Source organism: Melanerpes formicivorus, unplaced genomic scaffold (assembly GCF_026170545.1).
Source record: "Melanerpes formicivorus ecotype bairdi unplaced genomic scaffold, bMelFor1.0.p_v2 SCAF_13, whole genome shotgun sequence".
NCBI lineage: Eukaryota > Metazoa > Chordata > Aves > Piciformes > Picidae > Melanerpes > Melanerpes formicivorus.
In genome coordinates this window covers 4048832-4193010 of record NW_027142365.1, presented here as the reverse complement: position 1 = coordinate 4193010, position 144179 = coordinate 4048832, and the positions used below count along the sequence as shown (strand labels likewise).

Here is a 144179-nt window from a genome sequence, read left to right as displayed (position 1 = left end):
TTCTTTAAAGGAGGACTAAAACCAACAGCAACAACAATAACAACAACCAACCAATCACAAACCCAAACCAAACACCCCCCCCCCCCAACAAATAACACCAAATCCACCCCACCCACCCCACACACACCCCACAGAATAAGATGTTCCCAACATCTGTGCTACCCAGTAACTACCCCTCACTGCACAGTCCTTTCAGGGAGCTGAAGTGATACCACACGCCTAACCACACGTGTTGCAAAAGGCTTCTTGGCCACAATTCTTGTTCTTAATATACTCATTTTATAACTGGAAGGAACACACATACCAGAATGAAGGAGCTTTAGTGGGAGCTAAGATGAACTGAGAACTCATTTTAAAGCAGCTCAAAAAGCTTACTTGGGAGAGGGGAGGACAGGGCAGAGGCATCAAGTTAATCTCTTGGTATCAGAGGTGGTTCAAAGCGTGGCACTTCCACAGACACACTCTGTAACCTCAGACAAATAATTGGATTTCTATGTATGTTACAAATAGATAATTTTTTTACCCAACTGCTGTCTGTCCAGACATCTATGAACAGAGTAGTTTTCAAACTGCAAGGGAGAGTAAGGACCATTCCTATTTTCCACCCGGTTTGTCTTGGACACAAAGAAAACCCAGCAAAAGCATTCAGTCTCAGTTACTTGTTAGCACTCAGTAAGTATCTGACTATCTGCAAGGCTGAGGTTTGTGGCTCCAGTCATCTAAGGCATAATGTGGCTCTCACTTCATCAATCTGCACTTAGGATCTAGCTCTTGGCAAGGACACTACCACAATGTGAACAAATCCCACAGGAATGGGATTGCTTCTTTTCTAGATTTCCTGTCTGTGCCAGTGCACGACACTACTGCATAAAGAGACCATAACTCAGTCTGTAGAGGCAGGATGCTATGGGAAAATTAGATAGGAAATACCAAGGGTGATGTCCAAGGAGAAGCCATGCTGGGATAAGTCGAGGTTACAAGTCTCAGCTATTCAAACCTGGGTCAAACCTCAGTGTCTGACTGGAGACATATACTACAACCATTTGTGTCTCTTTAAACCAACAACCTTCAAACTTCTTTTTTTTTCAGGAGCATTCTAATCTCCTTGGAGAAACAACCAAGAGCTGTAAACATGATATATATTTCAGCAATTTTTGGTGAGGACATCAGTTAAGGCAGGATAGTGTTATTATAATATTTATCAATAAAGCCTAGCACCAACACGATTCCAATCAATCACAGCTGAATTTCAAATGCACATGCTTGCTACTATATAGAATCTGTTTTCTTCAAAGATCTATCTCATACATATGCCAGGCCTAGCACTAGATGTTGGCCTGAACTTTGGGTGAAGCCTTCAATCTTTGGGTTCCTAAAATTAAATGGATGATGTACAAACTAAATATTTGAGTGGCCACTCAAGCTCATTGGAACTTGAGGCAGAAGCTGGGACATGGCAGCTTTTGCAAGTAGGAGGAAGTTATACACCAAAATGGAGACAAATGCCTTGAGTGGTGGTCTTCCTTCCATCTCACACCAAAATGAAGACAAATGCCTTAAGTGGTGGTCATCCTTCCATCTCCTACCTCTCAGCACTCCTTTCTGAGCACAATCCAGATCCTTCAGTACTGGCTACTCCTCATCTTCTCCTTAAATCCCTAATCCTGCACTATCATGGATTTCTCATCCAGCCAACATCTTTAATCAACCCCCCCACAATAATCAGAAAGACTTCTACAATAGGACAGTGTTAAATGTTAATATCTCATACCAGATACCTCCTTCCCAGTAGGTCAGTACTTCTGCAATAGCTGCATCCTCCAAGGAAAGCAAGTGATTGGCCAGGTGGCCATAAAGAGGATTTCACTCTGCAGCTCCAGCTCCTGGCCTGTCAGCTCTCTGAATCGATGACACTTGCTAATCTGCCCATATCAATATTTCATATTCCTAGTAAAACCTATCACCCTTTAAGCCTCAAAATAGCTTGACCCAGTTAAGTGGAACAAGTCTAAAGAGGATTTCAATGTTTCCTTCAATTTGCTGGATTTGGGTTTATTTTCTTTAGCTGGCCCAGCGTTTTAGGAGAGAGGGGCAGGATACTTGTTCATCAGCAAGTAGATTCCCATGTTCATTTCTTTTTGTGAAGCTATTCTTTGTAGCTATTCTTATCTTCTGTTTGCCCAGACACACTTTTCACTGTGCTAAACAAAACCTTTGGGAAGTGTGTCTTTTTTGTCCAGTGCTTTCAAAAGCAGATTAAGGGAAGGAAGCCTTACTCTGCAAGGTTCCTCTGTGAACTCCTAATATGTATTTAAATTGTACTTCTTTTAATGGACTGGAACCTCTAGTGGCAGATATACTGTGAGCTGCTTGATGTGTGGGACATCCTTTGCATTCACTAATTGGAAACACTACTATTTTAACTTCTTCAAAGGAACCAAAACAGCCAGACTAAAAATAAAAGATTATTTAACTACCAGACCCCCAAGGGCAGTATAAGGAACTCTAGGAAAATCACAGAGGTGATTGGAGCATGTCCTCCACAGCTTTGAGCTCTGGCATTTGGAGATGGCTTCCTCAGTTGAAAGAAAATCATAGAATCAATAAGGTAATAAATGAATTCCTTGTTTGTGCTTAGGGAATGAGTGGACAGCAGATGGGGTGCTGCACCAAAATCTCCTCAGCAAACAGGGAAGGGCTCCCAAGCATTGGGCTTGGGCTGAAAGAAGCAGAGTTTGCTAGAAATTGAGATGAGAGCATTTGGGGACTGTGTGGGGTCTCAGTTGTGGAACACTCAGCCAAAGGAGGACAACACACTGAAGAGCTGAGCTCAGCCCAGCAGCTTCCTTGGCCCCAGTATAATCAGGAGGAATAGAAAGACCATGTTTTTATTAGTATTGCCCAAAAGTCCCATTGTTTTGACTGTAAACCTTCTAACCAGCATTATGCATGCTTCAGAGGATGATTTAGAGCACTGTGAATTTAGCAGAGGTGATCTTTAGGCGTAGGAGTGGTGGTGGCAGGGGGGACACTGGTGCAAAAGGCAGAACAAGAGTTGCTAGCTGGAGCTTGCTCACAAAGGCAGCAGCTTCACGCTGCTTTGTGTGAACAAATCTACATGTTCAATTAATTTAGCAGCAGCCCTGCCTGCAAACCCAGTTCAGGTTTACCTGGGGTGGGAATGAAGAATTCCACACTGTCATTTTACACTAATGCTCAATTTCTTCTGCTGCCAGTGGGCTCGATTGGTAAGAACACAAGGTCAAAATGAAGGGTGTGGGCATGCTGCTCCGAGCCAGCATCAAACACACTACCCTCCAGAGAATAAAACTGAGAAGCCTTGACAAAAGAGACTGAAATAGAAGGAGCAGATTGCAGATAAATTGCGCTTTACAAATGCAAAGACATTTCACTACTGCTCCTGTAAAACAAAGAAAATATCCAAGTGCAGATCTGTATTTCTCACCTAACTGACATTTTTTTCCTCTCAGTAGTCCCCTTATGATCTTAATTAATGTAAAATACTCTGCAGGCAGATGTAGGTGAACAGCAAAAAGGGCCTGGGTTCAATTCTCAGGTGTCACTGACAAAAACCATCTTGGATTCCTACCACGAGCCATCTGGATACATGTTTGAGTGATGTTCCCACTCATAAACAGCAAATCAAGAGCCTAAACCAAACAACGCTTTACTGAGAGAAGAAAAGGTCAAGGTTGTGCCAAGCAGGTAAACACATGGCAACCACTAAGCATTTCCTGCAGTGCAGTGGTACTGCTTTAAAGCCTTCTTCTCGTTTTCAGGGGAGGCAACTGCCAGCTCACTGGCCACTGCCTTCCTCTTGTAGAAACGCAGTGCTCCCATTTGGCAAGTCCCCATTTCTGCTCCAATTAACCCCTCTAGACAGATCTTCAGTGAAGATACAGCTGATACAATAGCATGAGGTGCCCACTGTCAATACCATCAAGACCCTCCACTACCTCTTTCCACTGTTTCCTGGCTTCTGTGCTAAAGAGGCCACACCATGAGAAAATATAGCCCATGCTACCCAGTGAGTACGGTGTTCCTGAAGTCCTGTTTACTCTACAGCCTTAGCTGGGTTGCCCATGGCCTGGTCTCATTTCTGCCTAGTCAGTTCTCCAAACTTTCACACGTTGCTTTACTACATCTGTCTTTTGTGATTCAGCTTCTCTGCTTTTTTAAAGAAGAAATGCTCCCCAAATATAGTGAGAGATAACCCCCACACTCAGTGTGCCCTGGGGTCCTTCCCTCAGGTGCTTCTCTATGACAAGTCAAAATTCTTCTGCTGAGGATTCCCATCCACCTGAAGCTCCCTTTCAAGGTCTGGTCTCATCACTCAGTACAACACTGGACCACTGTGCTCAAGTTCAGAGATGCTGTACAGGATGTGCTCTAAGAGCTCCCCTTCCCCTCTCTTCCAGCTATGTTTTCTCATGCACAGTCCATTGACATTACAGAACGACTTTGGATTTGGATTTAATCAGGATTTGATGACCATTGTCAGCTCTTCCCTTGAAAAATTCCTTGACATTTTCATTCTTTTCTGTCCACCAAGAGCTGCTTTCATGGTGCTTAATATGAAGGAGTCATCCTGTCAGACCACAGGGACTCCTTGCTTCTCAATGAAGAGACTCCAAACCCAAACCCTTGTCCAGAAAGGGCTTAATTACCCTGCTCCACTCATGAGTCTCTCTCACAGACTTGTAACAAACATTGCAGATGCCTTTTTGGCTCTTGGGGTGTTCAGTTTTATCAAGGCATAGCAGCCAATGATTTAGAAATGCAGCCTTTTTTTTTTCCCCCAATGCCCCAAATGACCTTTAATGTTCCAGTTTGTCATGTGCATTAGCAGCAAATTATTTCCTCTCACTGCAGAAGAGCCCTTCACTCTCTTGACTCTACTTTCTGCCTTCTTTTACCTCACTCTGGAAATGCAGAGGAAGTGCTGATACACGACAGCCTGACAAGCTGTCAGGATTTTAATTCATACTGAAAAGTGGTAAGTGGAGGCTGAAAGTATTGTTTCTACAGGCTGAAAGAATGGAACAGAAATAAACCTATGCTGATAAACTTTCTGCTGGAAACAATCCAGAAAGGGATTATTTTAAACCAAATACTGAGCCTGACCTTTGGCTTGGCAAACTGCATAAGCCTTTCCCCTCCAGCATCAGTTTCTCTGGATCACTTGCCCAAGGATGTGCATTTCAAAGTGTTCTAAGCGTCCTCACATCACTGTCAGGGGAGTCTGCCAAACCTCTGCCTGCTGTCTTCTCAGAAACTTGAGCAGTCCCAGGGTGCAAAGGAGCTACTTCTGCCTCCTGAAATCAGAGGAACTGTTTCCAAATGCTGCCAATGTTGCTCCTCTGCTTTTCAAAGCAGATTTGCTCCTCCAGCAACCATGTGCCTCTCTGACAGGCAGTTCTGATATTGCAAATCAAGAAGTCCAAGTTCCTTCAGAATTGCAACGTGTTTCACTTGCAGCACCACAACTCAGCACAAGGAAGCCAGATGCCCCAGCCTTCCCTATCAGCCCCAAGACTGCAAGTCCTCCAGTCAATCCAGCTGCACACATCACAGACTCACAGAACCACAAAATGGTAGGGGTTGGAAGGGACCTCTGAAGATCATCTAGTCCAACTCCTCCCTGCTAGAGCCATGCCAACTGGGAAGCCATGGTCACTGAAAATAAAGAATAAGGCTCAGCACTCCCTGGGTTTCTTTCTTAATTTGGGTTTCTCACTCTGATGCTTGAAAGAAATCCCCTGTTAAATTTCAAAATGCTCTCTCAGACCTGGTATCTTTGGCTAGTCTGTTGGTGTGCTAAGCTCTGTTAGGTGGTAGGCAGCTGGGACCTAAGACAACGAATAATTGTGTTCCTTCTGCTCAAGGTGGCAGGCTCGGCAAGGAAGAGCTGCTCCCACCTCCCAGCAGCTGGCTGCACAGCCAGTGAGGTCTTGGGAGACAGTGTGGGACAGAGCTGCCCCACTGAAGGGCCAAGACTTTTTATGCAACCATCAGTAACTTAGGACTTTTCCTGCTCTATGCAAGTTAGAGATGTCCTGAGGTGAGGCTGTTACTGCTCTGAAAAGGTGAAATTGGATGTTTGGCATTTATCTGCCTGACACAATGTCACTGACACGACAAACTCCCCAGGGCCACTGGGAGAGCTTCCTTGACAGCTAGACAGAAGCTATGTCACTGATCTGCTTTCTGTCCTAGACTTACAACAAGACCAAGCTCCTTCCATGCCTCATGCTGGCAGGACTCTGAGCTGCTTGCAGGATGAAGACCTTGAATTCTGCATACATACCTGTGGAAAGGCCCTGCAGACCAGCTGTTATGCAAAAAGACAGACTGTCATTTGCCCACCATTTGCTTCCATGAAAGCAGCATTACCATGAGGGCCAGCAGCAATGTACTGTAGATGCTCTCCAAGCATTTGTCAGTTGCAAGGTTGCCAGAAACACCTCTGCTGCTCCATCTGTCACTTAATGGTACTTTAAGAATGTGACTGTATCCCTTATCCTGAGAAGGATATTGGAGAGGAGAATGGCCTCTGAGGTAGAAAGGTTTTAAAAGCTGTATTTTAAACAGGCACTGAAGAGCATCTGTCTTGCTCCTTACACTGAAGACAGATACAAAAAGTACATCCAGCTCAGATGTTCCATGCCTGGCTTTCTGCTTGGAAGCAGCCCTCTCATATTGCCTGTTCCCAGTGTCTGATGTTTAGCAGAGTTCTTCAAAACAGCCTGTGCACCAGGATTTTATTAATCCTCAGTCTGCTTGCTGTGCCAGTTGCTGACAGTTCATTAAAAAGAACAGGCCCATGGAGAGGACAGGGTTTTTCAAGAAGCCACAGAAGTACCTCTTATAGTGAACCCACAGCATGGGAGATGCAAATTTCTTGCCCAGACAGCACGTGCTTGTAGAGCCCCTGTCACTGTGCTGTATTAGAGTTCCTCCACATCTTCTACATGTCTCCTCTTGCAACTTGGAAGCAGTGAAAAAAATGCTGAAGTTCTGTGTCAGCAGTCACACAGATGGTCTCTGTCAGACCACAGGCTGCCCGCGGTGTGTTTCCCTCTCACCTGCTACATGGCAGTGAGACAGCAAAGACAAAGCTATAAGAAGGTTCTTGCTTTCCATTCAGTGTAACATATGAGCTCAGCCTCCTCACTGAACACAGGACAGATGGAGAAGGCTGTGTAGCATTCCTGCTCTAAAGGGTGTTTCCATTCTAAGGACAGCATCCTAAACACAAACAATCCAGTACAAATTCCCTGGGAGGAACTAACAGATTTTCCAGTCAGTAAAGAAAAGTGAATGACTGAAACCATCCTTCATGGCTGTGTCCAGCCAGGCCACAACATCAGGAAGAATTTTTATCAGTGCTTCCTCTTGCAGCATTGTTTGCTGCTGGTCATAACAAGTGTCCTTCACTACTTCCCACTTTAAGACTTCTTCTTGTAGAGAGAGCAAACCAAAGATAGCCAAACCCAAGATATGCTGTGCACAGCTCAGGAACCCAGGACAGCACATATGACTGCATACACTGCTGTCACAGCTCAGTCCTTTCCCCTCTACAAATACAGTCCTGAGTATGGAAATTATTGGGGTAACTGCACATCTTTTTGGTAAATATTTTTACTTTAGAGGACCTGAGTGTGGATCCCAACAGCTACCTCATTATGCCTCTTCTCCCTGATAACGTCAGCTGTAGAGCCTCGCTATGCTCCCATCATGTTAACTCGTGTGTGATGAGCCACACACACATTACATACAGTGTAGATGTGTGCAGACACAAGTACCAAAGCCCTCTCACAAAGCTAATGAGATTTCTCCTGTCAGGGGAACTGAACCAATGTAACTTCAGGGCAAGCAGTCTGATCACTTTACAGGCTGAAGTTGGAGTCCCTTGATCTCTAGACACTTTTTAACCATGGATAAGGTAGGGGGGAAAAAACAACACTGAGCGTGGATGGGAGTGTGCAGAAGTGGGCTACAGAATCATAAACTGAAAGGTAAAGTATGAGTAATCACATCTGGAAGAAAGAAGGCAAGGGTCAAAGCCCTAAACTCCAGGGCTTGAGATCTGTGTCAACCCAGGTGAAAAAAGAGCAAAGAGCTCCAGCAAAGCAGACAGGATTGGGAGAACACAGGGTCTGTCTGGGTTTGGTGCAAAATCAGGGGTTGAGTAAGGCACAACACACTAACTGCTCACTTCAGAGAAGGACACAAATAGATCTATATATATATGACTTTGGCATTAGTACCAGGTCTGGACACATGAGCAATCTAAGCACACTGCTGAAAGCAAAGCAGTCTATCATGTTCCATTCCTTGCCTCTGCCAGTCTTACCCCTGGCTATAAATGTGTAAGGCTCTAGGGAGCAGATAACACATGCAGAAGAAATGGTTCCAGTAGAGAAACAGAGATATCAGTCATTGCTATTTGCACCACTCTTTGGTGTTAAGTGGTACCAAAGGACTTCATACTCCTTGCATGAATCCCTCCCACCCCACTGAAACAGCTGCCTCTTGGGAGGAACAATGCTGGGGATTTCACAGACCTCAGCACACATGAAGCAGGGATTAAGCCACATTTGTTGGGAACAATATGTCATGATGTGTCAGTTATGTGATGTCAGCTTTGCCAGTCACTTCTCCTCCCACATCACTGGTGTGTGCCATTCCAAGCCCCACCACAGCCATAGAAAGATTCATTCTTGTGCCTTGGCGCTGGTCCAGACAGAAGGATAACACTGGGAGGGAGGCAAGCACACTGCTGATGTGAGTTGGGACAGCTATTAGCTCTATTTTGACATCAACACCCTGCTGCTCAGTGACAACACATCTAGCTGAGGTAATTTTCCACTGCCATGCAGATGCATGCACCATCCGAATGCAAATCCTTGCTTGAGTATCTTGCAGAGCTGCATGAATCTGCAATTACAGTGAGCCTGAAATGACATCAAGAAAACAACACCATTGCCCTCAAGAATACAATCCAGTTTCACCCATTCAAGGCAAAGCAGCAAGCTGCCTTCCTTTCTTACCTCTTGGATGCTCGTGCACTCTCATCATTTCACATTTATTACCTTCTCAAGAAAAGAGGTGCCTGCTGAGAAGGCTGGACCTAAAATCAGCAGGCTATGGGAAAAGTATTTTGCCCATGCTGTCAGCATCTAAAATAGTCCAGACTGGATTTTACACAATGGCATCAGCAGCTGAGAGATTTGTATGTCTAGTCACACACGGCATATGCACGTTCACCACACACAACATGGTAGCTGGAGGATACACATATCTTTATAAAGCATTCAGAAAGCCTGTTCAGTTTTTGCTTTCTTACACTTTTACACACAATTGAGGCCACAGGAAGCTGTGTCCTAAAGGCTGAAAAGATGTGTGTCAGCTCTAGATGTTGCTGCGAATCAGGCATACAACCTGGACTTGCAGGATACCCTGCAATAAGTAGGAGGGAGCAGAGTTGCAAGCTGGATTCAGTGTCATTTATTGCCATGGGTTTAACAAGGGAGGTCCATGCCAGTGGGTAATAAGCTAGGCAAGGACTCCCAGGCTCAGAGTCCACACTTTGCTCACCTGGGTCCTCTGCCTCAGATGCCTCTTACTGGGATTGTAGAGCAAGCCCAGTAAAGCACACTGAGACCTACCAATGAGAAATGTCCTGTGAGTGGGGTTTTCTTGATGTGGCTTGGGAACCACACTGCACTTACTCCATGGTTTATTTCTTCTTTATTCAGATTTGGGAAGCAAAACTGCAAATTTCCCTCTGAAATGAAGGGATGATTGTAAAAAGGCATGCCTTGATACCACTGAAGCAACTGCCTTTGCAATGCATTTCTGCTGTGTCTCTTCCATCATGCTAAATCCCTGCTCCAATCCGTGTTCGGTGTTTAAGACCTGTGGCTCCTCTCCCTAGACTCTTTCAAGTGCCAGTGAAGGAAGAGGAGTTCCCTCATGAGGCAGTTCCATGCTGGTACCCCACAGGAGCTGCCTCCTGCTCCACTGACTACAGAGGTAGGTTAAGGAGATGGATTTTCTGGACTACACAATAAGCTACCACCTACCCATCACATGGTGCTATCTCACACTGTGATATTGGCATCAGAACATCACCGGTGGAGTTAAACAGCTCAGCTCTATTGCTGCAGCACAGCTGAATTTAAAGACAGAAGCATTTTTTTGTTGCCAGAAAACTCTTTTTTTTTTTTTGTCTTTTGGAACTTGCATGTTCTAAGTATTTTTTTATTTCATGGTATCTCAGCAAGCTTCAGTTTAATTGCCTTTGGGGAGCGGTACTTCAAAAAGAAAACCCCCAAAAGGTTTTAAAAGCAGCTAAATCTCTTGCAGTTAGTTTTGAGACTGAAGGAAAAGAGCAATAACTTCCAGTTCAACTTTAGATTTGGATGACTTTAAAAGGGAGCCATCACTAGAGATAAGACAGGATTTGGAAACTCAGAAAACACTTAACTGGTTTTTCCTTGAGTATATCAAACCTTCAGCGACACTTTTATGACTTGATATTTGCTGGAAGACAATAAACTGACACAGTTCCATGTATTCCAATGGGTCTTGTTAGAGTCCATTCATTCTCTACACAGTTTTAATGAGGCTATAACCACGGTATGTCGCTGCTTATATCCATGCAATCTGGATTAGTAACAGGATTTTCTGACATCAGGAAGTCCAGTGGGGACTTCTTGTTGAAATCCCTCCTGCTTAATGGAATGGGAAGCAAGAAGCTGCACCAAGGGAAGTTTAGGCTGGAGGTGAGGAGAAAGTTCTTCACAGAGAGAGTTGTTACCCATTGGAATGAGCTGCCCAGGGAGGTGGTGGAGTCACCATCCCTGGAGGTGTTCAAGAGGGGGTTGAACGTAGCACTTGGTGCCATGGTTTAGTCATGAGGTCTGTGGTGACAGGTTGGACTTGATGATCTTTGAGGTCTCCTCCAACCTTAGTGATTCTGTGAAAAAGCAGACAAGGAGAGAGACTGGAAGCAATCAGACTTTTGAGAGAGGTTATCAACATGAAATCCAGGGCAGGGTATCAGTTGTCTCCATCCCCTTCTAATAAGACTACTGTCTGCGGCTGACCCTACTGCTGTGAAGTGGGAGATCATCATGAAAACAAACTTCCTTGCAAAATTCCTGCTCACATTATCCTAAATGGGCACATGCTGATGGAACAGCAGGGAAAAAAAGCCTGAGTACACACAAAACACTTGGCTTCAATCAGCTCATTGAAGTATACAAAATACTACAGGCACTCTGCTGGGTTCTCTGTCCAGAGCACAGGGAAAACATGTCAAGCTGTCCTCAAGCAACCAGGTCCAGTGTCTACCCTTACCCAGCTTTCGTCTCCACATAGATATGACAGAACCACAGCTCTGAGCATCACTGGCTACTTAGGAAATCAGATGTGGACAGCTCTCCCACTCATGCATAAATTCTTCCAGGGATACTAGGGCCTGTGTAAGAAAACTAGACCTTCCTTGGCTGAAGACACTTTGTATACTAACAGATCCTGGGACATGGTTTAATGGTCACGGTGGTCTTAGGTTGACAGCTGGACTCAATGATCTCAGAGGTCTTCTCCAACTGAAACAATACTATGATTCTACAAAGGGATCTGAGATAGCTTTCCCCAGTTCTCCCAGTTGTACTGGCTTTCATTTGCTGCTGTAATTGTTTGCATGAGGGCATCTGATGGATTAAGGGAGATATGGCCACTACTGTTCAAGCTCTTGGCAACAGTTTCAGAGACATCACCACAACTGACATTCCAGACTCGCAAGCTAAAATTCACCTTAGTAATCAAAATACTCCTCTCCTCCTGTCATACACCCACATGTTAAAATGGAAACAGTTGATGTGGAAATACCTCTCACAGAGTCTACTGTTTTGAGGATGGAAGGAGCAGAGGGGCACTCTGCCAGCCATCAGCATGGGCAGATGTCCTCCGCAGAGCTCTGCCCAGACGGCACACAGCACCGTGCGCTTTTCTTCCACACTATATGGGAACCCACGCCAGATACTCAGGAGCAAGACATAACACAGCACTCCAAGAAGGTGGGATGTGGACAACCATCTGGGACTGGTGTGATCACCGCCAAAGCCTGACACTTCACTGAAGTGCCAAGAGCAGGCATGTTGCCCAAAGTGGTATTAATTTTACAGCCAATCAGCTTCCAATGTAATTCTTTCCTGCTGAGCTGTAATTTATTTGTGATAACAACAACTTCATTTCACTGAATGGCTTTTTAATACCTCTAACTACAAAAAAAATTAATTTTACCAGATGTCATCTCTCACTGTCAGCTCAGCAGTGGATTAGCCCAACTTGGGTTTAAGCCTCCAGGGCCTAAGTGTGGCTACGTGATAATGACCAGATGGTTTACCTGAACAACAGAGATTGACTAGAATGAAAGAGGAGAATCAAATTTCTGTGTGTTTTCAGTTATCTGCAGGACTGAGGACTCTTTTTCACAGCATCCATCACTGACAAGCAGTAGAGAGCTGCAAATTAAGCATACAGTAATAATAATCATGGCTTAATGGCCTCCTGGCTGGGCTGAGCATCTGTTTTGCTTTCAGCTCCACTAGTGATAACTCTCTGCTCTTAAACAGAAACTCATCTGACTAAATATAGGCATCTCTAAGGGAACAGTGCCTCAGAGCTAGTCTTCCTGGGCTTCTCAAACAGCAGAGCCTAGGAGCTGGTCACAAATCTGCATGTCCAGGGGCTCTGGCTGCCTCTCATTAGGAATTTGCCCAGGTCTCCCTCCAGCTTCCCCTTGGTGAGAGAGCTTCTGGCCTGGCCCCAAGTGGGGTGGTCAGGGACTTCCCTGGACTCCTATGCCAATCCAGATGTCACAGTGAGGTGGCTGTGCTCTCTGGTATCCCTTGTGTGCCTGCAGACAAATCTTTCTCTATAGCAGAGCTCATGCTTTGATTGGACAAACCCAGAGTAGGCAGGGTATGGCTGGAAACTTCAGGTTAAAGGAGTAATCCCAAAGCCCTAGGAAGCCCTGCTCAGCCTCGCTGCAGCTACTCTGCTCATTATCCAACCAACTCATACAGTAGATACTCTGATTTTTCCCAGATCAACCCACCCATCCATTCCTTTTTACCCTAGTTTTCCCTCAGAATTTCTCTTTATTCACTGTAGTCCTCATCTCAGGGTAGATTACATCCCAAGTGAGCAAGGTGCTCCTAGAGGATTGTTTACCAAAAAGGCTGCAGTGTGGCACAGACCCAGGGCGGTATAAAAAGTGTCCAGCCTTGTGTTACCTCTGATGGACACTCGTGTTGGTGTGGTTGATTGCTGCTCCTGTGAGGCCACAGCCTGGGAAGGTGGAAGTTTTTTGAACATTAGGCCATTAGGCTGGGTCAAACTGAATCTCAAAAAGGGGAAGGCCAAGGACATCTGAAATGCTCCTTCAAGAAGGTAGAGGAAGACTGTACTGACAGTGGCTTCTGGGTCTCTGGTTTTTGGAAAAGCTGCTTTTGAATCACATCAGCAAATTGTCAAATGGGATCCCACAGAGGTCTCTCTGATGAGCTTATGTAAGGGAAATACTGTGATATAGATGGAGATAATCTCTGAGTGCAGATCTGGGAGTCTTTGGGCTTCAGGCTTTCTCCCTGGAAGATGTACAAGAAATCATCAGACTAGACTGTGAGGGTGTTTGCTCCCTGTGACAGTCACCTACTCCCTGTCCCAGATTCTGGCTGTTGAACTAGGCTGGGAGTCATCCTATCCCCTGGTATAATATCCTCTGAAAGACGGAAGGAAATTGGGGAAGATATTGTAAATGGGGCATGATAAAGGCAGTGTGAGGGTAGTAACAGCTCCCATCTGATGGAGATGGCCACTGTCAGAACACTTAGTGTAATTTTGGGTAGATGTGTCACTGAAGTGAGGAAAATGGGATTTTCCTTAGGGAAACCCAAACTGACATCTGCAACCTAAAAAAAGCAGATCTGAAGAGAGATGGAGAGTGGAAATGAAAAGAGCTCTCAGGACAAGTAATACTAGAAGAGAACCAGGGATGTAAGTGGTAGCAGAACAGATGGTTACCAAAACCACCATGAACATGAAGATAACTCAAAGAATGAAAACAGTGCCTGTTCTGTCTCCCTGTCCATATCATCCTCTATCCTGTGCAACTGGCTCTGTACCTGAGGGCATGCCCCAAATGTCAGCTGCAGAGAGCATCAGAAACTCACAATCAGAGGCAAAAAGATCTAAATTTGTACAGCTTGGCTGTGCCGCTGCTGCCATCCAAGCATGACATTAGCCTGGCCACAACAGGAGTGTTTAACCCAAAGGCAGAGGAAGGAATGAGTCCGATGGTCTCAGGTCATAGAATAAAATTCAGACAAGTGATTCAGTGCTGGATATCAAGAAACACAGTATGGGACTTTGTTGCAGCAGGCCTGTGTAAGCCTGGTGGGTGAGACTAGCGTGAATGCAAGGACCCCAAGGTCCATCCCCAAAGCCAGAACAGAAAGCCTTTTTGGCCTCTGGTGGAGGAAAGGTGAACTAAGTGGAAGGGCTGAACTGGGAGCTCTGAGACTGGTTTTCTGCATGTGCTGAGTGAAAAGCTCATTTCTGCAAAAAGCAGTTAAAAATGGAGAAAATTGAGGGATAGCAAGAGACAGCAATCTGGAGTCCTAACCACAGGCATTGACTTCCCACACTGCAATGTCAAATTAAGGGCATGGGAGAGAAATGGGAGAACTGGAGTATGAAAAGGTTCCTGTGAGAACTGGGTGAAGGTGTTAAGAGATCATCTGTGAGTTAAAAGAAAGGTCTTTGGAAAAGAGGAGTATCAGGAGGCCATAAGCAGAACTTCATGAAGACCACCTTGCAGTCATCCCTAGGTGGTTTGGGCAGAGCACTGTCATGGTCCAGGTGGGAGGAGATGCTCGTATTGCTGTGTGAATGCAGGCAGATGTAAAGCAGGTCCCCTGCAACAGGAGCCCATCTTCATTTGTCACTCTAAGTGTGGTTTGTTAAAGGAAATGACCAATTTCCTGACAGGAAAGGCTGTGGTTAGGAGGTTGACTGTTTGCCTGCATCACTGTTTGCATGGACATACCTATGGGCAAGGCATTCAACAAAGAAATATGGCCAGCTCCCCAAAAGGTTATGAGTATTATTCTCATGGGGAAGGAGAACTGTCTAATGACTCATGAGCTTGAGTTTGAAAATACTTTGGATAAAGGCAACAGAGCAGCTGCCAGGGGGGAAAAAAAAGGTGCTGCTTAGACTATGATAGAGAACCCAAATTGAACATAACATCACTGTGAAATTAAACATCTTGGAGATGAGTACAAGTGGAAGGTAGTGAGGACTCTGACTTCAGAGATGGCCATCAATCTACAGGAAGGAGGAAAATATTCTGCCTACACCCAAATGTCAAAAGAGCCATTACAGAGAGGTGTAGGTAGAAGAGCAGCAGATGCCTCTGGGCTACATGAGACTGGCACAAGCCTGACGAGGAATTCTCTACTGTGGAGCAGTCACCTAATTAAAGGCATTGGGGATGAAAGATGAGGGAGGTTAGAAAGAACCTCAACAGCCTGTAGACAAAACCATGCACTGCTTGTGCTGGGGACAACCATGAACACTCTCAGACACTGCAGATCTACCCTAAAGAGCCCATTTCTTCTCCTTCTCTAACAGGAAGGCTCTTTGCAGATACCCACAATTAAAATCATAGTCGTGTACCAAAACAGCCTCTCAGTATTGCCTATTGCCTTTAGCAGAAAAGCATCATGTGGCATTCTAAAGAATAATTAATTATTTCTTCTGTATTCCTCTCCATACAAATTAATTTACTTAACAGGAGGATTACAATCTTCAGTAAGTTGTTATTAGTCCCGATTCCTGTCTTTCTCCTATCTTCTCTTTACACAGCAGATGAAAATGGCTGAAAATTAATCTCCCAAAGCTTGTCTGGTTCTTCCCAGTCCAACAGATAGCTTTTCATTTTGGTTCCAGGCATGGAGCCAGTATATGATCATTTTTGAAGGCTGTTTAGCTGAGATAAGTCATGCTTCCAAGTGGCAACGTTTGCAAATGAAGTTATGTTGTATAAGACCTGAAATCCAACTGATGAATGTGGGTCTGGAACATCAATCATATGAATGTCCCAGGTCCCCAAAGCCTAATGCTGTCAGTTGGAGTCAAGTCCCCGTGAAGATCTGTGCTCTGCAAGTATTGATGTTTCTGGGGCTTTGATCCACCAGCAGGATGCTGCACTCAGCTGCTCTGCAGTAGTTTACGTTGTTGGGCACAGCATTGGCTGGGAAAAGAAAGGAGGTTTATACCTTATGAAGACAGAGATTCAAATGACCTCCTGTTCACTGCTGCTGTCTTCTGAAAGGTAAAAGCAAGCACAGTTATTGAGCAGTTGCTGAAGGACTGCATTTGCACAGCAGCCTTCAGGCTCCCGCCTGACAGTGTCATAATTAAAACCAAGACGTTTGATGCTTAAATGCATTTGTTACACTGATTTAGTGTGAATGGGCTCTAAATGCTTCACAAATACTAGATGTTAGCTGTGGACCTGATTGATTTCTGTGCCATGTTGATTTACTTTGAGGAAGCACTGCTGCGGCACCTTTCGTTTCAATACTGTTTCTCTGTTGCCTCTTAGAGGGAATTCAATCACATCTTCAAATATTTTAGCTGAGAAATGTGTACAGCGATTCATTTGAGGAGAAAACCCAGTTTATTTCAATATTTGTCGTTGGTTTGAGAATCCAGATGTGTAGAACCAGATATCACAGAAGGAGAACAGAACTGAATAGGCAATTGTAATTCCTGGGCAGGTGAGAGGTACCTGGGTGGCATGGCTACAGGGCAAAAGGACATCACCAAAAAGTGGAATTAGGTGTAGGATCTGCATCAGAAGACTGGGGAAAAAAAAAATCTATCAGTTTCAAAGAGTTTATTCAGTAGTTTGCCATTTTGATTAGTCCTGGGTGCAAAGTCCCCTGCTCCACCTTGAGCTGGCTTCAGCTAGAAATGCCCACTCGGCTTTTGCAGTGAACAGGAAAGGCAGCCACACACGGTGCTAACACTAGGGCCTCCTTTTCTTTTCTCACCCTTCAGGAATGGTGTCTTTTGACCACATGAAGCCAGTGGGCTTGGGTAGTTCTTCAGGTTCATGGGGACTGAATTCCTACTAAACCTCTGTGCTCATCTGAATCATAATATCTTGAGTTGTATGCATAGATGCTCGAGCACAAGTTGGAGTCATCAGTCAGCAAGAATTTGGATCTATTACTGCTAAAGAGCTTCAGTGAATTAGGAAGAAGCAGGTAACTCAGCTTTGTGGCCCAGGTTTTCCACAATGAGGCCTTGATATTATTGCTGCTCTGTGCAATCTATCAGACTATTGAGAATATAAGGATGCTGCCTCAGCAACACAGCAACACCAAATCATAAGGAGGACGTTTTACATCAAGATACCTCTTCACAAACCTTTGCAGGGATTCTGGGCTAACTGGGTAAGCAACTACCCTGGATATGAGAGACTGCCTTAGTTTAGTGCTTCACAGTTTTGTTTCAATTCCAGAAATATGAGGCAACTCGTAACTAGTGGAGGTGTTGGAAGAAACACACAGCAGTAGGGAATAAGCTCCTATAACACAGTACCAGAAGGCTCAACAGCAGCCCTTCAGCTTCCTGCTAGGGCTGCAAAGCCCCTTGCAGACCTGAGCACAAGGGCACATCAGCACTCAAACAGTTCAGGTATTAATTTGCAGTGTCCAACACAGTAGCATAATTCAGTTGTTTGAGCAGCCACTTAGTGGCATCAGGGATCCCAGATCTGGTCTACCCTGACAGCAGCTTCTACATACAGATTCCTAGAGGTCCTGGTTCACAGCTGCTCACTGCAAATGTTCCAGATGTCTCAAATACCTGGTGCCTTTTCTGATCTTCATCTAGAACCCTAGTTTTGTGTCCATGAAGAACAATGGTGGGTGACTTCTGGAAAATGTTACATACATAGGATGCTCTCAGACATCAGTGATGTAAGCCTTGGAGGCAATAACAGAGGCAGAGCATGAGTACAGCCTGTGCAGAAAACTCTGGAGAACAGGAAAAATCCAGAGTCTCTTTTATACCTTTGTTGAGTGTTTTGCATTTATTCCTAGAAACTAAGACACAGGCTTTATAAAGTTTCTCTTTTGCCCTGCCAGGGGACACAGTCTCAAGCTGCGCCAGGGGAGGTTCAGACTCGAGGTGAGGAGGAAGTTCTTCACCGAGCGAGTCATTCGGCATTGGAATGGGTTGCCCAGGGAGGTGGTTGAGTCATCGACCCTGGAGGCGTTCAAGGGGAGATTGGATGTGGCACTTGGTGCCATGGTCTAGTCATGGGGTCTGCGGTGTCAGGTTGGACTCGATGATCCTCGAGGTCCTTTCCAACCTAAGTGATACTGTGATACTGTGATACTTGCAAAAGAGAGATCAATTCTACATTAGGAATTGCAATTTTGATTCTGTGGGGTGAAAAATAAAGGCATGGCCCTCTGCACACCTTCTTTCACACACCTACCAGATCTACTGGCTGAAAGATCAGCACTTTTCAGTATGTTCTCTTTCTTTGTTCTTGCCTCAAATCTCGAGTGCTTTGGGAAAAGCAAATGAAGCATGTTTATTAAGGCAGGGAGTGGAAAAACCCCACCTCTCCCAGTCCTCCTCAAACCCACAAAGAACTCATGCAGCCACAGCTGAAGGGTTTGTTTGTTTGTTTGTTTTTACCTAAAAAGGAAAAGGCAAAGAGAGTCTCTGAGGTCCAGCAAAACTTGCCTGAGGAGCAGATGAGAGCTGGAGTGCAGTGATGCAGAGGAAGCTAGAAAGATTAGATCAGCAGCTGGTAGCACACTCACACCTCTGGTGACTGGCAAGAAAATGAAAACCTGACTGCTCTAACCCTTGACTTTCTAAGAGATGGGCAGGCAGCGCGACTTTCTGCATCAACTAGAAGACTCAAAGACTTGCTCTTTTCTAGATCATCACAGTTGGGGCTTAATGCTCCCAGGGCAGCATTGGCTTTGTGATTTACTGCTTGGGACGACCCTTGCCAGGTTGGGAAAGGCAGCTTTTTCCAAATCTCTGTGTGACTCCAGTTTTATGGAGCTGAAATGAAGTCGCTCCAGCTTCAGTTGCTTTGTGTTTTAGTTATCATCGGGTTTTATGACTGCAGAATGTTTTCCCATTTATTAGCTGCTCTGCCTGGAATGCAGCACTGGGTGATTTATTGTGGGCACACGCCACCTCCCCTGCAAGTGGTGACGTGGTGTTTGTCCAGCGATGAAGGACTGTGAGTGAGCGAGCTGAATGGGGTCCAGCTGTGTCCCTGGATCAAAACCAGCCTTTGGAGGGGTAATTTTCTTTCCTAGAGCATGCAGAACACCAGCAGTTTCTGTCTGAGAGCTGACCTCTGCACTTTTTTTTATCCCCCTCAGATCTGGAATAACTGCCCATTTCATTGCTCAGCTCTTGGAAGCCAGCTAACAGGGTGAGAGCTGAAGCACGCCCCATCCAGGCTGAAGCTCTCCACTGGTAAATCAGAAGATTCATCTGGCACTTCCAGCCCCACGTTGCGCAAGGCACATCTTGAATCATCTGTGTCATGAGCTTCTCCGAGCAACGCTTTGGCACCACTTCCAAAATCCAATTCATTCAGCCTGATCCTGCAGTACCTTTACCCACAGGATCAAGGGATGGCTCCTCCAGGGCTGTCCCTGGGGCTGACGCTGACTGGCATCAGGATCTGACAGAAGAAATTTGGCTGGGAGCAAGGCAAAATGACTCCCCCACTGCTTCCTCCTGCTGCTGTACGTAAGCTGGGACTCTGGTGAGACCAAAGCTTCCCCTCAAGAAAAGGGCATTGTTCTAACCCAATCCCACTGCACATATTAATTTCTAAAAGCTAGATGAGGTTGAAGTCCTTTTTCAAGCAACCCTTCCCCAGTTATTCATAACAGCACACGCACAGCCTTTGCTGCTGAATTGTTCAGGGCTTCTTTTCGTTGTTGTTTCCCCTCTTTAATTGGCCTACCTAGGGCTTCAATAATCTATCATTTTACATTTCCTCTGTTCAAATTGCTCTGGGGGTGGTGGGCAACCATTTTACAATTCTCACTGTGGGAATAGCTGGGGAGATTTGGAAGCACGCTGGGGAGGCAGCTCACCTTACACTAAGGCAGAGAAATAGCAGCTCTCTCTGATTGAAGCTGCAGGCTGAAATTAGAAATGGATTCAGAAGATGGAAAGCATGCAAAAGACTCCACAAAACTCACAGAAAACTCTTTTGCAAAGGGGTAGTTTGAGGAAAGAATATCATGTCTCCTCAGTGCTCAAGAGAAAGAGATTGCACAGCTTAGGGTTTGTAGTTCCTTTGGGACAAAACCCACTTTATAACTGGGATAAAATAGCATGCCACACAACAGGCTCCTGGTCTGTGAGTGCTGCATGAGAAGTGATGAACAAGTTATCTCCATACCTGATTCCAGCATGCCCTCTTCTTGTACACAGGTGGTGAGAAGGAATTGGAAGGCTACACTGCCTTCTTATGGGATGGAAATCTGCCCAAAAAACACTTGGAAACAACTGAGCCTGATGTCATTTTACTGACCTTCAGAGGTGCAGGAGCAGTCTGGGCTTTTCACAGCCACCAACTCACCTACTGGAAAATAAAGGCATTACTCAAGAGCAACGACTTTTTTAATGGTAAACACAGCTCCTGGGATGGAGGTTGTTGTTCTTTCCATGCTTTTTTTCCCAACAGTGTAAGATACCATCATTTCCCAGTGCACAAATGTCCCTGAGTCCCTACAGAGCAGAAGTCTTAGAGTCTCATTTCTTGGTGTAGCTGTGTTTCTGCTGCCAGCTCTGTTGGGCCCATGCTCCATTCTGCAGTGAGCTGGATCCCAGTGGCCCTTCAAGCACCTGGACACAAGGAAAAAGCATAGTTTTACAGAAGCTGACTGTGGTATCAATACTCCTTTAGGAGGAAATTAGAACAGTTATCTCACTTGGATATTACATGTGTCTACAAGAATCTCATAAGATTTTGAGGGCACATACAGCTCAGCAAAGTGTTAGCATATAGCAAGGACCTCAGAAACACATGATCAGACAAAGAAAATGAACTGAGTCCCCATCTCTGGGGTCTTGCAATGTCCACCTGAATGCTGTCCTGTACAACCTGCTATAAGTGAACCTGCTCTGGCAGGAGGGTTGGCCTATGATCTCCAGAGGTCCCTTCCAACCCCTATCATTCTGTGAATCTGTGACTCTGCAATGCCAACAGTCTGCAGAACCTCTGCTAAGAGATTCCTGACCTCTCTAGCCGGTCATTGGCTATTCAGATGACATCTCTGGTGAACAAAGTTTAAATGGATGCTATGAGCACATTCTGGATTCCCACACACTGTAGAATTGCCCTGTCTTTGGTCCACTAACATCTGACATAAAATTAAATCTACTGAAATGCAGCATTTGCTCACTGTCCCTAGCAGCAGCTCTGAGAAACCATCTAGGCCGACTACATAGTACTTAAAACATGTAGACGTGGTGCTGAGGGACACGATTTAGTGGTGACCCAGCAGTGTTGGGTTAGTGGTTGTACTTTATAATCTCAAAGGTCTCTTACAACCACAATAATTCTGTGATTCTAGGATTCTCATGGCCAGCTGCCACTCAGGAGAGCTCAGGGAAATATCCTTTAGTCTCTGCCTCTCTCATCACATGAAGGTTAGGATTCTGTTAACCACACACAGAAAATTAATGCCAGGTTCCAGAGACTAATTGTGCTCCAGCTGTTGCTGTGCCTGCAGTCTCAAGGCATGCTCCAAGGGGTAGCACTTAAGAGCAACAGATGAAGAATTGTGCTGCCTTGTTGTCACAAGGAAGCAGAGGGAAATTTGTTTGCCTTTAAGCAAGGTGAAATCAGGTTTCCTGAATCATGTTCCATACCCAGTATAGTGTCCCACAAATGGCAGGTCTGCCACCTCTCAAGGTAGATATAAACTATGGCTTCTTGTCTCACGGAGTGTGCCTGGTAATTCTGCTGTGCTCTTGATCTCTGCCAAGGGAAACTGAAGTCAGGGATGCAATACGCTTACCCTCCCCGCAACTGCTGAGCAATAAATATTTTATCTGCTGGAGGAGGGGAAAAAAAAAAGGTAGGAAGAAAACTGTGGAGTTCCCCTGTTTCCACCAGTTAGCACTCAGGCTTCTCATGCTCTTTGTAGGATTTCTGGATACCTACTTTGAACAGACTGTCTTCACGAGCTCAGAGACAGCAAACAGAGGAGGTTGAATTTGTTTGTAGGTATTTCTCTTTCGGCAGACGCAAAACGTCTTACACACCACCTCTGGGCAAGGTTCCCAGATAATGTCATGGTGCCATGAAAAAAACAACCCTAAACCTGTTAATTTACTTTGTGCTCTGAAGCAGATGCTGGGGGGGAGAAGGAAAAAAAAAAGGGGTATGCAAATTGCTGCATAATTGTTCTGATTTAATATCTGTAGGTTCCCAGTAACGGAGCAGCGAAGGGATTAGCTCTCAAATAAGTGAAGTTTTTCAGATGCTGAAGAAATTTAGAAGACTTTTACTGAAAAGAGAAACTTAATCGTGGGCTAATTCTTTCCAGAAGCTTGGGGACCAAGTGGAAAGAGATTCCCATTGGTAAGAAGTCATGGAAGTTCACCATCATTAAAGGATCTGCACTGGCAGGACAGAGGATGTAGGTCTCCTATAAATAGTAGAGGACGTAGGACTGAACTTGCCATTTCCTGCAGTGGAAAAACTGCTCTTTCTCAATACACCACTGAGAATGGTTCAGCCCACTAACTTAATCAGAAGGGGAATTACAGACAATATTAGGTCTAACATGAAATCCTGGTCCCACTGTAGTCAGTGGGAATTTTGCCACTAATTGCATAGAGATTTTGCTCCATACCTTTGTACAAGGGTGCTGGGAAAGGGAAAGGCAGCAGTGAAGTCTTTGTGGGCTTTATATGAACTTAGCTTGCTGACTGAGCTTGAGTGAGAAGGATTTGGGGACAGCTCTCAAACTGTGAAGATGAGCTCTTTGCCCTGACTTACCTGCTGAAGGATGCTCTATCACAACTAAACATAATTCTGTATCCCCTTCTAAACAAGGAGACAGCAAAAGGGACAGACAGAAGATAGGTCTGAATTCATCAGTTATTCCACAGGGGTGCTTCAGGAAACCAGTCAGGGCTCCCAAAGTGTCTTGGCCAACAGTAGCCACAACACTGAAAAGTAAGATGTTAGTCCTTTATTTTGCAAGGAAAACCTTAGCACAAAAGCAGGAAAGGGATACAGCTAAGCATGAGTGTCCGTCCTGGAAGGAGACCCTTCCTTTCTAAGAGTCCCATTCAGGTAAACCTAAAACAGATGCTTAAAACAGATCAAATGCTTCTTTCTCTCTGTAAGATACAAAGGCACAAAGCTTAGTTGTGCATTTTGGAAATATCCTAAATCAAGTAGGATGAACTCCCTCAAGGACCCTCTGTGTTCAGCCTTGCACAGCACTGTGAGAGCCACTTTCTTCGTGTTGGGACATCACTACTAGTCTCCCTGAGCTTAGTGGGTTCCTTCCTTCAAGAAAGCCTCCCAAAAACCCTCCCTCAGCTCTGGCAGCTGTTCTGCGGAGCAGCATGGATCCCCTTCCCTCTCCAGCAGTGTCTCAAGAGATGTCCTCCTTGGCAGCATCAAACAGCCATCAGGAACAGCAATTTCCAAGCAGGAAGTTGAGGTGGCTGTTGGGTCTCTGCCCAACACATAAACACAGCTACTGTAGGTGATTCTGCTCCTCTTGCCAGAACATGGATATCCACAAGGAAGTCAGACAGAATTTTGGACCTGTACAAGGCTTATATCCAGCCCCTGTCAAGACAATAATAGCTTCTGCCTTGACAGCTGCATGGCCACAGTCCCATTTACCTCCCCACTTGTCTCCATCAGCAGATGCTCAAGACAGGCAATCACATAGCCAAATACTCTCTCCCTCATTTTGCAGCTTAGGGATTTTCTACATTAGGAATGTTGGTTTAAAATTGAATAGACCTTGATGGACTTAGTTTTTCTCCCACCACAAACTTTTCAGCCCTGTTACCAGCCTCTGTAGGTTTTTAACATCTACCATGTCTTGCAGGAAGCTGTTCCACAGACCATGGAGGTACGGTGCATCATTTTGCAAACAGACCTCACTTAGCACTGAACTAAGCAGCTCTGCACAGAATTAGTGCCAGCATCTCAAGGAACAGCACAATCTTTCTGTGCCTAGCCTAGGGCTGTCTGCAAGTAAAGCTCTGTAAAGTAAAGCAAGTAAAGCATTAAGAACAGTGTGGCCAGCAGGAGCAGGGAGGTCATTCTGCCCCTGTACACTGCACTGGTTAGGCCACACCTCGAGTACTGTGTCCAGTTCTGGGCCCCTCAGTTTAGGAAGGAGGTTGACTTGCTGGAACGAGTCCAGAGAAGGGCAACGAAGTTAGTGAGGGGCTTGGAACACAAGCCCTATGAGGAGAGACTGAGGGAGCTGGGGCTGCTTAGCCTGGAGAGGAGGAGACTCAGGGGTGACCTTATTGCTCTCTACAACTACCTGAAGGGGGGTTGTAAACAGGCAGAGGTTGGTCTCTTCTCCCAGGCAGCCAGCACCAGAACAAGAGGACACAGTCTCAGGCTGCGCCAGGGGAAGTTCAGGCTGGAGGTCAGGAGGAAGTTTTGCACAGAGAGAGTGATTGCCCATTGGAATGGACTGCCTGGGGAGGTGGTGGAGTCGCCGTCACTGGAGGTGTTCAGGAGGAGACTTGATGGAGTGCTTGGTGCCATGGGTTAGTTGATTAGGTGGTGTTGGGTGATAGGTTGGACGTGATGATCTTGAAGGTCTCTTCCAACCTGGTAAATTCTATTCTATTCTATTCTATTCTATTCTATTCTATTCTATTCTATTCTATTCTATTCTATTCTATTCTATTCTATTCTATTCTATTCTATTCTATTCTATGCTATGTCTACAGCTCATCCCAGTTAAAAAGAGTCTCTATCCCAAGAGAAAACACTCCACAGATTTGGAGGAGTATACACCTCCAGGAGGGGAACAGATATGTCTAAGCCATAGCTCACCCTTGGGAGTTGTTTTTCTTCTAGGGGTCATTCTGGTCCTACATATATTAAGAAATCAAGAGACTACATAGCACTCCCCTGGCAGAAATTAGTCTAACTGGAGAAGTGAAAGGTTAAAGGGTCCCTCAGCCTTCTGCCTGCTTCTCACCATTCCTCCCAAGAGAAACAAATGTCATAAACTGGAATAGCCTTTGTTAATATTTTAGGTCCAGGGAAAATGCTTTTAAACCAACGTTATGGCTCCTCTTATCACACAGCCTTAATGTGTGTAAATTCAGTAAAGCACAGAGGGGCACAGTAATGCACAGAGGGGCACAGAAAGGCCCCCACTGTCAGTGCTGTCTCTAAGGAGACAAGAAACAAGGCTTTCCTTGCAAACATTCTTGTAACACAGCAGATATGAAGATTTTGTTGTTACTTCCCTGCAGGAAAGCTCTGATCTAAATAAATTATGGGTGTACATTAAAAGAAAGAACACCCCCTCCCCTCCTGCACCTACATGAAATTTGCTTAAATAACAAATCTGCATAGAAATAGGAGCTGCTGTCATGCCTGATAGATGATTGTGTAACAGACCAATTGCATTACCAGGAAGACAGTAAACATTTTTGCTCTCCTTTTAAAAGTAAATTATGCCCTGTTAATATTCCTTTGCTGCCATAATAAAGCCAACAATGCAATTACTGGGCCTCCATCAAAAAACATCAAAGCTAAACGTGCTCATTTTCTGTTACAGCTGTTTGATGCACCCAGCTTTCCTGGGACTTCTTGAGAGCCTCTTCACACTGAGTCACCAAATGTGATCTTGTTTCCCTTGAGACAACTGCTACAAAGAGGATTTTGGGGAAGCTATGGAGCTCAGGAAAGTTTTCATAGCTTCCTTACAAGACCTACTGCTGTTATTCCCTCCAAGCTTCAAAAGGAAGATGCACCACCAAGACCATGAGAAGATGCAGCCAGAAAAACTGCTGTGGCCTCTGTGAACTCAGGAGTCTTGGAAAATAAAGAGTAGCCACACATTTTAAAGGTTCCTTATGTTAACAGGTCAAATGCCATGAATTTTCCTCTGTGCAGACCAGCAGTTCAGGGCTGGTGGAGCCTGGTGTTTGGATTCCCTTGCTGTGGAAAAAGTCAGCAGAAGCATCTCGTGTACCTGCTGCATCTGGTGGCCAAAGAGTGCTGCTGAGGGCATAAAGGCTAATCTATTTCACAGCTCTTTGTTTTTTTGAGGGCAGTGAATAATGATTCTTCAGACCCAAAAGCACACAGAGAGATGAGCTTTTGGATGGGTGTCTAGGAGAGGCCAGGAAAAAAACCTTTATGCAGCAGGTGATAACAGGTCATTTCATTAAATTTTGTTCCCTTCTCATGGCAGCAGCGTGGCAGCTCAGAAATGTGAGCTTCAGGGATGCAAACCACAGCACAATAAAAACACTTCTGTGGCAGAGGCATAGGGCTGAATAATTGGAGCTGGCATCTTTATGGTCATCCCGGTCTTCTTCCAGAGGGAAAGTATGCAAACAAGAAGTGGTTTGTGTGGCTAAAGACATCTCTGGAAAACTACAAAAGGATTTGAAGTAATTTTCACAGAAATAAAGCCATTGCCAAGCCAGAGTGCCACCAGGACTCATTACTTGCAATATTTGACCACAACACCTGTAAAAGCCCAGGAACAACTGCCCTATGCAACAAACAAGCAAACAAATTCTTGAGCAAAAGGCCATCCAAAACATGTTCCTATGATAGAGTAAAATCCTGAATGCTCAACACTAGGAATACAAAGATACATCCATTGACATTTGAGCTCCCCAGCCACTCTGCCCTGGCCCACTTGGAATGTGCCACAGAATCACACAGATTCACAGACTGGTTTGAGCTATGGATAACAGCAGTGGACAGCTTCTTGACCTTTCTGCATAGGTTGACTCAGGATCATCAAAATCTAAAGTGAATGGAAGATATCACAAGGGCAAGAGCTGCAGACAGAAAGAGGTCTTCTGCTACTTCTGATTCAGCATATTCCAACATAAAACAATTATTTCCCCAGGCTGGACAGTATTGCTTTGGCTGGGCTGTAACATCATTAGGGGACACAGTCTCAAGCTGCGCCAGGGGAGGTTTAGACTCGAGGTGAGGAGGAAGTTCTTCACCGAGCGAGTCATTCGGCATTGGAATGGGTTGCCCAGGGAGGTGGTTGAGTCATCGACCCTGGAGGCGTTCAAGGGGAGATTGGACGTGGCACTTGGTGCCATGGTCTAGTCATGGGGTCTGTGGTGTCAGGTTGGACTCGATGATCCTCGAGGTCCTTTCCAACCTAAGTGATACTGTGATACTCTGATCACCTCACTGAGGACACAGAACTGTCCAGGTGTCCCATTTTATGCAGAGCATGCAGGGGTGGTGCAGCTCATTTCCTTCCCACTGAATGCTTTTGGCTGCATTTTATTGCTGCCCCTCCACCTGAAGCATTTGCAAAGGCATGAGTGGTTTAGGAAGCTGTCTGCCCTCAGGCAGGTGAACCCATTTCACCCAGACATCAGGAAGCAATAAGAATGGCTATGTCCAAACTGCCTTGTGAGACATGCACAGCAACAGAAAGGCACCAACCCCTCCAGAGAGAGATGCTTTCATTAGCTGGCTTTACTTGGCTTGACACTCAACTGCAGCTATTAGCCCAGGAAAAGCAAGCAGAACAGGGAGCCTTCAAGACACAGGGTCAGGTTTGCAGCTGGTATTTGACACTTGAAGCAGGTAGGTAATAATCAAGCTGTGCTGATTTCCAGCAACTAAAGATTTTACCTTAACAAGGTCTTTTTAGGACTTTGTTGTTGTTGTTGTTTCTCATACAGACAGGACACTTGCCCTGATGCTTTACCTGGGTGTTTTTTTTTTGCTTATAGTTGGTGGGAATTGGACTGGGCAGGATTTAGATCTTGACTACAGACTGCACAAAGCCCCCTCAGAACTTCAAGTCAGACAAAGACAGTTTGGAAAAATCCTACCAGACACCTGTAAAAGTTCAGGGCTGTATCTCATAAACAACTTCAAGACTAGCTCACAGCACTCATCCAATGAAACTGACAGTGCTTTCATTAGCACCAGAATGCTCTCTGTAGGCCTTGGAAGGAATACATTGCAGCAGGTACCTCCAGGGTAGCTATTGCTCACAGTATGAATCCCAAACCTAGCCACTGAAGAAGAAAGGGCAGTCTGCTGATCAGTTTAACAGCCCCTGGCCATTGGAAATTGGTTCCCCATAGCCGTGCTACAGCTAGAGAAATTCGGTTAGCTCCTATGGGGTGATGAGTCTTGGCTGCGCAACACAACTTCTGTGCAACCAGAGGCACAGAAGTGCTGCACCAGACATGGCCACACAGTTTAGTTTGTCCTACTGTGAGATGCAATGGAATATAGATCCAAACATTGTTCTGGGAGAGATTTTTGCCTGGTTTGTGCATTTCTGAGATGTCTCTGGGAACAGTCAGGACCAGAGATGTGAGCACCTGAAGGCAAGCCAGGAGCTGACCCGACTAGTCAAGGTACTGGGTGAAGCTGCTGGGCACAGCTTTGAAATGTAACCACCCCCCCTGGGTCTGCAACAAATGTCACTGGGGACAAGTCACCCAGCCTGCCTACACACCTCACAATGATCCCAGGCACATACATCACTTCGGAAATTGAGCCTAGAGTTTTACAAGTGAAAAGGGACAGCATTGGTCCTGGTATCCAAAAGCTGACAAGACCTGTCCGTTAAAGCTGAGGTAGGATGTAGGATCAGCCCAGGAAAACTGAGACAAGTAATAAAACCAATCACTTTTCCTGCCTTGTAACTTTGATGAATCACCTTACCATTGACTCTTGCTTAACCAGGCGTAATTAAGAATGGTGTGACTGCTACCTTTGAGGAATGAGGTGATAACTCAGGCTCTTTAAATTGGAAAAGTCAGCACAGTAATGAGCCTGAGTGCACATATACACGTGTTAATCACATTAGCCACGGTGTCTGACTGTGACATGAGCTTTCTGAATTAGTTCTGTGTTTCAGGTTAACAACGGGATCCTTTACTCAATTACAGCAATAGTCCTGAGGAGTTTGTTTTCCTGTTTGCTAATTTTCCCTTGACAGTGTGCTTTGGAGAGTGCACATGCATTTTTAATGACTTGAAATTGCCTTTCATCTGATATGTTACCTTTTCCCCAGATGCTGATATTACATAGGATCAGATTCCATTCTCTGAACTGAATTCAGCATCTCTCAGTGTTTTGCCACTGACCTCTTTCCATTATATGATTTTGGCATGTTACAGACACCCAAAACCCCTCTCCAGACAAGAACTTCCATGGGAAAGATATTTCTATGAGGCTTATTTATGCTGCAACATACAAGTCAGGCTGCTTTCAAGCAAAGCAGATGGTAAAGTGCCTTGGACTGCACTTAGTATCACAGTATCAGTCAGGGTTGGAAGGGACCACAAAGATCATCTAGTTCCAACCCCCCTGCCATGGGCAGGGACACCCCACACTAGATCAGTACCACAATACAGAGCAGCCCAGACTACACAGAATGTAAATGGGTACAAGAAAGAAGCTAAGTGCCATGTTTTAAACTTCAGGAGCAGTTTAGAACCACTTCTTTCTCTCTCACTGATCCCCTGAGAAACCTTGGTCAAATGAGGTCTCCTCCAACCTTGTTGATACTGTGATACTGTGATCACTTAGACAACATTTCTCTACCCTAAGTTTAGACTCTGGCCTAAACAAGTTTCCCAGGCAGTGGACAGAGACAGTTGTCTCCAGAGAGTGATTCAGTTGATGCAAAATTGGGGCGGAGGAGTAATTAATCACCCACTGGAATAGCCTCTCTGCCTCTAATTAACTACCACATCATATAAAAGAAATAAGACCAACTAGGTATGTAAGCTAGAATAGGTGGCAGAACTACCATCTCACTTGCTCTTCAAGAGAATTACAGATGAGTTATACAGTTATGAGTGAAAAACCAGCCTGGGGCAATGTTTAACCAAGTTATACCTCCATTCAAGGATTTGCTTTGCTCCTACTGGCAACTTGAGAAAAACAACCCCAAAAATAAACACCCACCCCTCCCATCACTGTAAACTTGCTTCCAAACTTCTTTGGTCCCAGCCAGATCTAGCTGCAGACAATGAAAACAAACCTTGCTGTTATGGGATGCATGAAGCAAAATTTGGCTGCCCAAGCTCTGCCTGATCCCTGCATGAGCACGTTAAAAGATGAGATGGGAGGGAAAAGACCTTTTCAAAACCATTTTTAGCTAACGAATGTGGCAAGAACTGAAACGCACAGCCCCATTCAACTCCCAGCTCAGCTGCCTAAACATCTTAGCATCTATTGTGATCTCAGGCACTGTGGGCGTATCCTGCCCAACCTCTAGAGCCTCTGCTGCTTCTCATAAATCCTATAACATCTCTGCCAGCCACCCACAGATACCCATGTAGGATAGTGGCACCAGATGTCTGTGTTCAGGCAACTGAATCCTGTCCTAAAGTCCCCTGGAGCTCATGGAAATCTGCTCTGTGAGTTAAATAGGGACTATTTAAGGACTATCTAAGCGTTCTGGGGTTCTCAGATTTCTCCAAACTATTAGCAAGTTGCAATATCTGTGGCAAGTATTTTAAGCAATAGAAGGAATTCACAGTGCCAAAGGAAAAGAGAAGCATCTGGACCCTGAAGCAGACTGTGAAATTTCACCCAAGAGCTGAATTAAATCTACCTTTGTGGTAGAAAGCTGTGCAAATCTCACAGCATTTGGGCCTGGAATAATGGTAGTGTAAAAGCATCTCTAATTGACACTGATAAATTGTTAAAGCTTTCCCTAAGGAGTCACCATCATTGGAGGTGTTCAGGAGGAGACTTGATGGGGTGCTTGGTGCCATGGGTTAGTTGATTAGGTGGGTTGGATTAGTTGATAGGTTGGACGCGATGACCTTGTAGTCTCTTCCAACCTGGTCTGGTCTGGTCTATTCTATTCTTTCTATTCTATTCTATTCTATTCTATTCTATTCTATTCTATTCTATTCTATTCTATTCTATTCTATTCTATTCTATTCTATTCTATTCTATTCCATTCCATTCCATTCCATTCCATTCCATTCCATTCCATTCCATTCCGTTCTATATTCTATTCTATTCTATTCTATTCTATTCTATTCTATTCTATTCTATTCTATTCCATTCCATTCCATTCCATTCCATTCCATTCCATTCCATTCCATTCCATTCCATTCCATTCACATGTGTATAGAATGGGCCAGATGGAATACAGCTAATTAGGTCAAAGCCTCTAATTCCATGTACCTCTCCTGCACATTTAAGACACTGATCAGACTCAGCATAGACAAGCCTGTCAGGACTAAGAGAGGCTGCACACACTAACACAGCCAGATTCCATTATGGCATTCAAACATACTCACATTCCCCAGGTAAACAGAGGGTTTTGCCTGTGCAGTTTGCTGCAAGATTCCAATTTTCATTCAAGTTGTCATTAAAAAAAGAGGTGAAAGGGGTTGCTGAATATTAGAATGTTCATCCTAAGAACAACAGTTCCAAGTTTCTTCTCAGGCTGCACTGGTGCCAGATATTTCCCTGTGACAAAACTGAATGTTATTGTTTTGATGCAGCTATTACTGGGCAGGGAATGTCAATACCAGAGTCAAAGGAAAGCTGTTAATTTAGTTTTGAAGTGCTTCAGCACTTAGATGCATTTCTGCTGGATACCAAATTCCACTGAATCAACATGTTTACCTTACCCAATATTGTCCCAGGTTAAGATCTATATATTATTGGATAACAAGCCACTTTCAGAAGAGCAGGCACACTCATCTTCACCTCTTGACATCAGCACATTTGCTGTGGGCTTGTAAGCAGTTCGGGTGCATCTAAATTGGTCATTTAAGCGGCAGCAGACATTCTCTTGGGTGTCATTTTACCTTGTATCCACATTTGGAGCTGGGCAACAAACATTTATGCCTGAGAGGAGTGAGATTAAGTCTTTCTTTCTAAGTGGAACCAAGGCCAAAGTTGCACACCGTAGCACTGGGTAGAGCAGCTCTCTTGCAGTATGGGTGGATGGTACCTCCTTTAGCAGAAAATGTGAGGTCTTCCCCATAACAGCCTCACTAGAGAGAGGGTGGAGTGCTTCTGGAAAGGCCATGCAGCAAGACAGCAACATGCAGAGATCACCTGATAGCCAGCCAATGCTAGGCTCCCAAGAAGAAGCCAACAGTGACATAGCAAACAGATGAAGTGGCTCTTCTTAAGGGAGTGATGCTCATCATCTCCTAATGGCCAGACCTGGGATTTCAGAAGCTATCTACCTTTCTTCTGCCCAAGCTGGCTGAAGTTTTCTGGATCAGAGGACACACCAAGGTGTGCAGTTTGCCTTGACCTCTTCTGTTGTGGTCACACTTTGGGGTGGTATGTACCCATGCCTTTTTGTAATTTATTTGAAGTATCTCTCTTCCTGGAATCAACACAAGCCATTTTGTTCAAACACTTGGATCTCATGTTGGGGTTTGCATCTATAAAATGAGACTGCAATAAAGTCACTGAAAAATAAATGTGCAAAGCATTTAAGTTCACAGAGGTCATAAAGCCAGAAGGGATCCATATGTCATCTCTCTCTGTCTATACAATGCACAGACTCCAAGCATAAAGGCTGCTGGACTAAACCCATATTGGTGTCTCTCTTGCTCAGGGTACAGAATCACAGAATGATGGGGGATTGGAAGGGACCTCTGGAGATCATCTAGTCCAATTCCCCTGGGAAAGCAGAGTCACCCAGGACTGCAGGCAGGCAGGTTTTGAAAGTCCCCAGAGAAGAAGACTCCACATCCTCTCTCCAGAACCTTCCCATGGAAGAAGTTTTTCCATATGCTTAGGTGGAACTTCCTGGGTTCCAGTTTGTCCCCTTTGCCCCTTCTCTTCTCACTGGGCATCAAAAAGAGACTGGTTTTACTGGTCAGTGGAACAAGAAGAAAAATAGCAAACAGGATCAAGTCACTATTTGTTGTGCTGTGTGTCAGTGCCAGAAAGCCATGGTGGGAGGATTAGAGTGCTTCCAGCCTCACCTTGGATGCACTTGCTCCCTCAAGACAACACATTTAAGCTTGTGTGTAAGCCCATTGTTTCTCTGGCATGCAACATAGAATTAAATCATACTTAGCCAGGGGGGAATTTCACTTGCAGTAGGTTCCTGAAAACAACTTGTCTTTCCCCCCCCCCAAGTGTGTCTTGCAGAAAAATAACATTTGTACTTACACATTTATCTCATAAACCTCAAAAAAGGTCCCTGTCAGGGGGAGCCAAAAGTGAGTAAAGGATTGAAATTCCTGCTGAAGTTCCTCTCATTGGCAGGAGGCACAGCAGTATCACATAGCTCTGTTGAAAATGAAGAGTGCTATAAAACCAGGGTGTTTGTTGTGAAGCTACAATTGCCTCAGCTCAAGTAGTGTTTTCTTATTCCTTCCTGAAATAGCCTCTGTCCCAAAGGTGTGCTACACTGTTAAACTGGGAGTTCTAAAAGCCTGCCAGATCCAAAAAATCCTGGTATTGATAGAAATACCAGTTTGTGGAGTATTAGTCTCTCTCTCTTTGCCCATTAGCACTGCATCTATGGCTGAAAAACTTCCAGTCTTTCCTCTCTGAAAGGACAACAGATTTCTTCCTGGTCCTCTATACTAACCTCTCTCTCAAAAGCTCTCAGTATAAGGGGATTTGCATTTTGCCTAATCCTTCCTGTGAGGTGCACTGTCAACACCAATGATAGACTGAAATCAGGTTGACTATGTGCCACTGTTATCATAGAATCATAGAACAGTTTGGGTTGGAAAGTACCTTAAAGATCACCTAGTTCTACCCCCCCTACCACAAGCAGGGCGACCTTCCACTAAACCAGGTTTCTCAAGGCCCCATACAACCTGGCCTTGAACATGTCCAGGGAGGGGGCATCCACAGCATTCCTGGGTGACCTGTTCCAGTGTCTCACCACCCTCACTGTAAAGAATTTTTTCCTAATCTCCAGTCTAAACCTCCCTTCTTCCACCCTAAAGCCACTCCCTCTCATCCTTTTGCAATCCCTTGTAAAAGTCACCATTTATACAAGGATGCTAAAAGTTACAGGGGAGAAACACACAGTGAGTAACTCACAGGGCAAGCCTCTGCCTCTGCCACATATGACAGCAAAATGCTTCTCCCTCTCTTGGGAAGCTGCTGATCAAGGAGGGAGCTACAGATATCAAGGCTGCACTTCCAAGACCTCACCTCTCCCAGTTCTGCCTCAGTCACAAGGTCATTCACTTGTGCATCCCAGTAACTGGTGAAAAAAAAGCCAAGAAACCAACCCAAGAGCACAACAGAAGGAAAAGTGAAAGAGAAAGCTTTTAGAGCAGGAACAATAGACCACAAAACCCCATCACAGCCACTGCCTAGGAAAAATACATCTTTCTAAAAGCTAGAAGGAAAGTTATCAGGCATTGTTTGGCTCCTTTGTACATCCAATGCTTTCACAGAGGTTTGGCACACAGGTGCATCAATTTTTGTGCGCAGCAAAGGAGTGCAGGGAGTTTGGGAGCTGCAGCACTGAGATGTGTGAAAAATCAATCCAAGACGTGAATGCAATTCAGCTCCTCAATGTGACTGCTTAGAAGCTTAAGTTTTCACCTGAGTAAGCACAGAGCTCTCTTCCCCCTTTATGTGGAAGGCGATGAGGTGTGAAAGGCCACTTGTGTGAGGGCTGGCCCAGAAGCACTCAAGTTCAGACTTAAATGTACCATATGCTGACTGTACAACATCTAAAAGGTATTCCTGACCCACAGATGGCCCTTATTCACTTTTAAAATCCCAATTTAAGGGGATTTTAGGTATCTGTATTAGAGAGAGGTGCTTGATCCATTTCCTCTTTATCAGTACTTCACTCCTAAAGATCTTACAGTGCAGAGCAGGTTGCATGAACTTGTGCTTGGGGTCTGGTTGTACCGACTATAATGGAATTGCACTCACTGAAACTTAGAGACCTTTTCACCTCACTCTAAATTTGATCTTCAAATCTGCTTGGCTGAACTGCTCTCTAGGCTCCCAGGATTGCATTAACTAAATTTCCCTTGACCACAAAACCATTTCAGAGTCAGACATTCAAATCTCAAACTGTCTCCCCTTTAAAATCAAGTTGTACAGATTTGGAGCTCTGACTTGCTTTGGTCCCCAAGCAAAGGCTGTAAACTGAACAGCTGAACTGTGCAACTATTTCTCTAACATCTGCTGGGCTTTGGATTTCACATCACTTATTGAAGAAGTGGGGAAGTGAGCTGGGTGGGTTAGGTACCCTCAGCCTGCATTTAAAGCATCTGAGCTGTCCCAGGTTCTTTACTGTAAAAGTGATGAAACATGTTGCCCAGAGAAGTTGTGGACATGTTCAAGGCAAGGTTGAATGGGGCTTTGAGCAACCTGATCTAGTGCAAGGTGTCCCATCGATGCCACAGCAGGGATGCTGGAACTAGATGATCTTTAAGGCTGCTTCCAACCCAAACCCTTCTGTGATTTTATGATTCTCTGACAACCTTCCCAAAGTTATTAGGGAGTATGGGGCTTGAGCTGAGCCCTGTGATACTGCAATGAGAAAAGCCTCTGGTGCAGCAAGCAGGCTAAGTAGGTCACAGGGCAGCACTTATGGAAGGGCCAGGAACAGAAGAAAGCCATCAACAGCTACTTGCTTTGCCTGTATGAAGTCAAGCCCTGTGCTTTTCTTGTTGCCTGGCAGTCTCTAGGATTGGCTAGAGACATGTCAGAGCATTGTGTGAGTACATGAGCTGTAAACTCAGCACAGAGGACAAGGCTGTTGGTTTTGCATGTGAGAGCTGAACTTTCATCTTGGAGGGAGAACAGTGAGGACCAGGAGAAGCACAGTTTAAAAACACAATACAGAACCAATTAGAGTCCAAATCAAATCAGTTCTTGAAGTATCTCTGCACTGAGTGCTCTGACAGCTTCAAGCAATTTTGAATTGCAGCATCCACTGCTGAAGAACAAAGGAACAATCACAAATAAGATGCCAGAATGTGGCTAACATTGCCTCAGCACTGATCCTGCATGACATCTTGCTACCATTGCTTTAGCAAGCAAAGACACTCTAAGTTTGATGAGGCCATCATAAAGCCCAGGTTTAACTGCAGAAGCTCAGCTTTTCTTCCTGGACTTTTTGACTGAATGGAATTTGAGGTTTTATTACACTTGCAGATTTGCTGATACTCAGTCTGTGTCTGCTGCACACCACCAGGCAAGAGTTAGACCCAATATACCCTGAAAATGCCAGACTTAGTGCATCATACACTGACAACAGACCCACACATTGGCCTGTACTCAGCACTGGTTAGGCCACACCTTGAGTACTATGTCCAGTTCTGGGCTCCTCAGTTTAAGAAGGACATTGAGACTCTTGAACATGTCCAGAGAAGGGCAATGAAGCTGGGGAGAGGCTTCGAGCACAAGCCCTGTGAGGAGAGGCTGAAGGAGCTGGGGTTGCTTAGCCTGGAGAAGAGGAGGCTCAGGGGAGACCTTATTGGTGTCTACAACTACCTGAAGGGAGGTTGTAGCCAGGAGAGGGTTGGTCTCTTCTCTCAGGAAACCAGCACCAGAACAAGAGGCCATAGTCTCAAGCTGTGCCAGGGGAAGTTTAGGCTGAAGGTGAGGAGAAAGCTCTTCACAGAAAGAGTAATTGGCCATTGGAATGTGCTGCCCAGGGAGGTGGTGGAGTCATCATCCCTGGAGGTGTTCAAGAGGGGATTGGATGTGGCACTGGGTGCCATGGGTTAGTAGTCATGAGGTGTTGGGTGACAAGGTTGGACTTGATCTCTGAGGTCTTTTCCAACCTGGTTGATTCTGTGATTTAACACACCGGACTTGGGATTTAACTCTCATACCTAACGCAGATTTGCTGCGAGACTCCTGTGAGACCTTACTTCGTCTTTGTCTGTCCTGTTGCTTCAAACACCTGGAAATAGTTGTCAACTCTCTGTATGGTCCAGGACACCATTTTCTTGAACTCTTTAACACATGTTACTGTGGTGGATTAATAAGTAATCATGTAAAATAGCCAGATTTCACCGGACCTTCGAGTTGAAAGCACTAAGTCTGGGACACACGAGTTACTCACCTGGTTCTGGTGCTACCACTTTGATTTTTAGCACAAACAAATACTAGAAATTCCTTTGGAGGCTGGTTTCCAAAAAGCAGTGTTAATAAGGATTATGAATGTTCTGTTGAGCTTAACTGCAATTTCTTGCAGACCTGCTGAACAGTTCAGGTTTGTTTCAAATTGGAGGCAGATTTCTCAGGAAAGGTCATGAACCTTGATAATACCTTTATAACCATCCTGGCTTTAGAAAGATTTCTGGGGAAAATTAAGTGCCTAAAGGCTAAGCTGCATCCTGTTTTAGAGCTCCCATGTTAAGGTCATATTTATAGGGTATAAATTAGCTTTGTCTGTTAGTAGCTCTCTGACCTTTAAGCCTCCAATGTAAAATCCTGCAGCTTTGGGCTTTAAGCAAATTAAACCCCCACAAGCCAGGCAGTTAAATGCATTAAATGATACAGCAGCAATGGCACACAGATGTTGTTACGTTCCTGCAAAGACTGTCCCTTGTAACCTCCAAGCTGTCTGTTCTCCTCATTCTCCAAAAACTGCACTAAATTTAACATTAAAATGAGAGCTTGTAGTGACAGGCATCTTTGCCCATCTGTTTCTCCTCTGAAGTTCTCAGTATTTCAGGAAACCAATAAAAATAACAGAGTGGCAAGAGCCAACATATTTTTTCTAAAGGGACTAGTTATTTTGGATCTTTTCTAGGAGAATTGGCCTCTTCCCAGCAAGGTGTGCATAAAAGTCTACCATGTGTTAGCTTGTAACAATATACAGCTTGCCTCTGAGTCTGTAGAGCCAATAAAGTTGCTGGAATGTACTGTGAGGAGCTTGGGGCCAAAGCTCTGCTTAATGTGCATCTCCTAAATGCTCCTCTTTGAAGTCTTTGCATTTGATGCATCTCTAAAACTGCCTTTGGGCCTGATTCACTGAAATCATTCAAAGCTTTTTCCATTTCCTCCATCCTCTTTTTTAGCTGTAAACACATGCCCTAGAAGCTCCTTGGGGCATGGAGGGAATGATTTGGCATTTTCTGAACGTTTACTGTCCTCTTACCGCTACACCTGAACATGTTTGTGACAGTTTGCCTGCTAACTAAAGCTCCATACTGCAACCTCAAATGCTCCCAGCTGTGGTCCTTCTTTCTGGCTTCTCCCTAATTCCCTGGTCCTGGCTCTACTCCTGCCCTACCCTCTTTGTTACCTTCTTTCCACCCAAGGCCATGGAATCACCACACTAACCTCTTCCTAAGCCTGGTCAAACATGTCCTCCAAGCAGCAAGAGAAAGAAAAGTGATGGAGAAAATGGAGGAGACAACAGAGGCCATTTCTATATTCCAGACTCTTGGGTACCTAAGCACAGCACCTATTGGTGGCATCAGATGGCTCCCTTGATGCTTCTGTCAAATAATAACCATCATCAAGAATGCCTGGCTTGCTGTCCTCCTGCAGATCTGGCTAAGCCCATGTTTGAGCCCTTGATCCTCACATCCCTTCCCTCTTTTGTCTATAATATTTGTTTTTCTCCTATCACTTTTTCCCAGCACCAAAGTACTTGATCACTGGGTGTCCCCAGCAGGAGAATGACAAAAGAATGTCACTCTTGAGTGACATGAATGTCTTCACGAGAGGGAAAGAACAGTTGGTGCAGCTGAAATGATTTGGGTACTGACTGTAACCAACTCAGTCAGGAAAGGGGAAGAAAAAAAAGGAAAAGGAAAGGGAAAGGCAAAGAGAAAGGGAAAGAAAGCAAGAGGCTCATATAAAAGCTCCAAATTCATTAGAAGAAATTGAATGCGTGGTCTCACTTCTTAATGCTCCTCGAGAGCTGTTACATATCACAAGGCTTTTTTTCAGGACATTAACTGAGACCAGAACTATTTTTAAAACAGGAATTTTTGTCCTTTTCTAATTAAGAGTGCCTTAGTGATTTTATGAGAGGAGATAGAATTAGAAACCTGGGATTAAGCACAATGCACAGCTTAAAAAACATACAGAAAATGCACTGGAGTGACAGACAAATAATAGTGGACATGCATGGGGAACCACCCTCTCCAAGAAAAAGCAACCAGATATGTCTAATAGCTTTCAGCAGGGACTTACCTCTCTGTTTCCTCTCCATGGTCACTTGGGCTATTTTCTGATTAAGCTGCTCTGGCAGTAATGGGTCCTGCTAACCATTCAAACACCTGGAAGTCGTTGCAGCCAGTTGGACCTTCATACAGAAGTCCCAACAAAACATTATGATACCCAGCCTGGTCTAAAGGCAACTTTGCCATTTCCAGCAGAAAAGAGCTGACATTTGAGGGCCCATCACCAGAGGGAGTCACTGCCAGTGGTCCCTCGGGGAAGCAGAGGTGCACTTGAGTGAATGGCTTCAAACACATGATTTACCTACAGGAGATTAAGACTCAACTGCAAAAAGCCTTATCCCAAGGCCACTGGAGTCACTAAGAAGACTGATCTGAACCAGAGTTGCCTGAGTGCTGCAGCACTAATGGTTGCATATTCTTGTTTCTGGCTTGTTCCCATCTTGCTACTTCCATTAACACTGTTCTCTCCCCTCCTTTCCCCACTCTTTCCTGTCTTTTAGCATAAAAATGAGTCTGCCAGACAATGCATTCACAAGTTAACACAGCGCAACAGACTGCGACTACATTAAGAGCAACTAACAGGAAGGTTTTATAACCAAGCTCTAGGGAAAGAGTAATGAAATAGAAGGACAGAGCTCACCACTGCTGTGAAGCTGAACAGCTTCAGCTATAAAAAGATGCCTTTTACAGAGATATATAAAATGAAAGAGTCTGAAAGCCTCTCTGCTTCGAGGGAAGCATTAAGCAGCATGTCAGCATCAAATTGATCAGACAGCACCTGTATTGTATGTGTCCAAAAGAAAGGTGTTTAACAGCTAGGTCTGCAGCATACCTCCTAAAACCAGGTCCAGCTGGCTCCATCATGCAGGCATGATGGAGCAAAGGTGGTTTATCTTGGCAAGCAAAGTCCCATGTCTGGCTTGTTCAGCATGGCCAGGTGCTTCACACATGGCTTTGCCCATCTGCAATTCTGGAAGCTGTTTTAGGATAGCACAGGAGGAAATGTGATCATATAGCTCTTCCTGCACTCCCCTAACCAATTTTAATGTACTGTGGGAGCTCACTGCACAGGCTACAGCTACAGCAGAGGTGACATTAGCCAAAACACCAATGTGTTAGGATACTTGGGCCAAGACTTAAAGTAGGGCTTGGTGTGCAAAGGCTCTGTCAGTGTGAACACCAGGAAAGATTTGCCATCCATCAGTTCCGAGCATCTGTCATGTCACTGCTACCCTGGGTCAAAGCCCAGCAACGTCTGCTAACAGCATTTCTCACACAGAGAGTATCTGGAGTTTGTTTGGAGATATTAAGAGTTCAACCTCTCATCTCCTTAGCTGCAACAAAAATTACTTCTGTTAAAAACAGAGGTCTTGTTACCCGAGTTTTCCCTTGCCATTCAACATTGGTTCCTGCTATGGTGCTGTTGAACATCCTTTACACTACTGTGCCATCTCTTGTGGAGAACGCACTTCTGGGATGCAATCAGGTCACCTCCCAATCATCTTTCTGACAAAGTGAAGAGACTAAGCTCATTGAATCATTTATCAAAAGAGTTTTCTGCAGTCTTCAGATAATTTTTTGTCTTGCTTCTCCTCTTTGATTAGTTTATCCATATCCTTCCCACAAAAGATACCAGTGTAGGCCTCTCCATTTTCCAGCCAAGGTGTTTTTATAACCAAATTCTCCTCTCCCAATACCCACAAAAGGTTGTACAAATGAAGTGTGAGACCCCCAAAACACACCCACACTGCACCTAGGCTGTGACTGCCAGCACAAACTGAACTGCTCAGCCTCAAGTTCACAAAATCATCTTCAGCCTCAGTGTTTTCAGAACACTATCATCTATTCTTCAAGAATTACCTGCATTCCTAGAGGCAGCAGATTGCATTTGTCTGTAATAAAAAGACCATTTGCACAGGCCACACTGCCAAGCAGTCAAAATTGCCCTCTCTAAATGTCTTGTCTTCATTATTATTTATAGGTGCTTCATCATTTTGACACCCACAAATTTTATCAGCTGTGATTGCGTATTTACTTTTGGGCCATTAACGACACTGTTGACTAGTGCTGGGCTCAGGGCCAATCTTGTAAAATGCCAGTAAAGCATCTCAAAAAGTCATTTTGTTAGCTACAGAAATGCTGTTTCCCTTGTTCTTAATCACTTGAAAGTACTTCCAGAGAAAAGCCCATCTACTTATATGATCTATTGCTCACTATTGTCCAAACTATTGCTCAATGCTAATTAAAGGCATTTGAAAGATGCTTTGTTATATTTAAGCACAAAGCTTTCCAATTTCCCTTGATCAAATGTCAGACAAGACCTATGTTCAATAAAGCCGTGCTGACAAACATTCTAATTGCATTGTTTTCCTCTGTGTCTTCACTAATCAAATCTCACATCAGCTTTTCCATAATTCTGCCCAGGGCTGGAAATCCAATAAGCTGGCATGTAGTTAACTGGATTAGCTGATACTTAAACATCTAAAATTAGTTCCTTGCTGAGTTCTCAAAAATGCTATGACACATCCTCTTGAATCCAGAAAAGATGAAATGCCTGAGCCCTTCCAGGTGTTTGGAAGTTGCTAATCTGCTTCAAAAATGCGATGTAGGGCTCCAACCTGAGGGCTCTGGCAGACCTAGCTGCAGTGAAGCTGGGGAGATTGAAATTACAAGGTGCTCTCAACTCCCCAACCACTTCAGCATCTTAACACAAACCTAACTTTGTTTAGCCATCGATACAACTTTATATCCATCACCATAGTGACCAAAATACTATAGTCTGTGAATAAGATTATGACTTAAGTTAACTGCATTCGGAATGAATCTTTCATCTGCGTCTCTGCTTACCTCTGCATTAATCCTCACAGCTACTCACTTCACACTGATGTTGCAAGCTCAAGCAAGCACAAATGTGTGAACTCATAACCATGAAGAAGACTTTGAGAAATATCTGTATTTATGGATGACTTAGCCTGCTTCTTGCACTGTGAACAGTTTTGTCTCACAGCTTCAGGGAGCTCTGCTCGCATGTTAAGACTTTCTCATGAGAGTAGAAACACTTATTGGGAATATTAAAAGTATTTGTGTCCTCCTATCTTTGCTGGGGATTTTTTTGTTGGGTTGTTTTTGCATTTGTTTGGTTTGTGTTTTTTTAGCAGAAAAAGTCTCTGATCTGTAGGTAAGGTCTAGATCTAGAGACAGTCAAAAAGAGTTATACCACTAAAACTGAAACCTGTTCTCCTTAAATCCAGGGTTTGTTTTGTGCTCCTCTTAGGGTCCTGAACTCAACTACTACATGGTCACTACTGCCAAGCTTGTCATACCCCATGGATGCATGGCTCAAAACCTAAGGACTGCCTGTTTTCACAAGACATTCTCCCAAAACCCCAGATGAAAACAGAGTGGCTAAAATCCAAGCACAAGGCTGAGGAAACTTGCAGAACAGATTGCTTCTAAACTTCAAATTGTTTTAATGTGGCCTCCAGATAATGAAAGAGAAAAGACTAAAAATCAGGAGATAACTTTTCAGTAACTGCAAAGAACAGCAAATAGCACACACATCACTGCAGCCACAGCAAGGAAGAGAATCTTCATCCAGAAAAGTTTCAGGGATTACATGCATTTTGGATACTACATTTCTCTCTATCAAAGATTAAGAAACACACTTGCTGCTCCAGAAACAGGCAAAATTGAAAGTCATCCTCTGAGCTATCCTCCAGCCCAGACACAGTGAAGTGAAGACACTAAGTGAAGACAAATCCTTTCCTGAGCTGAGACAACACTGTACTGTGAATTCTCAGTCAAGGTATTTCATGGTAGAGAGAAAGTGTTAGGAACTCAGCTTCTGATATCTGTAAAATGTGGATAAAGAGACTTATGCAGTGTGTAACAAATCTCAGAGGGTTAGGCAAGCTTTGTGCCATGCCCTGAAGACACCATGCTCTATACTCTAAAGCTTATTGTATATAGCCTTTGATCCTGCTTTAAGTACCACTTCAGCCAGCAGTTGTATAAATAATTGTCAAGCTACATGATTGTATAATTACACAGAAGAAGATGACGACACAAAGCCCTTTAGTAAAAGGAACAGATACCTCAAATAAGTTGTATTAGCTGGAGTGCAGTGGAATGTTAAGTCAAAAGACCTTCAAAAGATGTAGCCTGGTTTAGCAAAGGCTGTAAGAAATGAGTTGCACTTGGTGCATAAACAGGCCCATGAGAAAGCTGATACATGCTCTGAAGTGGAAGTGGCTAGGAAATGTGTAAGCACACCATGTTTTCCTTAGAGAAAGGGCTTCAGAAGACCAATAGATCCACAAGGTCAGGGGATAGAATAAGGTCCTTAAAGATAAGCCATTAAGTAAGTTATTTCTTTGCATCAGTCCCTGTGTGTAAGGACACAATGTGCCTTCACCTGGATTTTGACTTCTGGGTAAAGTGCTGGTTCTACAGCCCAGCCCAGTGACCTTCTCTGAGAGGTGGTCTTGTAAAATCAGCAAGTCCTGGAATCAGAAAGCTTTGGAAAAGAGCACAGTTTTCTACAGTTCAGACATGCAGATTGACTTCTAGTTTGTAGCCAGGAAGGGATTGGTCACTTCTCCCAGGCAACCAGCACCAGAACAAGGGGACACAGTCTCAAGCTGTGCCAGGGGAAGTTTAGGCTCGAGGTGAGGAGAAAGTTCTTCCCAAAGAGAGTAATTCGACATTGGAATGGGCTGCCCAGGGAGGTGGTGGAGTTGCCGTCCCTGGAGGTGTTCAAGAGGGGATTGGACGTGGCACTTGGTGCCATGGTCTAGTTATGAGGTCTGTGGTGACAGGTTGGACTCAATGATCTTTGAGGTCTCTTCCAACCTTAGTGATACTGTGATATGTTCTGAACCACTGTTACTATGATCTATAGTTCTGAACACCGTAACTATAGCTCAGATGTGACATCCAGCAGCATCAGCCATCTACAGCACTTTGAACAGCATAGAGAGACACTCGAGGTGCTAATTCTTGAGCTTGGAAAGGGAGTTCCACAATAATTATGTTGGAACTCTGTTTCTTCCAGTACATATTTTTCTTCAACAACATCTCTAATCAGTCATTCTTACAAGCTGCTACATTGAAAAGAGCACTACAAGGGCTGTAGTGGTGTGGAATAACAGGAAAATAAGATAATTATATGGAATAAAAAAATAGAAAGAGGACCATTAGAAGATGCAGGAATAATGCAAGGTCATGTACAGATGAAATACTCACAGAAAACAGAGGAATAAGATGAGGGCAGGAAGTCAAAACAGCTTAGGAGTAGAGATGTTCTTAAGCCATGCCACAAGGCCGACTGTTGACATGTGTCAGCATTAAAAACCACTTTATAGCACACATAATAATTAAAAGAAGCATCTATTGGGTTTTGAACTCTTCAATCCCCATCAGCAGGGCACTTTTCATGTCACTGTTTCTTTCTGGAATGGAAAAATTCTCCTGTGTGATGAGTGTTATGTATCCAGACCATGGACAGAGCCACCTCCCCACCTCATGCCAGAGGAGCTGGAATTTTACTGTGAGTGTATTTCAATACCAAGACTGACACCCTTCTCCCAGCACCATTTCCATGCCTATCCAGAGCCTAATGGCTTCATTTCAATACCAACACTGACACCCTTCTCCCAGCACCATTTCCATCCCTATCCAGAGCCTAATGGCTTCATTTCAATACCAACACTGACACCCTTCTCCCAGCACCATTTCCATGCCTATCCAGAGCCTAATGGCTTCATTTCAATACCAACACTGACACCCTTCTCCCAGCACCATTTCCATGCCTATCCAGAGCCTAATGGCTTCATTTCAATACCAACACTGACACCCTTCTCCCAGCACCATTTCCATCCCTATCCAGAGCCTGATGGCTTCTTTCCACCAGCAGCGATTTTCAGGTCCACCATTACCAACCAGAGGCAAAATTCTTCTAGCAGCTGACTGCCCATTTCACTCCCATCTGACAGATGGTTAATATCAGAGTAGCTGACAGCTCAGAAATAGCACATAGCCCATTGATGACGACGTGGCAAGGTTGGCACAGCACATGGTTCGTGGCTGTCCATCGAACCTGACCGCCGCTGCCCACTCCCACAAACCTTCCTTGTCCAGGCAGACACCTCAGTTGAAAATACTGCCCAGGAAGCTTGAATGCTGTCACCAGCAGTGCTATTGCATCATGTTTAGGATAGTTGAGCCCCTCTTACTCAGCTGTCCCCTGGAGCAATGGCAGGGTCTATTTTGTGTTCATTTCCTGGCTCAAGTCTTTCCATTAGTTACACTTGGCTTTATTCCACGTGCAGCTGAAGAGCCAAATAGCCAAGGGCAGAAGGCTGCTATTTCACCTTTGATAGATGGGAACTAAAGTTACACTTGGCAGCTGACTTGAAGCTTCTATATAAAAAAAGTCTGGGGCTCAGTCACAACAGGGCCACACTCTGCAGATTCTGATAGCAGCTTTAGTTAGGATTACCTGAGCTTGGCTTTACATCAGCATGAGGAACAAATTGCTTTCAGGATTACTTTGCTGAAGTGCATTTAGAAATGTCATGGTGAGTTTACATAGATTATGGTAAGAGCAGCTAGAGGCTCTGCAGACAAGCAAAACCCCCCAAACAACAAGGAAAACAAACCCTCATTTGATCTCCTACATATTACCTCAGTTTTGTGCTGTCAGGAAATACAGACCCACACCAAATACAGACAGTCTGATGTGAGAAGAGACTCTGATGAAGTCAGAGACTTAAAAATTGTTTGGAGCTTTCTTAATTGCAAGACCTCTTGTCCCTAAAATTGTTCAGTTCTTTCCCACCTTTACCATAAAACTGAGAAACACAGCAAGTGTTTATGGCACACATACATATAGTATTTGTAAAGAGCAACACGAAGTTTTGTATTTCCCACATGGGGTGAGAAATACATTATCATGTCATTTAGCTCTGATGCACTGTCTTTTTATCAGGAGAGCTCAAAGACAGCTCTCAGGCAAACAGCATCTTTTGATTTACCAAGATGGGGAACTGCAGCACAGTGGCTTTGTGCAGGATGGCTCACCTTGCTCTTGGTAGGGCCATCAATAGAAGGGAGGATTTTAGGGTTGAGCCTAATGCTTTAACCAGCAGCCAGTGCTCCTCTCATAGATACACTGGTTACAAACACTGTATCCCAGCCTACATTAAACCTGATCTGGCTCTTAGCTAATGGAAGTGAATGCAGCTCCCCAAAACCAGTGGATAGGCTGGAGAAGGCCCAGAGAAGGGACACAAAGCTGGTCCAAGTACTGGGAAGCTGCTGTAGGAGGACAGGCTGAGAGAGCTGGGTTTACTCAGCCCTCAGTAAGAAAAGGCTTAGGGGACACCTTAGTCTCCAAGTAAGTTCCACTTTTTAGAGGATGGCTGTAAAGAAGATGGAGATTCCATTTTCACAAGAGCCATAGAGAAGAGGAGGGGTAATGAGTACAAGTTAATTCTAGGGGGAGATCCTGACTGGATGCAAGAGGAAAAAATTTCACAATGAGAACAATCAGCCATTGGAATTACCTCCCTTGGGAAGTGGGGGAGTCCCCAGCATTTGACATTTGTAAGACCCAGCTAGACAGGGTGCTGGGCTGTCTTGTCTCTCATGCTTTTGCCAAGAAAGGTTGGACTAGATGATCCCTGAGGGCTCTTCTGACCTCATATTCTGTGATTCCACAAATCCATGATTGCGTAGCAAGGAGCTGGAGGAAGCCTGTGCTTGTTAGCTCACACCTGCAGGGAGCTCAGCAGCTTCCCTCCAGCTGGAAAAAAATTGAATTGTTTCCAAATATTTTCTCCCTTGAAATACCAGAACTGATACAAAGAGCTTACTTTGTCTGGCAAGCTTGGATTTCTCAATTCTCACTATTTCTGCAGGTCTTGGCTCTGTCTCTCACACCCCCTCCCTTTTGTAGCAAGAGAAGAAAGCTAACCCAGAAAGCAGACACACCCTAGGCAAAGTGGGCTGTAGCAACTACTACATGAGCTGAGGTTAAAAACCTAGCGGTTCAGGCATGCAGAGTGTAAATGAACACGGTGACACAGTCAAGGAAGTAGTAATGATCACAGCTAAGTAAATTACTCTTCTTCTCCAGATGTTTTTCTTAACTTTCCCTCCTACTTTTTGTATCAGTTGAAGTTCATGAACTCCAACTTTACACACACTTGCAGCTGTAAGTGCACAGTATGATTTTTTTAAGACAGACATGGATGAGAAACGTGCAAAATAAAAGAATAATGCACAACAGGCAGCTGAGGTCCTATATCTGACTCAAATGTTGCATTATAGGAGTCACCTGGAGGCATAAATGGGCTTCAATTTCTGCATATAATTAGGGTAAGGTTGAATGAACATTGGGATAGGGACTCAAGATGGCCCAAAAATTACTGACAACCACAGCTATGACATGCAAATGTACTTGAATAGTTATAAGGAATAGGCTTGCTCCTTCCTGCCAGGGAAGAAGCATAAGCCAGGAGGATGACAAATCTCCAAAGTATAAGCAAGCTGAGCTGTTCTAGGCAGATGTCTGTCAGTTCTCCTCCTTCCATAAGCAAAATGAAAAGGCTTTGGAGACATTGTTAAATCTCAGCCGCCAGCCAGATGCGTTGTGCAGTGGGATTGCTGTGAAAGGTTGTGATTTCCACAAAGAAGTGTAACTTCTGGTTTCTACTCAAAGGCTGCTAATTTTATACCTGCAGCAGCCTGCTTTTGGAAGAACAGCTCAAGCAGCCCACATCTGCCTAGTTGTTTGCTTCAGTACCGGTGCACTTCCCTAGGAATTCTGCTAAACCAAGCTGGCTTAGCTTCTTAATGATGAACTGTTTTCCCCTGCTTGGTTTCTGATGGAACGTATACAAGAGTCACAGACATCAAGAAAGGGATGGTTATTCTGGTCTTATAATGGAAGACTTCAGGGGCAAAACAATTAAAGGTCTTCCAGAAAGGGTCACAAGAAAATCTATCTTCAAGCTGAGAACAGAGTCCAGATGTCTTTGATCCAGATGTCTCATAGCTGCAGGCTACATGTTCTTGACATCAATCTGGTAAAGCTCTTTAGAGTATTTTGCTCAAGTCAGACAGAAAATTCCTTCTTATATCTGCACTACAGCCTGAAGCCTTCATACAACACACGAATGTGTCTGACACCAGCACTGCAGCCACAACATGCAGACTGCTCAGCACAGCAACATTATCGTACCCGCCCTCCTTACACACCAGCTACAGTCACATCTTAAAGCCTTCTGCAGAAAGGAAGGGCCACCCATCCACTGAGCCACTGCATGAGTGTTCAGGAGGTCTGGAATAGCAAAGGGAGGGTTTGTAACAGATTCAGTGCTAACCCTGACAGTAAATGCAAACTGCAATGGACTTAGTACTAGTAATTTTGTCTCCTCTTTATAGTCATTGTTCTCAGGGCAGCCTGAAATTTATCTCCCAAATTTGATCATAAATTGGCCACCAGTTCATCCTTGCCAGAATTACTGATTCCCCACACCCCCCCACACCCCCCACCCCCCTTTTTTTTTTCCTTTAATACTCTCTGGGATTTATCACATTTCACAGCTGCAAAATTTTACTGAGGTTTGAGTAATAACAACCTATTTCCACAGAACCATAATAAAAATCTAATTCTTCTCTCCCCTACCATCAGAATGCTTTAAGCAACCACACTTGGAGCCTCTGGAGGAGAATAATTTGTCCCTTGATGTAAATCCAATCCTTCATTTTCTACATTCACATTTGCTACCTCTACTCAAAAGTGATACACAAGCCCTACAGCAGAATGAAGGTCCACATGACACCAAGAGAACTGTGCTTGACCAAACATTAATACCTCACTTGATCAGATCCCAACATAAACATATTGAAAGTGTCCTTTTGGTTTTGTTTTGTTTTAGGCTCGAGGTGAGGAGAAAGTTCTTCACCGAGAGAGTAATTCGTCATTGGAATGGGCTGCTCTTCTCCCCCATCTCCTCTGCATATGGATGCATTCACACTCCAGTTAGTGTTAGTGTGAAAAGCAAATTTGCTCACCCTAGCACTGTCACTTGAGGTGAACAGATCTATTTTTAATGCTTCCTGTGGCCTGCACAGCCTCATGGAGACCCTGCATAGTGCAGAGCACTGATGGGCTTGGGGGAAATGGAGGCACACAACACCCAAGTGACAATAGCAACTTCATCTTGGCTGAGAAAAGAGTAATGTGGAAGGGTGCTACAGTAGGATGGGAAGTGGAGAGAGAAATAAACCAATGGGTTGTACTTTGATAGCCTGTGATCCTTGCAGCTCCTTGACAGGGTTCAAGAGCATCTTGCTGCATCCTGCCCAAGCTCCATGGAAAGTGGTGATGCAGTCTCTATACTGTTCTGCTCCAGCAAGATGAGTGTTAGGAGAAACTTCTAACTGACTTCTTGACATAGATTCTAGCATGACTTCTGGGCATGGATTTCTCTTTCTGCCTTTTCCTTTTTGTTCCCACTAGGAAGTGCAAGGAAGCATAATCCACAGTATAACTCATACCTAATATTGCAACTTCTAGTACACTATGACATAGCACAGTCTGAGAAAGTGATAAAGAAGTGCAGGTCCCAAGGAGAGAGACTTTGAAGTTTAGTGCATCTGAGGCTGATTCATTCTTGCTTGTATTTATTCTTTTCAATTCAATTGCTTCCACCTCCTCCAGCTCCCACTGCAATCACCATGCCCAGCGGTCAGCTCTGTGGGGCAGGCAGCCCCGAGTTTGGGCAGTTTTCACACCAAATAACAACACATTGAGAATGAGAGCACGGTTCCTCAGGCAGCCACTGTTTTCTGTCAGGCCCTCCTGGAGCTTCTCACCAGGGCAGAGATGGAAATTCTCAGTCATCCCAGTCCCAATTATAAAAATGTGGCAGAGTAAGGCAGACCAGTTGTGACAACTGAGTCAGGCAGCAGCACAATTAGCTGCTCCCAGTGATTTATCATCTCAGACCACTGATGTAATCCTTCCCAAATTCAATTACAGCTAATTAAAAATATCTGTCTCTTCTGAATTGATCACATAATTCTAAGTTACAGTTAAATCCCTCTGTACCCACGACCATAAAAAACTACCACTCTCAGGAAAGCTGCAAGGTCTTCCACTGATGTAACTCTAGGGTTAGGCCACAATGTACTTTGTTGGCAGCACTCTGGCACAGCGGTCGGGTTTCAGTAAAGCAAGACTGGATCACAGTCCTCAGTATCCTAATCTCCACCCTTTTGTTTTATCTGACTCCCCATTTGATATCCAACTGCCTGGGAGAAGGCTTGAGAAACTGCCGTTGCATTTCCTAGGCAGATTCACGTGGAATTACTTTATCCCATTTATAAAGCAGTGGTGTTCTGGCTCCTGACCACTGGTTTTTTGGGTTGGGTTGGGGTTTTTTGTGGGTTTGTTGGTTTGTTTGCTTTTGTCTAGCACGAGCAGACATATGAATGTGTTAGTAGTAGTACACATTAGTACTAAGGTCAAGCTCTGGTGACCAGCTCCAACATTTGGCGTGGATTAAAACGCTCTGTAAAGTCAGCAATCTTCCTCTGACATTTGGGAGGCATGTAAAGCTCTTGTTAGAATAGTAACAGCAAACAGAGAGGTAATAACTCAGAAACACAGGTTTCATTCTGGAAAAGGTTTTAAAAGTCGAGCATCTTTCTTCTTCACAGAGCATTGAGAAGGATTAGATCTCATCCTATTGTCAGGAGTCAGCCATTGGTATTTTTGTATCACAGTAAAACAAAGGCTCAAGAAGCAGCTACAAGACACCTTCCTCGGCTTACTGCCCCACGGCAACAAGTGCTTAACTCCTGGGACTACCTATTAGCAATTCTATTACCGTGTTATCTGGATAATAAACCTGCTACTTACACAGCTTTCACTGACAAGATCAACTAGGAGATTTGCAGTAGCAGAACAAAGTTGCCATTTGCTTTCAAGCTGCCAAGGTCGACACAAGCCAGAACACCAGTCACAGCAAATACACCACACGCAGGAAAGACACAAATCAGGGGGTGGGTGGGGGGAAACAATTTTCTGGTGTTTTCATCCACAACCAAAGCGAGACTTGCCAATGATCAACCCTATTACAATATTTGTAAATGGATGTTTCCTCATCCAAGCTTCTAATAGCAGCCAGTGATCATTTTAAGAGTGTATCACACCCTCCATGCTCCTCAGGGCACACAAATGCATGTGAAAAATGTGATTTGGGTAGGAGAAATCACTGCTCTCTGACACATCACCTCTTGAAGGGAGAAGAACATGATCCTCTGAAGAAAAACAGAACACCTGACTAGACCTCCAGTTCAAGAAAATAACACTTCATGAGGGAAGAAATTTTTCCTGGCTCTTGCAGAGAGCAGTTGAGCCATGCTGCACATGATGTAATTACCCACATTTTTATTACCTTTTGTGTCTTAATTACTATTACAGTGTGCTTGGCAAACTGTCACTCAACAGCTTACAATCCCAGTCTTTGGCTACACGATTTCACTCATTAGATTACAAAAGCAGCCAAAGAAAATTGCAACACAGATGCTGGTTTATGTCCAGCTACAGTCCTCTAAGCTCACATAGCTGATGGCATGGGCAGGCCTATTTACTTACTGTACATGAATTGCCCTTCAGTCAGGCTGCACTGCATCTTTTTGGCACGTTTCTACAACAGCTGAGCAACTGCAAGTCCCTGGGTAAATGCTGCTCTTTCAATTAAGAAGGAAGTTACTGCACAATCTCAATGCACTCTGTCTCCAGAGCAAACTTCATCCCAAAAGAGAAGCATAAGTAGTTTGCAAGTAGAGGGTCACAGGGAGTCTCATGCAGTATGATTTTTACATCTTCTTTTCAGGTTCTGCTTCAAGGAAGGCTCAGCTCTGACCAAAGGTCTCCTGCTCTCAGGGCATTCATAGCATTCCTCTCCCAGGCAGGCTCTTTGGAAACTACTAATGGCTCTGATCTCCCAGTACTCAGGAAAGAGTTGATGGGGGCTAGGTCCTTGCCACTGACTTTCACAGAACTTATAGGAACACTCAGGATTTCCGATCCCCTTCCTGCCTCATGTTCTAAAGTCATCTAATCCTGTTAAGGATATTAACGAGAAACAGATAGGAAACTAAAGAAAAAACAACTCGATAATGAAAAAAAACAACTTGTTAACAAAAAATTCACCTTTCCCAAATTACACACAAAATATTAGCTCACAATTAGAGATGAGACTGTTTCAGTTAGAAGAGACCTATGATCATCTCCTAGTCCAACTGCCTGACCAGTTCAGGGCTAACCAAGTTAAACCAGGTTATTAATGGCATTGTCCAAATGCTTCTTAAGTACTGACAGGCTTGCAGCATCTCTCTAGGAAGTCTGTTTCAATGTTTGAACATCCTCTTGGTAAAGGAGTACTCCTAATGAACAGTATATACTATCTTTGAACCATAAATCACTACTTCATCATTAAAAAGAAGCATAATACTCTTAGGGGTGACCTTTTTGCTCTCTACAGATGCCTTAAGGGAGGTTGCAGACAGGCAGAGGTTGGTCTCTTCTCCCAGGCAACCAGCACCAGAACAAGAGGACACAGTCTCAGGCTGCACTAGGAGAGGTTTAGGCTGGAGGTTAGGAGGAAGTTCTACACAGAGAGAGTGATTGCCCAGTGGAATGGGCTGCCCGAGGAGGTGGTGGAGTCACCATCATTGGAGGTGTTTAGGAGGAGACTTGACAGGGTGCTTGGTGCCATGGTTTAGTTGATTAGGTGGTGTTGGATGATAGGTTGGACTTCATGATCTTGAAGGTCTTTTCCAACCTGGTCTATCCTATCCTATCCTATCCTATCCTATCCTATCCTATCCTATCCTATCCTATCCTATCCTATCCTATCCTATCCTATCCTATCCTATCCTATCCTATCCTATTCCAACCCATCCCATCCCATCCCATCCCATCCTATCCAAAACTTGACAGTCTCTTGCACACATGGTCAGATGAGCTCTTCTGCTGGAATCATACTCATTCATCCATCCCCCAATTACTGGCAGTTTATTGTGGTGATGAAAAAAGCAATGGAAAGAAATTCAGTCAATGCCACTGCAATGCAAAAATACATCAAAAGTGATCACAGTAGAAAAACAAATCACAAATTTCTTCCATTCTTTGTTCCTGACAGTTTTTAAGTACGGTATAAATTCACTTTCCAGTGATCATACAAGCCAGCATCGTCGCTCTGCCGACTGGGCTGTAAACTACAAGAGATTAGACTCAGGTTGACTTCTGAGATGCATTCTCAGAGCAGAGGTTCACTTGTAAAGAGGGAAATTTAAAACTGTTTCTTAATAAGCAGTCAGGAAAAAAATAATCTGCAGTCAGCAGTCCGTTCACGTGGTACAGTGATTGATTATGGGCTTGTGATGATTGGATTTTATCTCAAGAGTTTCCATGGGGACACAAATCAGCTCCAATTAAAAGATGATATGAAAAATCACTCGTTGAGATATGAGTTTGTTAATAAGCAGTGACAAATTACACAGTGGATTTAATTGGAGGGAAAGTGCTCGGCCGCAGTTCGGTTCTGCTGCTTATGTTCGCAGAGAAGGTACACAAGTAAAGCATTTTAAGTACACCTCTGTTAAGATGATTTAAGAGAGGAGAAGCTTCAGACTGTGATTCAGTAGTGGCAGTCAGACAATATAGGGTGATTTAAAGGACTTAAAGTAGTGCTGAGGAAGCCTATCTGAAATAGAGCAGTGCATTTGGAATGATTATCATTGCAGCAGCAATAGCATGGAATTTATACAGAGCAAGTCCTCTTTGAATACACCAAAAGCGGTTTTGGGTGGCTTTTTACTGATTTTTTTCCCCATGTTGCTACTTCTGTATTGATAAATGTAGAAAGCAATCCAAGGTATCACAGTATCACAGTGTCACCAAGGTTGGAAGAAACCTCAAAGATCATCGAGTCCAACCTGTCACCACAGACCTCAGGACTAGACCATGGCATCAAGTGCCACGTCCAATCCCCTCTTGAACACCTCCAGGGATGGTGACTCCACCAACTCCCTGGGCAGCACATTCCAATGATGAATGACTCTCTCAGTGAAGAACTTTCTCCTCACCTCGAGCCTAAACTTCCCCTGGCCCAGCTTGAGACTGTGTCCCCTTGTTCTGGTATTCAGAGAAGCTCCTCTCAAATGGGTGGGTTCACTTCAGAAGCATTTGACTCAACTGGGTACTGGTACTACTGGGGCTATGAGGTAGTGCCTGTTGTAGGGAACAGGTTTTCACCCCTCAAAATACTGATGGTAACAGACTAAACAGCAGCTGACCAGATGTTTTTAAGATGTAAATTGGAAGGCACATGACAAAGGTTTGAGAACACAGAGCTTGCTGGGGTAGCACTGGAGGACCAGTGGAGGTCAGGTCTACCTCTATTGATCATGGAAATCCTAGAATGAATCAAACCCATGCTTCATTCCAGAAGGAGCTAATTTTTGACTCCTACAAAAGGCTTGAGAATTAATTAGCAGGGTCAGTCACAGGCCCTAGAATGCAAGCAGCCAAGGTAGATGGCACTATTGACATGTCTTATGTTAGTACAGTGGACCCTGGAGCCACCTGTCTGCTAAAGAAGTAAATTAGTCCATCAGGGACTGAGTGGCCTGATGTTGCTGGAAGGATCTTTGGTTTCTGAAAGATGTAGAACATCTACTTTTTGCAAGGCAATCCTCTCAGGATACCTGGGCACCTAGCACCTATCATTTTGCCATCCACATTGAACATATCTAGTGCATTTTTTCCCCTGGTTTGCTCAGTTCTGAGGCTGATAGCCCAAAAACACTCATGAGAAAATGTCATTGAATTAATGTGGGTAAATAAACTGTTTCATGTTTGAAAAGGATTGCTTTTGTGCTTGGTTTCTACTGCACAGCAATTTGCAGTGGGATGGCTGGTACTGAAAAAACACTGGTTCAGCAGAGGAACCACAACAGTAGGCAGTATTAAAAGAGCAGCAGTGTCGGTGTCTTGATGTCTAGACATAGCAGCACACAGTATCAGAGCAATAGCAAGAAGACATCTGAGTTAGTAAAGCAGAACGGTTAAATCAAAGCTGTTAATGTCTGCTTGTCTCCTTGTCTTTCCCCACAAAGAGGGGGCTCTGCCAATGTTCCTCAGCTGTCCTCATCTTCCAGAGCCAGGGTGGAACAGAGCTCCAGTTTCTTTTCTCCCGCAATCTTCTACAAATCATGAGCTGTTAGACGTCCTATTTGGCAGCAGCAAAGACAGCCCTGTATTAGAGAGCCACAGCAGGAAAAAAACAGCAAACAAAACCAAACCCCAAACCCTAAGCAACACAGGGTTCTGTTTTATGGGAGGCTGTCACTTTGGATTCTTTGGCAATCAGTAAAAACTCTGACACCAAAAGATACCGTAGACCTTTGTATCTCTGACTTCTGTCACTGGAAGGGCTACAAATCACTGCTTCAAGATAAAGGCAATCTCTTCTTTCAGTAAGACAACAGACCAGCTGTTACTCTTCTGCAACATTCTTCCTTTAATCTTCAGTGGCATATCATGTTTGTTTAATTGTTTAATTGTCTGTCCTGCCCAAAGTTTGCCCAGTAAACTAAAAGGAGATGCAAGAAGGAGTAATTGCATTGAATTTTCCTCCTCTTAAGGTGGACAGTAAGCTCCAGCTGCTCAGTCAGTGTGGTGAATCTGGCTATTGAGTCCCAGCTATTCCTCTAGACTTCATTAGAAGTTAGTGAGGGGTTTGGAACACAAGCCCTATGAGGAGAGACTGAGGGAGCTGGGGCTGCTTAGCCTGGAGAGGAGAAGACTCTCAGGGGTGACCTTATTTCTCTCTATAACTACCTGAAGGGGGGTTGTAAACAGGCAGAGGTTGGTCTCTTCTCCCAGGCAGCCAGCACCAGAACAAGAGGACACAGTCTCAGGCTGCGCCAGGGGAAGTTCAGGCTGGAGGTCAGGAGGAAGTTTTACACAGAGAGAGTGATTGCCCACTGGAATGAGCTGCCCGGGGAGGTGGTGGAGTCGCCGTCACTGGAGGTGTTCAGGAGGAGACTTGACAGGGTGCTTGGTTACATGGGTTAGTTGATTAGGTGGTGTTGGGTGATAGGTTGGACACGATGATCTTGAAGGTCTCTTCCAACCTGGTTTATTCTATTCTATTACCAGTAACTGGAGAGATGAGCACCTCCAGAAGGTAACTATTTGAGATTCTTCTCTGGAACAGATGGCACAAATCACTCACTAAATGCCAACTTCTTCATGTACTGGCAAGACAATCTACCTCAGCGACCCAAAAGTTTGGCATCTTATTCAAAGCCAAATGATCCCTGTTGCAATAAGAAATCTATCCAGCTCCTTAAGTTCTCTGATATGTTGTGTTGTCCTCAGTCCACTGGATTCACTTGGCAGAGAAACTGCAGCACTTGCAGAGTTGCAATGTGATCTCACCTTCAGGAGAGAAGCTCTTAGTGTAAAAGGTCCTCTTATTTTGAATGCAGCTTGATTTTGGTGCACATTTAGTGGACGTGCAGAAGAGCCCATCATTAGCTCTCCCAGCATCTCCAATCTGCAAACAACATGAACAACTCTCTCTGAAGTGATTTAATACAATAAAATGGCAATAACACTGACCCAGAGCTAAAACCACTTGGCTCCAGAATCCATTTTGATGTGTTGAGAGCAGTACTAAAGCCAATAAAAAATTTAGCTGGGTACTGTTCTGGCTTGGAATCATTGCAAGGAGACAAAATGCCATGTGTAAGGAGGAACTGGGACTTCTCACTTGCACATCAAGTTTCCCAAGAAGGGCCAGATAGCACAAAAACCTTCTGTCTGCTTTACAGCTGCCATTATGGCATTGTGTGGTTGGGAGGAGAGTCAGAAAAACACTTGAGCAGAGTGTGACAATGGCAAGAGACAAATGTCCTACAATTCTGTATGTTGATATTTTTTTTTCCAATAGAGGTGCTTGCTCTACAGCACCCTAGCAATTTAATAGTCCACAAATGCTTCCAGTCAACATGAGATAGGATGGAGATCCTTGCCCTAGCTACAGTAGATCAAATTCATCTTGGGGTCAATACTGCCAGAACAAGAAGCATTGTTTAGAATGACTGGAACTGGAGAATAAAAAAGAGACTGTTTAAAATTGAACTCAGCTCTTACTGACTGGCATGAAGGATTCATCATTCATCAAGATCCTTAAATCCTTTATCAAGATCCTTAAATCCTTTCTCCAGATCCCCTTATTTGTGTCCCCTCTCTATAGTCCTTCACTTCCCCCATTTCCTTCTGTATGTAGCAAGGGATCTCATACTTCATGCATCTCCAGTTCCTCTGTGCTGCTTCCTAGGAACTGGCTTGGCCAGATGATAAACTGTGACTGACTGGACTTCAGATACTGTATTCCTCAGCTGTTAGTCAGACAGTCAGCAAGACCTTCCTTTTCAAGACATGATTTACATCAAGTAATCTTTGTTTTCAGTCGTGCTGCATCATAAAATTAGGCAATTACTCTTGTAAATCTGTCAGGGCTCTAAGTAATTATCTAATTTAGAACATTTCAAATAAAAGGCAAGAAAATTCCACTCTCTCGTGTGTGTTGCTCAGAGGAATTAGCCTGTGGGATATAAGCAGACTGATGATGTCTATTCTATTGGATGAGTTAGGTCAACAGTCAAAAATGTCCATGAATATATGGTCATCTTAAAATGAGTTTTCCTCTGGCTGCATTCATCCTCCTTTTCTGTTCCAATTGCATAAAATAAGAAAGATTGTTGCAAGGAATCGAATGTCTGCCTTCAGCTATCTAGTAGAAGGATACAGGCAAGACAAAGCCAGGCTACCCTCAGAAGTGCATGCTGAAAGGTGATGGATACAAACTGCAGTAAGGGGAAATTTGGGGAGGAAGTGAAGGAACAGCTATTTTTATAATGAGACTGGTGCAGCCCTAGGTCAGGTGCCTGGAATGTTTGTGGAATCTCTGTCCCTGGGGATTTTCAGCACTCAGCTGATGAAAACCTCAACCCACACGATCTGATTTCGAAATCAATCCTGTGTGGAGCACAGGTTGGACTACAGAAAGAATGATTGCGCTTTGGAATGGGCTGCCCGGGGAGGTGGTGGAGTCGCCGTCATTGAAGGTGTTCAGGAGGAGACTTGATGGGGTGCTTGGTGCCATGGGTTAGCTGTTTGGGTGGGTTGGATTGGTTGATGGGTTGGACATGATGATCTTGAAGGTCTCTTCCAACCTGGTTTGGTTTATTCTATTCTAATAGAGACCTCCAGAGACACCATGTAGCCTAAAGTTCCTCAATTCTAACAAGCAGAATGCTGCAGTTCTGCATTTCTAACATCCTTGCTAAGTAGAAGCAAGGTTGACACAAGCTAGATAGCTTCCTCCTGCTTACATGTCAAACCCCATGAACAGAGTCTTTAGTGCAGGGATCACTGAAACTTCTTCAACAGCAAGTGGGTGTAGCTGAGGTGAAGCTAATCACAGAGTCAGAATTTATTACAAACTTGGGTAGAGCAACTCTCCAGTGACATTTTAGGCTTAAAGCCACTATCCTCCTTAAATTGCTCAAAAAAGAAGAACAACAACTAAAAAAGCTTTAAAACAAATTATGCACACAAACACGTTCTTCTCAGCCCCCCCACTATGTTATATCACTCAGAGAGGACACCTGGGCTCAAGTCTCCCTGTGAATACACCATCTGACAACACAACGAGCGTGTCCTCAGCAGCAAAGCCTGCTGCTGGAGGAAGGCTGCTTTCTCTCCCCATCTCTCCTGGAAGCACCATGTCTAGCTCCACACATATTTCAAAGCCCTCCCTATTTTTCACAAAGCAGATGTACCGTTTTCCCAGCCAGCTCTACTTGAGAGAGTCCCTATACCTCCCTCCATCTGCTCCCCGGGCCTACGCAGGCAACAAACTGTGCAACCTTGTAATGATGAGCTTGGCTTGATGCCTCCACACACACCAAAAAAAACAAAAAGAAGAAAAAAAAGAAGAAAAAAAGTCCTCCACTTCAGCTAGTTTGGGTAGCTATAATTAGCTTCTATCAAAAAAAAAAATGAACATAAGTCTGCAGATATTTTTGATAAAGTTTCAGTGCTGCTCCTAAAGAGAACGCTAGAACATTTTGGAGCCACAAATGTTTCAAAGCTGCCTTATGGATGTTTGTAGTTTGTAACAAGCTTCTAATACTGAAGGCATGCCTTGAGTAAGAATGGAAACAGACAGTTAAATGCTTGCTAGGGCTGCTGGAAAGGTAGGACACGATTTCCATTGGAATTTTACCTTCCCCTTCTCCTGATGGAAGATTTTAATGTTTCTCCAGAACAGTAAATTCCAATATCTTTGATCGCTGGACAGACCTCAAGGTCTTCATTCAAATGAGATGAACATGTGAAGGAGGAATAGCCCTCAGGCACAAAACATTTTAAATCCAAATTTTAAATATCTCTGAATTTTGAAGGAGATTCAAGGTTCAGGGACTGTCTGTTGGAGGAGGGAAGAACAAAACTGACATTGGAGTCAAAATAGAAGTTTGATGTTGTAGAAGATGAACATTCTTAACATCTGAAAGGTTTAATTGTAGGTTAACTGTAAATTACAGACTGTCTGAAATGGAAAGACTTGGCCTTCCTTTTTCTATAGAATCTCAACTAAAAATCATTTTTACTTCCCCCCACGTTCTCCTAAATTTCTCTGTGCCTAATTTCAATTGAATGTGCTGTTCAGTCTGCAGAAGAGAAGGCTCCGAGGTGACCTCATTGTGGCCTTCCAGTATCTGAAGGGGGCCTACAGGAAGGCTGGGGAAGGACTTCTCAGGATCTCAGGTAGTGATAGGACTAGGGGGAATGGAATGAAGCTGGAGGTGGGGAGATTCAGGCTAGATGTGAGGAGGAGGTTCTTCACCATGAGAGTGGTGAAACCCTGGAATGGGTTGTCCAGGGAGGTGGTCGAGGCCCCGTCCCTGGGGATGTTTAAGAGCAGGCTGGATGAGGCTCTGTCCAGCCTGATCTAGTGTAGGGTGTCCCTGCCCATGGCAGGGGGGTTGGAACTCGATGATCCTTGTGGTCCCTTCCAACCCTGAATGAAACTATGAAACTACTCCACTTTCCAATCCAATGCCACTTCTATGAAGCTTTCCACTAAACAATCCTGTAAGACAAATACAGCCTCCCCACACACCTGGATGAATACTGGCAGAACAATTAGATATTGTTGTTATACAACATAACACTAATGAGAACAGTTGTTCATCAAGTGAGCAGCATTGTTAGAGGGAAACAAACACTGTAAAACAGAGCAATCCAAAGGACTGACATTCAAAGAAATGGTAGCAGCAACAGTAACCTTACAGCCTCTCATGCACTCTGGAGTAAATAGATAATTGCTCATGCATAAACATAAGGAGGGTTGAGGTCTCAGTAAATACAGGATTAAACTTTGAGGACATCCACAAAAAATCAGAGAAAATAAACCAACTATAAACATCTCTTTGGAAGCGAGTACAGAGTATTATACTCTGATTTCCTGCATTTACAACCCAGTTTCCTGAAGCCTCTGTTGTTGAAAGCTAAAGATGCATCAGGATTTCTCCCTCAGTCTCAGAGAAACCATGGAGAAAGCAAATGGTGAAATGGTAGCATCCAAAGTAATCACCTCCTTTGGAGGCTCACTTGTGCAGCAAGAACCTGTGGGAGCCAAGCTGATGCATGTGAGATATGCATGAGATATAACTTCTCCAACTCAAAGCACCTTCCATTCATGGACTTCATTTAAGTCCTTCCTTACTTCATTTATGTGATTCTTTGTTTTTCAGATCTTTTAGACAAGGACAGATTTCCCCACTATCAGAACTGCTGTTAGTATAAGAGGAAAATCCAGCCAAAGTGAGGTCTATGGTGCCAGTAAAAGTATAGATAAGAGTAGAAATAAGGTTTTTGCCAGATCTGTTCACTGTGGATTTTCTTACAGCTCCTTTTGAAATAGCCTGGATACATTTAGTCTTAAAAAAACAATAAAAATCAGGATTTTATCCATAGTATCATAGTATCATTCATAGTATCATAGTATCATTCAGGGTTGGAAGGGACCACAAGGATCATCTAGTTCCAACCCCCCTGCCATGGGCAGGGACACCCCACACTAGATCAGCCTGGCCAGAGCCTCATCCAGCCTGCTCTTAAACACCTCCAGGGACGGGGCCCCAACCACCTCCCTGGACAACCCATTCCAGGGCTTCACCACTCTCATGGGGAAGAACCTCCTCCTCACATCTAGCCTGAATCTCCCCACCTCCAGCTTCATTCCATTCCCCCTAGTCCTACCACTACCTGAGATCCTGAGATCCAGTTAGTAATCCAGATTATGGAATTATTCCCAAAAGCTGGACTCCAGGGCCTGCAGTAGGGTCTAGATCAGTTATCCAATTCTGTGTCAAACACGTTTAACAAGGCCATTTGGGAGCTTGCCATAATCGAGGGCTGTGGTGCAAATACACAGTGCAGCTGCCTTGTATTTGGTGGCAGCAGTGCTGAGGGATGAAAATCCAGCCAGGACAGCAGCCACAGAAACCACGATTGTTCTTAATACCGGCATACACACGACTCAAGGTAAATGCCTGCAAACCTGTGGCTAACTTTGGCCATTAAACATTTTCAATTATTGTGTCATTTCTGCAGATCTCAATAAACTTCATTTTTCATGCAGTCTGGCTAAAAAAAATCTAGGCATGTTTGTAAACTGCTGGACTGGAAGCAATCCAAATTAGCGTAACCAAATGCAACAGGGCTTGAATTCCTGCAGAAGCCTGGGACAGCCATCCCCTTGTATTGGCTCTCAGCAAATACCCAAGCATTCCTTTTTCTTTTTTAGCAAAAAATACTCCTATGAAATAAGTTTCAAGATCTCAAGGGTGCATATTTGAGGCTCCAGAGATGCTGTCTGTACACACACAAGTATGTTATTCATGCCAGAGCTGCTCATCCAGTCAACAGAACGGAAATGCTACTACTGTTTGCGGTTCATTTACCCAAATGCTCCCGAATGCCACAACGGAAATTTAGAATAGTTGGGACCACTATGACAGTGAAAATATCCCAAAAATGCATGATAACAATTCTAGTGTTACACTGTGCTGCTCTCAGAGAGGGGTGGGCAGAGGAGAATAAAAAAGTCTATGCTAAATCACAGTATCACGGTATAACTAAGGTTGGAAATGACCTCAAGGATCATCGAGTCCAACCTATCAACACAGACCCCATGACTAGACCATGGCACCAAGTGCCACGTCCAATCCCCTCTTGAATGCCTCCAGGGACGGTGACTCCACCACCTCCCTGGGCAGCACTTCCCAATGACGAACGACTCACTCGGTGAAGAACTTTCTCCTCACCTCGAGTCTAAACCTCCCCTGGCACAGCTTGAGACTGTGTCCCCTTGTTCTGGTGCTGGTTGCCTGGGAGAAGAGACCAACCCCCACCTGGCTACAACCACCTTTCAGGTAGTTGTAGAGGGCAATAAGGTGTCCCCTGAGCCTCCTCTTCTCCAGGCTAAACAATCCCAGCTCCCTCAGCCTCTCCTCTTAGGGCTTGTGTTCAAGGCCTCTCCCCAGCCTTGTTGCCCTTCTCTGGACACGTTCAAGTGTTTCAATGTCCTTCTTAACACTTAAATGGGGTTTGAAACACGTGCAACTGTTACTGGCCAAAAAAATATAAGGGTTTGGATAAGCAGAAGAAGAGGACCTGTAAAGAAATAAAGAGTTTTGCTAATTCATTCTTGGGAATATCATTCAAATCCCATATTAAATTTTGTTTCAACTTCAATTAGAGAAAAAAAGAAAAAAAAAGAAGTGGAAATCTAGAGTATAAGGTAATATTTAGTTTGAAGTTTATCTTTTATTTATGGCTAGAAGAAGATGAGGAGGCTCAGCTCTCCAAACAAGCATCTGGAAAAGAAGAAACCATGAACCATGAGCTCACCCTAGTGTTTCAAAGTAAGACTGCAGTGAAGAACGAAAAAGTCCTTCCTGTTACACTCAGCATTTTCATAAACCGTGTTGCTGCTCTGCCTTTTCCATATTAGAGCCAAAACTTACTGGTCTAAACTCTGTGATACTATTCAACAAATGCTTACTCATCTGGATCTCTGATCTTACAAGACATTAGGCATACTCAAATATAGTGATCTGCATTTTGAAGTCAGTTGATCAGTTAAGGTCAAATCAGTGAATTACTGCTTATTTTGCAGACTACCAAGTACTTCAGTACTTATAAATCACAGAATGGTTTGGGTTGGAAGGGTCCTCCAAAGGTCATCTAGTCCAAGCCCCCTAGTAAATTGCTAGTTAAAATTTTACTCTACAACATCATGTAAGACAAAAGAAAGAAGAGAGAAGAAGAAGAAAAAGCACCAGCTAAAAATCTGAAGCATTTCACATGGGATTTGTAAGAAATTCCCAATTCATTCATGACCTGGTTTTCAGAAGCAAGCCCATTTACATACACAGTCTGCATGCAGCTACGTGCTGCCTGTCTGATTTTAACTCCTCTTCCTGCCCTTGTAATTTTAATTTCCCAATAAAGCAATAAATTCCAAGCATAGGTTGATGCTGTTAATGATGATGCGCTCCAGCTTTGAAATGAAAATAAACAAGCAGAGGGTTTCTGCAAATCAATGCTTATCACCTGCAAATGGGCAAAGTGACTCTCTTCAGTCTGCCTAGGAAGAGGATGACAGAAAGTGTGATGAGCAGTGGGATGGCACACACTTTAGTTTCAACAGAAGTGTGCAGTGGGCTGCAAGCTGTGGGAGAAAAGGAAAGGAAGGAGACATCTAGCCTTTGAAAACTACACCAGGAAAAGCTTTTCAAGGACAGAAGCAAAACCCTCTGCAGTTTGCTTACTGTTGAGAGGAAAACAAAAAGTGAGCAGCACCACAGCAGCTACATTCTTTAATAATTAGAAGCTGGTTGTACATTTTAGGGGAAGAGAAGAGTGTTTTGCAGCATGGGGAGCATTGTTCTCAAACAGCTGCCCTGCAGAGGTGGAGGGGGAACACTGTGATTTCCCTGAGACAAAACTGCGCTCCAAAGGCGTGCAGCTATTAGTCATGTGGGGTAGCCTTGGTATTCCAGGGAGCATTTTAATTGTCTAGAGCTTAATAATGGTGACAAAAAGATTGAGTGTTTATGGGCAAAAAAATTCAAGGGAAAGGCCAATAATGCAGATATTCATAGTGGGAGTCTGTTATAGATTACCCAGCAAGGCTGAAGAGGCAGACAAAATGTTCTGTAAGTGTATGGGAGATGTCTCAGGCTGCCCAGGGAACTGATGGAGTCCTTATCCATGGAGGTATTTAAAAGACATATAGATGTGGTGCTGAGAAACGTGGTTCAGTGGTGGAATTAGCACTACTGGGTTACCAAAGGTCTTTTCCAACCAAAATGATTCCATGATATTTTCCCTTAGAAAAAGGGACAACAGGATGACACCAGGACTTCTTAACTGTGGCAATACATCAGTGTCACTGTGTATAAAAGATACAAAACAGCAACATTTTAGTGTGAGGTGACAGTGATCAACTCATACCTGAAGACAAAAAAATCACTGCAAACACAGAGCAGGAGGGAAAGCCTGAAATAGACAGAGAAATCTGAGGGCAAAAGTATAGGAAGGAGAGAACATCTGCTTATTCAGAACAGCCTTAAAGGTGTCTCAAAAGTTGCTAAGGCAGAGCCTTCTGGTTGCTTGATCTTCTTAACTCTTTCCTAATAACCTCTCCCAAAGAAAAGGAAAAATAAAACAAGAATGAAAGATGATCTCAATCTCAACCAAAAATCTCTTATTTATATCTCAGTCTGAACAACTGGATTCTGCAAGAAGTGACTGCTCAACGGTAAAGGTTTTAGAGGAAGATAAGGAGTTAAAGTTAATCTGGAGAGGCAGTCCTACAGAACCCATAAAAACAAGCAAAAGTGTCATAGAGTCAAGGCAAGAGTTTACTTTGCTGACAATGATAAGCATTGAAACATCTGAAACATCTCCTGTATTCTTGTGATTCACGTTCTTGCATTAAACAAATGTTGTGTCTGAATGGGAAATGTTATATCTGAAGGGAAAAACATCTTAGAAGAGGGAAAGGATATTTGAAAACTGTCTTGGCAGTCAGAGCATATCTTTGCTTCCTGTAATTCTGCATTTTATTCATCTCTCAGCCTATGTGCCAAAACACATTCTTGTTTACTACTGGACTTGAATTAATTGTTTTCCCGACAACAGTGCCAATTCCTCAGTTAAACAACAAGATACACTTTTGATTTTCCACACAGTCACACTGCTGTCACAAGAGATAATTTAGAAGCAGTGAAATCTTCCAACAAAGTGTATTGATTTCTCTGGGTCTTTAAGAGGTAGAACACTGGGTTGGTCTCTTCTCCCAGGTAACCATCACCAGAACAAGAGGACACAGTCTCAGGTTGTGCCAGGGGACATTTAGGCTGGAGGTTAGGAGGAAGTTCTACACAGAGAGAGTGATTGCCCATTGGAATGGGCTGCCCAAGGAGGTGGTGGAGTCGCCATCACTGGAGGTGTTCAGGAGGAGACTTGATAGCGTGCTTGGTTGCATGGTTTAATTGATTAGGTGGTGTTGGATGATAGGTTGGACGTGATGATCTTGAAGGTCTCTTCCAACCTGGTTTATTCTATTCTATTGTAGAAAAATACCCATGCGATCCACCAAACTTACAGTGCTTCTGTTAAGTAGATCACTGAGAACTACATTGAAGTCTGTTTAAGTGAACAGACCAGAAAAACTACTGGACACAACATTTAGAAACTGCTGAGGAAAATCATACCCGAGAAGCATGGCTGGATTTCACATATGATGAAGAGAGAGTCATGTAAGAGATGGCCAAATTCCAGAGGTGATCAGAGGCACCATTTGGGGACCAGCATCAAGGCAGAGGAGCTCGTTTCCCTGGCAGTATGGACTCAGGAATACTTCTATGCCTACACAACTGCTCCAGCAAACAAAGAATGTGTATCACGAGAAGGAAACAAGAGTTTGGTTGAAGTATAATCATCTCCAATAGACTGCAGTGAAGAGAGGCTGGCTGATACAAAACACATCTATCTATGGCCTCTGTGCTTTCTCTCTTCTCCTGTTTTATAGCTTGTGGGACAACAAAGTTCTGTAGGAATCTCAGCAGACACCAGGGCAGTTGTACAGTAAGACAAGATGAAAGAAAAAAGCCTGGAGAACACAAGAAAAATAGGGCAATCAGCTTCACAAGAGTTGGGCAAAGAATGAGCAACAAAGCCTACTGTTAGCAGATGCTGGGTGAACACCCCAAGTACAGCCCCGCTGTTAAGTCGTATTGCTTCCACATTTCCAACAGGCTAATGATGAACATTGGTGTATAACTATTTTCCAGACATTAAGGTAAGACTATTGTCTCTGACTCCTGCTGCTTAACATTTTGCATTGGCAAATAGTCCCAGAGATTTTTGACTAGATTAGTTTTTAACTATTTAAAATGCAGTATTCACAGGAGTGTGACTACCTGGTATTAGGAAACTAATACCAGCAGCTTACTCAAAAGATACACATGTCATTACACACACACACACATGTGTAGTTAACAGTGAAGCATGCTTCAGGAGTCTCCTAAAACCACAGCTGAGAAAGAACAATGCACCCATCACTTTTCCTCTATGAAATATTACAGCAGTATTGAAAATCACACAGCTGCTTACTCTCAAGGCCCCAGATGCAATTATAAAACTCAGGATTAGGAAAGTAGATATTGTTTGCTTTCCTTAGTGTGCCTCCAGGAAATTTAATTCCTACCTGTGTTTCATACCTTCTCTGTAGCAGAAAGCTGAGGTTCCCATTAAACCAGCACTCCTTTTTCAAAGCAGCAAGACAAAAAGATGGATGCAGCTGAAACAATGCCACAACTCACACTTCATGAGTTATACAAGGGCTTATATTACTGTGTTTCAAACTGCATCTGGCATCTGTGATTTGGTTCTTTGAAACAGGCAGAACTGCACAGACCTTTAGAGAACAGCCACCGCTACCAGGCTGTGCAGAAAGAAAGGCTTTTTGGAAGCCCTATCCATCTTCCAACCTATTCTTTCTATTCTATTCTATTCTATTCTATTCTATTCTATTCTATTCTATTCTATTCTATTCTATTCTATTCTATTCTATTCTATTCTATTCTACTCTACTCTACTCTACTCTACTCTACTCTACTCTACTCTACTCTACTCTACTCTACTCTATTCTTTCCAATCCTCCTTAAAGTGATGGGGACTAAAGGATGCTGAAAAAAAAAAACCACTTTTATAAAATGAAAGAGCTTTTCAATCCCATATCAATAAAGTTCTTAAGAAAGTATTAGCCAAACCACACTGGAAGAATCCAAATTGTCCCCAACAAGACAGTTATTAAAACAAGCTTTATTGAACATTTTGATTTAACATGCTTGTTAAATGATAGATAGCAAGATAAACAGAATCCACACGTGGATTAAGTAGAGTCTGGTGGTTTAATTCAAGAAAACAGCAGAAAGCTACCTTAGAATTGTTTCACTTAGGCTGGACTAGACCTTTAAGATCACTGAGTCAAACCACTACCTTAACACTACCAAATCTGTTGCTAAACCACGTCCCTCAGAATCACATCCACAGGTCTGTTAAACACCTCCAGGGATGATGACTCCACCACTTCCCTGGGCAGCCTGTTCCAGGGCTTGACAATCCCTTCAGTGAAGAAATTGTTCCTTGTGCAAGCAGAATCACCAGAAGAGCTGCTCTTTAGTAGTGATCACAACAAAATTAGGTTACTACAGCAAAGAGCAGGTGAGTGAAGAAAGCACTAGATAAAAAAGAAATAGAAGAAACAGAACAATGTAACCCCAAAGCTATTAGACAAGAAAAAGATGAAGAGCCCCCCAAAGCAGGAGCAATCAAATCTATAAACAGTCTAAAAACTATACAGAATACTGAATTAGAATCAAAGGGGGAAAAAAAACAACCAACAACAAAAACCACAACACCAAAACACCTCCAACAATTAATTCTTGCTTGGCTCAACAGGGAGTTAAGAATGCTGTCAGAAAGAAAAGGTCAGAATTAAAAGAACTGCCAAGCTTGCCCACATGCAGAGAACAGAAAAGCCATACAACATGGCAGGTTGAAAGTAAACAGGAAATCAAGAAGGTGGGAAACAATTCAAACAGCACCTTACAATGGATGCTCAACTCCACAATACAAAGTTCTGTAAAATCATTAAAAGCAGGAGGCCAGCTGAGGACTCAACAGGAGTGGTTGATGAAGCAAGCGGACTAGGAGCACCTGAGGGGTGGTAAAAACACTCCAGGAATGTCTTGCACTGCTCTTTCCTGATAGAAAACCTTGGGAAGATTCTCACATCTCTGACACCCTTTATAGTCAATCATCTTCACTACACAAGAAATATTGGACCAAACTGGTAATGGCAATAAACCAGCAGAACTGGGCAGCATTACCTCAAATATGAATCAGCAAAACTGCTGGCAAAAGTACATTATCCACCTTTACAAAGGGCTGCTCTGACAACAGCCTGCAGTGCTGCTAAAACAGCTCTCACATAGAAGAAACACTCCAAAAGGTATCCTAGAATTATGGGCTCATGAGTGACCTTCTTGGCAGTGACAGAAGACACACAAAGAATAAATTTTGAGCAGATGCAGAATTACACTCTCTTTAGAAAGCCTCACTGAGTTGCTGGGCTTGTATGAGTGTTATCAGTCGGTTTTGGGGTAAAGAGAAGCCCATGGGCATGATGTATTTGTATTCTGAAATAACTCCTCATTAATAAGCTCCATTGCCTCAAGGCTGAGAAGGTATCACATTCAGGACATGACAAAAGAGCATCCATGCTTGGAAACATGCTAATAGCACCTCCAGGTTATGAGCAAAGTACACCACAGTGCTTCCTGGAGTTTTAAAAGCATTTTAACACTTTTCTAGCTTACCAGCAGCAGTTGCCCATATTCTTGTTCGCAGCAGCTGCAGAACAGTCAACAGCCAACACACACTGCTTTGCATTCTTAAATACAATGTATAGTAGAGCTCAAATGAAGTTCTCTCTAATGAGCATCTGCACTAAAGAACCAAGTTCAAGCTAAATGCATCATTTTGCTCAAATTCTATAAATTGAAGTGGGTGTTACAGCCTTCAAGATCTCAAGCTCTGCTTCAAAAGAATGTGTCAATTATTTAATAGAAATCTTTTCCTAATACAATGTTGCTGATCTGCGTCTCACATCCAAGGTTAATTTACTGCTTAAAATGTAGCATTTCAAGTACTGTTGCATGAAATAATTTATCTTGGAAAAAAAAAAATACAGAGAACAAGGAAAGACAATTATTCATATGAATAAGAGAGCATGAATCACAAAGGAGAGAAAATTGTATCTATATAATGCAGACGTGCAAAGATCAAGCCATTATACCAGGTGACAGAAAGAAAAGGGATTTGAATTGCAGGGTAAAATTATAGCTATATACAGTACTTTTGATTTGATTTTTCTTTTCCCTCTAAGCAGAAAGGGTTCTAGTTCACCACAGATTCTGGTCAAGTCAGCCAAGCTGCTAGCATGTCATCCAGAAAACCTCTTTAAACCAACTCAGGTACATCTGTACTCTCAATACATACTCTTCCTTACGAAGGTCTCAAATGACCAAGAACATACACAGACCCTCAGAAGTTCCAGGGAGGAATCCACACTCATGTCATGTAGACAAAATGTCAGTCCCGTGACAAAATCAAGGAGGGTAACTAGCAGGAGTCAGACCTACTTTCTCAGCAAGAAAAGGACCAGAGTGTTGACTTTTATCAGTAATCCTAGATGATGATTAAAATAAAACACGCTTGGAAATTAACTGAGACCTCCCATGAAGTCTCAAAGGGCCATTTCCTTGCTGTTTCTAAGGACATTTCTGTAAGGGGCCAAGAATCAAACCACTCCTCTAGAGGAGGCTAGTATAGCTGCTCATAGTATTTGTGACCAGGACTCCAAATTATTCCAGACCCCCTACCTTGGGGTCTGTTACCTTAATGTGGAGAACCCCAGAACCAGATGACAAGACAAAGAACCACCTCCCCATCCAGGGAGATTTGCTACTTCCCCTGGGCTTGAATCAGGCATGCTGAGGAAAGACTGACAAGGCTCATCCAGCCCCTGGACACTTGCTGTTCATTCGCATGAGCAGCAATGATACAATCAAGGGAGCTCCTGAGCACAACAAAAAGCCTGAATGACTAAAGCACTGTGATAGATTACAGGTTACAATGGAGGAATTGAGAAACTGCCAAATTTTATAGAGGTGGTGTTAGAAAAGCCAGAGCCCACACAGTTCATGCTTGTAGGAGACCTGCGCCAGGGGAGGTTCAGGTTGGATGTTAGGAAGAAGTTCTATACAGAAAGAGTGATTGCCCATTGGAATGGGCTGCCCGGGGAGGTGGTGGAGTCGCCGTCATTGAAGGTGTTCAGGAGGAGACTTGATGGGGTGCTTGGTGCCATGGGTTAGCTGTTTGGGTGGGTTGGATTGGTTGATGGGTTGGACACGATGATCTTGAAGGTCTCTTCCAACCTGGTTTGGTTTATTCTAAAGGTTTAAGTGGCTAAAAGAACTGCTGCTTCTCTCATGTTAGTGATGACAGGCTGATCAAGGAAAATGTAGGTCTCTCGCTCAGTGGAACAGGTGACTTTGCAATGGCAAAGTCACATAAGATTAAAGTAGCCAATCTTTTCTTTGCCTCATTTGCCACTGACCAGGTCTCACATGTCTCTGAGATTCTTTCCAAGGAGAACGTGAGCTTGGAGAGGGTTGAAGTCAGGGTTTATCTACGAGTCTGACTCATCCAGTTCTATAGGACGAGATGGGCTTCACCCATGAGTGTTGAGAACTGGCTGGTATCATAGCAAGGTTGCTCTTTATCATCTTGGAAAAGCTGGGGACCAGGGAGTTCCTCAGTCACTGATGAAAGGCAAGTATTGCTCCTGTCCTCAAAAAAGGCTAGAAGATTTACCCAGCACCGAACAGGCTATTCATCTTTCCTTCTGTTTGTGCAGAAATGGTGAAACAAGAACTCCTGGAACACCTTTCTGAGTGCATGGAGGAGGTAGTGGTTACTTGGAATAGTCTGTGGAAAAGGACATGGAGGTCTTGACAGATAGCAAGCTGAACACGAGCCAGCAGCAGGCCCTGGCAGCAAAGGCAGCTGACAGCATCCTGGGCTGTATTAAAAGGAGCAGTGCCTGTTAATCAAGGGAAAGTGACTGACAGAAATGATCATTCCTCTTTGCTCTATACTCATGCTAAACACACATGACTTTGTTAATCAACTCTCCACTTAAATCATGCTCAATATCACCGGCAAGTCAGAGACAGCTTCCATCTGTTTCCAACTGAGCTGGTCTGGCAAAGTTAATGTTGGGAAAATTTCAACCCACCACAGGGTATAAAAAAATAATCACAAAGGCACCACCACTCTGGGGGGAAATACTGTGGATTTAGCAGAGATGAGGATGGTCAATGGACTGTGCCCTCTTCATCCATCCAAGACAGAGGCTCCTTGGGCAGAACTCTGCATTCACTATAGCGCTGAACTTTTGCTGCATTACCATTTCTGCTATATCAGAGCTAGTGCGAAGATCTGCATCCCCAGCTGTGTCACAGGGTACCCAGAATGTCTTAATTCGATCTCAATCCCTTGCAGTCAGTTCCTTTATCAGCAGAAACCCCCAGCCTGTTGTATTTCTCACTTTAATAGCTTGAACCTATCGATTCTTTGCATTTTCTGAACGCGTCGCAGTGCAAACCCTTACTGGGGCACTGGCAAAGAGGCAAACGTTAATTGGGTCAGTTTCAGGAGGAGCCCCGGGGCTGTGAGACAGGCAGAGGTGGGCGTTTTAACCGTAAGGCGAAAAGCGAGAAGAGCCCTTTGCCATGGAAGTCTCTCATCGGCTTCCTTCCCAGGGGGAGGAGTTTTCCCTGCTTCCGATGACATTGTCTCCACAGCAACATAGCTCCGGCGAACAGACTGCGCGCAGCGCTGCTGCCGCCTCGGGACTGCAGCCGTGAACCGCCGCCGCGAGAGCTTCAGTGCCAAAGACGTTAAGAAGAGCCTGCTCGGAAGCTAAAGTCATTTGTGGAAGAACTGGCTTTGTCACTCGTGAGAGAATTTCTTAGTAGAAAGGTAACTGGTCTCGACTTTCTTCGTCGAGAATGACACACGGAAAAGATTAAGTGCTCAGCGATTGAGGAATGTTGGGAGGGGATGTGGAGAGTGGTGCTTCTGCCAGCCTTAAAGCACCTAGACCCGAACCAAACCAAGCTTGTCGGGTAAATAGCTGCACTACATTTCCCACAAGGCCGATTGAGCGCCGAGTACGGAAGCCAGCTTTCTCCTCGTTTTGCAAGAGCCTGCCACGCATCCCTTCCAAACTCCAGATGAAATCAAGAAAAAGTTTCTCATTCCCATTTCTCATTAACCACATGAAACATTTGCCAAAAGAATTTCAGATGCAGAATTCACTCTTTGCCGTTTGCTTGTCAGAAGTTGGAGAGGCCCAAGGCTGTTCAATTGATGGCAAAGAGTTTTCAAAGGAAAGACACTTACTTTTCTGAATTCGACTTGTGTAAATGGAAAACTGATTAAAGGTGTGAAAGGGAAGGAATGCCCTGCAGATGAAACAGAACACACAGCTTACATGACTACCCTATACTTTATACTTTACTTGCTAAGTTGTAGGGTCTCAAGTAGTGTAAAAACTGACACTTTGCTTTCTCAGCGTTTGAGGAAAGCCATCGCTATCATGGACCAAGAGCTTCCATGTTCTGCAAGGAGCATCAATAACAAGAAGGAACTTTGCAGGGTCCTACATCTGCACTCCCTGTACAAAGAGAACAAAGTAAGGAAATAGCTTGTGCTCCCTGAAAATACGGTATCAGGTACCATGGGACTAGGGCAACCACCTTGTCTGCTTGGTTTGGTTTTTCTTGTGTGTTTTGTTGGGGTTTTGTTTGTTTGTTTAATGAAAGGCTTGTGTAGACAGGACACATCTTCCAGAATATTGTTGAAAAACAGTGTAACAACTGTGCTGGAGTGTTGCCCTATCCTTATGTTATCCCAAGCACATAAATAGAGTCTTAGAGCCCATGATTCTCACCACGTTGTGAGAAAATCAACCAGAAACACTGAAGTCAGGTACTAAAAATCCCTGCATTTCATGCTACACTCTTCTGAACTTGACCTGACAACAGAAGGTGTATTCTAGCACAGGTACCATACTTTGCAATGTTTAGCTAAAATGAGAATAAGGAATGACCCTAACAGGTTGTTTTGTCTGTGTCATGCCTACTTGATTTAACACAGCAACACCTTCAAGTTCTTTACAGTCTAGCTGGTATCTTCCAGCTTCCTGGATTGTCAGCAGAGTCACATCTAGGTAGATACAAAAGCAGCCAACTCTAGAAAATTGTTGACATGTCAGCTCCTGCACAGTGCAAAAAGAAGATCCTATCTGAGGCTGCAGCAAGACTAAAAGAGTTTCAGCAGTCACCAAGACCTTTATTTTTTATTGCAATAGGCACAGAAGAAACTGCTGGAAACACTCCTTGAAATTATGACCAATTACTTCCTTGTGCACCATGGGACTTCCAGAAGCATCACTTCACGTTTTGCTTTGTCAGCTCCTCAAAGTAAGAGCTCAACATCTCATACAGCTGACTTCTCAGATGAAGACCATGTACGTAGGAGTGCTGTTACACTCAGTGAAAGTGGAACTCGAAACAAGTATGATTTTATTTCTTTGCCCTGTATATTGATTTTTTAAAGTAACTAAGAGAATGTTAAAAGCTTTATCATTTATACTTGCAGCTACATTTATCCTTGGGTTCCTGAGTTGAGTACAACCCCAAAATTAAGCTTCTAGGAGGAATTTTGTGGATATTTTTGGGACTCTCAACTCTACTGGACTCTCAACAACAAGAGCAACCCAAGAGACAGATCTTGGGAAAGAGCCAGGAATTTTGACTCAGAGAGAGATCCTCCCGACCGCGGCCACGCTGACTGTAATTCCAGTGACCGCCGCCATTACCAGTCCCACAGAGTCCTCCTGGAACACCTTTCTGAGTGCCTGAAGGAGGCAGTGGTTATTTGGAATAGTCTGTGGAAAAGGATGCGGAGGTCTTGCTAGTCAGCAAGCTGAACACCAGCCAGCAGCGTGCCATGGCAGCAAAGGCAGCTGACAGCATCCTGGGCTGAATTAAAAGGAGCAGGGCCTGTCGATGAAGGGAAAGCGACTGACAGAAATCCCAAGATTTCCAGCTCCCAGAGACTGCTTGTTGTCCCTCCAGTTTACATATGCAAAAGAAAGTGTTGCTGTTTTTCTTCCTTGTAGATATGGTGTCTCAAGTAACAATTTGCAAGAAAGCAAAGGATCTTCTTTGCAAGTAAACATGGAGTTCCTATCAAAGACTCTGTCAAGCTTGCATTACACTTCAGCCTCTGAAAAACTAAGAAGAATCCTCAAAAACACAGATGACTCTGTGGCCAAACTGCTGTGTGCCTATTTGGTAATCAATTAATATATAGTACGTGATTTATGAGTGTCAAAGACACCTTGGACTGTGCAAAACTCTCTGAGAAGACTGTGTCAGACCAAGAAGTGTCTTCTCTTGTACTAATTTCACTTAGCTATAGTTGGATGTTCTGACATTTCCTAACCTTACACAGCAACTGTGGAGTGAGCAGGAAAGGAGAAGTTGGGCTGAAAGAGGGCTGCCTCCGTGCACGGTTTTGTGCAATGCACTGTAGTACTGTGCTTCGTTGCTGGAGGAAGTGGTTTGAAAGTTTTCTCTCTTCAGAGGACTGGCTTGGTTTCAGCGGGAACAGAAGAGGGAGCTATTTCCTAAGCAGAGTCCAGGTCATCCGTTTCCAAAGCAAAACGAGGATGTTCTGCTGTATGACTTGCATTACAGCCAGCAGAGCGTTTGAATTCGTGCTGAGCTCTGAGCTGCTGAAAACTCACTAAAATCATCAGGACTGCTGATACTCCTGAAGTTAAGTGAAAGTAAGGCTGGAAGGTAAAAGAGGCTGGCAGTAAGAATCCAAACAAACACCAGTCAGAATATAAGGCTTAGCTCTTGCAAGACTTCTGTATCACTTACTGCATTACCATTGATGCAGTTCCTTGTTTCTTTTTAGGAAACTGGAAACAAGTTAGTGAAGCAATCAAATGGAGACTAACAGTACAGAGGTGGAGTTTGCTACCTCAGGAAATTCATGATCTTTAGGAATGAAAAAAAAACAACCAACCAACCAAACTGAAAAGTGCTGTCAAAGTTGATGGCCAGGATTTGGGATATTCTTTTTTTCTGTTGCTTTTCCAGAGAAATTATGGCAAGTAATGAGTTATTTGGGAAGGCCAAATGGCATTAGAAGGTCAAGATTGCCTCGTGTTCCACAACTTGGGCAAACAAAATTAGGGAAAAGCAAGGAAATCCACTTCAGAGCAGCTGAGAAACAGCTTTTCTTTCAGCTACAGAGACATGCTGCAGTTGTTGCTTATGCAGCCTCTGAAGTTGAAGTGCTCTCCTAGTTTTCCATGCACCTTAATTCTATCTATGTAAGGTGTGGTAGTGATGTGGAAATCCTCCAGTTCTCAGCTGAGTAGTTTCTAAATGAGTAAGTCTCAGCTGGCCAGCTGCATTCTAACTGGGCAGTTCTGCAGTGTTGTGGAACTACCTTATGCTGAATTAGGTGGGCAGATGATATCTGTAGACCTCAGTTTCACTTCTGGTGGTTAAGAAGATGAAGAAGGAGATACTGTGATGTTTGAGCTTCTGTTTTTCATGTATAAAACCAACAGCCTATCTCTTCCATTTCCAAGCAAAATAGCACAGAATCATCATAAAATTGTTTTGGTTGGAAAAGTCCTCTAAGATCAACAAGTCCTACTGTCTACCTAACACCACCTTAAACCATGTTCCCAAGTGCCATGTCTACACATTTCTTAAACACCTCCAGGGACTGTGACTCCACCACCTCCCTGGGCAGCCTGTTCTAATGCCTCTTTCAGTAAAGAAATTTTTCTTAATAGCCAATCTAAACCTCCCCTGGTACAATTCCAGGTCATTTATTCTTGTTCTATCACCTGATACTAGGGAGAAGACACTGACCCCAACCTCACTACAGTCTTCTTTTAGGTGGTTGTAGAGAGCAATGGCATCTCCCCTCAGCCTTCTCCAGATTAAACAATCCCAGTTCCTCCAGATTAAACAATACCAGTTCCTTCAGTCACTCCTCCTAAGACTTGTTCTCTAGACCCTTCACCAGCGTGGTTGCAATTACCTGCACACACTCCGACAGCTCAATGTTTTTCCTGTAGTGAGGGGTCAAGAGCAATGGAAGGAGGCAAAAGTTTAAAACTGGAATCAAAGGAGCAAAAGGATGTACTCAGAACCTGAAGTTAAAGACATTTTGCCAATTTCATAGAGACTAAAAGGGAATGGCTCTCAGAAAGGCAAAAAAAAAGAGGAATGTTGTTACATGAGAACAAAAATTTCCTCCTGCCATTAGTGAGCAGGATGCAGCAGTGGATTCCACTGTCCAAAGACAGAGATCTGTAATACAGTTTTGGGTGCAGGGAAGGTAACTGATTCTCCACTCATCCTTTCATTGTGAAAAGTCACTCAGCCAGTTCTAATTGCATCTGCCATAGCCTCCTTTGCTTTGCCATCAAGCTTGGCTTCAAACTGAATGTGAGCTAGTGGTTTCCTTTCAAAAGTGTGCCAGTACAGATGGATATTTCAGACAGTAGGGGCTGTTTTATGACTGTGTAGTTTGGCTTCAAACGCCTTTCCAGCCAAAACCTAAGTATCCCTGATGCACCTCACCACCGGGAAAGCAAGTGCCAGTCAGTTTAGAGCCAGAATTTCTCTTCCTGCAGTAGTCTCTCAACTGAGTTCACCTCAGCTGGGCACTCTTTGGTGGTTCCCAAAAATACCACTCATCATTTGGTAATGAGCCTTTTTGTAGCAGTGCTCTGTGTCCTAACACAAATAAAGTAGGGTTAGTGAATTGCCATAGATACCAAATTCCTTAGTGGAACATTACTCATGTTTCACAGAATCTTAGAAATTACAGATGGAAAAGACCTTTTAAGGTCATTTATTTCTATGTGTCTATGTTTCTATGACAGATTATTCGTTACTCTATATATATGCATATATATATTTGCTGAAGTATTTTTTTGCCAGGATTCTGTCTAGTTCAGTCATAAATGACACAAGTGAGGCCTTTTCCCAGAGAATATATTCCAGTGTCTAGGAGCCCATTATATTCATCTTGCATTCCCCTTTTTCTTCCCAGTAATCCATAGCTGAAATGGATTTCCACCTGATCTTTCTGTTACTTGCTGTGTGATTCCCTCTGTTAAACTACTTCTAGTGTTGTTCATGTTCCTTTAGGCATTTTTTTGTCTAAGGCTCATGTTGCCTGATTTTATTTTTGTCTTTCCTGCTTTGAAATTACGCTGTCAATTTTTTTCTATTAGGGTTTATTGATTTATTTTATACTTTTTTTCCATGTATTTAACTGCTGCTTTGACTTTGTCACGCTGTGGCTCTCGCTAATACAGGGGTAAAAAAGTCAGGTGCTGCTCATAGTGGGATTCTCAGTACTATAAAATCACAAGGACATTTGTCACTGCAGTTTGTCACAGGCATAGGCCTTACTTTCAATATAAGGCAAAAATGTCTCCTCAGCATTTTGGTGTGTTTTATAGTGTAATTGTGAAGCCAATCTAATCATGAGGCAGAGGGCAGAGCCAAGTGTGTGTTCCATACAGAGTACCAGCCTGCTCCAGCCAGTGACCAAACTGGGATGCTCTACACAACTGCTGGTGGCCCATGGGAAGCTGGCTGTAAACTTGATGCTGGTTCCTGTTTGTTGTTTCTGGCCCTAACTGGTGTTTGTAGTGTCTCTGCTAGCCACAGGATGATACAGTTATGAGTGGGGGGAACAGGATTCAGGATCCCAGTATTAGGACACAGTTGACTTCTAGAAAATCACAAACTGGATGTGGCTGTGAGCAACCTGCTGTAGTGTGAGGTGTCCCTGCCCATGGCAGGGGGGTTGGAACCAGACGATCCTTGAGGTCCCTTCCAACCCTAACAATTCTATCGTTCTAAACTGCTCCTGAAGTTTAAAACATGGCACTTAGCTTCTTTCTTGTACCCATTTACATTCTGTGTAGCCTGGGCTGCTCTGTATTGTGGTACTGATCTAGAGTGGGGTGTCCCTGCCCATGGCAGGGGGGTTGGGACTAGATGATCCTTGTGGTCCCTTCCAACCCTGACTGATACTATGATACTATGATCTGTGGTAAGGGAATACATATTCCTACAGAAAAGGTACTTCCATTCAACCCCCTGCACTTTTATTTCAGACTGACAAGGAATAAATGGCTTCATTTTGCTTGCTGAACCACCACCACCATCCTGAACAGAGGCCATTCTAGGTGAACTCATTGGATTACTGAAAAGTCAGGCTTTTCCTTTTCATATGCTCCAACAACAAGGCCTTGAAAATTAATTTTTATGAAGCTAGGAGATCCTAAGGGAAAACAAAATACTAATCATCCTCAAAGTATTCCTTTAAGTCCTTTAAAAATACATGCAGATTATTTGTATTCTTTTAGATTAGTGAGACTTTAAAAATGGTATTTTATGGTTATGGTGTTGCAGTCCTTAAAAGATTAATATTCATGTATTTTTTTTACTAATAGGGATAAACAACCTGATTTTCTATGTGAGGACTAAGCCTACACCTGTCAGTTTTACATGATGGAATGTCTGCAACTGCCAAAATCCTCACACATTTTTATCCTGCATCATTCCTGGCCACCAACAGTGCTGCTTCACATTAGAACATTGGCAGAGAATGCTGGCCATGAGTTTCTGAGCAAGTTCAGAGCAGGGTTTGATGTTCCCTCCATCAGTGTAAGCCACAGAGCAGAGCACAGGTAATCCAGGAGGTTTCTGGGCTACACTGACAGAGGTGATGTTTCAGTGTGCAAATCCCAAAACAGGATGCTTAGGGAGTTTGTGGGGTTTTAGTCCTTGGAGATACTCAGAATATGACTGGATATGGCCTTGAGAAATTTGCTGTGGGTGACTGCAGAGCAGAGGGTTGGAGAAGGTGAGCTGCAGAGGTCCTTTCCAACCTCGTCCATTCTGTGATTCTGAATACATGACAGAAATAAGAGAGCCAAAGCAGCTGCCTTCTTTTAAACATGAGCTACCTCTGAAACAGGAAAAGCCTGGGCCTAATGAAGGCTGATAGATGAATGCCAGATCACATAAAGAATGCTAATGAACATTCCAGTTTTAATTATACTTTTAAATAAAATTGAATTTCCAACTCAAAGGAAAAATAGTTATGTAAAGTACATACAGCAAAGTTATGTAAAGGACATTATTTACCCAACAGTTATGACTGGCTCCAGTCTTTCCTACTGTGCATTTTGGAGTAGAAATAGGTTTTCTAGGAATAGTGAATTCTGTGCTCTTTGCCCAGTGGGCTGTAATATTTCTCTTTTCTGTAGACAATCAATGTGTCAGATGAGATTGCTTTGTCTAAGCTAACACCTAGCATTTTGGTAAGTAATAAAGTTTTGGTCTTCTGAGATGTTGGGCAGTTCCTAAAAGTACTCATCACCTCAATGGCCTTGTTCTGTGAAATGAGATCTGAGCTCAGATGGCCCTATTACTGTAAACTAGAGCCTGTTAAAAACCAGTCAGAAAACTCCAATTTCAGTATATGCCAGTGCACTCAGTGACATGGAGTCTGTGTGAGCAATGGCTGAGGAATTCATTCAGTTTTCCCACTGTGAGAGGAAGAGGATGTATTGGGCAATGGTGGCATATCTAGGAAGCAGGCGTTTAGTCAGAGTGCAGCATTTCAGATAAAAGAATGGAAAGGAATGCAGAGCTGGGGCAGCCTAATGCTCAATTACCTTTGTATGTTTCCTTCCATCTTTGTCTATTTGTGATCTGTGCGTGGCACCAGGCGTTGTCCTTCAGCCACACGAGGAGGCAGATGGTTTGTCTCAGGCTTTCGTCAGTGCCCCAGCGTAGCTTTGTAGGCAGGAAGCACAGTAAGAATAGTGCAGACTGTGCCCTCCCTGAGAGGCAGACCAAACCCTCCTGGGGTGTGCTCAACTGCCAGCTGGGGAATAAGCCTTTATCTGACTCTTGCAATTAGCAATCAGAAGAATGATTGTCAAACAAACTGGGGTTTTGTTTTGGGAATATGGATTGAAGTAGCTACATCTACAGATTGTAGCTGCCAAGTCACTCAGTAGTGAAAACCTTCAAGTCTCTGGAGTTGCATAACATCTTTTATAACATAATGCTTGGACCAGAAAAGAGAACCTAAAATTAAAGTAGTGAACTATTGGGACTTTGTGTGCCAGTGGATTTATGGCATTAGAGCCTTTGACACAACATCTGTGTGTGCTGCCATTTGCCCTTTTAGTATTTTTCCAGCACCCCATAGGAAGAAGCACTTTGCAATTACTGGAAGTGACAAATGGCTTCTCTACCATTTCTTTATTTTTGGAGAGGATGTAAAACTGGGAAGGTCCAGCCCATTGCTCATAAAGCATTCAGTCAATTGAGAATTTCCCCTGTTCATTCAAACATAGGTGGGTTCTAGATCTCGCATAAAACAAGAACATCCTGTTTCGCTGGGAGAGCTTCACAACATTTCCTTTCACTGTGCCTCCATACAAGCACTGGGGTAAGCAGACTAGGAAGCAGCATCAGAAATTACCTGCTCCTTAAAAACACTCAATTGCCAGCAGGTAGCACAAGGAATTTTTCCTCCCCCTATGTGGTTTTTTTCCTCCCTGTGGTTACTTTCCCAGGAGGTAAAAAATCGCTCGTTGCAGTGTGTGTGCTCACCAAGAGGCTGTTACCTATAGGCATCTTTCTTTCATTTTTATAAGAAGATAGAGAACTATCTCACTCCTCACTAAGTTTTTCTTTTCTTCCAATTTAGCATATGATACTATCTTTCAGGGAGATGTATTTTGCTAGAATTTGTCATGTTACAGTGGTTTGGACTGTTAAAAATCTGGGGTTTCTGACAGGAAACAGAAGGCCATGAAAATTCCACTTCCTTAAAATTAAATGACCTAAAGATTGAAGGCCAAACCCAGATAGAGTGAGTACTTGATGTAGGAGAAACACAACAGAGGGTGGTATTCACCTCCCCTGATTGTAAGTGATTGGGTGTTGGAAGTCTGGGAGCCCTTCCCAGTGCTTTACATAGTGTCCTAAAGGAACTGACTGATCAGCGCTCATTTTTTAAGCCCCTTTGTTTGTTTGACCTGCTGTGAATTTACCACCATGAAACATAACCACAACAGAGAAGATGCACTCTTTCTATGTGTTCTTTATGCAACTTGTCTTGTGATTCATAAGAAGTGATTTTCACTTTCCAACCTGCCCCTCTTCCTGAAGGCTTCCTCTTCAGAGTCGATTGATAAGTGAATGCATTTGCCAGTGAATGCTTTATTGCTTTTTGGGTTTTATTCCATCCTTTCTTTCCTCATTTCTGAAATAAAGCAGTGAGGGGGAAGAAATAGTCTGTAAATGAGGCACAAAAACAGAGATTGCTTGAATGATGAGAGCAGACTCAAGGGGCTTCCAGGTAAAAAATAGTGTAATTAGAATCATACCAAATGACTAAACAGTTCCTGCTCCCCCACCACCATTTGTGCACCCATCCCAGAGCTGGGGGCAAGACCCTCACCAGCCAAGGTACAACACAATGGAGCTCAGCCCCACTAAGGAGACCCAGCCAGTATCTGTGGATGATATTGGAGGAGTCATTGATCATAGCCCTAACAGCCAGGGGGCCACCAGGCCCCCCGGCCTTTGTTGTCACCACCACCAACACCCAGTGAGCACCACGGGTACTCACCAGTGATGAGAGGAGGATCCTCAGCCCAAATGGGCTCAGCTTAGAGTTGCTGCCTTTCCTGTGGGGGATTAAATAGGGGAGTGGGTGGGGAGGGCCAAGTGGCCACACCTGGGGTGGGAGGAGACTCCAATAAAGCCCAGGTGCTCTGGGTTTGAGGGGAAAATGGGGGAAAATGGGGCAGGTGAGGGACTTTTAGGCTGTCAGGTAATGATAGGACTAGGGGGGGAATGGAAAAAAACCAAACAAACAAACTAGAAACGGATAGATTCAGATTGGAGGATGTTAGGAAGAAATCCTTCCCCATGAGGGTGGTGAGACACTGGCACAGGTTGCTCAGGGAGGTGGTGGAAGCCTCATCCCTGGAGGCTTTTAAGGCCAGGATGGATGTGACTCTGGGCAACCTGATGTAGTGTGAGGTGTCCCCGTGGCAGGGGGGTTGGAACTGGATGATCCTTGAGGTCCCCTCCAACTCCAACAATTCTATGATTCTAAAACAATTTTGCAGTTTAGGCTGGATGTTAGGAGGAAGTTCTTCACAGAAAGAGTAATTTGCCATTGGAGTGATCTGTCCTGGGAGGTGGTGGAATCACCATCATTGGAAGTATTTAAAGTAAGACTGGATGAGGCACTTAGTGACATGGTTTAGTTGATTAGGTGGTGTTGGGTGATAGGTTGGACTTAATGATCTCGAAGGTCTTTTCCAACCTGGTTAATTCTGTGAGGCAGTGTAAATAGGAAGTGATGGAACCTACAGGCATTGTTGTGCTGAGCAGTGCTTTCTCTGTGGCTTCAACTGCTCTACGTAAATCTGTCTTTCTGCAGTGCACCAAGGTCAGATAGGAACATCCAAATATTTAGAGAAAGCACTGTATGGTATGTTTACCCTGAGACATATTTTCTTCCTGTCCCATTTTTCTGCCGTGATGGACGACTTCCCCCTTCCTAAGTATTCTAGCTGTATGGTTTTGCGTGTACAATAAATTTTGCTGGAACAGTGACCATCTGCCAAAATGGAAATTGCAATCAATGTCCTGACAGTCTTTTGAGAAAATGAAGGGGGGAACCTACACCTGCAGAAATACCCCACTTAACCAGAAAACACCCTACATCAATCTTTGAAGTCAGCACTTTCCTCAGCTTGATGGGAATTTCCTTGTACCTTGAGAATTCAAAGCACTTTGCATCCCAGGCTTGGATCTTTTTGGAATCAGTATAGAAACAAAATCTCTTAGACTTTCCAGAAGGCAGTAATGCTACAAAAGCTGATGCCAGATGAGTTGTCTATGAATTGTACCACTGACTTTATTTTCCATGTATGGATCTTTTCAGATGAAACATGCCCCAGAAGTGTTTGGGGCAACAATGAGTCAAGGATGCTTAATTTGGTGTAGGGAGTGGCTTAAGTGTCAAGACATAGGCATGCAGGAGTGCTATTTGAGACTCTATGGTATCCTCCCCCTCTACTCAGCCCTGGTGAGACCCCACCTGGAGTACTGTGTCCAGTTCTGGAGCCCCTATTACAAGAGGGATGTGGAGGTGCTGGAACGTGTCCAGAGAAGGGCCACAAGGATGATCAGAAGGCTGGAGCACCTCTCCTATGAGGACAGACTGAAGGAGTTGGGGCTGTTCAGTCTGCAGAAGAGAAGGCTCTGAGGTGACCTGATTGTGGCCTTCCAGTATCTGAAGGGGGCCTACAGGAAGGCTGGGGAAGGACTTCTCAGGATCTCAGGTAGTGATAGAACTAGGGGGAATGGAATGAAGCTGGAGGTGGGGAGATTCAGGCTGGATGTGAGGAGGAGGTTCTTCACCATGAGAGTGGTGAGACCCTGGAATGGGTTGTCCAGGGAGGTGGTCGAGGCCCCGTCCCTGGGGGTGTTTAAGCCCAGGCTGGATGAGGCTCTGTCCAGCCTGCTCTAGTGTGGGGTGTCCCTGCCCATGGCAGGGGGGTTGGAACTAGATGATCCTTGTGGTCCCTTCCAACCCTGAATGAAACTATGAAACTATGAAACTATCCATGAAGCTAGGAGATGTGATACAGTTCCTATAGGAGACCCAAGCCCATCTGAAGCAGCAACTGAGGCTGGATAGGATGCTGTAATGTGTAGTGCTGCATTCTGAAGTGTTAAGAGCTCTGTTTTTGCAAACTTAGATTGAAATGGGTTGACCTAGGAAGAAACATATTTTTCTCTAAGAAACAGGGGAAAGTGGCTTCCAATCTCAGGCAAAACTAAAAGGTGAATTGTGGCTATGTTTAGGTTCAATTAATTGACATGAGTTCTTGGCTGAAAAGTGTCTTATTGGCAAACACAGTATCATCAAGGACCTTTCCTTGACCAGGTGAGATGAAAATAGGAGCAAGTAGCCAAGAAAGAAATAGAAGCCGAAATTCAGTATTAGAAGCAGCAAGGGGAGATGTGATTGTGTTTTAAAGTGTACATTAAGCCTTAAATGAAAATAATGTTATATTCAGTGAAAGCTCAATACTGCTCATGCCACTAGACAAATTTCCTCTCAGTCCTCTTAATTGTGTTGACCTGCTGGGAATCCTCTTTATTTTTACCTCAAATCCCTAATAACATGAGTGATTAACTTCAATTCTATCTTTTCTTAATTGTCATCCACATTTTATTGCATAAATTCTTTAACTTCTTTATGTAGAAAAAGAGAAATGTTTCTTTGGGTTTTTTCTTTTTGTATAGTATCAAAGACTATCAGTAAGAAAGGTGCCAAAATGCTTTTAAACCGGGAGAGTCCTGGGTGTGATATGTCTGTGCTCTGGTGTTATTCATCTTTCACACACTGAAAAAGGAAATTAAGTTAATGGAAAGTATGTGATATGACAGCAGTTGTTGCTATATTAATATTGTGCTTACAAAGAATGTTGCTGAGGAAATTATTCCATACTATTTTTGAAAGCACTGTCAGTGCAGTACCTTTTTCCTCAGTGATGCAGTATTGCTCTTTTGTCAAAGAAAACCACCCCAAACACACACATACAAACCCCCATCTTCTGAAACTTCCCTTTGCTTCTGAATTGGTCTTGGTACACATTCAACAGGAAGAACAAACCCATCTCATCTCTGAGAGTCTACCATTCTGTTTAAGTTTTGACTTCACAGCCAAACTTCAATGCTTAGCCCTTTTAGTAACTGTTTGTATGAATTTTAAAGCTGTTATTTATGTAACATACAAATAAATCACAAAGGTAGTTGAACAACTGCTACTTAGTAGGGGATTAAAAGAATAACCTAATAAAGGAAGCCAGTCTTAACACCTATTCTCACTAACATTATTTGGATATTTCAAGTACTTCAAGGACACAGTCTCAAGCTGCACCAGGGGAAGTTTAGGCTCGAGGTGAGGAGAAAGTTCTTCACAGACAGAGTTGTTAGCCATTGGAATGTGCTGCCCAGGGAGGTGGAGTCACCATCCCTGGAGGTGTTCAAGAGGGGATTGGACGTGGCACTTGGTGCCATGGCTCAGTCATGAGGTCTGCGGTGACAGGTTGGAATTGGTGATCTCTGACCAGTCTGAATTTCCCCACCCCCAGCTTCATTCCATTCCCACTAGTCCTATCACTCCCTGAGATCCTGAGCAGTCCCTCCCCAGCCTTCTTGTAGGTTCCCTTCAGATACTGGAAGGCCACAATTAGGTCACCTCAGAGCCTTCTGCTCTCCAGAGTGAACAGCCCCAGCTCCTTCAGTTTGTCCTCACAGGAGAGGTGCTCCAGCCCTCTGCTCATCCTCATGGCCCTTCTCTGGACACCTTCCAGCACCCACAGAAGAAATTGTATCTTTGTGGGGTGAATAGTCCATAGTTCTTCTTGATTACTCAAACAACTTTTCTCATTAAAGGTGAATATTTGATCATTTGTTTTTTGATTAATTTTAATACAGGAAGTCTCTGACACCCACTCATTATAAAGAAGACCAGGTGAAAGATGTCCTGCAATTGGGTAAGTTCTGTAAAGCTTCAATTTGGCTTTTGCCATCATCTCCTTCAGGGCAGCTGTAACCAAGCACACATCCATTGCCTCTTTTGTACCTCTAGTTAATTCAGAGTAGTTGCATTGTTATTAACTTCTTGGGAAACACTGAGCAAAGAAGTCATGAAGAAGCAATCCACCAAAAGCTGGCTCATGTACTTTTTATCTGTCCTTTCTGGCTAAAACTACATTTTCCTCCTTAAAAAGATATACGACAAGGAAGTGTTGTCATATTGATGACCCCTTGGCACTGAGCCTGCTGGGGGAAGCAATTTTTTGCATCCAACACATTATATGATTATATTTTTGTTTCCTTTAAGTTCATGCTGAGGATGAAGAAACAGCTGAGGAAGTTCGTTAGAACCTGGATCTTGCAACATTATCTACACTTCAAGTAGCATCAGAGGCAATTGATATTTCTCTTGCAAAAGTAAGACTAACAATGATTGCAAAGACAAATAGATGTGTGAAAATGTTGCTCCACTTGAGCTGCTGTGGATTGCTCTAAGTTGCATGTTAGTGTGTGATGTACTATGTACTGTATTCATTCCTGAGTATATTCCTTATATTCAGGTGAAAAAGTACTGTAGGCATGGTTTCATAGTTTCATAGTTTCATTCAGGGTTGGAAGGGACCACAAGGATCATCTAGTTCCAACCCCCCTGCCATGGGCAGGGACACCCCACACTAGATCAGGCTGGCCAGAGCCTCATCCAGCCTGGGCTTAAACACCCCCAGGGACGGGGCCTCGACCACCTCCCTGGACAACCCATTCCAGGGTTTCACCACTCTCATGGTGAAGAACCTCCTCCTCACATCCAGCCTGAATCTCCCCACCTCCAGCTTCATTCCATTCCCCCTAGTCCTATCACTACCTGAGATCCTGAGAAGTCCTTCCCCAGCCTTCCTGTAGACCCCCTTCAGATCCTGGAAGGCCACAATGAGGTCACCTCAGAGCCTTCTCTTCTCCAGACTGAACAGCCCCAACTCCTTCAGTCTGTCCTCACAGGAGAGGTGCTCCAGCCCTCTGATCATCCTTGTGGCCCTTCTCTGGACACGTTCCAGCATCTCCACATCCCTCTTGTAATAGGGGCTCCAGAACTGGACACAGTACTCCAGGTGGGGTCTCACCAAGGCTGAGTAGAGGGGGAGGATCACCTCCCTCGACCTGCTAGCCACACTTCTCCTGATGCAGCCCAGGATCTGATTGGCTTTGCGGGCTGCAAGTGATACCAGTCCAAAATTCAGAGCAACACCAGAGAAGCATGCCAGTATGCATCAGCCCACTGGAAGCACAGATAACAGCTTCAATTAATGAAGCCTGTATCATTTTATTCATGTCTGCAGACACATTCATGTGCTTAGTCTCCAGCCCTTCAAATTAACAGTGATTCAGAACAAGTTTATTATTCTCTGTCACTATTTCTCCCTTGCTTGTCATTCCTTACTTTGAGCAGAGATGGAACTGTTCATGTTTTCTTTCCTGAACAGAAAGAAAGAGATAATGAGCCTGGCTTCATGTCTTCCCATTTCATTTCCAAATCAAAGAGTTCTGGGTAGCTGTACAAATGCTCAGCAGTCTGTTCTTATTTGCTCAGCTTTCCCTTAGCATAGACGCAATTGCTTCAGTTTAGCCCTTCCTGAATAGTGGTGGTCTGCAGTCTGGCCAGCCTGATTTAGTGTGGGGTGTCCCTGCCCATGGCAGGGGGGTTGGAACTAGATGATCCTTGTGGTCCCTTCTAACCCTGAATGATACTATGATACTATGAAAATCTGAATTTGACATATGTTGATAATGCAGTTCGACATACAACAGTCAAACATTTGAGTAACATTTCTCTCACACCAGCAACTTTGACAGTTAAAACATGCTGCTTTTTCTTCATACTATGTCCTGCAGGGTCCTCTTCTCCCTAATGTGCCATTGGTAGTCTGTGCTTTTCTAGCTGTTAAATGCAAGGAATTATTCCATACTGCTTTCATGGGAAACAGTGCCCCAGATGATCTGCATAAACAGCTTCCTCTGGTGAGCAGCACCCAGCATTATGAGTTGAAGGAGTATTGCAGGGAAAGGAAAAAATTGCTCCCTTTCCTTTGAGTGTTGCTATTTACAGTACATATAAAACAGAATAGGGTGGTTACAGTGAGTTAGTCACTACCCTTCCATGCTCCTCCTTTCTTCTCCACACACACAAAAAAAAAACATCTTCATGAACTCAAAACACCACAACCAAACAAAAAAACACCAAAGAGATTGTATTGATTTGCTCTTCCCTGGAGGTGTTCAAGAGGGGGTTGGATGTAGCACTTGCTGGCATGGTTTAGCCATGAGGTCTGTGGTGACAGGTTGGACTTGATGATCTTTGAGGTCTCTTCCAACCTTGGTGATTCTGTGATTCTTTTTCTCCTCATATACTTGATTAAAATTTAGCCTGGAGAAGAGGAGGCTGAGGGGAGACCTTATTGCTGTCTACAACTACCTGAAAGGAGGTTGTAGCCAGGTGGGGGTTGGTCTCTTCTCCCAGGCAACCAACACCAGAACAAGAGGACACAGTCTCAAGCTGTGCCAGGGGAAGTTCAGACTGGATGTTAGGAAGAAGTGCCTCACAGAGAGAGTGATTGCCCCTTGGAATGTGCTGCCTGGGTTGGTGGTGGAGTCACCATCACTGGAGGTGTTTAGGAGGAGACTTGATAGGGGGCTTGGTGCCATGGTTCAGTTGATTAGATGGTGTTGGATGATAGGATGGACTGGATGATCTTGAAGGTCTATCCTATCCTATCCTATCCTATCCTATCCTATCCTATCCTATCCTATCCTATCCTATCCTATCCTATCCTATCCTATCCTATCCTACCCTACCCTACCCTACCCTACCCTATCCTATCTATTCTATTCTCTACAAATTGTTGAAGGTGTACCTGTATTTTGGATTAGTTTTAAAAGGATAACTTTTTTCTTTCTACTTTTTCTTCCTTTTTTTTTCCTAGGAATTAAAAAGTGCTTTGTTTGGCTCTAGTCTTTGCTGCTTCAGTGAAGAATGGAAAATACAGAGTTTTGCATTTGATAACACCCCACAGTTAAAATATGGCATTGTGCAGGAAAAGGTACTGAAAATGACTTCCTGAAAGTAATCTCTACTTTGTACACTGAGTTTACAAAGGCTTTGTGTTTCAGCAGTAAAAAGAAGAAGTCTTCTCTAAGGACTCTTCTCTATCTTTAACTTCTGTGATTGTCACTGGATGGTGTCACCTTGTGAGGAGACTTGAGATGGATGGAGTATTTCTGGTGGAAAGTTAAAGTAGCTACAGAAAGTGTTCATACATGTGTGTGATGGGGAGTTATTCACAGGGAGGAAGACAAGCTATTTCAGCTGAAAACTAGTGGTGGTAAGAGAATAAAAGGGCTTAAATGAAGGGCAGAGTTTAAGAGGCAAAGAATATATGGGGATGGAGTTTAATAAGCTTTTGATGGGGCTTGATCTGCCTTAAAATGAAAGGATATAGTTAGAACTGCCTGGAAAAACACAAGGAGAGAAGACTTTTGCCTCTTATAGGTATGGGGGTCACATGATGAGGTTCATTCCTGAAATAAGAAGGAATAAATGCCTTTGCAGTCCCAGTGGGATCACATCTTTTCCATCTACGTTTCTGCAGTTCTGGACTGCAGCCACAAGATGCCAGCTCCTGCTTAAACTAAGGTTTTCATCAGTTTCTAAGCATCCCCTATCAAGTGGCCCTTTCTAAAGTTCTCAACAGGTCCTTACAGTGACCAGAGCTGGTAAAACCAACATGTAACAGCTGGAAAGCATGGATCCAATCCATTGAAATTTTTGTGGAAACAAAAATCTCTCTGGTATTCAGTGGGAGACTCACTGATCTGTTATCTGTGAACGTTGCCTGGGCACCTGATGCTCACAGACAGAGACTGCAGTGCTTCAGATTGTCCTTCTCTGTGTGCCAGATGCAGCTGGTCAGCCTGGTTTCTCATCTGGCTGGTGCACATGCTTAGACCAGGGACCACACACGGGGCACAGGATATGTAGCTGCTTCCAAAAACCAGACATCCGTTGTACAGTTGCACCCTACAAAGAAGTCATGGATGGAAAGAGAGTGTGAATGGAAGCACATGGCTTGCAAAAGTTTTCACCACCATGAAACAGTGCAAATTTCTTTGCTCATGGAGTGTCCCATTATTCCTCTCAGGGTGGCCCATGTGGAGTACTGGCTGCAGTTCAAGCTTGTGTCCTCCAACAGCTTAGCTTTGCAGACAGTAACAGCAATAAAGACCCTTGGTAAGTCAGAAGCTGACATCCAAAATACTTCCCTGCTGCAGCTGATCAGGAGCTTTGTGATTTTGAACTCATTGAACTGCTCTTTGTTTCTGAGAGAGAAAGTACTACATGCTTTTACTTGTATTCACTTCCTTTACAACTGTAGGAATGTAAAGCTTGTTGGTTTCTTTGTATAATTGCTTGCTTGTGATTAACTCCAAAACCTCATTTTTTTGGCATCATGACATCTAAATAGTCTCTAAAAATACTCCTGTTCTTCTAGCTACAAACCTGCTATGAGTATGTGTATGCTGTAATCAGGGCAGTTTGCCTTCTAGTGAGTAAAATTGCTAATAGATGTTGTGATTCTTGTCTGTTTCTTCTGTTTCCTGGACTGTAGCTGTCTTCAGCCTTCGGAAGCTCGCAGGACCAAATGCCTCACCGTGGCCATCGCAGACATACTGCGGCGGGCAGGAGGCAATGAAAAAGCAGTTGTAGCATTGTAAGTAGGAGAAGAAGTTATTGTACAATGCTCATACACTTGTGTCTCATATATGTACATAGGTATGGCCTTTCAGTACTTAGAAGTGGCTGATAAGAAAGATGGGGACAGTCTTTCTAGTAGGACCTGTTGTGACAGGACAAGGAGTGATGGTCTTAAACTAAAAGAGGGAAGAACTAGATTAGCTGCTAGGAAGACCTCTTTTTTTCACTATTAGAATGGTGAAACCATGGCCCAGGTTTTCCAGAGAGGTGGCAAATGCCTAATCCCTGAAAACATTCCAGGGTCAGGTTGGATGGGGCTGAGTAACCTGATCTAGTTGAAAATGTTTCTGTTCACTCCAGGGGGGTTGGACTGCATGGCCTTTAAAGGTCCCTTCCAACCCAAAGCATTCTGTGATTCTGTGATAGTTCACAAAATGAAAGTTTTGGAAGATGTGTTTTTGCAGTCTGAAATGGCCTAGGGAGACAAGCAAAATGTCACTTCTGCTGGCCCAGCTTCTGGAACAGTATAGTTAAATTCTTTGAAATTGCTGTGAAAAGTCCTGTGGATTTCACCAAGGCTCAGATTTCCCCAGAAACCCTTACCAAGAGTTATTTTCCCAGATACAGCATTTTACTCCAACAATTTTGCATGGCTGGATATTCTGTTATGGCTGGGATTCATTATCTTTTGCTGTAGCTGCTTACTAGTTGCTTGATTTAATGCTATGCAATTAGGCTTCTGGTACACAAGGCATCTAACTTTTAGATCCCTAACTTTGGCTGTGCTGGATCCTATGTGACCTTGTTAAGTGAGACAGGTTTTATGAGAGTAGGTAATTTCTTTTATTAGATAACTAAGATAGCTGCAAAATAACAGAGAAGCTGTGGGGCACAGAAGTCCTTCTTCATATCTGAAACAGAAACAGCAAATTTAAAAACATTTCAAGTGCTATTTTGCATCTTTTGCATCTATAAAATGCTCCCTCTGTGATGATACTGTACATATATACTCTGCTTGTTTTAATGTCATCACTTTAATGCTCTTTTCCAATAAAAACTGTCATTAACATCACAAACCTATATTTATCCTCTTTCTGTATAGAGAAACTTGTAATCAGATTAAATAGACTTCAGAGAGCACAGAACTTCTTATGCAAGAGCCCCTGTTTTGAGAAAGTGGTCACAAACAATAATGCAAAATCTTTGGCTCAGTGTTCAGTTCATATTCATTTCTCTTTAATGCCATTTTGTTCCTTTTAACTTGAGCTTTGGTTTTGTCTGAATGTCCTTTTCAGGCCATCAGGAAGAGAGCAGTTCACTCCCCTAGGAAAGTAGAAGGCAGATGGAATCTTAGAAACTGTAATATTCTCCATATAATCTCTTTCTAGTTTGTCTTCTTTTAGTGCAGTAAATCTGATTTCCATTGCTTTCTCAGTATTTTAAAATCTTTTATGTCACTTTAGTTGATTGTGATTCAAAACTCAATAGGAAAAATGTAGTCTGTGTTCTGTCTGGCTCAAATTGTGCCAGTCTCTGTGGGTAATTGGGCTCTCTGAAGTCCTTTATGTTCCATTTACCTTTCAAGCTTATAAACTATGCCCACTTTTATTGATATGCAGTTAGAGTGAATGGGAATCCTTGCAAGTCAAGCAGCATGGCCATCAGCATTAAAAGGCAGCATTTTCTTCTTGTCTTACACAGAATACTTTGCCTTATTTTTTCCTCCAGAAGCTCCAAATGGCAAGATACTTTCCAGTTAGGCCTATATTTCCAGCTCAAACCCCAGGCACTAGTGGTGTAAGGAAATCTTACCAGCCTCTTAATGGAGGAATGGATGTGTCAACAGCTTTTCAGAACCAAACAGTTTGGAAATGACTGGAAGTTAAAACCCTGTAGAAACAGGCTGACTGCAGCAGAAAACCTTGGCTGTAATATGCTCTCCCAAGAGACAAGATAGAGTATTTAATGAATATGTTAACATAATTCTGAGCTGATTACTATTTTAGAATGGTCTAGAACATTCTATTCATTTAGTGTGTAACTAACACCCTTGTGCTGCCACTAAATTCTGCTTATCAAAGGTCATGTGGGGAGATTCAGGCTGGATGTGAGGAGGAGGTTCTTCACCATGAGAGTGGTGAAGCCCTGGAATGGGTTGTCCAGGGAGGTGGTTGAGGCCCCGTCCCTGGAGGTGTTTAAGACCAGGCTGGATGAGGCTCTGGCCAGCCTGATCTAGTGTGAGGTGTCCCTGCCCATGGCAGGGGGGTTGGAACTAGATGATCCTTGTGGTCCCTTCCAACCCTGACTGATACTATGATACTATGATACACAGACACAGTGAAAATGTGATGGAAAGGAATATAACCCAGACTGCTTGGTCATTCCTCACTCCATAACTGCTAGACCATTGTGTCTGTCAAAATCCAGAGATGTAGAAATAGACAAAGAATGTTGAAGTAAAGGCCTGTGTCTGTGAGCTGTCTTGAACTTGATGTAAAATGTGAGTTTTCTGAGTATGAGAAGTGCTTTGGCAAAACTCTGAGCTACTTGCCCATTCTAAGTCTTCTAAAGCTACATTTTTCCTATGTTTTTTCTAGGAATATTTTTTTTTTCTTGATTAAACAGTGCTTAAAATGGAATCACACTGTGCAATGAATTAAAACCAACAAGAACCAATAGTTAAAAACTCAGAATACACAAAGTGCTGAGATAAGATACTACACCAAGTAACAGCAGTAAGAGCTGGATTTCATTGGATCCTTATTCCATTTTGTTAACCCAGGTCTTTCCAGTCAGTTTTGCCTGCTTTAGTTCAGCTTTCAGGTTATAAAACTGTGTTGCTATGGTTTCAGTTACTATCTGTTTGTTGTTCTTAAATTTCTTCCCAGCTAATTCTATATAGTGCCACAAGATATGAAGATTTGATTGCCTTTCTTCAGCAGACCATTCAACAGGTGGGTGCTTTGAGAGTCTGGGACTTTAACTACCTTAAGAATCTAAACCTAATCTCTCTTTCTTTCTGTAATCATGGCTCTATTTCAGTTTCTATTTTATACTTCTCCACTATGGTGTGATATGGGAAGTTGTCCTCATCACCTAAACTGAAAATCCTTTTTAAACCAGCAAAATTCAGTGTCTCCTCCTGAGTTCCTACACACTCATATGCTTTCTGAGAATGATGTGAGCCAGCAGTGTGCCCAGGTGGCCAAGAAGGCCAATGGCATCCTGCCCTGCATCAGGAATAGTGTGGCAAGCAGGAGCAGGGAAGTCATTCTGCCCTGTGCTCAGCACTGGTTAGGCCACACCTTGAGTCCTGTGTCCAGTTCTGGGCCCTCAGTTTAGGAAAGATGTTAACTTGCTGGAACGTGTCTAGAAAAGGGCAGAGAAAGGAGAGATTGGCCATTGGAATGTGCTGCCCAGGGAGGTGGTGGAGTCTTCATCACTGGAGATGTTCAAAAAGAGCCTGGATGAGGCACTTAGTGCCATGGTTTAGTTGATTAGATGGTGTTGGATGCTAGGTTGGACTTGATGATCTCCAAGGTCTTTTCCAACCTGGTAAATTCTGTATTCCATTCTGTAAAAGGTATTGTGTATAGAAAGACACTAAACATGTTACAGCTGACTTCCAGTCTTTCTGTGTTTGTCTGTCTCATATGATGTCCTCTGAACACTGCTTCAAACACTGCATGGACATCTCTTGCAGTTTAGCACAGAAACAAACAATTTGTTTCTACTTTTGGTTTGATTTGCATTTCTTTAGAATTGGGCAAAAAATGTAGACAACAAAGAAAATAAACCCAGTCTTTTTCTTTTTCAGTTTGAAGCTGTTCCATGTGGGTGCATCCTTCTGACCATGTCTGTCATTTTATCAAGATCTATCAATCTGTGAGTGTCTTTTATGTCCCCGTTTCATACACTGCAAAGAGAACAAGCTGTGCAAAGTGAGGCAATGACCATGATGTACTAAACTCTCTGGACTTATTAACCTACCTTTGATGTATACTCTGACAAATATCGGGAATTTATGTAGATTTACTCACCTAATCTTGGCTTTTTTTTGCTGTATACATGCACACTTGTGTGTATATATGTATATTTACACACACACACACACACATATATATATATATATATATGCTGTTACAGTGGCAGTGATTGGTCCACCTTATCAGTCACTGCATCTGAACATTAGGCATCGTGTCTAATTGTTGTCTGCACTCCTTGTCCTGACAACTGAAAGTAAGACTCATTTAGAGGGTTATTTATGTCACATACTTCAGGTATCTCTCTTAGTTAGGGAGGAATAACTTGTTTGTGACGCCCAAATCTCCCCACCAATGATAGGTATAAAGAAAGGCTATTATCAAATGGATTAGGCACCTAATTTGTAGATTGTTTTAAGTAAGGTAGGACACCAGTCTGGTCTCAGTGTAATAAACCTGCTGTCCTCTGATTAAGGAATAGTCATTCATTGTGCCAGGGGAGCTTTAGATTGGATATTAGGAAACATTTCTTTACTGAAAGAGGCATTGGAACAGGCTGCCCTGGGAGGTGGTAGAGTCACCGTCCCTGAAGGTGTTCAAGAAACGTGTGGCCATGGCACTTGGGAACATGGTTTAATGGCCATGGTGGTGCTAGGTAGACAGTTGGACTTGATGATCTTAGAAGTCTTTTCCAAGTGAAGCAATTCTGGGAATTTTAGCCTCCTTTTAATTGTGCTTTTACAGAGATTAAATGTAGTCTTGTGGTACTGTCAATATCAGAGTGGGTCAGGATATGAAAGCTTTCTTCAATTTGTCAAATTCCACTTTTGTGAAAGATCTCCTACAGTAATCTGTAAGTGAAAAGAACTGTTCCCTGACAGCTTGCAATAACAACTGACATGAATAGAGCAGCTTGAAAGCAGCATGGGTTTGATTTATGTAAGCTTTGATCTCTTCAGTCTCTGCATTGTCTTGAAAATAGATGTCTGGAAAATAAATCCAAATTTGTGATGTGCATTCAGTTGCTCACCTCCTGAGGGTGCTACAAGTGTTTATAGGCTGCTTTTTGGTTTAGTTGTTGTTTCCTCCTTTCTTTTGCTCACAGTAACACTGCAGGCCACTGCCTTGACTCCACCATGCTCTGTAACACAAATCACATCATAATTTTATAGCATATGTCATTTATCCTCACTTCTCTGAGCTAGTTACAGCAGAGATTTCTAGATTAGTGAAGGCATTTGAGCAAGCAACAACTCATTTGGCATTTGATAGGATCACCAAAAGCAGCAGTGTTCCTAATTGCTATTGATTGCATGGCTTTACTTGCTATGAAGCAGTACACATTCTTTAATAATACAAGCAAGGAGCTTATTTTTCCCATCACCTCTCAATTTGTAACAGATGGATTATGACAAGGCCAATCAATCATCTCTGTTTGTGTTTGGGGGGAGCTAAGTGTCTAGAGTGAGCATGAAAATTCCTTGTGCTGCCTATTTGCATTTTTAGGTATCTAAATATTTTTACAGTTCTGGTCCACAATGTCAGAGCTGTTTATAAAGTTTCAAGGAAGATTCATGTCTGTTTCACAGAACTCCATTTTAAAGTACCATTACTCTTCTAGCATGGTACTGTGTAGTACCTTGCATTGATACCTATCTTTTGTTTAGAAGAAGCAGGCCTTTTTTTTTGTCACTAGATCCAGCAGAATGTGTTTTAGAAGTGCAAACCAACTTTGGTTTGTGCAGGTTTCAGTAGCAGTTCTGCATGGCTAGGCCATAGTGCTTCTCTTAGGATATTACAAATATCAAGACAAAGAACTTGCTGCCCATACCAAGAAATATGTACCATTAAGTGAGTGTTACAAGCATTGCAAGGAAATATTTACATAACTGGCATAGTTTTGGATGAAGAGTTGAAGGCAAGTAAGAGTTGGTTTAGACAATGGAATTTTCATCCTGTAATAGTTCTCCCTGAGATTTTTTTTTGTATCAGCTTTTTGACAGAAAATTAGTGGAGCTTTTTACATTCAATGGAAGTTTCAGCTATCCTGATTTTTGTGTGCACATTTAACTAAAGAATTTAGTAGTATCATAGAACCACAGAATCACTCAGGCTGGAAAAGACTTTGAAGGTTATCGAGCCCAAACGTAACCCAACTACCATGACCACTAAACCGTGTCCTGAAGCACCACATCTACACCCTTCTTAAACACCCCCAGGGATGGTGACTCCACCACCTCCCTGGGCAGCCTGTTCCAATGCCTCACCACTCAGTAAATAAGTTTTTCCTGATGTCCAATCTAAAACTCCCCTGGCACAACTTAAACCCATTTCTTCTTTCCTATCACTAGTTACCTGGGAGAAGAGACCACCAGCAGCTTCACTACAGCTTCCATTCAGGTAGCTGTAGAGCAATAAGAGCTCCTCTTTACCTTCTCTTCTCCAGACTAAACAACGCCAGCTCCAAACCCTCCAAACCCCTCACTAGCCCCGTTGCTCTTCTGTGGACACTCTCCAGGACCTCAATGTCTTTCCTGTACTCTGGCACTGAGAAGTGAACCCAACACTCAAGCTGTGTGAACTGACTTCTGCAGGAGGACAGCTGAAATCTTTCCTTTTCAGCATTGAAAACTAATAAAAAGTGATAAAAATTCAGACATCCGTGGTGACAGTAATGATTTAGAGTAAGAGCAGTGAGATACTGAACAGGTTGCCTGGGGAGGTCATGGATGGCTCTTCCCTGGAGGCGTTCAAGGCCATGTTGGATGAGGCCTTGAGCAATCTGGTCTAGAGGAAGGTGTCCCTGCCAATGCCTGGGGGTTGGAACTGGATGATCTTCCAGGTCCCTTCCAACCCAACCCATTCTGTGAATCCATGAGTAACATTTAATAAGAAGTGGTAATACATTAGTCCTGAGAGTCCAAAAACTTGGGGGCTTCGTCTTTGTTTTTAAAACAAGCCACAGTACTTCTTTCCCCCCAGGATAAGTAACTTTCAGCACTGGGAGATGAGGAGGCCAAAAGCCTGAAGCGGTTCAAATAAATGGAGACCAATTACTTTAACAAACCTACCTCTACTCCTAAACCTACCTGCCTAGATGCGATCTCCATCTGCCCTGTTTTTGTGTTCTGCCTTGATGTTTGCTCCTGCTGCTGGCTGGCTGCTGGGGTAAGGCTGACTTTTGGTCTGGCTCCATAATTCTGACATTGTTACTGATTCTTCTTGTAAACGGAAACGGCCGATTGCCGCGAGGTCTGCGGGGCAGCTGTCCTAAGCCCCTGGCAAGCTGAGGAGCTTGCTTGAATGGGAACGCATGCCAGGAAGTGCAGCCCTCTGCGCTGCTTTGTAGATGTTGGTAATGAGTTTATCACAGCTCCCTGCGCTAACGATCACCACTGGTACAACTGATAACAAATGGCCAACGAGGAGTGAGAATTCCTGAGGAAGTTGCTGAGAACGTGTTGTTGTTTCTGGTACAGGAAGGAATGCTAGGCACTAACAATTGTAGCCTCTTGCTTTTTGGTTTTTTTTTTTTTTACAACCAGTGAAAAATTACAAAGCAGTGGCTGTATTGTGCTAGCTCCCAGCACTAATCTTCCTGAATGTGCATAATGTGTACTCAAACCTTCTTCTTAAAGGCTACAAGCTATTTTCCATGTATCTGGGAGAGACTGAGCTTAAAAGCGGGCCACAAGCCCCCCGTGTGAACCTCGCCATTGCGTGTAAGAAAGTTATGAATACTCAGGAGAGGTTTCCACTAAGCCAGTAATGGCAGCTTCAATAAACCCCACAGGCTTTTTTTACAGCCAGTGAAAAATGACAATGTAGTGGCTGTATTGTACTAGCTCCAAGCACTAATCTTCCTGAATGCGCATAATGTGTTACAACATATACTGGAACTGCCGCACAGGTTTTCTCTGCTCAATGCTGCCTCATTACCTCTAACACTTGGCACCTTCCTCACTCTGCTTACTCATGCAAACCCACTGCTAAATTGGGATCTGGCTGATTCCGACCCAGCCATTGAAAAGCCCTCTTTAAATTTCATTCTTACCGACCAGTCACACTGTATAGTTTCATTGCCAAATTGTCCTTAATCTGTGCAATAACTTTACTGAAGAAAACCATCATTGCTAGAACCTATTGCAGCACAGAGCATAACGCATGAGAAAATTCCTAAGGTTGAACTCCTTTGTGCAAAAGCAGTTTGCAAACTACCTGGAGAACACAAATAGAGCCTCTTCTGAAACACAGATTCATTGTGCTGCTCACGGATTTGCTGACCAGTAGGTTCAAAACACCAGAGTCTGCATTCTCTTTTGTCAGCTTAGGGGATACTTTATCACATACCGATAGCAGATCACAAATGTAATTCCGCAGTCAGCATTGGTCATTTGGGTGTCTTTTCAACCTTTATGCTCTGAGAATAAAGAAAACAATGCCTTTATCTGTGGGGGAAGACTAAGGAGAGTGAGTTTGCAAACCAACAGGAGGCTGTGTACTTCGTTCAGGCTGGCTACTTGTAAACCTAGGGAAAATACATGTCAACACCTTTTCCCTTATTGTGATCCTGCAACTCTAATAAACATCCCTCTGTAATATTTACTGCTCCAGGAATGTGTGCAGCCACGTTTCAAAATTCTTTGTGCTGTTTTCCTTTCTGAGTGTGGCAATCTTGGTCTCATTTGGGATTTTTTTTTATGTCTGTGGGTTTTGTTGTTGTTGTTGGCTTATTTGGTTTGGTTGGTTGGTTGGTTGTTGTCATTTGTGTTTGGTTTGGTTTTGCAAATATCAAATGCCTTTTTTATTAAATGGAGCAACCTGAATTATGATTCCTTCTTAGTCTGGGACTTGTCACACACAGATAAGCCTGCCTTTAGTTGTTAGTAATTTATCTAGTTCTCTGAAATCTCTCAACAGTTTTTCACTAAGGGGACTCATATGAGTGAAACATTGTTCTGTGCTTGTGAGCACTTCTTCATTCCTGTGGTACTATTTTACTGAACTAGGAAAGTTAAATTTCCTTCACTTTTCCTTTTAATCTTTCCGTAAAGTAACCACATGCAAGCGTCGAATCATGTTAATAGCTGTCCAGTAAGCCTATTCCATCCCCAAAATATCCTTCCTGTAATAAATGAGGCTGAGCTGCCCTTGGCGTGTTATAGGGGATGGATATTTTAACTTGTTTGATATTCATGTGAGAGGAAAACCTGATCAGACTGGCTAAAGGGTCAGTGACTGCATAGCTGCAGCATTTACAGAACTAGTTTACCTTCCTGAACAAAAACTTGTTCATCTAGGGGATCTGGTTTTGAAATGCTCTGAGGATGCTGGATGAGCTATTCATTGTTGTCATTATTATGCCCTGTGCTCTGCTCACATATATCTGTTTTACTTCTGTAATTATTTGTCTGGCTGCAAGACATATTCTGAGAATCTTCCTTTAAAAATACATCCAAGTTCTGATTTAACTCATCTCCACAGGACAGCATTACACTGGGAGAAATATTGGTTATATATGTATATACACATCATCTATATATCATACATTGATCCAATAATACTTATGGGCTGTAATAAAGATCAAAAGCTGTCTTTGCTAAAGAGTTAGAGTCAAACCTCATTCAGAGTCACTTCAGCATGCCACCGCTCCCCAGGAGCTCTGACCATGTCTGTACTAACTTGTAGGGCAAACAGGTGTGTTCATCCCTGTTTCACATGGGACAAAGGTATCTCAGCTATCCTTTCTGTGTCTCTTTCTGCATCATTGATTGTGTTATAACCCAGATTCTGATAGGTTCCTTGCCTTTTAAACTCTTTATGTCACGTAGGACATGGAAGAGGAAAGTGATGCTCTGTTGGTGCATGAATTATGGGTGGAACAATGGGTCCTCCACCCTGAATCCGCTTTCTTAACTGACACCTTTTCCTGTCTCAGAGCCAATCTCTAATTTAGAGTTCACCTAAAATGCACCTACTGTTCTCATGCAAGGCTTTCTGTGAAGTGACCATTTGGCTTGCCCAATGGTAAAAGCAATTACCATTTCACACACAGGATGCTGTCACATGGGGCATACTCAGCTCTTGATGGAAATAGCTTTTTCTAAGGGCTAGATTTCTGGGAAAACTTTCAGAGGCAGATCCCCTCCACTTGAGAATGCCTGGGAAACCAACAGCAAAGGGAAATTATGTGTGGGAGCGGTTTTAACTCTGTGTTTAATGTTATGTAATACAAATCCATGTCGTCACAGATTTTACAGCTTCATCTTTGGGTGTTTGAAAAAGGTAGGGAAGCAGTTCTTTTTAAGGGGAAACAGCTGTCAATTATGTTACAGTGCAAAAAAACAAGGAGCTTGGCCTAACTGAAAAGTCCATATTTGAGAGTCTCAGACCTCTCTACGACCCACTTGTAATTCTACAACCTAGAGGAAGCATGAGAATAGCTTTACCAAAAACAGTGGGAGGGGAGTAAATAGGAGACTTCACACGGGATCCAGTCCTTGGTAGGGAAGAATTGAGGCCTTGTTTGGTTGGATAAGTGAACCTCTGTGCCTTCCTCTTAATAGGCTGCAAGCAATTAGTGATCTTCAGGATCTTCCTTGTCTTCCTTGTCTCTGTGGTGTGAATTAGACAGAGGCCTTTCTTGCTGGAGTGTTCACTGGGCAAGATTTGCTTGTTACATTAAGAAATAATGTAATAAATATAGAGCCTTAATGAAGAACATATTGCAGCTTCACCTGCTAAAAGGGAATAAAGAAGGGAGTTTGCTTGAAAGAAGTTAGTGTTTTTTCCTCCATACTAAAGCAAGACAGGGATAATAAGTGAGACAGCTTTAGCAATATTTGAAGTAGGATGTGACATTATTCCAGAAGTGGATATGCAGTAGAATATGTTATATGAAGAGTCACTTTTTAACACTCAAGAAAGAGGGGAGCCAGGGATAAAAGAATAAGGTTAGAACTGATGATAGAATGAGATTTTGAAGACAAGATACAGGTTGGACTTGATAATCTTTGAGGTCTCTTCCAACCTTGGTGATACTGTGATACTGTGAAAGGAGAGTAGAGTCTAGCACAAATATGTAGGCGTCTGTCAAATAACATCTGCAAATAAGGAAGCTATATAGCTTGCTAGATAAGGAATGTGACCCAGGTGGAGACATGACTGCAAAGGCAAAAAGAGGAAGAGCTGAATTAGGTTTGAGGAAGTTTGTTGCACTGAAGAAGAAGAAACAAAGATCAGTGGTAAAGGAAAATGAGAAAAGTGAAACTAACAGGAAAAAAGGGAAGGATCAGGAAGACAAAGAGGTAATTGTGCTGATTCTGTTTGATGTCTTTCTACATAAGGGACTGGTATGTTGGTAATGGGTAAAAATCTGGGATGTGCACAAATAATGGAGAGAAACATGAGACTTTTTTCTGCCTTTTAAAGAAAATTCAGGGGACCAGCATTGGTTCACATAACAGGGAAGTTCACTATATATTGGATGACAGCAAATTTGGTGTGGATATGCAACAGAAAGATTGCTTATGGTGACCAGGGGAAAAAACCAATCAAATTTTCCCCCTGACACTTCCTTCTAGAAGGATCAGGATAAGTTGTAAAGTTGGGGAACACGTCTGAAGAGAAGGAAATTTATTAGCTTATTCTCTGAAGAATTTTCTGATCTCTAGAGTGCAAAGGAATGAAAAAGAGCTCTAGCACTTTAGTAAGAAGAACACGGTTCAAAGTCAGGATGGGTAATTGGAATCTGTGTATGGAAACTGAGTTAATTTTGTGCAAGATAGAACTGAGCCTGAAAAGGGAAGGAAAACAACTGGGTGTATTTTTGCCAAATCTTATCCCTAAACTTATGTAAGACTTTCTGAGCTGTTTCTCGCTTTGCCAGACTTTATGAATGGGCTCAGTCCTAAGAGATTACATTCCTTGGCATGCTGTACTGCTTGCCCCACTAAAACACCCATCAGACTCACGTCTGGTGCAGTACATCTGGAGAAATGGGTGTTCTCCATTTCTAAATGCTGAAATAACTAGCACCTAAAATCACAGGTACAATGACAATGATGCTTAATAACTTCTCACAATAGAGGTCACCAGAGCAGATCAAGCAGCTCAACCTTTATCTTAGCAGGTTGAGCAGCTGTAGGCAAAATTCTGAAAAGAGAGCATCTAACTAGAGAGATAAATGGAAAATGACAGGGAATGCAGTCTAATTTAACAGAAAATAAACCATACCAGACTGAACTAATATTCTACTTTGTTAGAAGAGCTGCTTTTTTAAAGTGGGAAATGAAATAGATGAATTCTACTTGAACTGCAGTGAAGCATGCAATTATGGTAGCTGGCAAATGGAGAATTGCTATTTGAACTGCAAAAAAAAAAACCCAAATAGTTAATGGAGAGGGATTAAGAGGGTTTTGTATTTGATATCATACCAAATGAAATGTTACTTGCCAGTGTGAAAGTAAGAGATCTTTTAAGAATTGTAAAGGTGATAAAGAAAAGGGACTCAGAGTTATCAGTGTGGGGAAGGTTACTGGGTGGAGTTCCTCACTGATCAGTTTGGTATTAAACTTCTTTTTCATGCTCTATGGTAATGTTGAATTAAAGGGGCTGTAGATTAAGAATGAGGGATTCAGAAGAGTCAAGCCTTTAACTCATTGCTGATGGTGACCATGATACTGAAAAGTCTTCTGGCTTAAGATTAATGGGATTTTCTGTTTTAAAGTGATTTAAAAATTATGAAAACATATGTGCAGGGATAAAGGAGTGTTAGTAGTAATTTATTCATTATGTCTGTTTTGACATGAGATAACCAGCATAAACAAACGCTTCGGCTTTGCTTGTCATCAATGAATATCTTCACAGCCTGGTAGAAGACAACACATTGTTATCACCAGCTGATATTTTTACAGTGCAGGAAGTGTACTTGCACTTAAAAGCCGACACCATTTACTCTAACACAATAAGTTCACCTGCACAAAAGCTGGACAGTCTTTGGCAGGTATGAGTAATAATCTTCAAGCCGTTTCAAATAGGTGTAAATCTCACAGCCTATATGCCTGACGCTTGTTTCCTCATTAGCAGAGATGATGTGAAAGGCAGATATTCTTCTTCTTGAAAATCTGAGATACACCTCTGAACTCCCATATTGTTTGTACCTACAGATGAAATGAGGACTTCCTCCTATTGTCTTTGTCATATGTCCCATCGCCCCTAACTGACGCATATTGTATAGTCCGCTCGTTTCGAGCAAGGTGATGGCGTTTGCAAGATGAAACTGTTTCTAAAACTAACAAATGGCCAAAATCCAAAGATGATTATCACCTCATCCATTGCTTGCAATGTTGCGTGAGAGAATGTTCCATATCACAGACACACTTTCCTTGGGCTTTTCTTTGATTTCACACCAGCAAGAGGTATTACTGTGGCACTTTGTTATGACTGAGACCAACTTGTAAGCTGTCTTTAAAATGATTGTTTCTTAAAAAGGGAATTGCAATTCTGACTTGATTTGAATGATTTTTAAGTATCATCAGGGCTGGAAATCTTGCAAATGATATATTGCATTCTGATTTTGGAGCTCGGAGAAATCACATGAGAAAATAATTACATGAAGTTTGGGGTGGAGACAGGGAATGGCCCAGCTTTTCACTTAAGAAATCAAAATGTTAACCAAGCATGCTTGAAGGGAAATTTCTAGTTAGCTCTGCTCTAACCACCTCAGTGCAAATCATGAACAAAATACTGTCATTAAAAAAATGGTTACTTAGGCTAATTGCCAGAAAACACAAATAATTGGTGCACAAAAGATTTTGCAAGTCAGATGAGAGTTAGAAGGCAAGATGTATGTAGAAAAACTAACTTTTAACTACTGTTCATTCAAACATTCTCTCTACCTGTGGAACAATATCAAAATAAGAGTGTAGCCAAAACAATTGAGATCAACATATTTCATACTTGAAAGGAAATAGCTTTTTAGAGAGCCTTAGAATTAATCTGTGGAGTTCCCAGAATACGGTACACTTTTTTTTCCTCAACACTAGATTAGACATGTATTTATGTATAAAGTAATGTTTGCAATTGCATTGCATCTGCGGGATAAAAATGATCACAGTTACAACCTTCGCTTTTTAGGTCATCGACCAGTCACTAATTCAATAATGCCAAGAGTTATGGAAGAGGGAATTTGGTTTGGGGAGATACTACTCTACAATTACCATTATTTCAATTCCATGGTCCTTCTTTCTCTTTCTCCTTCTCCTTCTCCTTCTCCTTCTCCTTCTCCTTCTCCTTCTCCTTCTCCTTCTCCTTCTCCTTCTCCTTCTCCTTCTCCTTCTCCTTCTCCTTCTCCTTCTCCTTCTCCTTCTCCTTCTCCTTCTCCTTCTCCTTCTCCTTCTCCTTCTCCTTCTTCTTTCTCCTTCCTTCTCCTTCTCCTTCTCCTTCTCCTTCTCCTTCTCCTTCTCCTTCTCCTTCTCCTTCTCCTTCTCCTTCTCCTTCTCCTTCTCCTTCTCCTTCTCCTTCTCCTTCTCCTTCTCCTTCTCCTTCTCCTTCTCCTTCTCCTTCTCCTTCTCCTTCTCCTTCTCCTTCTCCTTCCTCCTTCTCTCCTTCTCTTTCTCCTCCTTCTTTCTCCTTCTCCTTCCTTCTCCTTCTCCTTCTCCTTCTCCTTCTCCTTCTCCTTCTCCTTCTCCTTCTCCTTCTCCTTCTCCTTCTCCTTCTCCTTCTCCTTCTCCTTCTCCTTCTCCTTCTCCTTCTCCTTCTCCTTCTCCTTCTCCTTCTCCTTCTCCTTCTCCTTCTCCTTCTCCTTCTCCCCTTCTCCTTCTTCTCCTCCTTCCCCTTTTCTATAAACTTCTGTACGCCACAGGTGCAGTTTGGGTTTGGTGCAAAATCATCAATTTGACATCATTTCAAAGTGTAGAGCTGTATTTATAGTTGGTGTACAGCTTGGGGCTTTTTCTCCCCCAAGACTGAGACATTAACTCTAATGAAAAAACAAAGCAATTGTGCTTCACCATTCTCCACTCTTTCCCAGAATGCACAACGATTTCGATGTGCTTATGAACCAGCTGATTGGCAGCAATGGCTATTGTACTCAGGTAAGGTGAGCATGTGAGCTTGGGGATGTCATACACCTCTGCACATGAACTGACCTCTGCAAGGAGATGCAATTCTTATTTTAAGTTCCTTATGTTTACCATTTTTTCCCCACAATGTCAAGCACCTTCACCCTTTATTCTCTTTTTCCTTGTGTGGTGGCATATTGGTATCCTTGCTTCCAGAGGATGCCAATACCAAAATGCTTATCCTGTTTCTCTGGTCCACATGTGTCTATGCTTGTGTGTGCCTGTGCTCCTATTCCTCTCATCTGCCTCTTTCGAACTCCTTAGTTGGTTTTAGTGCTGAGATACTGCTGAGACTGCAAACTGAGTATCCTCTCTGCCATTTCAGAAAGGAGACTGAATTTGCATGTCCAATTGTACAGCTTCACTGTAAATGGTCACTGCCCAGCTAACTGAGCTAATGCTGACTGAAGCTAACTGGTACTTCAAAGTGGAAACAGTGACTTATTATAGGCGTGTCTAAAAGACATGTGGTGCTTGAAAACATAAGCAGTCTCAATTTCTGTCTGACACTTAGGACTGCAACTTTACATAGTCTATATTCCAGCTCATTTCCTGTACCAAATGTCTCTCACTGCCTGCAGAGGCATCCACCCAGTTGGAAACTGTTTGCCTTGGACATGGAGGTGGAATGTAGGTCCCACAATTCTGGGACATGGATTCTCCTAAAGCTAAGATGTGGACAGTTGTGTGGTCTGAATATGGTCCACAGCTGTTGAAAGTAGTTGCCATTTGGCTCAAAACTCCAAGCTTCATGTTCTTCTCTTGTACTGTTGCTGGAAGGCTTTCATACTGTGGTTCTGTGGCAATTCCTTAAGAAGGTGATGGGATATCGCTGGTGGATATGAAGTCCTAAAAACCTCAGTGAGAACCTATAAACTTTGAGGAGTCCTGCAGGAGAAACATGGGGCTGTAAATGTGTGCAATGGTTTGAAAATCATCAATCAAGTCCAAACTGGCAATGCCACTGCTAATCATGTCTTCAGGCATGGTCATTTGGACCATTTTGTCTGGAAACTTTCCTCTTCTTATTTCCCTTAGTATTTCTTGATATATGTTATTTATTAATACTTAGTTGGGTCATTGCTGCTGCACAGTCTGCTGCTAGATGTTGTGTGCTGTGACATCCTAGTTGGCTCTTGTGGGATCTCCTGCAAACAAAATATCTGGTGTCTCTGGTCCTTGAACTTTATGCCCATTTGCACACTCCCATGCACACACACCAACTCACGTGTATGGAGCTTCTGACACTCTTTAAGTTCAGTTGGAGAGGAAATAATCAACAATCTGCTGTAGTAAGTGTCAGTATATTAGTGATATGGACCAGATGTGAAGCCATATGGGCGAATGTCTTACTGAATGGGGCTTAAGTTCATCCAGAAAAAATCAGTGAGGAAAAAAAATTTGGTAACAAATCATGTCCAATATACTAAATAACCTCAGTTAGTACTCTGCAGGCTTTCAAACAGGCACTAAAATATGTTAGTTTAAAACCCCCATCCAACACTAATGTGAGAAGGTTGAGAACTGGTTGTAAAAGTTCATTGATTAGCAGCAATTTGCCTTTGGAGAGATGAGCACTGAAAACTCCACTAGCATTTCCTCATTTGACTGGAATATCTGGGGAAAAAAATATTGTAAGAAATCTTAGTTCTAAAGCTAAACTTAAAGCCACCACATAAGTTATGGGTCTGTTCCATGCATGTCTTTCTGAGTCCTGACTCAATCTTGTACTGGTGTCTGGTAGAGAGGTAGAGACAAGACATGTAACAACTGTTTCCTTTTGGTTTTTTAAACATGTCACAAACAGGAATTGGTGAACTTACTTCTGACTGGCAAAGCTGTGTCCAATGTTTTCGACAATGTGATATATCTGGACTCTGGAAATGGCAATATCACAACGTTGAAAGGTATCACAAGCCACAGTGATATTGGTTTGCTGTCTGTCTTTGAGCACTATGATGTTTGTCAGGTATGTGTCCCATTCTTCTGATTTTAAGTAAAAAGGAATCAATTACATTTAAAATTGGCTGGGAATGATACAGCAATGAAGAAATTACAGACTTAATTGCTTACTCAGAGGTACCTAATGCTATTTTAGATGTCCCAAGGAAGAGCGTGGTCTCCTTCTGGATGTTAGTTCTGTGTCAGGTCTGCCACCCCTTGGTAAGTGACCTTGGTAGTCTGCAGCATCTGAAATCTTCCATGCCTGTCTTCTTTTCTAACTGATCTCCTGATATGAGGGTCAGTTTACAGATTAACACTTCTATTTGAGGGGCTGCTGTTTAGATATATATACATGAACTAGGACCTGTTCATTGCAGTCAGTGGAGCTGAAAGCTGTTCAGCTGACAAAACCTAACTGCACTTGAGGCTGAGCTGAGTATGTTTCCCTGACAGTATTCATTAGGTCTCCACTGACTGTAGTGGAATTGAGACCCCCTGCTCACAAGTGGACACCTGTATCTTAGTCATGTATGTGTAAGCAACTAAATCAGAAGCTGAAGCTCACTGTAAGTATTCAGTTTTGCCCAAGTGATGGGGAGCCAGATTGATTTTAACCTCTACTCCCTGCTGTAATGGTGATTATATTGTATTAGCAGTAAAGAAAACCAAAAGTAGCTGTCAGTGTAATGGGAGTGTTCCCTTTAACATATCTTGGAGAGCAATATTTTAACTGCAGTCACCATGAAAATGAAAAGATAGCTGGAAAATTTCAAAGAAGTGACAGACATCCATTTAGCTCTGGAAAATTTTGTATGAGGGTTTCACTGGCTCTTTGCCAACAGAAATTGTGGTCAAGATGGACTACCTTCCCTGAAGACACGTTCTGTCTCAGACAGACAGTCTTGGGTTTGACGCAAGGATGCCATTTGAAATTCTCTTGCTCGTGTTAGACAATTGCAGTGGTCCCATCTGGATTTGCAATCAGTGCCTCTATAAAAATTTGAAAGTGATTAGCAAAGGATTTGTTTGTACTGATACAAATGTGTGACTGAAAACAAAGCTTGGTTTCAGCTGTTTCCCATATGGCTGAAGTCAGACACATTTTCCTGCTATGGACAAATTACCATTTTTGTTACTTTGATTTAAAGCAGCTCTTTAAGTTATTCATAAGGTTATAACAAGGCTTAAATTCAGTCAAGACAGCCTGTCAGTGTATCCAAATCAGATTAATTCAGAACAAACAGGACTAAAAATAATTCAGCTTCTGTGTTTAGTTCAAGCTCCTTGTCCTTTTCTACAAACTAGGTAACATTTAAACCCTGACAAAATAGTTATGCACCTCTGTAATGTTTTTTCCATTCTCTAGTGTGGAAAATTACTTCTAGGGAGCAAAATGGTAAGTGAGGTCAGTGTAGGTAAGACCTACTTCTTTGCCATCTGCCCTCTAAAAATAAAAAGTTACCCAGAGAATCAGACAGCATCTTCCACTTATTCTGCATATTATACAGTGGAGAGGTCCTGTGCCTTCTGCTAGTGTGCTTCTGCATGGGAGCTGGACTCATTAGCATTGATGTGTTTTCCAAGCTGATGACTCTTAATCAGTTACAGAAACTCCAGTAGACGTAGTTTCCTCTATTTCAGTCTGCACCAGTTAGGCATCTGATGCAAATTGTCTTGCTTTTTATTAAGAACATCTGTGAGTGCTCTGCATTTCAGTTTGTCTGTCTCAGCACATGGTGCACTGCCTGCCTTAAGGAGTAGGGCAAAAGTCAGATTCTGGTGCACTTTGGCATTACAGAATGGTAGGGCTTGGAAGGGACCTGTAGAAATCATAGTATCATAGTATCAGTCAGAGTTGGAAGGGACCATAAGGATCATCTAGTTCCAACCCCCCTGCCATGGGCAGGGACACCCCACACTAGATCAGGCTGGCCAGAGCCTCATCCAGCCTGGGCTTAAACACCTCCAGGGACGGGGCCTTGACCACCTCCCTGGACAACCCATTCCACTCTCAGGGTGAAGAACCTCCTCCTCACATCCAGCCTGAATCTGCCCACCTCCAGCTTCATTCCATTCCCCCTAGTCCTAGTCCTAGTCATCTAGTCCAACCCCCCTGCTAAAGCAAAGTCACCCAGAGTGGGTTGCCCAGGATCACATCCAGGCAGATTTGGAATTTTTCTGGAGAAGGAGGCTCCACAAGCACTCTGGGGAGCCTGTTCCAGAGTTCTGTCACTCTCATAGTAAAGAAGCTTTTCCTCATGTTTAGGTGGAGCTTTTTGTGTTCTAGTTTGTGCCTGTTGCCCCTCGTCCTCTTGCTGAGCACTGCTGAAGTGTATCTGGTCCCATCGTCTTGACCCCTGCCCTTTAGACATTGATAAGCATATGGATAAGACAACCTCTCAGTCTTCTCCAAGCTAAACAGCCCCAGGTCTGTCAGCTTTTCACCATCACAGAGATGCTCCAGTCCCCTTAGCATCTTTGTAGCCTCTGCTGGATTCTCTCCTTTTGTCCCCTGTCTCTCTTGAACTGGTGAGCCCAGAACAAGGCACAATACTCCAGATGTGGCCTCACTAGGGCAGTGTAGAGAGGAGAACCTTTCTCAACTTGCTGGTTAAACTCTCCTTCATGCACCCCAGGAGACCACTGACCATCTTGGCCACAAGGGTACGTTGCTGGCTCATGATAAATCTGTTGACAAGAACCCCAAAGTCCTTCTCTGCACAGCTGCTTTTCAGCAAGTCAACTCCTAACTGGTACTGGTGCATGGGGCTATTCCTCCCTAGATATGGGACCCTACACTTGTTGTTCAACCTCAGGAGGTTCCTCTCTCCTCAACTCTTCATCCTGCCCAGGTCTCACTGAATGGCAGCACAGCCTGACAGTGTGTCAGCTGCTCCTCCCAGTTTTGTGTCATCAGCAAACTTGCTGAGAATACACTCTATTATTCCCTCTTCCAGGCCATTGGTGAAGATGAAGTCTGGGGAGTCTCACTGTGGCTTCAGCACGAGAGGCCAGACTCTGCTTTCTGTTACAAAGAGGAAAGTTGGGAACAATTTAGAAGAAAAACTAAATGTCACCATTTTTTTGTGCAGTAGTGGAACTGAGAATAACATTTGCCTGCAAGTCCTTCAAAGTGACTCCTTTCTTCCTCTTAGTGTTTAAGTAAGTGGGTTCAGCATCCAATTACATTGTGGCTATGAGGATGGTAACTGAAACCAGTCATGGAAAAGGATTGTCACTTTTGGTTGGCTTTTTTTGTTTTTCATTTCCAGGAGTAAGAAAATCCTGGGCATGATATATGGTGAATCATAGACATCAGAGTCAGAAAACTCCCTTTAGGTCATATCCAGCCAGTCTCTCAGGGGATAATTCAGGATATTTTTATGTCCTGTTAAATAGTAGGCTTTCTCTTAAAAAATCTGTGTCCATGAAGTTCCTGCCTTTTTGCTCAGAGGGTCATTTGTTAGTTGATTAGAGTGCATGTAACTGTGATCTTAGATATATTTGTTCTCTTATGTCTCTACTTTGAAATGTGAAGATGTGCAGTACAAACTTGAAGGTACCTGAAAATGTGAAAATGTTCATATCTACTACACAGCTTGTGCTCTGGATACATAAATATTACATCTGCCTGTTCGTTTGCTTCGTTTCCTCTGATTCTCATTCTTACTCCTAATCCAGCCTGCCCCCTGAACAATTCATCCCCATCCGCTAGACATTTACAAGCTGATGTAACAGTTCCTCCCTTTTTCATCAGTACATCCTGTCCAGAGCTTATTTTTATTGCTCTACTCGAGACTTCTTACAGCTTACCAACCCATTTAGGAAGAGATATGAAAGATTCCAGACTAGATGCAGTAAATCCACATGGAGCAAGGTCTCTATAAAACTTTATCTCCCTTGTCTACTATGTGGAGTGTTTGTATATAATCCACGGTTGCCTTGGCATGTGTTCTGAGTGGAAAGCATCGTGAGGGCACGTGAACTGATTAATCCTTCTGTCAAACTTCTACAGTAGCAAATCAAAACAAAATGATCAGTCTTTTTTTTTCCTCCAGTGGTTGCCTGAAGAATCCCCCTGCTGCTGATCCATTAATCTCTTCCAGTGGATCACGGTGATGAGAAAGATGTGTGCTGCGTGTGATTTGCCTGGAATCGTTAATGTCTAATCATCACTCTTAGTCCCCGTGTATCAGCATGCCCAGGATATTTTTTGTTGGGTAATTACTTGTTGCAAAATGTTTCACAGTGACAGATTCAATCTGTTTCATATGCAAACGTTTAGTTTTGTAGTCAGATTCTGTAGTTTAATGGAACAAGCTCAAGGTCTCATTCTGCTACTTTTCAGTAGGCAAGTTGCACATCTTTGGATTTCCTTTTGTTGTGGCAAGCCTGTATTTAAGCTCTATTAATTCCATCTGATCTTGCACATGTAACTCAGAAACCTACATGCAGCTTTTAGGTTTCCTGGGAAACATTTCAAAAAGCTGGTCACATGAAAATGAGTGCAGGTTTTCCTTTGCTTGCTGGGCTGCAGCATGCAGTAGTTTGACAGTAGTCTCGGGGAAGCTGAGTTGCTTGTGCAACAGGGACAAGACTTCAGAGAAAGGGATGAGGCACAGAAGAGGTAGGGCCAAATTCATGGCAGTTGTGAGTGAGTAAGTCCATGCATTTGAATCAGAGTCTTTGTCCTAAATGCCACATGAAAACTGCAGGTGAATAAAAATGAATAATGAAATACTCTTTTCAAACCTTATTGTGTTGTTAAAATTGGAAACAGATGGCAACAGATACTCCTCGTGTTTATAACAGCTCATTGAAGAGACTAAAAGTGACAAAAGGGAAAACAGATCTGATTCACATCTGAAAGAATCAAATGTTATTGTTATTATTATTCTTACAATAATTATAATAATAACAATAAGTAATAATACCTAGCATTTATGGGTAATTTCCTATGAGCAGATGTGTGCTTTGATAAAGAGGCATGAAAGGAGGGAGAAAAACAGAGGAACAAAAGTTATCCCAGTAAGTCATCAATCAAGCTAGTGACTGAACTGGAAAGGGAGTACAAGTCTTCTGAATCTCTCATTTTGCAGCTAATATGATATTGGATGATTAATTTGGCCATCCTTCTGAAGTGCTTTTTGAAACCTCTTTAGGTATGTGCTGTTGTACATAAGGTAGAAGCATAGAATCATTTAGGTTGGAAAAAACCCTTAATATCATTGAAGCCAACCATGAACCTAACATTGCCAAGTCCAGCACAAAACCATGTCCCTCAGCAGCACCTCTGTGTCATTTAAATCCCTCCACAGGCAGTGACTGCCTGTGGCAGCCTCTTCCAGTGCTTGACAAGCCTTTCATTGAAGATATTTTTCCTAATATTGAATCTAAGCCTCCCAAAGAGATTACTGGACTCTTTTGAACATGGTCTCTAATTCTTCTTTGTCTTCACTGATTCTCACCTGATTTTAACCTATTCTGCCAGAATAGGTTAAAATATTCTGCTATCAATAAAATATTATCAATAAAATATTCTGCTATCAACTGACCTCCCAAACTCATCCTACTCTGATTCTTCACAATGTCCAAGTCTCTGCCTGAGCTGTCAGCATTTCCAGAGGCTTCTGCATGTAGTTCTTGCATTTCTGAAAATGAGGAGCGTGGAACATGGCATTGTCAGAAAAAGTCATGCTCATGTTTCCTATTTCTTTTCAAAAAGGGAGAGAAACATAAATAAACAGAATTTATTCATTAAAATTCCACAGATGGGAAATATTATCTTCGGTTTTTTGATGGAACCTGCACACTCCATGCTATAACAAGACCTACTTGAATTATTAAATTCAGCACACATGCTCTGTTTTCTGGCACCTCACCTGTTTATTTGCCCTGTAGAACATCCTTCCTATAACCTTATGTCTGCTAAACAGGCGCCTTTCACGGTCAGATGGACTGGATTCAAGCCAGGTCATTGGTTGTGGAGGGGGGAGGTTTAGAAAGAGGCTTTTAACCATCTCGTTTAAGAAACCCACAACAAAAATATGCATGAGCCAAATGGAAACTGATGGTTGGGTTTAGTCTCCCACTTATTTTTCAGTAATGGCTGTGGTAGGTACTGTGCCACGTAGATGAGTTAGGCAAAGGACCCTGCTATTTATGGGAGACATTTGTGAGCACCACTGTGGGCAAAAACACATGATACATACCAGTTTGACTGCAACAAGGCTGACCAAGCTCTGGCCATTTAAAAAGTCTGTTCTCCATGCCTTGGTTTTGTATCACCCTTTTTCAGCCTGAAGCAGACATTTTCTTTAATGAAGTCCTATTGTTCTCCTACCTGCCCATGGACAGTTATTTTCCCAGAGGCCAGTTACTGTTGCTGGGATATTGGCATTGATTTCTTGTCAGTGGCCTTCCAAATAAAACAGACTCACAGAGTTTTTGTTTAAGACAGTAAGAATAACAAGCTCCCCGTGTTTCAAAGAGTTCTGCATGCTTTGTAAGGAGGCAGAACACAAAATGTCTCTCTAGATTATAAATACCTGCATTTGGATCTAGATTTATCTCATCCAAGTTTAGGTCCCTTTATTGAGGGTTGGATGAGATGACCTTTAAAGGTCTGAGGAGGCTTCTTGGCCTTACCCTTCCAACCCTACGACAAGGTCCATTCCAGAGCAAAGCATTCTATGAAGCTGTGATAGGCTGAAAATGGTTCTGGTATGAGTCCAGTCAAATCCACTTACAGGTGATGAAGAGGGGAATCTAAATTTCTGAAAATGCTCATCCTTTCCTTGTTTGATTTTGCAGACAAAAGATATCCCCCAAATAGTAGGGGCCAGCCTGCGGTAGTGGGCCTAGAAATAGATGCTGCTTGACCTTAAAGGGAGTGTAGGAATGACCTGAGGTACCTGGAAAACCAGAGGCCCCTCAAAGGTTGTAAGACAGTGAGTGGACAGAGGCTTTAGGGAAAAGCAAACCTGCAGTGACCAGCCAACAGCTGGAATGCAGCCTGCTGTTAAAGGCAGCAGCTACTCCTCAGTTAGGATAACCGTCCTGACTGAAATGAAGCCTTCTCCCCATTTATGGGAAGCGAGGATCTGACCTGCAATGTTTTTATGCTCTCCTTATTGTCTTAAAGTTCATGCCCTCACCTTCAAGCATTGTAACTGAAACCAATACATACTTGGAAAATGTTCCTACAGGCCTTGTTCATCTGAACAGTTTGTCCTGACTTCAGTGGGGCTGTTATGTGAGTAAGGAACTGCAGGGGCTGTGAGTTTCCAAACGGTTCAGTATCTCTCTGATCTTCTTTTGTCAAATGTTGTTTGACAAAGCTTGGAAGTTAATTTAGCAGACCTGTGTAGGAAGCACACATTTTGAGGAGAAGGCTGGCTGTTCCTTTTTGGCTTTGATTTGTCTGCAGAGTAAAAGATGAATGTTTGTGAGAGTGATCTTTCGCTCCTCTAATTTGCCATCTTTTGTTGCATCTGCGCATTTCCCTTCTCGATAGCTCTTGTTATGAGTACCTTTGTAAAACAACATTTTCTTTAGTTTTAAGCCAAGAATTTACATAAAAAGCAAACCTGTTGTATAAAAGGGTATTTAAAATAAATAATAGCACAGTAATGAGTCAGGGAACAGTTACCTAATTAGCTGTAGACTCGTTATCTAACAGCAGAAATTCTCCTTGCGGAAAGTAATTGGGTTTGTGCGAATGGAACTCTTCAGATATGAGTTTGAAACCTCAATAACCAAAAAAAACCTCACACCCTCCTTATCACTGAAGATGCTCTTTTGATATTTACCTACAACAGCCTGTATGTTGGCTTCTGCCTTTTAGCAGCCTGTTAGGTGACTTTTACATCTGTATGCTCAAGGTGAAGACCTGAGGGCTGTACTGCAGGAGCTGCTTCTGCAAATCTGAATCTAGAAAACACACAAAGAATTTTTCTGTCGAAAATCTTCCAGTTTCCACTAGCACCCACTGCCTCTGCTGAAGCATGGTTTAAATCCTAAGAGTGGTAAAGCCATCAACAGGCATCAGTAATTTTTAAGGTTGTATATCACTTTTATTACTATGCTAGCCTCATCAAAACTACCTGAGCCTCTAAACTAGCAAAGTTTCTTTGGCCCATGTGTCAGTATCACAGAGACAGAAACAGATCTCACATGTTTTGCAGATTGGTAGCATGCCAGCAATGCAATGTCTGTTTAGGAAAGGATACATAAAACTGGTCATAAAATAAAGATAATTACACAGAGAATCCTGTACAGTAGTAATTCTGTCTGCTATAAGGATAATAAGCAGAGCTGGATTCAGAAACATTCCACTGAAAGCAAAAGGTTGTATTTTGGTTATTGCTTCCCTGAACAATTTATCAAGGATAAAACCCCCCAACAATTCAGAGGGAGAACAAGCAGTATTAGTCTGAACTTGGAATACAGCTCTCAGTGACAGGAATATAGCTGATAATAAAAATAGTTTGTAGTTGAATATTAAAATCCTAGCTGGGAGAAATAAGGTTTGCATGCTACACTAAGCAATCTAATCACTACTTTTACTCAATTATTTACTACTGAAGAGGCTAATGTCATTAACTGGTGCTGCAGCTGTGTAGCAGCAGCATGCAATAGGAGGGTGGTATCTTTCTCAGAACACATTAGTGTTAGGTGAAGAAAATACTACAAGATACTCACTGACCTCAGAAGATGCAGGAAACTCCCATGTCTCATTTCATATCTGCATATATTAAGCTTCAAAACCATAGATTCATTCCTCCACTTTAACACACTACAGAGATTAAAGCATATATATTCCTGCCATAAACATACATGCTATGAGAAATAATAGATATGACCCTAAATATAATACATATAATTAGTCTTAATTCTTTGCTCGACTTAAACCTTAAAGACTATGAGGTGAAGCAGCAGAAAAAGCTAAGTGCCTGCAACAGTCATCTAGTCCAACTGCATGGCCACTTCAGCTGATGTCTGGGAAGTTGCAATCTACCACAAGACAAGGGCTGCTTTTCCACAAATGTATCCTAATTGCCTATAGAATAATTCATCAGTGCTCATGTCCTGGCTGGGTGATCAGTAGTGGACACCCAGTACAACCTACTTGTTTTGCAACCATGCAATCCTCACCCATAGGCTTTCAACCACACCATCACTAACTGTAAAGGCTGTGCAATCAAACCTCTCCTTTATGCATAGTGCAACACCTCCACCTCACCTACCCTGTCTAGCCTTCCTGAACAGCCCGTAGCCCTCCATCCCAGCACTCCAGTCACAAGAGTCCACCAAGTCTCACTGATACCAATGACGCTGTAGCTCTGGGAGCTGACCAGTGCCTCCACTTTATCCTGTTTGTTTCTCATACTCTGTGCTGATATGCAAACATTTCAGATACACTGCTAAGCTCTCTGCATTCTCAAGAGCAGTGTAAATGTTCCCACTACGGTTGCTACCCTCAGGTAATGCCATGCCAACCCTTGGCTTATCTACTGCAATCCTATTGGTGCCACCTCCTACCCACCCTCCCCCCCCCCCCCCCCCCTAGTTCTAGTTTTGAGCTCTTGAGTGTTCTAGTTAAAGGGTCTCGAGTATGAAAGTAATTTATATGCAATTACACATGGAATTTATTACTTCTTTATAAATAAGTATACTTTCAAACTTTCCAAAGGAGAGCAAAGGCTTAGAAAAGGCTTAGAAAAGGCATCTGTTAAAGGAAGTATTGGGGGGTTTAACTGAGAATATTGATTTTTAGGAATAATGAGTCCAAAGAAGCACTTTCTTTCATAGCTGAGAATATTTTATGTATCTGGACTGTGAAGCTAGAAGAAGATGCAAAAGTGAAAGGAATGTATTATATTCTTAATCCAAGAGTAGATGTGGGGCTTAGTTGCCCACACGGGGATGTCTCATGTCATCTGAGATTCTATAGCATCTCTCATCTGGCTTTCAGGTACTGTTGCATTAAAAGCATAATATCTCACTGATCTGTGTAGCATTCCTGACCTAAACTCACTGTGATTTTATAGCTAGTGTAAAGGAAAGCATTTCTTTTGGCTCAGGTCCTCTGGGATATGATCTTTTTGTTACAAGAATACTACAGCCAGATTTAATTGCCTGCCTGTAACTCAAGGTCTGCTACTTGATCTATGTCTTCCATGATTTACCAGAGCTATCCTGGTTTCATGTTTTCCACGATGCATTCTTTCTCCCCCTGTTCCCCCATGATGTTCTCATGTTTTATATCTTCTAGATTGGGAGTTACTTGAAGTCCCCTAAGTACCCAATTTGGTTGGTAGGCAGTGAAAACCACTTCAGTGTGCTTTTTGGTTTAGAGGAGGATTTATCAGATGACTGCACAACAGGGCAGAGATTTGATCTGTATTATTATGATGGCTTGGCCAACCAGGAGGAAGAAATATGGTTAACAGTTGGTATGTACCGCTCACTAACTCTGCATCTCATCTCTGCTGGTGGCAACAGCAGCATGTTTGAAGGAAGAATCCAGTAATACAGTGGTGGTCTCAGGCATTAAAGATTGCTTGTGTGCCTGTTTCCTAACTACTGTAATTAGTTTTGGTGGTTAAAAGGAAATTAGTTTTCAGAAGGAAATTTAGAGCATGGACTCAAAGAAAGAGTTTAAAGTGAGCATGTGCTACTTTACACAATCTTCCAGTGACACATTTCCAAGGAACAGGTGGTGACCTGGCCTGGTGCTCCCATTCTCCTTCACATCTTCTCATGTCATGCCTACAGGCAGAATGTTCAAGTTTCCTGTTCCTCAACCCCACGTGCCTGTAATGAAATGAGCAGGGAGGGTGAGGAAGCGTGAAATCCTTGCCTCCAAAGCCAGCTACTTCAGAAGATGGCAGTAAACTGCCCACAAAGTCTAGTCTCATACCTGCTTGTAAGCCTACCTGCATACAAAAGATAGTCCAGCTTGTTACACTCGTCGTTTCAGGAAACCATGCCAAATCTTGCAGCTGCTTTTACAGTAATTACATCTCTCCAACTGGAAGGCATTTGGACAAGTATTCTGATGCTTAGAAAGCTCCTACTTAATGCCATATTAAGACATTCTTGACCACTCAACTCTTATTTGCTAATAATATCCTACTTCTCTTTTGTTTTCTTTCCGTCGTTATATTCATACAATCTAATCAAATTCCTCCTGAATCTTAAGGAGCCACTCTGTTGTAGTCCACTCTTCAGAAATAATCTGCCTGTATTCCTTATTTGCTCCTACACTCTGGTTCTTAGACAGGAGGAGTTATACATAGATGGTGTATGTTCTAATTGAGTCCATGTGGCAAAGCTTTGGGAGTGCTGAGGGCTTTAGCATCTCACAAGATCTGGTAGTGAATTCAATCATCTTTCTGACAGTTATTTATCCTCTTATTTCAATTTAAATCCCTCTCATCCCATTGTAGTGGTCCCATTATATATTATCTCCCCAAAAATGCTTAACCTTTGGAGGACTGTAATTGTCAGCTGGTTCCCACATGATCTGTCCCAGGTAAGTGACACAGATGATACAGTGCAGCACAGGACTAGAGAGATGGAGACACATCTTTTTTTACTATCATGTTGTACCATGCAACACAGAGTGCAAGCCAGGTGCCTTTCTCTATCTTCTCATCATGAATAAATCAGTTGTGTTTCCAAAATCCAGAGCCCCAAGCACTCAGATCTGTGGATGAGAAAGTTCTCAGAGTATACATACATTTTTCTCTTTACTGTTCAGCCTGTCATGACATATCTGTATGTTTCTCCTCAAAGACTAAACTTGCACTGAGAGGTAGATATCTTTTTGTTGTGGCTATAACCTCTTCCAGGGACGTGTTCTAGTAGATCTGTTGTTATCTGTGAAATTCTGCAAAAGGCTGTAAATGCAAATCATTTCATCATTCCAGAAAAAAAGCATTCCTAGCTCTGGCTTCACAGTAATCCTTTGCTAGGTCTGGAGGGGAAAAAAAAAAGAGAGGTTGCTTTACATCCAAAAGGTAACATTGATCACACACCTAACCATGCATACAGGACCAGCTGGAGGCATCAGAATGCCAAGTATTGCTGGCATTTCCCTTGTGGAAATACCAGCAAGCTGTGATGGTTAGGCAGTGTCACCTAGAGATACAGCAGGAGGTCCTGGGTGCTGCACAGCCACATCTCGCTGGCGCTGCTTATCAAACCTGTTTTCTTTTTGTTAGCAAGAAGGTGAATCCCTAGAAATAGGAATCTTGTTTATAATCAGGAGATTTATAATCAAGGCCACATTTCAGGAAATCTTGAAGGAATTACACTGGGTAAGAAAGGCAAAACAGCCAGAAAGTAAAAGGAGAGTTACATTTTGGGGGGTAATAACAATTGCCACTTTGCATGGAGAATTTGCCCTGCTGCTCATACTCATAACCATTAGCTAAAACATAGACAGGAAGTATGAAAGTCCTTCCTAGGAGCAGGGATTTATTTTTCCTTCCTAGCTGAAAGAACTCAAGTCTAAAAATGACAAAATTCAACAAGCTGGCAATGACTGGGAAAGGCAGCTGTGCCATCTGGCTATCCTGCTAGAAACACCATGGGGTGGACAGTGGCTGTTGCTTCACACTGCGAGAAGATCAGTATGATGGTATCAAGAATTCCCAGACAAGTCCAAATACTATTGGAGACCTCTAATGAACCATTATAAACTCTTCAATATCAGGTTAAAAAAGGCCCTTTAAAGATTCCTGTGTACTTCTAGGTTCCTGAGGATCTAGGAGAAATCTTCCAGTGCTTCAGGGGCTTTTAAATATTGGCCACTTCCTACTGCCCCAGCCCTTAGAGCCATTTAGAGCTTTCTCCATGTATTTATACCAACAACATCAATGAGAAAGGGAGAGCCAGGTTATCTCTATGACATGAGGAAGCCAGATACATCTGAAACTGGCAGCTATGAACATAGGAGCAATTGCCTCCTGTCCTGTCTACACCAGTCTCACTGAAGCAGAGCCATATCCTACACCCTGTCTTGGCATCCATTTGTTGCTCACAACCTACCCATTGGCTGGGTGACAGACAGAATAGAAAGAGAAAAAATCATAGTCTGCTGCAGTTTAAAATGTTTCACTCCACAACAGGAAACAGCTGAGCAGACTGACATCCAAGCTGGTCACAGGATGTTTTCTCCCTGGGAAGTTCAGTGACTACTTTCACTGCTGACAGATCCAGTGTCTGAGACACTGACCTCTCTGTTTTCCCCGGAACAGCACAATTGCCTCTCCATCCCAAAGGAATGCTCACAGCCTCTGATAGCTCTCTTACATCCAACACAGCATCATCTTCTCCTGTCTGTGCATTGCTCTGTCAAAAGTCAAGGGACAAGGGTGAATGAATCTTAACCCAGCTTGGACTGGACTTGAGTATCCTATTCAAGAGTAGACTACCTCTGTCCCTAGCATAGAGCAACAATAAAAATTGCTTTCTTGGTAATTATGACATCAGTCGCAAAGTAAAACCCTCATGACCACTCTTATGCATATTCTTTCCTTGAAACAATCTCTATTAGTAAACTAACCTAGGTCAGAGCATGAGTCTGAACACTGTCCCATGATCATCTTTACTGTGATATTGTCAGCACAGTTTTGCACAAGCTTCTGGTCCAAACCAGCTGATACGGGAGACAATCTGGGGATCATTCCCAACAATATCTGCCTTCAGCCACCCCCTTTTCAGTGTGTTCAGTCACCAAAGGCCTTTAGCCTTCCATCACATGAACAGGCAATAGACCACTAACCAAGAGAGTTCAAGAGGTGACAAAGCCATGGATGCCAGCCTGCTCACTGCATGGTTGTCTCTCAAGCCCATGCTATTTGCAAGGAGCCATAGTCATGGTATCTACTCTGAGTGTTCTTGGCGCTGCTCATGACCACTCCTGTCTGATGGTGTGAATGTGGGCATGGAATGGTATTCAAGTGTCAGCAGTGCTCACCTTCCAGCATATTTCAGCCCATAGGTGGAGTTCCCAGAAATTCCTGCACTATTCTATGTGTATAGAAATATAATTCAGCCACTAACAACGTCTGTGATGTCTCTGCAGACACGACTCAGGTGTGCACTGAAGGTGAAGAAAATGATCTTACCTCGCTGGTTGAGCACTGCATTGGGACAAAGTAAGTGAAACTCCAGGTTTTCATGCAGTTATATTCACAGTTGATATAGATAATATATGCAATGCTGGAGGTGGTAAAAAACATTGCAGCAAGACACCTTGCCAAAGTACTGCTGAAAAATCAGAGAAGATCTGGATACACCAAGCTGTGATAGTACTGTGTGTTACTGTAGTTAACATCAAAGTGACTAAGATTTTCACTTTGTTTTTAAAGGACTCTTCACTACATTGAAAGAACTGACTAAGGCAACGTCTGTTTGAGTGCACAGTTTGATTTCAGTACATCTAAAGTTAGATTCCCCAAAGTGACTGATTCCTATTGTAGAGGTATAATGAGAAAAGGAAAAAGTTTCTTCCATTTTCATCAGTCTTTGCTGAAAAACAGAGATGCACTGGGGGACCTGGGTATTATTTCTGATACTTAAAGCCTTGTGCTCAGCAGTCTTGGTTGTCTCAAGCTTTCCACGTGTCCATGGGCAGCACAGAGCTTCACAAGATCACAAAACACTCTGTTTTGTGAAGTCATTATTGACAGATCTTAGGTCATGTTCTCTTCTTAAGTACCATGCTAGCTCCTGTCATGTTAGGATTTTCATGGCCATTTTGAGGTCCAGATGATATTAAAAGGTGGCCTTTTAAGCAATTTATGCAAGTCATACTGGAGTTGATTCCCCCCTTTAATCCACTGGAGAAGTAAATTACCAGCAAATTCCAATGCCAGTTTATTTTGTTTGTTCCATTCTCAGGGCTGACTGATTTACCCTGATCAGTCTGACTCCTTGTTTTCAATATTCTGTTTACATTGAGCATATTTATTGAAGCATGGCCTTGCTAAAGGGTTTGCATGCTGCCTTTTTGTTGGTGTTGTTTTTAAGAAGTTTTTCTTTATGAAACAGTATATAAGGAAAAGTTAAAACAAACCAAACTAAACAGTATTTTATAAATTGGGAGATAAAACTGATGGAGGGAAGTGATTCTCCCCCTCTACTCAGCTCTGGTGAGACCCCCACCTGGAGTACTGCATCCAGTTCTGGAGCCCCTATTACAAGAGGGATGTGGAGGTGCTGGAAGGTGTCCAGAGAAGGGCCACGAGGATGGTCAGAGGGCTGGAGCACCTCTCCTATGAGGACAGACTGAAGGAGTTGGGGCTGTTCAGTCTGCACAAGAGAAGGCTCTGAGGTGGCCTAATTGTGGCCTTCCAGTATCTGAAGGGGGCCTACAGGAAGGCTGGGGAGGGACTGCTCAGGATCTCAGGTAGTGATAGGACTAGGGGGAATGGAATGAAGCTGGAGGTGGGGAGATTCAGATTGGACATGAGGAGGGAGTTCTTTACCATGGGAGTGGTGAAGCCCTGGAATGGGTTGTCCAGGGAGGTGGTTGAGGCCCCGTCCCTGGGGGTGTTTAAGCCCAGGCTGGATGAGGCTCTGGCCAGGCTGATCTAGTGTGGAGTGTCCCTGCCCATGGCAGGGGGGTTGGAACTAGATGATCCTTGTGGTCCCTTCCAACCCTGACTGATACTATGATACTATGACTTTCTGTCATACAACCATAGAAAACATGCATAAACTAATTTTTAGTAAAGCAAGCAAGAAAGCAAAGAGCTGTTAACTTATTTTGACCAAGCATTCATGATGAAGCTCCTTATCAAACCTTTCTCATCCAAAAAATGCAGTGTGGAAAATTTCACAGTCTGAACAATCAGATCTGAGAAGATTTATGGCTGTTTCCAATTGTTGCTTGGAGTTTTTCCTTTTCTTCATATGACTCAGTTCTGGTTTACTTCATGAACAGCTTTACCCAGTGTTTACCCAACAGCTGAACATCACCATCCTGTAGTGCAATGAGTTATATGCCCAACATCTGGCTACTCTTTGTTCTCTTATCCTCTCCCAAAAGGAAAACTGCATATGTAAGAGACTGTTTCTGGTTTTAGCTGTATTTGTTATTATTATCAGAGGAGAAAAGTTGTTTTGCTTCTGCAGGGGGGAGGAGGTTCAGGTTTTCAGTCCCTGTTCCGTAAAATGTCAGAAGAGAAAGATATGAATTTGAAGCAGATAACACATCAGATGGCTACAACCCGTCACCAGCAGGCATCACTTTACCCTGCAGACTCCAACCAAAGGGTCAGTGTAAGCACTTGTGCCTTCATTGTGGCTTTCAGCCCTAGACATCTGTAGAAGCAGTCAGGTTGTGAGCAAGAGATGTCTGGAATGTGCATCCCTGGGTTGTTTGGGAGACGCCGTGCAGACGTTTGATCCCATTCCTCCCCGAAGAACACTCTCATAGCAGAGTCGTGATCCTCGGCGCCTCTCTGCACTGGAGGAAATAACATCTGTTAGCTCTGCCTGAGGGCAGTAAAGCTTTGATCTGATACTGTCATCTGAATTCAGTGGTATATTCTGTTAACCCTTTAGCTTTTCTCTGTAGTAGTGGGGCTGGATGATACATTAGTTCATCTATTTGGCTTTGAAGTAAGGCATCCAGTGGAAATTCAGTGAATAAGAGAAGAGGAGAGCATGGACATTTCATCCTAAATTATGGATGTGCTCTAAAACAACACCAAATGATTTGTACAGGAGATACTCTCTGAATGTTATTCCAGACTGAGCATTGTTCGGGGCCTGAACCAGTTCCTCTTGGGTTCCCGTTAACTCCATGACCCTTGGGTGAGGTTGCAGATGAACCAGAAGGGTCAAATGTAGTTTGCATGTTGCTAATCTGATGAATTATAATTGAATCAGCAGCTAGAATCTGGGATTCATTTGAATTACATTGTGGCACAATAGCTTGGGGAAATGATCTCGCAGAATTGTCCAGACAGTTTGTTTCTCTCTGAGAAGAAAAGACTTGCTCAGCACCTGTGAGTGAGGATCCTCACAATTGCACACCTTCTCTTGTGCATACTCAGAAGGTGGGAAAAGCTTTGAACTGTCTCACAGGAGCAAACAGCCAAAGCCTGCTTCTCACTCTACAGATGGCTCAGCAAAAATGGTTTGAAAATAAACACAGGAGTTACGAAAGTTATCTTGAATCCTGCTTCGAAATATCATTTTCTGTTTAAGCTCTTTATTGAGAGCCTGTTTCAAAAAGGGCCAATTCCTCACTGCATGATGATTAGCAACACCCTGGGCCATAACAGCAAAAATGGCATCCATGCATGTTAGTATTTTCACAGTGCAGTGTAGGCTCAGAGCAGATTTCATTTGGTGTCTTTTGGTCTCTCTGGTGGTTTCTGTGGATCCCTCTGAAATCTACAATCACCGTGGTGAGATAGAAGGTGGTGCCTTGGGAAGATTGTGCACAATGATAAAGGACAATTTAATGGCATTACCTGAAAAATCCAGTGGGAATAGAAGGACATGAAATGGGGACAAAGTTGTACTTCCCACCTGCCTTTGGTTGTTCTGGGGGTGATGTTCTGAACCTCTGGGAGGGATAGTTCTCACAACTGGTGATTACCGAACTAGGTTGAATGTCCCCAGCTAGAACATACTCTGCTTTCAGCTTAAGATGTGAGGCATCACTGTTGTGTATTCCCACTGAGTCCTGGGAAGAGCACAGTCCTTCTGCAAATCTGTTATTTTTATTTTCTCAGCAAAATAAAAAAAAGAAGAAGGAAAAATTTGATGACAGCCTTCAGACGGTCACTTCCTTTGAGACTTTGCACTGAATGCTGCATGAGTTCAGCTTTTAGTTTTGTTTTACACTTAATTATCTTGCTCAGAGAAAGGCCTGAGCTGCCATATCCTTGCTGACACATTCTTTCCTCAAGGACAGAAAGAATGGGGCACTCTGGCAACTCAGTGCTGTCCTCACCAATGTCTTCCTACTGTGCGCATGCGCCCTGAGACAGATTTGCAATGCATCCGAATGCTTACCACTGGGAATGCAACAGTTGAACTCTCAGAATATGTGGGCCATGAACTTGCAAACCTGAGAAGTGCCACAGAGAAGGGTGTGATTCATGCAGTGAATGACTCTGACCACACTGTTAGTTGACTCATGTCAACACTGGAAGGTCATCAGAGAGCACCACCCTGATTTCACCAAGTCTTAGTTCAGATCTTTGTCTTCTAACATGACTTGAAACATTTGGTAACAAATGTCGGATGGATACCTTCTTTGCATCCAGTGTTGATCACATTCTTGGAGAGGGCATCTGCGCAGGAGAAGCCAATACAGAGTCAGGAATTAAAGACATGGAAGGGTTTTGGGTCTGTTGACAAGGGCATGTAGTGATATGACAAGGGGTGATGGTTCCAAACTGGAAGAAGCTAGACTTAGTTTAGACATTTGGAAGAGATTCTTCATGAAGGTGGTGAAGCACTGGAACAGGTTGCCCAGAGAAGTTGTGGAGGCTTCAACCCTGGAAGTGTTCAAAGCCAGCATTAACAACCTCATCTAGTAGGAAATCTCCCTACCCATGGCGGTGGGGTTGGAATTAGATGATCTTTAAGGTGCCTTCCAACCCAGACCACTCCATGATTCTGTAACTCATTTGGCTATAAGTGGTTAAATCTTGTACCCACCCTGGTAGGTACAAGCAACACAAAGGTACTTGTTCTGAGTCACTTTCTACTGGGGATCCCTTGTTGCCTAGAAGAGACTGGAAGAGGAGTAAGGAGACTTGAAACCTGGGCACAAATACCTCACTTCTGTTCCTTTCCCATTGAGATGTGATTAGTCACCCCGAATGAGTCCATCCTCATCTCTCTGCAGTTCATTGGGCTGTTGGGGGATGCTGGGTTACCTTTCCAATGATATGATTAACTGATTGATGTAAAACCATTGCTTTCCTTTCTAGGTGGCAAGGAGCTGTTACTGACTGGAATGGCACTAAACCAATCTTTTGACTGACCTGACCTGTACTTTATTTGTAAAGACAAAAAGGAAATGACTGAATTAGCGCATTCCTATTCCCACCAATGCAGGAAGTAGGGCAAGACTTGTGCAGTTTACAATGAGGAAGAATGGCATGGTTTGCAAGCTGGAAGAGTTTCACCTCAATCACCTTGTGCTTCAGATATTTTGCTTATAAAATAAACAACACTTACGTAAATTCCTTGCCACTGCCTCAATCATACAGCTTCTGAGAGTAAGCTGAGTTTCCACCACGAAATCAAGGTTACAGATGAAGCAGTGAAGTCGTCAACGTCCCCTTGAGGTCTCTTTCTGGATCCACTCTGTATCCTGCTATTGTTTCAAAACATCTGATGAAAGATGTGGAACCCAGATTTCTGTCACTGGACATGCCTTCTCTCTACCATCTTGTTCTTCCTCCTCAAAACTCCAAGAAATACGTATTCACTTCTTTACCTGATATTGTTAAGCCTTCTTTTGCACTGAACAGATTGGCACCCATAGTGGCTTTTCAGATAAAGCCTGATCTCTGCAAAGTTCTCATGTCATAAAATTAGCAGTGAGGACTGTGGTTTTGTGTAATCAGAATAATAACATAACTAAGTTCCTTATACTGGGTGTAGCTGGTGTGCAAGAATGTGTGGTGGTTTGGCCCTGGCCTGGAGGCCAGATGCCCGCCAAAGCTGCTCTGTCGCTCCCCCTCTTAAGTGGACAGGGGGAGAGGGGAAAAAAAAATATACCAGAAGCCAGGAATAGGATAGGAGCAATTTTAATAACACTAATAAGCAAAGAGCAGTAGACCACGCAGAAGCAAAAAGGCAGGGAGAGAGATGTTAGTCTCTACTTCCCATGAGCAGGATGATGGTTGGTCTTGGGAAGCAGGGCTCTCTAAGCTTGGTGGTTACTTGGGAGGATAGATGCCATGGACAAATCCCCACACTTCCCTCTTTCACTTCATTCTTATACCTGAGCTGATGTCATGTGGTGTGGAATACCTCTTTGGCCAGTCTGAGTCAGCTGGCTCAGCTGTGTCCCCTCCCAAGATCTTGCCCACCCCTCAATGTACTCCTGGGGCAGGGAAATGTTGAAAGGACACAGCCTGGATACTTAACAGTAGCCAAAACACTGCTATGTTATCAACTACTGCTGCAAAAACACAGCACTAGAAAGATGCTGTGAGGAGAATTAACTCCAGCTCAGTCCAACCCAATGCACAGTGCCTGACACTGATGTAGCCCAATTTTCCTTCTGGATGAGAGATAGCTGTATCAGTATCTTTATGTTTGTACCATTCTAACTGCTTACATACTAGGGTTTATTTACACCAAAGTAATAGATAAGATCTGTGGCTTGCTTCCTGGTAGTTACAAGAAAACAGAAGGGCTGTCAGGTTTGAAATTTAAATGGTGCCTGTCTGTTATAGATAACTGTTTTTCATGATGAAATAAAGTGCATGACCTGAAATGAGGTACTGTGGAGATGCACCACGAGGTGGTGAAACAGCAGTTTGTATTCTGAAATCAATTCCCTAAGTGACACATTTTGGTGACACTTTACCAAAATCAGAGGAAGTTGCTGAACTGAAGATTGGAAGAAGTGCCTTGGAGAAAAAAGGCAGATCAGTGGTGTTTCTAGAATTGTCCTTCCCACAGGTGAGTGAATATTTCACGAGAGTTTAATAGATAAATGTTACTTTTATTTGTCATTGCAGCATCTTCCTAGTCACTATGCAAACTCCTCTGAGCCCTGATAAACAGGGCCCTTTCCAAACAGTTGCTCTTCCCCAAATCAGTTCCCAACAAAAGTCCATTGTCCTGCTGTGTGTGGTGTGCAGATACCAAAAGTGGCTATGCAGATGCAACTCTCTGGGAGTTAACACCAGAGCTAGGCTTGAAAACCAACTTAAGTATAAGCCATAACAGAGTACCAGAAAAGTTTGGGTAGTCTTTGAATGAATACTTGTCTCCTCCTTTGCTTCCCATTCACATCAAACTATCTGTATGCAGTAACAGATCTCAAGGTTTCAGTTATTTAATTCAGGGAGCTGCAGTTTGTTTGGTTTAGCTGAGATAGGCAAATGTCTTTAAACTTTGTGAGATTAAGATGTCCCATTCAGCCTTTGAGGCGTAGGCTGCATCAGATCCGAGCTCATTCCTGACTCTGCTACAGGAATGCCACATGGCCTTTGGCAGACTCCTTCATCTTTGTGTCTATGGGGATGTGTTTGTACGGTCAGCTAAATGTGGACTCAGGACTGCTTATAATATACACTCATCATCCATACCTCAGGCACTCCAGTTCCCCACATAGAGCTTGCCTTGGAGTAAGCTTCAGTGTTTCTGGGAGTGGCAGATCTCAAACAGCCACAAGTGCCACATCCAAAGCCTTTCTTCCTCTTGAAATTTCTATGACCTATGTTCCAAACTTCACCTTATGAAGCAATATAGTTTGATTTTCCCACCTACCTCACAGCTACAGTATAAAATCAGATTATTATTTTTTCTTGGGGGTTTTTTGTTTGTTTTTTTTTTTTTTGCAGAATGCATTTGAACAGAAAAATAGGGCAGGCATGATGAATGGTGGAAGACTTTTGGAGCTAGGCTTAACAAATAAATTCCTCTCTGGGTTTTCCAGTCCAGCAAACCTAGACCATTTACTTTGAAGTACTGCTTTAAAGTATGCCAGTTTGATGATAACCTTCCACTCCCTGATAGAACAGCAGCAAAGATAAGTGTTCATCTGGGGAAAGAGGGAGCTGCCTGGTGACAGGCCAGACTACATCTGACTGGAGTATGGATGGCTACAGTGCAGACGTGTTCAGAGCAGCTGTTCTGCGTTCAGAGGAGGGGAGACATCTGAGTGTGATGTATCTTCACTTTAGGATGAGAAGAACTGTGAGCCAGGCTGCAGGATTATGAGCATTAAGGGAGCCTAAGAGGATTGTCTCTTGGCATAAGAGAAATATAGATTAGTGAATTGGATTTGGAAGCAGACTCTGGTTTATGGTTTATCTTGGAGGGTAAATGGAGATGAGGAGAGGCCATGAACTCTGACCCGCTTTATAGAACAGGCTGCAAAGAATTTTGATGCTCCTTCAACACTGATTATGAGTACTTTGTTTCTATTTTTTTTAAACTTAATTTCTACAACAACAGAACCTCAGCAAGACAAATCTGTCTTACCAATTAGGTGTCACTGTGTCCACATATATTTGTTCTGCAAAATCCACTGCCCGCCTGTCAAGTACTTAAGATGGACCTATGCCCTCACTCACAGAGGCAGAAATAAAGTACTTGGACCACTCAGCAAACGACCACCTGTGTAGGCTAATTCCACCAAGCTGGAGTGTCAAGAAACTCAGCATTGCTAAGTTCCTTCTACCATCCTTATTCCTGGAGCCTTAGAGCAGTATCTTCATCCACAAGGGTTTGGTGCCAGTGTCCTTACTAGGCAAGAGAGAAGGCTCTTAAGATTTGCTAGAACATCCTTCCACAAGGGGAAAAAATAATAGTGTAACCAAAATATGGATTTCTATCTAGTCCTTCTCAGGAGAGTGCCAGGGGACCTCGACAGGCTGGACAGATGGGCAGAATCCAACGGCATGAGATTGAACGCATCCAAGTGCCAGGTTCTGCACATTGGCCACAACAACCCCATGCAGTGCTACAGGGTGGGGTCAGAGTGGCTGGAGAGTAGCCAGGCAGAGAGGAACCTAGGGGTACTGGTCGATGGTAGGGTGAACATGAGCCTGCAGTGTGCCCAGGTGGCCAAGAGGGCCAACAGCATCCTGGCCTGTATCAGGAACAGTGTGGCCAGCAGGAGCAGGGAGGTCATTCTGCCCCTGTACACTGCACTGGTTAGACCACACCTTGAGTCCTGTGTCCAGTTCTGGACCCCTCAGTTTAGGAAAGATATTGACTTGCTGGAACATGTCCAGAAAAGGGCAACAAAATTGGTGAGGGGTTTGGAACACAGCCCTGTGAGGAGAGGCTGAGGGAGCTGGGGTTGCTTAACCTGGAGAAGAGGAGACTCAGGGGAGACCTTCTTGCTCTCTACAACTACCTGAAGGGAGGTTGTAGACAGGTGGGGGTTGGTCTCTTCTCCCAAGCAACCAGCACCAGAACAAGAGGACACAGTCTCAAGCTGCACCAGGGGAGGTTCAGACTGGATGTTAGGAAGAAATTCTGCATAGAGAGAGTGATTGTCCATTGGAATGTGCTGCCTGGGGAGGTGGTGGAGTCACCATCATTGGAGGTGTTTATGGGGGAGACTGGATGGAGTGCTTGGTTGCATGGTTTAGTTGATTAGGTGGTGTTGGATGATAGGTTGGATGTGATGATCTTGAAGGTCTCTTCCAACCTGGTCTATTCTATTCTATTCTATTCTATTCTATTCTATTCTATTCTATTCTATTCTATTCTATTCTATTCTATTCTATTCTATTCTATTCTATTCTACTCTGGTCTGGTCTGGTCTAGTCTAGTCTGTTCTGTTCTGTTCTCGATCTCTGCATCCAGAAGGCAGCTTACATTTTGTTATTTGATATAAAGCACCAGAAGTCATTTCCCTTAAGGCATTGCAGGGCTTTTTGAGTTAAACAAACAAGGCAATGCAAAACGATACAAGACAATGCAAAAACCTTTGCACAGATCTGTGTAAAATCACATCCTGTTCCAGCAGCATGTGTCTTGTTTGGTTTTGGTTTTTTTTTAATTATGTTTTCCTCTTCATTGTTTCTCATTTTCTTTTTCATTGCCCAATGAATGTGACTTCCTGAAATGAACAAAACAGCTACTGCTTGATAGTTAAGCGTTAAACGACACTCCGGCGACGCTGGCACTTGGTCTGCATAATGCCTTGATTTCATTCTCTTCTGTGGCATAAAAAACTAACACCCTCTGCTGTAACTTGAGCCCTTAGCTAACAGCAGACATGGCATTTTGCATGTGTAGATGAGTGTGCAAGCAGAGGTACTGCTTTGATAGGGTGTCATGCATGTCACCTTTGTACAAAAATGCATATTCAACTCTGCCTTGTACAGCATGTCCCATCCAAATACAACATTTGAAGCAATGCTAATGGTAAGAGCCCAGGCTTCCTCCTCTACTTCTTTTGTTCTTAATAATTAGTTTGCCAGTGGAAATTAATCCGGGAGATTAATGTTTCATGAGCCCCATCACATCAGTGGAATGACACTGAGAAGTTGGGTTTCGTCTGAGAGGAACTGTAGTGCAGAGTGGGATAAAGTAGACCTCAGTGGTCAGATGACTACAGATGCTTGAGCCAATTAGTCTGAAGGTAGTTTAAAGTGTGAGTCTGTGTTGGTGACCACCATGCTCAGTTTAGGAAGGATGGACTACCATGAATGAATCTCTGCTGTCACTCTGATGTTTGGACATTGAACTTACAGAATCATAGAATCAAAAAGGTTGGAAAAGACCTCAAAGATCATCAAGTCCAACCTGTTACCCAAGACCTCATGCCTACTAGCCCATGGCACCAAGTGCCACATCCAATCCCCTCTTGAACACCCTCTTGAACACCTTGTTGCCTTCTTGGCTCCCTGTTGGAATAAAGATGACAACTTGAATCTGTTGTTTTCAAGTCTTCACTTTCCTGAGGCAGATTTGGTTTTTTTTATGTTCCTAATCTAGCTAATGGGCTAATTAGAAATGGCAGGAAAAGGTCACTTTAGAAATTAGAGGCAAGCTGAAGTGCTTGGAAAAATGACACAGCCATAAGCCAAGTTTTTCATAAGTGATAAGTGGCCTGAGGGCTCTAAAAGATGCAGTTGTGGAAGCTGAAGTACTTGAGGCTCTAAAAGATTCAGTTGTGGAAACTGAAGCACTTGAAGAAGGCACAACTTGCTGGTGGTGCTTGGGAGCTCCATTAAACCCCAAGGACCTCAAGTCACTGGTGGTTTCTGAAAATGCTGGAAGCAGTTATTTTATTCAGGAGTAAAATAGTCAGTTCTTGACAGTGCCTGCATGATCTGGGGTATGATTACAGAGACATAATGATACCAAATGTAGATGTCCATCATTTTGGTAACATTTTTTCCTGTCCCAGGGTAAGTTTACTTACAGAGACAACTGCCCTGAATGATTTCCCATCAGCCATACCTCGTGTATGGACAGTGGTTGTGGAGCAGGTGATAAAAAGTTAACCCACAGCAAAGCTTGTCTTCTAATTGCTTGTCTCTGTAGTTCAGGTTCATATAAACTTATAACTTAAGCACCAGGATGTTTGTGACTGATATATGTTGTTTCGGGGTTCATCAATAACTTCATGTAGGAGACAGAGAGGTTTCTTCATGGAAAGAAAATGCTTGCCCCTGTGTGCCCACAGAATCCAGAGCCTAGTCTGCTGCATAAACTAAGGAAAATTCATCCCATTAAGAACACTTTGTATATACTAGCACTCTTCATTTATTTGTTTTCATTGGCTGAAGGAGAACAAACCCAACATTAGCTCTGAAATAAGGAAGCGGTTTCTCCTTAGCAGCTTTGTTTATAAGACTAGAGAAGGAAAAAGGCCATTTTCAATCAGGTATTTTATTTGCCCTTTCAACCAGGGTGGGGAGGGTTGTTGTTACAGTTGAAAGCAGCCTATTTTTGTGATGTTCCTCATTAACAATAGTTGTTGACTAGCACTGGCTTTAAAGACAAAACCCCTCTCAAGTATGCAAAGTGACTTTTTTTCCTAAGGCAAATATTTACCATTGCTCCAAGATTTCAAGTTTCATCTGCTGTGGGTTTTCTTATTTTCCTTTTGCTTGAAGGAATTATGCTTAAACCACAAAAGCTGACACTTCATGGCAGTTGTGTTTAAAAACACAACTCTTAGCTATTGCTAAGAACAGTAACATTGGGACTTTTGCTAGCCCCTCAAGCTAGAGCACTGTTTCTTTGATCTCTGGCTTTTGGCATCAAGGTGAGTGTCAGCCAGTGTGTGGTTTCCATGGCACTGTACACATTACATGCTGCTCACAGCATGCTTCACATAGGACATCCTTAGTCTGCACAGAACAAATTGTCTTGTAGCAGCTTATGGATCTGAGTGCCTCAAATTTCAGGTCCTGCTTAAAAAGCCTGAGATGATTTATGAAGAAAAGAGTATTATGAGTTGGCTTATCATAGTATCATAGTATCATAGTATCAGTCAGGATTGGAAGGGACCACAAGGATCATCTAGTTCCAACCCCCCTGCCGTGGGCAGGGACACCCCACACTAGATCAGGCTGGCCAGAGCCTCATCCAGCCTGGTTTTAAACACCCCCAGGGACGGGGCCTTGACCACCTCCCTGGACAACCCATTCCAGGCTTCAGCTGAGGTCAGAGCCTAGATTCAGCTACTCAGGAACAGTACATGTGGAAGCAGCAGTCTGACATGCTATGGCTCTGAAGTTGAACTTACAAACCCTCATTCTTCTATGGAGGCTAAATGGCCGAGATGCAATCAAGGTATTGAGTTCAGATGCAACACATTTCACAGCTTGTCCATGCATTGCTTTCTAGGAGGTGTTTGTAAGCATCCAAAGTCTCAAAATAAGGGTCTTTTATGTGTCTGAAGTGGGTCATCCCAACCCAAAAGCTTCCACAGCAAACTCCTGGACGTGCTGTCAGTTCATGGCTTGGACAGCAGAACTCTGTGCTGGGTTAGGAACTGGCTGGAGAGCTGAGCCCAGAGAGTGGTGGTGAATGGTGCCACATCCAGCTGGCAGCCAGGCACTAGTGGTGTCCCCCAGGGATAAATGCTGGGCCCCATCCTGTTCAATATCTGTATTGATGATCTGGATGAGGGGATTGAGTCTATTATCAGTAAATTTGCAGATGACACCAAGCTGGAGGCAGGAGTTGATCTGTTAAGAAGGTAGGAGAGCTCTGCAGAGGGATCTTGAGAGGCTGGACAGATGGGCAGAGTCCAAGGGCATGAGATGATGGGTTAGAGATTCCTTCTGGCTCCTGTACCATTCTTACCTCTGTTTTCCCCTTCATATCTTTTAGCTGTGAGATAGAGAAACATCTATTTGTGAAATAAATCATAGGATTGAGCAGCAGGAATTTGGAACATTTGGGAAAAGGAGATGCTGATAAATTTGGTTGCTTATGGGTGCTTAGGAGGCATATCAGAGTTGACACCTGGAAGGTGTTGTGGACATGAGATTTTGTAAGCATGGATGCCTTGTATAACAGCACTAGGACTGTGTCACAATCCCAAATCCTGATAACACCACCACCACCCCACCCCCCTTCTCCAATATCTGCACCTTATGTGAGTGTTCTGCTTATTTTCTTATCAATATCTTATCATTTGGCAAGGAGATCCAAATTCATCTAGAAAATATTCTGGGCATTTGTGAAAATCCTCCATGCCCTGGAATTCAGCAAATATTTATTAAGTGACAAAACACTAGCAAGGAATGTGGAACCAAAAAAAGAATAAAGCTGTTCAGCTCTTCTCTGTACAATACACAAAGAATGGGAGGTTAAAAGTTATGTTCCACAAACATACCTTTTGCTGAGATGTACTTGGTTTGCTAAGTGGTGTGGATGTGAGCCAAGGTCTCCAGACCTTGAATTCTGCTGCAGGGAGCAAGGGGAAAACAGAGCTTCTGGCTAAGGGAAGGGAGTGGTCTGCAGCCTCCACCTGTGCAGATGTGTGTGGCACAGTTCCCCTGAGGACATCCAGCTTCCTGCAAGGGTCATTTCAAAGAGGTGTCAAACCCCCAGCTGAAGATCACAGTTACTGTGTGTATGACATGGGTCACCATTCATGTGGCACCATTCACCACCACTCTCTGGACTCAGCCTCCAGCCATGGGTTGGTTGGTTGATGGTAGGCTTAACATGAGCCTGCAGTGTGCTCAGGCAGCCAAGAGGGCCAATGGCATCCTGGCCTGCATCAAGAACTGTGTGGCCAGCAGGAGCAGGGAGGTCATTCTGCCCCTGTACACTGCACTGGTTAGGCCACACCTCGAGTACTGTGTCCAGTTCTGGGCCCCTCAGTTTAGGAAGGAGGTTGACTTGCTGGAACGAGTCCAGAGAAGAGCAACAAAGTTGGTGAGGGGTTTGGAACACAAGCCCTATGAGGAGAGGCTGAGGGAGCTGAGGCTGCTTAGCCTGGAGAAGAGGAGACTCAGGGGTGACCTTATCACTCTCTACAACTACCTGAAGGGAGGTTGTAGACAGGCTGATGATGGTCTCTTCTCCCAGGCACCCAGTACCAGAACAAGAGGACACAGTGTCAGGCTGCGCCAGGGGAGGTTCAGGTTGGATGTTAGGAAGAAGTTCTATACAGAGAGAGTGATTGCCCATTGGAATGGGCTGCCCGGGGAGGTGGTGGAGTCGCTGTCATTGAAGGTGTTCAGAAGGAGACTTGCTGGGGTGCTTGGTGCCATGGGTTAGCTGTTTGGGTGGGTTGGATTGGTTGATGGGTTGGACGCGATGATCTTGAAGGTCTCTTCCAACCTGGTTTGGTTTATTCTAATAAAGGTTTATTCTAACATTAGTGAGGTGTTGGTAGGGATTAGCTCCTCAATGTGACAAAAGTGTCATGTGGTGCTGGAAGGTACCACAGTGAATTAATTTTAGTGACTCAAAAAATAAATCCAGGGATGCAGGACACCCCAAACCATGGATTTCAGTGCTAATCAGATTTTGTTCTTTTCTTCTTGGTGATACAGCTTTGGACCTGCACTGTAAGAAAGGTGAGGACAGCGATTTCAGCAGGGCTTTTGGTGATGGGACAAAGGGTGATGGTTTTAAGCAAAAAGAAGGGAGACAGACTAGATCTGAGGGAAAAGAATTTCACAGTGAGAGTGGGGAACCAGTGGCCCAGGTTGCCCAGAGAGGTGGTGGAAGGCATTCCAGGTCAGGCTGTCTGGGGCTCTAAGCAACCTGCTCTAGTTGCAGATGTCCCCGCTGACTGTGGGGAGGTTGGGCTAGGTGACCTTTAAAGGTCCTTTCCAACACAAATCATTCTATGATTGTATGAAATTAAGGAGAAAAACACATTAAGGCTCAAACTCATGCCAAGTGCAAATCAGCTTTCAGTGTGCTCTGTATTTTTATTGATCTCACATGGAAGATACCTCTTGCATGCTGTAGCATTTTGGTCAACAGAGAGTTCACAGTTTGTATGTCCCTGTCTGTGGTGCATCTCCTTATTCCTGTTTGTAAGTGGCTGCAATGCATTTCTGGTAGGATTTCAAATCTGCTGTCATGTGTTGCTTGCCTTTGGTTAATAGAAATAAAAGGGGGAAATATCACAACAGCAAATTGCAGCTGGTAAATGTCACTCCTGGACAGTGTGACAAACGAGTAATGCTTTGCAGTGGCCTGTGAAGCAAGTCAGTGGTTTATGAGCACTTCAATACAGAGCAGTTTTATTATGACTGACATCCTTCTTCTCAGGGTTGAATTCCTATCATGCACAATATCCTTCCTGAGCTGCTCTCTTGGTCAAGCCAGTTCTGTGAGGAACCCTCCAGGTTTATTGCAGTTCTGATTCCAGTTTGCAAAGCCGACAAGCGCAGGGCACACATTAGAATCTGCTCTGCTTTCATTGCTGTTGTTTTGCAGGAGTTTCCAGTGCCAGCAGCAGATAAATGGAGTAGCTGAAAATAGGAAAAACAGGCTTTTGTTTTTTTAAAGATAGCTATGGATACCCAACTGTTCAGTCATCTAAGAGAGAAAATGAATGTGTGGTGGCTGCATGCCATATACTGTGAAAAATACTTGTGTGCATGAGTAGCAGAGGGCAGAGAAAGAGGAATTAGAATGACTATTATATTTCTTTTACATTTGGATGAAATTTGTTGGCTTTTCTGCAACAGAGCTAAGGAATCCTTTAATCTCTACCACAACAGTAAGTTAAAAACACAGGGAAGCATCTCAGAGCCTTCAAGCCCACTAAACCATGCTACTCTAGTCATGAGGTCTGTTGTCACAGGTTGGACTCGATGATCTTTGAGGTCTCTTCCAACCTTAGTGACACTGAATAGGTACACGTGCTTTTAACACCTTCAGGGATGGTGACTCCATCACTTCTCTGGGCAGCTCCAGAAGAGTGAGAGAATAAACAACCACGAGGCCATGTTAGGAGCTGTTGGAGTCTCCTCTAATTGCACCAGCCTAGATCTGTATTATTCTAAGAGCTTGTGCCCTCCAAATACACATTGCTCTTGTGCTTCCTCCTTTCAAGTTTTCTTGACTGCTAAGAGCAATGGAAGGCACTCCTGAAACTTACAGCATTGATGTTTGCTCTCTTCGCTTGTTTTGTCTGTTCTGCATATCCTGTATCTAACCTGTAACTGAATTAAGAAACCTCTTACTTCTGTAGACTCGGATAGCACTGTGTCAGCATGGTCTGAGAGGAGAAGAATTATTGCTGAGGCTTCTGGATGCAGGGCACAAGGGAACTTTTGATTAAAGGAAAAACTGTGTTCATTGCTGAAGAAATGATCGAACAGAAGCTAAGCCATGTGGGGGATATGTGTTATCTACAGTCAGTCCAGCAAGAGTTTCCTACAGAACAACCATTACAAGTTGTTGTAAGCCTCTTGGGAACAGCAGTCAAAAACATCAGCAGTTAATTACTAGAGCTTCCTAAATCAACCTTCTTTGGCATGACATGAAGTGAAGGAAAGCAATAAAAGCAAGGAAGTGCATTGTGCTTTGTCCTGTCCAACTCCTGTTCGGACAGGCGTAGGTCACAAGCACAAATGTAATCAGGCATGAATTGTTGGTTTGGGGGTTTTGTTGTTTGGGTTTTGTTAGTTTTGTTTTGGTTTGTTTTGTTTAATTTTAATCCCTGGCCTTGGGTTAAATTAAATCAGCCTGCTGGAAAGGCCAAGGTGAAATGTAGGGCCAGGTCTTCAGACTGCGTAAATCCTCTGAGTTCACTTGGGCTGTGCCACTGCCACACTTCTGAGCGTAGTCTCTCATGTAGTAAAGCATCAGACTAGGCAGAAAGAATGCCCTAAACTGGCTGGTAAAACAAAGAGAGAAGCTGAGCAATCTGTTCTTGGTGGATTCTTTGGCTGTTAGCTTTGGGGAGCTTATGTTAGGGTTGCTGCTAAATCTTATGCTACAGAACTCTGTCACAAGGAGCTTTTTCTTTGCCTTGCCCTGGTGGAAGTCACTCCTGAGGACATCAGAAGAATTTTATGTGCAGATTTCATGGCTGCTGGAATGAATCTGGACAGAGGAGATTGTGTACCCTCAGGTTTGCTGTTAGATTTAGGAGAGGGGAAAACCTCTGAAGCTTGCTTTGAAACCTGCTTCAAAATTGACAGTAAAAATACTGTCAAACCAATCTGCAGAATCCAGAATATCTGCTGGGTTTCACTCTTCATTCTTGCCCTTGGATCTCACAGTGGGGTGGGGAGAAGTTTCACCAGCTGATTTGGTGAATCTTCCAGGAAAAAGGAGTTTTGAGCAGGGACATGGACAGGGCAGAGTCACAGGCATCACACATCTTTGACTCAAAGTGAATGAGAAGGAAACCCAGAGGAAAGACTCGTGTCTGAATTGGAGGGAAGGAGCCAAAGGGAAAGGCACACAATAACAAATGAGACAGGAGCTGTATATCAGAAAGGGTTTTATAGGATCTTAAAACCATCACAGATATGGGTGATTGACATAGGGTGGCTGAAAGGAAGAGGGCACAGTGAGATGTTGGCCAGATAGGATTCCCCAGACTTTAGGAGCTTAATGCAGTCTGTTCAATGGGAGGCAGCAGAGCATGATACTTTTGGATTAGCAGATGGGCAAATCATGCCAGGTTGCATGCAAGGGCTGGCCAGAAGAGCAATAAACTAGGCAGCAGGCAGGGTGTTTCCCTAACCATTAGCATATGTGATTAAGAGCTAATCACCATAAACACAAAGGCTCATGAAGGAGCTGAGGAACTACACACTGGTGTTCCTCCAAGAGGTGTAGGAACACCGCTATGCAACTGGTGCCAATGGAGTACTCTGACTCATTCAGGGGCTACCCAGGGAGTGTGATCAGCCCATGGTTAGGGCTCAGACCCAGTGAGATGGCTTGGCTTGGCCAAAGAAATGCTTCCTAGGTGGTCTTGAAAGCTGTGAGCAGTACTGCCTTCATGGAACACAACCCAGTGGGATGTAAGGGAGGAGCATTTGAGGATTGTGGGGGATGATTTTATTGGAATTGTAAGAAGGTGTGTGAGTTATTACAGGATGTTTGAAGGAAGGACCAATCAGTGTGGCTCAGGGAGGGGCAAGTGTACAAAATCAGAGGCATAAGGCTATAAAACCAGTCCAATGTGTATAAACCAGGGCTGGCCACACTCAGCCTGTCCTCTTTTCTTATCCAACTCCACTTCCAAGTATTTCCCTGGGCAAGGGGCTCCCTATGCTGCATCCACATGTGTGTATGGGGTCTGAGTGCCAGCGGCTGGAGAAGGGGCCATGGCTCACATGGTTTGTATGTCTGTGGGGCCATGAACTGGAGACCAGGGTGTGTGGCTATTTCCCTAAGGAACTGCAGTCCTCTGTGTGGGTGTGCAGGTGAGTATACAAAATGTGTTAGCAAACTTCCAGGCAGTCTGGCTGGTGAGAGGGGTAAGAGGTCTGAGAGCCAGGCATGGGAGAGAACACGGCTCTGGGGCCAAATCCTGGAGGGATCAGAGGGCTGGCAAGTTAGCTGCTGGAGGGTCTGTAGGTGTGAAGCAACTACTGGAGAAATTGAGGGGGTGTGTGCATCTCTTGGGAGTATGTGCTGAGCCTCACAGCTGGCTGAACAGACAGGGAGCTGTGGCAACCTCATATCCACTGGGTTCTTGGATCCAACATCCTCTAAGATCTGTCATCCTGACCTGTGATCCCCCTGGTTTTTGTCCATCTCACCCTCACTGTGTTTATGATGGCTGGCTTTTAATCACATAAGGTGATGTAAACCACCAAGGGAGACACCAAGCTTTTGGATACATATTTTAAGCTATTGAGAAAAGGGAAATAAATTTTATGTTAATAATTTTTGTTTTGTTTTGTTTTGTTTTAACAACTGGGACCTCATGAGGCCTTTCCATGCTCTGAATCTATGGACGGGAAGTTGTTTCTCCAACAATCCAAGTTCTTGAAAGGAGATGTAGGACATAGTATGTCAGGAAAGGTCCTCTGGCCCTTCATTCCAGTGTAGGCTTATGTGAAAGTCACAGGGTCACATCACCACCACCCTTGTCTTAGTAAAGTGAAGAGAAGAGCTTTGATTTTTTCATCCCTTTGTGAAATACCTGTGGTCATCTGGGGCTGTGAGTCTGTGTCTGAAGTGAGGGTCTGGTCTGGAGCATCCCTGGCACACACTGATGCCTGAATAACAGGGGTTTGTTAAATGCTCTTTGGATTTTGAGGTAGAAGCTGTCAATTTTAACTTGGTTCTTGAAATGTTCTGTTTGAACTCCTCCTCACCCCACACATCTCTTAGGGTCAGATGAATGGATGCCTCCTCTGTCCTGCCTTTTCCAGCTACTTGAGGAAAACACAAATAGGATTCTGAATGTGGAGCAGAGCATGCAAGATGAATTGTGGCTGCAGAGGATTCTTCAAGGGACCTGCTGCTTGCAATTGGGACCACATAGATTTTTTACTTATTCCTCCCCCTTTCTATCCACAGGTCACAGCCAGTGGCATTTGTGTGCAGACCACAGGTTAATGGAAACAAAATAAACTAAACTGACACAATCAAATCTAATTTCTGTTGCTTTGTGGTTGGTTCTTGTTGTTGTTTGCTTGTTTGCTTGTTTGGATTTTGTTCTGCTTTCAGTTTGTTTGGTTTTGTTTTGCTTTCTGTTTGTTTGTTTCTGTTTTGCTTTTTGTTTGTTTGATTTGGTTTGGGTTTTTGTGGGGTTTTTTGGTTGGTTGATGTTTTTTCCCCTCCCTTCCATGCTCTTTCTGAGCTTGTAGAGTATTTAAGTAACTTGGTTCCAGCAGCATCATCAGTATCATTTATGCACGAGAAGCCCTTTATGATCTCGGGCCTCAGCAGGCTTCTTTCCAGCTGAGATTTTTGATCAGTTCCAGCACAGTGTGTAGGAAACAGCCTCTGGTGACATTATTTTGCTCTCAGTGCTGGTGCCAGTGTGTGCCAAAATGATTGCTACTCTAACAAATACACTAAGCCATGATGCAGCTGCCCTTTGTGTAAACTAGGAATGAGAGCTGTGAATGCCTCAGCATTCTCCAGAGCTGAAGTCTCAAACTCCAAACCTGACAGCATGTGGCATCCTGAATTGAGATGTGCATGCCTTTCTGAATGCACTCCCTGTTGCAAACAACACTACAATTTGTTATTAACTTGCTCACATGTGATGAAAAGGATCAGTTGATTAAGCTTGGTGAAGGAAGCAAGAGAAAAGACATCTAGCAGAGTCCCAATAAAGACATAAATAGATAAAAGCAAGTTGTGCTGGAATCCCAGCATTCTGAATTATTTTGCTCACTGAGCCCTCTGCACCTGAGCACATCAGGGAGAAAATAAAGCTAGAATAGAATAGAATAGAATAGAATAGAATAGAATAGAATAGAATAGAATAGAATAGAATAGACCAGACCAGACCAGATTGGAAGAGACCTTCAAGATCATCGTGTCCAGCCTATCATCCAACACCATCTAATCAACTAAACCATGTAACCAAGCACCCCATCAAGTCTCCTCCTGAACACCTCCAGTGATGGTGACTCCACCACCTCCCCAGGCAGCCCATTCCAATGGGCAATCACTCTCTCTGTGTAAAACTTCCTCCTAACCTCCAGCCTAAACCTCCCCTGGTGCAGCCTGAGACTGTGTCCGCTTGTTCTGGTACTGGTTGCCTGGGAGAAGAGACCAACCTCTGCCTGTCTACAACCCCCCTTCAGGTAGTTGTAGAGAGCAATAAGGTCACCCCTGAGTCTCCTCTTCTCCAGGCTAAGCAACCCCAGCTCCCTCAGCCTCTCCTCACAGCACTTGTGTTCCAATCTTTTAATGATCTCTGAGCACAGCAAGTTACAAAGCAGAGCACTCCATTTGCTCAGAGCACTGGAGCTCTAAAGTGATGAGGAGACAAAGAATACATTTCCCCACATTTGAAGCAGTTCCACACTACTGATTCAGAATCCCATGTGAAACAAACAGATGAACAAACTGTGATATTCTAAACGTTTTCACTCCCAAACTCACAGTAAATATGCAAAGGGAGAGCCAAGTCCATGTGGAGTGTTTAGGAGAATATGGCTATATGTAAAAATAATAAAAAAAGAGGCAAAATTGAAAGTATGTAACCAAAACTTCCTGGTTGCTCTTCTGTAAAGTGAAAATGAGAGAAAAAAACTAAAATGACAACAGCAACCCGAGTGACTGCAGTAAGGGCAAGAGAAATTCGGGGAAGAAAAGGCATAACTTCAAATCAAGGACATACAGAGTACCACCATCCAATTGTCTTCCATCTATCTCGGTCCTGATATATTTGAGGATGTTTGGGAAAGTCTTTGTTGACTGAATTTTGGGTTTCCTTTCTTATTTCTCAGCCACTTGAGGGCATTTCCTCTTGTGCCACACCTTGAGTCCTGTGTCCAGTTCTGGGCCCCTCAGTTTAGGAAAGATGTTGACTTGCTGGAAGGTGTCCAGAGAAGGGCAACAAAGCTGGGGAGGGGTTTGGAGCACAGCCCTATGAAGAGAGGCTGAGGGAGCTAGGATTGCTTAGCCTGGAGAAGAGGA

At 43.4% G+C, this 144179-nt stretch overlaps 1 protein-coding gene across 1 annotated transcript; it reads left to right on the top strand.

Moving 5' to 3' along the window:
- Positions 1 to 61200: 61200 nt before the first annotated feature.
- Positions 61201 to 127554, top strand: MINDY4 (MINDY lysine 48 deubiquitinase 4). Its single transcript, XM_068146411.1, is given in 22 exon segments — positions 61201 to 61299; positions 72779 to 72838; positions 73434 to 73553; positions 74232 to 74460; positions 74570 to 74753; positions 75045 to 75219; positions 80253 to 80306; positions 81354 to 81448; positions 82323 to 82357; positions 86529 to 86591; positions 86942 to 87051; positions 89610 to 89726; positions 90825 to 90913; positions 91293 to 91394; positions 92674 to 92737; positions 94267 to 94332; positions 95196 to 95263; positions 106394 to 106457; positions 108292 to 108453; positions 118705 to 118885; positions 122527 to 122599; positions 127403 to 127554. Coding segments are annotated over 22 exon segments (2259 nt in total). The 3' UTR covers positions 127452 to 127554.
- The last annotated feature ends 16625 nt before the right edge of the window (positions 127555 to 144179 follow it).